Source organism: Rhea pennata, chromosome 4 (genome assembly GCF_028389875.1).
Source record: "Rhea pennata isolate bPtePen1 chromosome 4, bPtePen1.pri, whole genome shotgun sequence".
Taxonomy (NCBI): domain Eukaryota; kingdom Metazoa; phylum Chordata; class Aves; order Rheiformes; family Rheidae; genus Rhea; species Rhea pennata.
This window is the reverse complement of record NC_084666.1, coordinates 33,897,577-34,041,755: the sequence shown is the minus strand read 5'-3', so window position 1 is coordinate 34,041,755 and position 144,179 is coordinate 33,897,577. Positions and strand designations below refer to the sequence as shown.

Sequence of the window (144,179 nt, the reverse complement as noted above, 5' to 3'; positions counted from 1 at the left end):
GGGACAATATTTTGTCCTAGATAACCAAGTATTGCCATTCCTTACTATTAGGGGAATATATGTTGCCACTCCTCTATTATAGTAGAGCAGGAGGGTGCAGATCAGTACACACAGAATCTGCTCTTGGGAAACAGCAATAATTTGCTAAATCAGGCAGGACAACTTCATACAGTCTAACTTTATCTATGAGATTAGATATTGTGAGAGGTAACTGCAACAACGAAAATATAAGGTAGGACCATTCAAAATTATTTCCACTGTGTGTGTATATTATCAACAGTCTTGGTTCCAGAAATCACATTTCTCTGCTCACCCCTGTCTGAATAGATCTTTAAAATTCTCTTTTTTTGGACTCGGGCTCTAGAAAGCATTTCATAAACATAGTCAATTAAAGAGGTGCTTAGAAGGTTCCTTGATGGTTTTTTTTAGATCATGACACAGTTTTTTGTGTTATCAGGAGCACTTGGAAGGAAATGATTTTTTCTATTTTCTTTGTTCTAATTCCTGGTGTCCCTATTCTCTACAGATTTGTAACAAGGAATCTGTCTGTCTCTCTTTAAAGTCTCTTGCTGTGTTTCTCTCCTGCTCCTCAAGGTTTTCACTGTGTTGTTCGCTGTGAAAATATCCAATCATAGAATGTTAGTCTCATAGAGAGTAAGAGAAGGTTAAAGAATTTTGTTTTCATGAATACTTTCATCATGATGATATCGAAGTCTGGATTTGATCCACCAGTTCCCAAGTCTGAACAGTCTATCAGTGTGAATTTCCATGAAAATGTACAACAAAGCAAGGTGGAGAGGTATAGAATAATGAGCAAAATTTTTTGAAGAGGAAAACTGATCAAACTAAACCAAAATACAGTCATGTCACATCAATGGACCAAAATGTTTTGTTCTCGTACATAAGAAAAAATATCAAAACTGTCCTTGATAGATCATCTTTGAAAGACTCATGACTTACTAATATATTCAATTACAAAATACTGCAAAATATTTTTTACATAATACAGAATTATAAGGAAAATGTTAATGTTATCATTAAAATGATTAAGTAGCAGCAGAATGTGGATGACTTAGAGCCGTAGAATCAACCTGTGTGAAAAAAAGAAATAGAAGGATACAAGCATTGCCCAAGTCCAAACAGCTGTTAGAAAAAAAGAAAAAAAGATAGCTGAAAATTACTACAAGCGCAAATATGGTAATAAGGGCATGTCTACACATCACATTGCAATATCCTCGGGCACCTGAAAGGACAGAACTGTGTCTGACAATTTTCACTGTAATGTATGGAACAAAGTGTTACTTATTTTACCCACAGGACAAATTACTGCAGTAAGGTGCTTTTCTATTTCTGACTAGCTCAAGTAGCTCCACAGACCACTGTAATGTGCAGGGTAGGCACAAAATCACAGGCTCTCATTTGAAACTGATAACCAAACTACTCTTTAGCTTTCTGCATGCTCTCAATTTACCCAGCTACCAGCGGATCAGGATTTAAAATGTGTGTTTTTGTGACTGTTTTGGTTCAGATTGGGGTTTATTTAATTCATTTAGAAATTGAAAAGTAAATCTAGAAATTGTGGTACATTATGTCAAAGCAGGACAAAGCAAAATGTTTACGAGGCATCAATAGTCCAGTGAAAAACGGTTAGAATTAGAAGATCTGACTTGTTGGTGGATTTAGAAAATTTTGTGCTAGATATGTCATACCCAGGTCCTGTGCTGTCCTCCACACTACATAACCATATACTTCAGCAGACCAATAACTTACCTTCCTAGTCTTTCCCATTGTCGATGTTTGGGGATTGAAGATAAGTTTTTACGAATACGACCAAGAATGTGGGAATTCACATGTTGATATAATTTCTACTCAACATTTGTGCATTTCCAGACCACATACATGGATATCAGCATGAGATCTGTTACTTTCAATTGGTTGAGCCAGGTGCTTTACTGCCCTACCCTGAAATATTGATTCATCAAAACTAGCAGTCTCGTAGATGTGCACTGGATGAGCATTCTCATCATGAGAATGTCCATTGTTGGGGGGGGGGGGGAACTTTTCTTAAAGTTAAAACTACTTTTTTTTGTATAAATCATTTAGTTTTTGTATAAAGCCAAAACAGGCTCAAAATGAACAAGAAGGTCAAAATAGAAATAAAAATAGCAAAAAGAAACCATGCTTATGGACACAAGCCTTAATGTAAACCTAATATAGTTCTAAGAACAAACTGAAGTGCTTGACTGAAGATGAATTTTATCCTGAAAAAAGTTGCTTTTATGATAGGAAGATGAACTATTCAGTTCATAAGAGCCAAAAGAAATATACAACATGACCTGCACAAGCAGTAGCTTAGAAATAAAACTCAGTGATCCTCAAAGCGAGCAAGAAAGAAAATAATGGGTTTGATCCCTCCCCTCATGCAATCTTTTAGATTAATAACCTAGTTCTCTAAACAGTAGTTATTTCTATGTCATATCATGACTATGTCTTAAGAATCCATGAAGTCCTATGCATCATTTGCAGCCATGTATGTGTTCTGCATGTATGAATAGTATTGGATATCACAAACATACTAAGGAATCTGTGGGTTCATGCTTATGAAGACAGGATGCTAATCAGGCACCAGTCCCGTAGGATAACTTTACATCCCACACAGTCTATCACTGAATTCAGCTCTGGCTGTCACCAGATTGTCAAGGCCTAAGATACAAAGCTGAATATAATAAAGATTAGTGCTCAACTATTTATCAGCCTAGAAATGTTAAAGCAAGTGTGCTGTCTGCAATAGTTTGAAATATTTTAATTACATCTCATATATTCTATGTTGCAACTTGAAAAAGGCTTTACAAAATTGTACATTGAGCAAATAGCCAAAAGTTCATGAAAACAAACCAATGGTCTTACCCTGTAGGAGATACCACTCCAATGAAGAATTTGAATAGTAGTAGAATAATAACTGTAACTGAAAGCAAATATAAATTTCATGGGATTTGAGACAAAGATAATAAATGGTCCAAATTTTAGCAGAACTTACTGAAAAATAATAATGTCTGGCTGCCACTGCAGTAAAACTTTAACTTCTTGAAATACTTAAAATTATTTTCTGTGTCATGCTGGTTCGTTTGCATACACAGCTAGGTGACGTGTTTTCTTCCCTCTCTCTCCTACCCACATTCAGTGGCTAACACAAGGTAATGTTGTTCCATCAGATATATCAGTTCCTTCAGAGTTTACTCATGTGTGCCATACTAGAAGAATAACTCTCGGACTGCAGGAAGGTTTGCACTGTGTGTTGTAGTTAAGGTGTCTAAATTCATACTCAGTAGAACTATTAGGTTTTAAAGGACCTTTTTATGGCACTCATCTGAACAAGATCTGATCAGTTTGCTCTGGATAGTGCAGGAAATCAAACATTTAAAACAAAAGCATTGGAAAGTTTCTCTGTAATCTCTACATAACATTACTTTCAGTCTAATCAGCAGCTCATTTTATTCTCCTTTTGTTAAGTTCTGCTCCATTTTTTAGGAAGTCTGGGAAAATGTATTCATGATTTTTCTTTTCCCTAAACACTTGGATTATAGTAATTGCAGGTTATTTTTTCTGTCCTTGTGCTTTTGTGTTTCAATTTAGTGAATGTCTAGTTTTCAAAAGCTTTGGTGAAAGAATTTGAAGATGGCTTGTTTAACATTAATCAGATTTTGCCTCCTACAGCACAATGATACTTTATAAATATGTGATCACACATTCTATTCTATTTGCCGTCTAGTGCATTCAGTGCAAATATATATCATAGCAATTCTGTGCTGTTCATTTCCACCTGAAAAATACCATTTCACATCATAAAACTTTGTGGGAAATATATTTTTTGGATGGTGGAAGGCATGATCTATGGGCAGAGATCTCAAAGAGCGCCCTAATCACCGAACTATGTGTAAAGGGGCGCACAGCCAGTACAACTTTCCCTTCCAGATAACTCTCTTTTTTGAGAAATAGTTGTCATTTCAGACACCTTAGCCATGTCAGAGCTTTAGAGTCCAGCCTGAAGAGTGAGCTGAGCTTTGTCTTGGATACTCCAAAGGCCACATGCTGCTTTTACCTACATGACTATAGGGATGCCTCTAAGAGTGGGCCTCCTTGAGATCCTCGGTGGGATGCGGAGCACAGGTATCTGTACAGGTACAAACCTCAGCTCAGGAAAGGCCCCTTATATATTTTCACACAGAAAGCAGAAAATGAAAAGACAGCCAAAGAGGGAGTCAATACACAAAATCAAAATAGATTATAATATTATGATATTCAATGGGTGCCTCTGTAGGGAATTATTGTGTTAAGTACATATAAGCTCGTACAAAGACACATTCCTTTCCACTCCTCAGCCTTGCTGTGAACGTGCAGTTATGATCTACAGATCAACTCTACTATTCATTGTCTGAAAAGAAGTCTTTCTTTTGCTTTCATATATATGCCCGTCACCAAGCCAACCATTTAAAACATGTAAATTAAACATACAAAGGGAATGCACATCCCAGAATTAAAACCAAGAGGTGTTAAAAGTCATTGAGAGGCCTGACACTGGTCTAGGCAAAAATGACTTTGCCTTTACAGTTGATTTATTTGAAAATATTTTTCAAATGATAATTTTAATTTTTCAAAATAACTTCACCATGGCAAATTTCTGGTATGTAGGTATTCTGAAAGTTTGTTCAAAATCTAGGCATTTCTATGGTTTTTTTTGTAAAAATAGGCAAAATAGATCCTCAGCTTTTAATGCCCTGAGTTCTGCATCTTTTTATTTACAGGTGTTGAGTGGTGAGGCAAAAATTTTTAAAAAGAAAATAAACTCTTCTATTTTTCCTCCTGTCTTTACATGAAAGAATGTGACATATAAATTTTATTTTTAGCAAAGCAAGTTTAAAAAACAAATAAAAATTTAAGAAAGCCAGTAGCCATCCTACGAATTCATAAATATAACCTGTTACCTTAGAAAACATATGGATTCAGCAAATGCCCTTTCCTTGGAGAGAAGAGGAAGAACAAGATAACCAAGAGGTGAACATATTTAGCATAATAAGCAGCAGAACATCAATTATTAAGCCCCTTTTAAGTGTTTTCTACTGATCCCAATAGAGCTAATTTTATTAACGAATTTAAAGACAGATAATGTATTGTTATTATGCATTGTCATGCGTAAGTGACTGCGTAGGATAAAGAGCAAAGATGTGTGCATCAAAATTAAATTAGAAGGAAACAAAGACTGTCATATTTGGTGCCATGATTATTGGTATGGCAGTTGGATGGGTTATTAAAGCTAATAGCTTAGAAAATAAAACGATGTTGGATTTATATCAAACAAACATAAAACATATGATAGGTAATTTTTTTTTGCAGTTTTTAGTTATCTATTAGCCATGAGTGTTATTAGTACCTGTACTACGGTAATTCTAAGTATGACCGTACTGAATATAAACAAGTACCTAGGATTACAGAATCAAAATTAATCCCCTCTTGCCATCGTTTCAATCTCCTGATAAGATTACATTTCATGTAATTCCTTCCAGTAATTTACTAAACACAATTTTGAAAGTAGTTGTGTGACTTTGGCCCCTCTTCTGTTGGAAAGCTTTTTGGAACTTCAAGAACTTCATTGTTCTAGTGCTTCAAAATCATTCTTCAGTCTCCTAAATGTATTCACAGTTCTACATCTTCTTGTGTTAATATTGCATTTATAGTTTAGGTAACTCTTGTCCTTCACCGGCATTTTTAGAGATCAGAGTCATAATCCCACACTGTCTCCATTTTCCTTCATCAGATAACAGATTCTAGACTCCTCTACCCATACTCATGCGTAACCTTTCTCTACAGCTATGTGCACCTGAAGTGACCTTTTCTGGGCAAGATGCCTAACTACGGGCATGGTGGGGAACCAAAACTGTCTCTGTGATGCCTTGTAATAAAAGCAATACTATTTGTTTCCATTGGATTCCAAAAGATTCATTTCTCTGTAATTCATTTAGCCCATCTGACATTACAGATATCCATAGAACTGACATCCCAATTTGTGTTTACATCCCACTAGGGCTCTTCGGTTTCCTCATCTTTAACGTGGTTGAGGTCACAGACATCCACAGCTGCCTCTTCACATTCCTTATTTCTATTTCTAAGTATAATTTTTTTTGGTGACATGTCCATTTAAAAGGTTATGATTTAGTGCATGGTGACATTCAACTCTAAGTTTTTTTCTTATAAAGAAGAGGCTTAAATTATTTTACAGGCTACACATATGAAACAGTCACTTCTTGACATGTCTGTCCTCAAGCAAGGGTCAAATCTAGTGAACGTGTCCTGTCATCCTAGCAGATGACCATTGGTCTAGGCAGTTGAGGGACATGTATTCACATTTGAGTGACGTGAATTCATTCATCCGGGTGTTAAATGCATGACACACAGCCATGAAAATCAAAACATTTGTCTTTCTTGAGGCTTTGCACCTTTAGTAAAGGAGTTGAGAAGTTGCAATCTACTGCTGTCATTAACAAAGCATTCACACATATGCATACTTTGGTCTAGAAGACTGTGCTTATACACTGAAGTCTACAACAAAAGTAGCTTCATTAATGCTTAATATAGAACGTCAGAGCACATTAATTAAATCTCTTGGAATACAATCATTTATGCAAGCAATAAAATTGACAAAATGGAGGACGTAATGAAATGATTCTGGTGATCTTTGACCAACTCGAAGTGGATAAATAGTCACATATCTTGTACAGGTTATACATTTTTCTATATTTTATTTACTATTATTTATATTACATACACACATGCACATACAAATACATGCATGTACATGTATGTGTGTGTTTATGCATACATACGTACACACACACACACACACACACACACACACACACATATATTCACTTATTCACAGGGGTCCAGTCTTAATGTCACTGATCTCACTGTAGCAGGATCAAAACTAGCATGTAGGAAAGGTCATGGCTTTAAATATAGTTCAAGCCACAAAATGGTGAGTAAGAATGTGATTTTTTTTATTGAAAATACTTTATTGAAAATACTATGCTGAATTCTCTGAAGAGAATATTTTGAGAACAACTTTGTAAGCTTGACTTTTGTTTTGTCTGCTGACTACACAGTATAAATAATATTAATATAATTAGCTGTAACTTGAAAAGACAGAGAAATCCCATTTAACAACAAAAAAGTGCATGGGTGTTTGTCCCTGTCTGCCACTGATTACAGAATGTTTATCTTGGAGAAAAACTTTGACCAGGGTAGAATGTAAATAAACAAAACCTAGTATGTCATCATAAACAAACCAAAGCAAATGCTACATGATATTTAGAACAGCTACTAACATAAATATAATGACTCTTGCTTTGTATGTTTTTAATTGTTTGTTTTTATTTCATGTATTTTGTTAAATATTAACTGAATCTTTAAGTCATAAATCTATTCATTTTATCTAGTAAAAAAATTGAGTTTGTGTTTCACATGATGATATTGACTAGTGAGATTTCTAGCAGTTCATTTTCGATAAAATTTATCGACTAAATCATGTATTCAATATTTGGTTTTAAAAAAAAGGACCTAGAGAAAAAGATGCACAGCCCATGTAGATCTCATTAAGTTTTCTGGTTTGCTGATAGATATTGCAAATTGTGCTAAAGAACTGCAGATGGGGTCCTAATTTAATGTAACGTTCACACTAAAAGTCAGTTGTTCAGATGTTTTATCTCCTGTAAATCTCTCTTAACCCACAATCCACTTAGACCTTATCATGAAATTTTAGATCAACTCTGAATTGTAAACAATTGCATTGCACGTTCTGTTCTAAGAAATCTATTCCCCACAACCAAGCGTCAATGAAAGAAAATATGAAATTTCTGCAGTGTCACTCATACCAAGAAACAGTGGATTCAGAAGAAAAAAATGCTGATGGCAGTGAGTTTATACAGTTGTGCTGGGCATTTCAGGACTCTTACCTCAATTACTGTGCTGCAAACTAATTTTGTTATTGCTAATATGTTTTCCAACCATTATCATTATAAAGTATATCCAAAATTGACAAGAAGATAAAATTGCTTCTGATTTTTAATGAAAGCCTAAGTTAGGAAATATTTAAAATCTAACTATACAGCTCTTGTGTTTGTCTGTACATTTTTAACCTAAATACAGCATCCCTGACAGGCATGTTGGCGGTAGAAAGGGTTGGATTTAATCATTAAAAGCAGAGCCACTCAGCCTTTTTTGAATTGCAGATATGTAAAATTTATTGACTGAAGAGTGGAAACTTTATAATGATTATAAGCCTTCTAACACAAGATTTTCCTATGTCCTTGCCCCCATTCCAGAGTCCGGAGATTAGCAGTTGTGGCCTTGTGTCAATGACTATGTATGTATTTTTATAAGTAGAACAAGAAAGCTTTAAGGAAGGCCATACCAAAAAGGTTTGCAGAGATGGGAGATTCCTTGGGGTAGGAACATAAGCTACTTGAATCTCTTGCTCTCTACCTGATTGTGCAGTTCCAGAATCAGCTGAAGTTTTAGCAGTATAAGGAAATATGATTTTTTCTGCTTTGGAGTTTAGGGATTAGGTCAAGTCTCTTTAGTGACAGGAAGGTTAAGGGAAATATGAATGTGCAGTATTAAAGCAGAAAGCTGGGGGAAGCTGTGAAAAGTTATGGTTGCTGTTTCCCCTACTACTGGGAAAAATGAGAGGAAATGCAGGGAAAATTTGAGATGGAAGAGTGTAGTGGCCAAGGTGAGGGGCACACTTTTGGCATTATCTGCCATCCCCAGAGCCTTGATCTGCTTGAAGCAGTTATTACCAGTCCAGCCTCCCAGAGCTCTGCAAAAAAACAGGCAGATACAGGGATCATCACCTTTTTGCTGTCCCCAGGAAACTGCTGCCCTGAGGGACTGCTGGGAAATGATATTACCACAGTCATTAAGCTATGGAAACTCTCAATCTACCTGAGAATCCACTTACGCTGGGAGCAGATAATACACAAAATTGTATCATGTTATAAGGAAGTCCTGTGGTACTAGGCTGCTGTCTAAGGAATGTGTTTTCTATTAAGAAACTCTCTGTTTCCCAGCAGGAATTAATCTGTCAGCCTCCTCCTCTGCGAGCCCACGTAGCAGATATAGTCCAGAGGGAAACAAATCACAGCACTGCAAAGCAGTGGTCTGAGATTCGGGAACCAGAGCTGGAGGGCATGAGACAGGAGACAGTGGAGAGAATGACAAGAAGGTCTTTCATGTTATCTAGTTTTTCCATGTTAAACATTCAAAGTTCTGTTAGAAATGTCTTCCTTTTATGACCGAATAAGAACAATTCTAGCTCACAGTAATACAATTAATGATGTAGAAGGCAGCTTTTTACTGCATAAAGGACATAAGAATATAAGAACTTTATATCTACAGCCTGACTTCTAAAAATTTTACTAAGCTATTCATCTCAATAAGAGATGACAATTAATATTGTCATTTTATTGAAAAAAAAAGACAATCTTTCACAGATATAGCCTGAATGGATATGTGCCACTGAGAGAGTTTATACTGATCTGGAAAGCAGGAGTTCAAAGTGGTTTTAATAACTACCAATAAAGTTTGAAATTTGCAAAGTATTTATGTTTTTCTTCAATTTCCACAATGTATTATTCTGCTGGACTGCAGCTGATCATTTAATGAATTTCCATTGTGAGAGAATTTTTAAAATTTCTTGAATTCCCTTGGATTTAACGGATAATGGTTTGGAAATCTACCAGTAGACATTGCTACGCTATAGGCTGCCAGGGCTCCCTCAGAGTGTACCTGACTCTTGATCGACAAGAATAACAATGACTTTTTTTTTTTTTTTTTTTTTTACTTTGTTCAAGGTGTAAGATAAATATTAATTGCCACAATTTTTTTGTGAGGTGCAAAGAAAGTTAAGAAAGAAAAAAACTTTTCCGCTAAAACACATACATTTATTCTGCTTCAGTGAAAGAGCAAGTCCATGTACTGCACTGCCAACCTGTCTCAGATATTTTTATGTTGGGACTATCCTGAGTTATAATTATCTCAGCTGTGGCTGCCATTCAGGATATAATTTGGATCCAACTGGGCTGTGACTATTTTGAAGCGTGAAACTGTCAACTGCAACTTTTATAAAGTCATATTGGCTACAGACCATGTATCCCCTAGCCACCCCCGGGGTTTGCTCCTTGTAGTTGTTCCCAGTGAGGAGTGATGGTGGGGAGAGTGCAGCAATGTCAGCAAGTGTTTGATGCAATTTCACAGAATCAAATACCCCCTTTCAAAAAAAAAAAAAAAAAAAAAAAGAGCAAAAGCAGCAAATTGTAAGAATTGAAAAGCCATGTTGGGGAGGGAACAATAGATGAGATGCTTTTAGCAGTGAAGTAGTGTTAATGGTTCTGATTTTGGTGACTGTAAGTTTTTTGGGGCCTTGATGGGGAAGTAAACTGTCAGTGGACCCAGCTCTGTAGAAAGGATGGTATCTTTAATGACTCGACGGAGTTCTGCTACAGGACACAATGAAAAAGATTGGTTTCATCGTTAAAAATGCAGGCACGGTATCTAAAGATAAGGACTCAATTCATGATTGTTCCACAGATTTATCTCTGCTTTTCGTAGTAGAGAAACAAAACAGAATAACACTTCCTATTTCACTGGGATGATGTATTAGTGATGCAGTTCTGAGATTTTTATGTTAGTATATCTTAGCTATTGTTTTACATTTCAGTCTTTGTTTCCTGCCAGTAACATTCTGGTTGCTTTTTCACTGAGGTGTTTTGTATACTTCAAAGTACTTCTGTGTCATAGTTCAAATAATAACAGGCTAGTGAAAGGTAGAGGTCTATTTGCTGCAACCAACTGACCACCTTCAAAACTAAGAACAACTGTAGGCCATTTAGGTCAGAAAATAAGATTTCTAAAATATTTATAACGTGACTTGTTCATTCTGACCTAAATAAAAGAAAATTCATGGACTACACAGGAGCATAGGCTTCATTATCGGTTAGGTCAAAGATAAACTGAAAATGAAATTTAGAGTGAAAGTAAAGTGTAGGGACTCGACTTTAGAAAGCCCTTTTAAGAAAAGAATCAAAGAAAATAAAGCTTTGGAGCCAACCTTAGGAAGAGAGTTTATACCCATCTGAAACTTTGAAAAATCTTAGGCCTTTTGTAAGCATTTTTGTAAAAGAGCAGATGAGTCTACTATTTATTTCCCTATGTCTTTTTCACTTTAGAGGCAGGTTAATTAATGAGGACAAGCTTCTTTGGCAAAAAAAAAAAAAAAAAAAAAAAAAAAAAGGGGGGGAGAGAGAGAGAAGCAAGTTGGAATCTTGTGTCCAAACACCACAACAGACAAATATGTTGAAATGTGCCTTGTCATAAGCAAAAGAGTCAGAAGAGTTTGAAGCTTGAAGAGTCCAAAGGTTTGAGAGTAGAAATTCTGGAAAAAAAATGTTATGCAAAATTTGAGACCTCTATGCTACAAGAATTTCCTATTCTTAACTTCAAACTAATGTTTACCTCTTTAAACTTTTGAAATTATTTTCTGGAAAGGTTATATCAGGACTGGTTATTATATTTTTTACTATTTATTAAACATCTCCTTGTCCATAATTACTCATGCTAAGGATTCTGAAAAGTGGGCAGTTTGTCTGGCATTTTTAAATCTTTTCTACAGTTAGGCTTCAAAGACACTCAACTGAAGTGTTTTTCAGTGACTTTAAGCCAGGCAAGCATTACAAAAGCATGTGCATTATAAATATATCTTTTTAAAAAAACTAATTCAGTTGAAATTATCTGAATTGCATATAGCCACTGATTAAATATTAGGTGTACACTATCATAAAGGACATGAAGGACAGTGAGGTTCAAATCCCTGACCTACCTTCAATCTCGGTTCTAGAAGTCCTTTTTGTACACGGTGTATAGCACTACTCAGGAGTCCCTGCTCAATTACTAGTTTGTATTTGACTTCTAAGTATGAATTGTTTCCCTTAGCCTGCTAGACTTTTTGCTGGGAAAAGTCATTCCTGAGTTACTGCTATAGTCACTCCTGAGAGTTGAGTTATTGGTAATTAAAAGATACTGCTTCACTTCAAGCTTCCTATGACACCCTGGTTGTCCCTACAATTGCCGTCTGTAAGCTCCTCTGTCCTAAAATTTTCATGTTCTTTTTCTACAGAATAAGAGCTTTTTGGCAGCTACACCGTCATTTATATGGCAATGCTTAGAATGTGTGTGACTTTTATTTACCTTTCTACCTTTATCTACCCCCTCCTGAAGTCTCTAACTGATGACAGTTTTACTTCTGTTACTGCCTATGGTACTAATTATTCCATAATTCTAAATGAGAATCATGATACTTGTGGAATTTGCAAGGATCAAAGAATAGAAGAAAATGTTTATGGTCTCCTCCTGAGAGAAGCTGCTCATGGCCAGAGCAGTGAGTCAAGTTATCTCAGACTTAACTATCCAAAGAGCATACTTAAAGGACAAAGGAGTCAACAACACAGTGACAAAGGATAAAATTCATCTGCCTTGAGTTCCTCTGTGTCGTATATGCAAAAAAGAAAAAAAAAAAAAAAACAATAGTTCCCCCATACCCACAGTCTGACTGATTTTGGAAGCTCCTAATCATTTGTTTACCTATGACTCAAGTTCAGCAAGCAGCTGTATCCACACTGGTCTCACTGATGGGTGAAACTCTAGATTTTCCTGTTTATTGGCCTAGATCTTTCCATGGATGATGGATTTCAGAACATCCAACCCCGGACTAGTACAGAAGACTCCTACCAATGCTACTTCACCCATCACGCCAAGTGAAGTAGTGCAGAGCATAGATTTAAGGCACACCTACTTGTTCCAAGGTCTAGAGCAAAGCATGTCAGAATATTTCTTTCTTCAATAACTTACCTAAGAGCTTTCCAACAAACAATTTCCACTAGGAAAACAAATCCAAGGAGAGGCTTTCACAACTCTGCAAACTTTAACAACTTTTCATTCAGATACCTACACGTCATTAATCATGCATTAATGTGTTACAAAGGCTACTTAGCAGATGGATCCTGAGAACAGCTATGACAAAGACAGGATGGTAACTTCTTGTAGCTTGAGTAGTGTCATTTGTTTAATAAGTTTCTGAATCAACTGCTCTTAGAGCTGTGCTGTTCTTGAACCTGCCTGGGTTAGATGATCCTTAGGAAACAATTATTTTGCTCTTGGGCTATGGAGCATGCTTGCTACAGTTCTCCTATCCATTTTAATACATCTTCCATTCTCTCCTCTCTGGAGAATCACTATTTCATTTCTAATAATCAAAAGAATAAAAATATTGAGTTTCTTTCAAAGTAAGACATCTGTTCCCTGGGTCTTGAGATCTAATCTCTCTAGTTCTGGGAGAAATGGAATACCCATGAAAGCATGTGAGCCTATATACCAGAAAAAGAATTTAAAGAGGGAGCATTTGCATAAACGTTCCCATAAAGGGAGCATTTGCAAATATAGGGTAGAAGTTGCTAAGCAAAAATTAAATCACAAGGTCTGGGATTACTGAAAAAAAACAGGCTTCCTGAAAACAATTAATCACTAAAATATGTAGTTCTAAGGCTGTTGAAACTCTTTTCTAAATAATTTTAACCAAAGGAAGGTAAAATATTCATGAAAAGATATACTACTGCTGAGAGAGTTTTAGAGGAAAATGCTGTAATCTTTTACTTGAAATGTAAACCCCTTTTTAAATTTTAAAGCACATAACTTTTTTAATTCACATAACTCTTGGTAGCATACAGACATACAACCAGTTAACATCTGCCCTCTAGAACTGTGTAATGGAAGCCAGGAGGATTGAGATTTATCCTAACTTAAGAAGAATTTATTTTTGAATCTTCAGTAATAATAGTACAAATTTGTGTAATCAGAACATGAGGCTGACTGTGCATAAGATCAGCTTTCCATCTCGGATCTGTTTCTCAAAAGTCTCACAGCTTAGGCCACACTAAGCAATCATATATACCTTCCAGGTTTTTGTGAAATTTCAAGTTAAACAGAATCACTGTACCAATCCCAGTCATGAGTATAACTGATTTCCAATATGAAACCTAAGTCTGCAAAGTGTTAGTATACTGCACAATAGAGATCTCATAATCATCATTGAGCTGACCAGAAAATTAGGACAGTATTTTCAATGTTCACTATATGAAGTTAATTATATGGCATTAAAACTACAGTATTTCATGGATAATGTTAAAGAAAAAAGAATGCTGTCACAAAATAATGAATTTTCAGGGTTAGATAAATATCAAGAAGTCATTCATTCTCAAAGCTAAAGATACTGGTTCTGTGACAACGCTTTATTAAAATGACTTTGTTCTGCTACCAGTGATGGATAGAAATGTAATTTTCTTCTCTCATAGATGATAGTGAAGTAGCATGATAGTTTCTCAGTGGGTCGTTATAATAAAGACACATCTTAATTGGTCTACAGGGTGAATGGTACTGGAATGCAAGTGATTGAAAAACTCTCCATGGAAATACATTGCTTTATTTCTCCAAGGTACATACTGTATTTCCTTGTGATGAGGCTATTAATGAATTCACTCTTCAGCACTCATATCCATGACTACCTCACACCCCCCAGTCGTCACTCTGAATGGCTAGAACACCTTTTTTATCTATATGTTCTCTGTATTCTTCTTTAAACAGATAACCTCAAAATGACTTTATTAAAAAGTTTCAACTAGCAGTGCAAGGAGTTCCTTTGTCATGGCTTGACTTTGTAGGAAAGAAAAAGGTATGAATTAGTATTGCATTCAAATAACATTTGCTTGTTGCAGTATCCTGTCCTGTCACGATTCAACTATTTGCTGATGCTGGTTAAGTATTTGGGATGGACACTCAACCATATGCCCTGAAAAGCAAACTGTGATCTCATGAAAACTACACGATATTTCATACCAGTTCTTTTTTTTAATCAGCACTCAAGTAGTCAGAATAGACTGTGAATGCCTCTCATGTACTTCTGTGAAAGCCCAATGGGACGGACACAAACTTTTAAGCTATCAGAATTACTTCACCTCAGAGCTTTAAGGTAATGAGACCAACATGACATCTGTTGCAAAAGAAATAAAAACCGGGCATCATATTAATTTTGTCCTGTTTGTGAAGATGCTGTTACTCTGCACTATAGGCAGCATGTACAGCCTGCTGAGTCAACATTGCTATATGACAGCACTTATTAATTTTGAATCATAAGATAAATTGATTACTTCTGTTTTGATGCTTTCGTGGAACACAGTGAAAAACTGTAAATAAGAAAGTTATCTGAAGTAAATATTACATTTCTATTACCAAATCTACATATGTTCAGAAGGTTTTCTGACAAAGAATGTTAAGAGTTTTGGACGATTACTGCAGTATCAAACTGTGCTACATCAGATTTGTTGTAGCTTGACATAATAGAATTTCAAATAATATAGTGAAAAGGAGCTCATTTTTTAGTTCTCTCCTATGAAGTCAATATTTATTAAAATATGGAGTTTTAATATTTGACATTCCAGTGACCAATGACTATCCCAGATCAGGAAGTATTTAGATGGAAGATGGCTATTTGATTATCTCTGACAGAAATAAACATAAGTGTTCTTTCAGAGCACTGCATCTAGAAACCATACCTAATAAGGCAACACTTGAATTGTTTAATAATAGTCATTTTTGCACATTAAAAATGTAAGCTAAGTAAAATTGAGCTGGCTATCTTAGTTGTGCTCTAGCAAAGGCAGTATCTTGACTCAGACAACGTGTCTTTCTAATTCAGTATGTCTTGAAATTCCCATTGACTACCTTTCTTGCTCTAAATCTCCAGAGTGTTGGCCAGCAAATAATTGTACAAATGCAGACTTCACTTATAGTTAAACTGGTTAAACCTGAGCTTTAAAGTTTCTCAAGAATTCAAAATTCCTGTGCTGTAGGCATGCTGTCTATACTCTTAAATTATTTAACAGTGCAATCTGATATATATGGAGTGAATTCATCCAATTGTGCGTCAGAGCTGCACAAATAATTTAAAATTTGATTGTAAACAATTAACCTTTACATTTAATTTTATGCTTATGAAGAAAGTGTTCTCTCTCTTCCTCTGCTCAAGGAACACTCTTATAATTACATAGAATCTCCACATATTTGGAGTTTTTGGAACTGTATCAGTAGATATAGTTCCAATAGAAAGTATAATGACTCTTTCTTGTTTTTACCTCTCTCGATTGCTTTCTGTCTTTAATCCATGACTACAGCCTGATGTGTAGCACCTAGAAAAAAAATATTCCTTTTGAAAAGAATGAAGGATTTGGTGGAATAAGAGACCTCTTCTGTGAAGATATTAAATAAATATTACTACGAGGTAATTGTTTCAATCTAACTAAAACTGTTTCTGAGTGCTGTACCATTACATTCATTGTTATCTTATTCCACATGAATCATCTACAGCCATTGAAGCTTCTTCAGTTAGCTGGCAGACATTCCCTTAGACTGAATGTCAGATCTACAAAGTTCTTCCATTTATGGTGTAAATAATTTTTTCCAGTAATCGGTTCCAATGTACTTCTGAGTTACTGAATTCCCTGCCTTTTACCTTTGGAACTCTTCTGAAGTAGACTGAAGTTCCCAAAGTGGGCTTACACTTTGTTTTGTTGTTTCATATTAATAGTAAATTCCCTTGCATCTATTTTGAATATTTTTGAGTATTTTCTCAGTGTCCATTTATGTTTACATATAAAACAGTATCACATCTCTTGCCAAATGAACTCTGTGGTTTTAAAATATCTATTTCTCACATTACAGAAACCAGACAATCAACAGTACTTTTGATCCCACTTTAGTCAGTACAGATGCTAACAGAACATTTTAGTTTGCAAAATACTCTCAGATTATATTAAGTGTATTTATTGAAAAGTATTGTTTTGGACTGAAATGTAGCAAACACACATTTCTACTAGAAACAAGAAAGCTGCTTCAACAAATAAAGCTATTGAAAAACTTGAAAAAGATTGACGGGGCAATCAGCAAAGCACAAAAATGCTCTCCTGGGTTTGTTTTTGCTTTGGTGTTTTGGGGGTATTCTTGTGACCTAAAAATGGCTTTCGTCTTCTTTGAACAAAAGGTGTCACCCAGGTCTGCTGTTGCTGAGAGTTCTGTGCAGGTTACTTGCTTGCTTGCAACAAGCGTTTTCTGCTCTAACACCATCAAATGATTTATCTGTTCCTGGGTACAACCGATAACGTGTATAAATGTAGAACACGGATTAACAGACAAAGATTGTACTTACTGCAAACAGCTTACACAGTCTCACGGAGATAGTATTGTATGGCCGTAACTCCACCACGGTGTGAACTCTGATACACGTAGAGACATCAGGTACAGTTACTCCAGATCGTCAGTGGAGCTTCATGAGTAATTCGTATATGGATTAAACCAGTTGACATAACTCAGGAAAGTGAGTCTTGTGTGTTCAGAGATGGCAGTTACTGCTGCTATCAGCTGCTATTAAATGTTGCAAGGCTTTTTAGTACATAGAGGTGTAGAATGTTTGAGAATTTGTAGCTTGAGTTCATTCTATAATTTTTGATATGCTAGATCAGAAAAGCTGCATTTGAGGGGAAAAAATGAATTGCTGGGGTAAAAGAGAACTGTTCAGTTCATGGACTTTTGATAGAGGAGGGAAATTTTTGTGACATACTGTCTAACTACCCTCAAATTACTTTAAACGGATCTGGTGACATAACCTGTCTGTGATAATTATTGCATTTTCTTGACAAAGAAACAAATTAGTCTACCAATCATTTTACTGTTTGTTTGCCAATAGAGCTGTGTAAGGAATTCTAACACAATGTTTCTGAAATAAAAAGAGTAAGAAATGCTACAAAGGCACTTTTTCCCCTTTTTGTAACAGTTTTTTTTATTACTACCAAAACTAATGTGCAAGAAGATAAGATTAGAATAAAATGCAAATGTTAGAATTGGCTTTTTTTTTTTTTTTTCTTTTTTTTCCCCTAAATACAAATTGAAAGTGAAATCAGTTCAGGGAGAAATGATCCAGATTTTTTTTCTGTGTTATTGCCAAAAAGCAAACTTAATATCTTGAGAAACATTTCAGTTTCTTGAAATGTATCTGGATGAAATGAGAAATGTCTCTAGACTGACCAAAATGTTAGTTGTTTTTCTAGTTCTCTTCTGTCAAAATCAGTACTCCCATGATGACAGCTCAGTCTTCTGTTTTTGGAACTGGTTTGGCTATTTTATTTTTCAGTTTTACTGACATACCTAGTGCCCTGTTTTACAAGTGTTCATCGTTCTTCAGCACTGAAATTCCACATCATTTCCTCTTTTTGATATTTATGACATTTGGATTTAGCATCTGCATCTTCCTCTACACATTGTTTCATCACATGTAATCTCTGATTTCATCTCAATTCCTGTGTCAATTACTCAGATTTCCTGTTTTGCATTTCTTAAGGAAAATTTTTACTGCATTTCTTCATATCTTGAATTTATTTAGGATTAATATGTTTCCCTTTCCTTAAAAAATATTTGTGGTAAATAGCTCTGCTCTCTAATAAAATAAGCATCAATTTCATTCCTGTTTTACATATTCTTCTTAATTTGAGCTGGATCTGATGTCTTAATTTTCTTTCATTCAAATATTTAACCATCATTCAAACTGAATCTGAGCTGTCTTAAGAGGGAGCTGGGCAAGCAGCATTCTGAAGAATCAAAGAAATCACAAGAGGAGAATAATTTGGTTGTTCATTACAGAAATATTTTTAAATGTCTTTTCTCTTGTAAACTCTTGGTGTATTGCCCCTCCATTCCCCTTTGCAACATCACCGATTGGTTCAACACCTTAAACACACCTTGCCTTCCCCTTTGCAATTCCCTACGGGAGACTCCTTTTTCAGTATGATCTGAGCCTTCTTTCACTACCTGAAGCCTTTGCTTCAGGCAGACCCACTTTTAAAGAAGTTTCTTCTTCTTCTTCTTCTTCTTCCTCCTCCTCCTCCTCCTCCTCCTCTTCTTCTTCTTCTTCTTCTTCTTTGCAGGCTTTTCACTTTCCTTTCCCTATAGGATGGGATTTCTTTTTCATCTAGAGCACTTTGGAGAACACTTGTGCCTTAACTGTAGTCCGCAAAACAGAATCTGTTAGACAGTCTGCTCTACTGTCTGAAAGAAACTTGGCTACTGAGGGAAACAAACTCTTCCATCTTTGCAGAAAAGTTTCATTTCATTTGTTCCATATTTCTTTCATCTGCTGAGATGTGACTCAGCCAGTATCAACTGTCCATGCATATGATTTATAAAGATTAGAATATAATTGAAGTTAAAATTCTTAATTATTACCTTGGTTGTAAGCTTTTATATATATAATATAAATATATATAATTTTACTTGATTTCACCTTCTCCTTCAAAAGATTTTTTCCCCTCTGATTTTCAATTTTTACATTTAGGCACTCTTTTCTTCTGCAGAAAAATATTCACTACCCAAATTCTTCTCATTTTTTGACATATTCTTTCTGTATAATACCGCAGATGAACAATTCAACATATAGACTGCAAAGAATTTCACCTTTCATTTTCTTCTCCAGTTCTCTTCTGCACCAACTCTGGCTGATTTTAAAGGGGATGGGAAAGGGGTCACATTAGGAACTGGAGTCCATATTGTATGCTGTTTAAGGTATTATAGGATTCTGGTAGTCCTGGGCTAAAACAGAATTACCTCTCAATAATTACAAATTACCTCTGTCTCCATTCTGGCCTCTAATTTATTGTGAAACAAGTCTTTTTCTGATATAATTCAGAAGCCGATCAACTGAAAATAATGGAGCCATGCTGACATATGCCACCTGAGATCTTTTCTTATCCTTTTTCTTTTTCTTTCAGAATTATGTTTTATGGCTACTGGAATGCAAAAACTATTGTACCACTAAGAAGCATGGTCTGTGAATTCATGTTGAGTTTAAGCAAACACTTGTGTTTTCGGTCACATTGCAGGAGAAATAGTTGTCTTGAACATCTTATCAATTCCCCTTAATACCTAAGACATAAATAAAGCACCATAAGTGCTATTTAAAGGTGACATTTGTTTTAACACAATGTTGTTTGGTTTCATGACTGGTTTCAGCCATCCTAAGCCTGTGTTGCTTCCAGAAAAACAGTTCAACCATGCAATCCCTATCTGAGTGTTCTTGTTGTCTGTTCAGTCCTGGCATGACTGCTCATATAGGGCTCCACTGTCAGCTGCAGGAGGGACCAGATCCGCAGGGAAACTAGCTGCAAAACAAACTCTTTTCAGTCAAGTATGGTTCTGATCCTGATGATTAAGCTGCCACAAAGTGCTAGCACAAAAGTGACAGAGATGATGACAAGTGGGAAGCTGTTTCTGGCAGTAGCTTGTATGTAAGTCCACCTATATGCAATAGCTTCAAAATTTGGTTTGTATTTGATATTATTTTACATCTACTTAAAATGATTAGGAAATAAACATGTGCTTAAGTGCTTCCTGAATGGAGATTAAATTACTTTTTGCATGGCATTATTTCCTTTGTTTGTATTATGATTGCTTTTACAATAGCAAACTGGAACCTTTCCCAGTAGAGGACTAGAAAACTTCAGCATGATAAAAAATCCTCATTTAAGTGTCTCACTCCATGTTTCCTGCACCATTTAAAAAGCTTACATGGGAGCTAAAATTTTTGTTCCACTAAGTAAGGGACCCACTAGGGATTCTGCTACTAATTTCAATAGGATTCAGATGGATTTTTTCATATCTACAAGACAGCATATTAAGAATAAATGCTTGAGCTTCAAGATATTAATGTGCTCATTTCTGTTTCCTTTTTATTGGCAACTGAGCATTTGTTTTCTCTCAGTGAATGCTTAATATATGCTGTATTACTTTTGCTCATTTTGTTATCATACAGGTTGAATAATTGTCCCTGTCCTTGTCCCCTTGGTTCATGCCATAAACTATGTAACTAACAGAACAGACAACTGCACCTTCAAGAGAAAGGACCTCAATCTTTTCTCAAACAAAACTACACAATGATCACAACCTTTTCACCCCTAAAGGACAGTAATAAAAAAACAATTCTAGTAATAGAATACCACAAAGAGTTAGAGGCTCTGTTCTTATAAATATGAAATGATACTCATATTTTTACCATAACAAATAGGAATTAAATATTACAAGATTAGCATGTTGAAAGATTTCCAGATAAACTACTAAACAAAAAATTAATGCCTGTGTACCCACCCTTCTCTTTTGTTGCAAAATACCTGCTTAAAGCCATCTTGAGCTTATGTCTGAATCTATACTTTATTCTTTGCTAAAATAAAACCAAAAAGATAGCTGTCTTCCTCTGGAGATAGGGCTTTATCCACAGCGAGGTGCTTGCCACAGACCTGATAGGAATGCAGCAAAAGGCAGCAAAAGAAAAAGTCTACCTTAAAATTCCCCAATTAGGGAAAATGTCTATTTAACCATAATTATTGGACCCTGCTTCCATGCCTATCTCTATTTTTAAGCACTTCTGGTGAACGGAGAAGCAGAGGAGAAATGATCACAAGTAATCAAGAGTGAGTGGAGGCAGAAGAGTTTCAGGAAGGTTTCGAAAAAAACCCAAAACATAGGTGTGTGAGAGCGAGCATGCATATAAAGTCACAGTCTAGCTTGTTGTCTGGCTCTGCAGGAGGTAAGGTTTCCTGAGAAGCAAAAGCCTAGTAATATGAAGCTACAGACTGAGAAAAAGAAATCACAATTTGTAGTAAGCATCTGATTAATTTTCTTGCTGGGCTTTTCCCTGTGCTTCTACTAGTTTTGTAAGCTACAGCCTGGTAGGGAATCTCATTTATATCTCCATCAATCACTCAGCTGTCACTTATGAAAATGTTGCCTTGAGTCAAATTCTACAATTCTGTTCTGACAGTGCTCCCCAAAGAACTCAAAGGGAATATTTTTGACAGAGCAGATGGTACAATATTTGGTCCTTGGTTTGTAATCCTGACTCTCATTTGGGCTTTTCCCTTAGCATCAGTCTAGTTTCTTGTTTGGTCTTTTCCCCTGATATCAGCCTAACTTTTTATCATTATTTGTAGTTAACAATATTTGGTTGAAACCAACTTATTTTTACAAGTCAACTACACCAAATCATTACTAGTATAGTCCTGTTCTTAACAAAATCATTGCAAAAGACCATCTGTAGCAATATTTACATTTTGATAATCTGCTTTTATTTCCTATTTCTTTGAAGTGTTTAAAATACATTTTTTCTCTTTGTTAATTAAAAAAACTTCCTTAATTTGCTCTAGGCAAACTGAACAATATGAAGCAGTATGACATGACCTAAGATTGAAAGTCTATTAAGATTTCTTTAGCTAAGCCTGAAATCTGCCTCAAGTAAAACAAACACTTGAATACAGTAATTAGTGCACCTCAATGGGAACTTGATTTCCTTTAAGGCTTCTCTATGAACAACCTTTATTGATCACTGAAGGAGGTTTAATTATTTTTTACCATTCGTACATAGTTACAGCTGCTGCTACAGCAATTAAACAGAGCAATTAACTGCTTTCTTTGCTATTCAGGAAGTTGAAAAGAGATGGGGAAAACAGGTTTCAAACATCTTGTCACTTGTTTTTATTGAGAAAACCCTGCTGCCGTATTGGTCAATCTGACTATGGAACTACAACATGCTGTCATGCAGATGATTCAAATTAGGATCCTGATCTTCATAAACTGATTTTGATAGCAAAAAAGAAAAGAAGCAAGTGCAGGAAAGGCATGCCTTCTGTCCAATGATATTTCTCACCAAAGACCCCAACCACCAAGCCACTAACCTGAAAATGACTGTCAAGTTACTGAGTAAAAGGTACAGGCATTTGGAAATTCAAAAGATGGAAACCTCAATAAAAACTAGAGAACTATTTTCTGTTCCTCCACTTCAGACTGAGAAATACAAACAAAGTACTGGGCAATAGATTTGTGACATATTTTGGAACAGACACAAAATTATATCATTGCTTACACTGGATTAAGAAATGTTGTCCACAAGAATTTGCCATAAAAATGTTAATTAGCATTTCTCAGTTAAAATTTTAAGGCAGTTTTCAGCCTCAGGCAGCAGGAACAAAAGTAGATTACAGAAGAGCAAATATAAAAGTATTTCATATCAGAGCAGATATCTACACATCATTTGGTGCTGGGAAAAGTTAAGATGTATCAGGTCACCAAACCTACACTCCTATAACTCAAATCTATCCTGATAGTTAATCTGAGACACAGTTCTCCAGTTGTATGCTAAATATTGATTGAAAGAGGGAGTCATTACTAAAAGACTTTCTGTTCTCTGAGCAAAGGACAAAGTGTCCCACTGAGTCTTTATTGTAAATGCTGAAAAACCTTTCCACCTAAAGTTATTTCCAGGAGGAAGTACATGTTGCTTGTTAATAGAATTAGTTGCTGTAAGAGCTTTATGGTTTGAAACCTGGCATCTTTCCATTTTTCTTTTTCCTGTAACTATTCTAATGCTCTGTTAACAATACCACAGCTGCACAGCTTGTCTAGGAATAGGAATAGGGTTTCTCTAGGAAAGCTGGAACAGATGTTAGCCTTCATTTACATGAATCAGATATTGCATTCACACTGAGTCGTCCGAGGTGATCCTAGTTCATAAATGGGATCATATTATTGAGATGTCCGCACAGAGTATATACGGACAGTGTACGGGATAGGACACATCATACATACGAGCACTCACTTTCAGGTGCTATGAAGCAGCTTTGAAGGAACCAAAGAGTGGACACAGCACTATGCAGACTCTGATGTCATATGCTTTGCCACCACTCTGGTAGGATGCAGGAAAGATGATTAATCGGGGGAAGGGCAGGGAGAGTAACATCCCCTTAGTTCAGCCCATAAAGCTGCAATTTAAGTTATCCCTCTAGGAAGCAAAAAGGGGAAAATAGATGGTCTTTATATGTTTTCCTATTCTACATAGGAGACCAGGCTTTAGGAAAGTTATGCCATATGACACAAAGCAACTTTTGTAAAATGTACAATTTTCACTCAATGAGAATGTGACCTACTAGTGGCCTACAACTTCCAAACCTTCGTTAAGGGTTAAGATTCTGAGTGCACATAGTGAGTCCAAACTAGCTGAGATCAAAGTTCAGAAGACAGCAGAATCTCTGGTACAACTGTCAGAACAATATAGTCAGAAATAATTATGATAATCTGGATTTTTGTTTGAATATTGTGGCCCACAAAAACATACCCTAAGAAGCTTCTCATGGAGTCACTTGCTCAAATATCTTCTAAAATACCTCATTTAGCTGAACTGAGTACTATTTAGTATTCTGAGGAAATGATAGGTCACAAATAAATAGAAAAACTCAGTTACGGTCAATATAAAAAGCAACTCCTTGTTTTGACAACTGAGTCATACATGAGTATGACAAGAAAGCAAATGGAAACTTATTCATGAGCAGGTCAAAGAAAATGTTCTGTATCTTTGTGGAATTCCTTTCATAGGATCAAGTCTAGCCCACAAACTTTGGCTTCTAACTGTAATGCCCAAACTGCAAGTCCAACGTGTAAAGGAGTCAATGTAAGTCTAGTTGGAGCATTGACACATAATCATTATAAAGCTTTTGGTCAACCAAGTAGGTCTCTCAACTTTTGAAGCTGTTGCCAGTAATGACCTCTATACACAAGAATGTGATAGCAATGACAGCAGAATGGTACAAGAGGCATTGTTTTACTTGAAGGGAGGAGGAGAAAGAAAATTGCCAAGTATAAACTATCCAAATTCTAAAAACAAAGGCTTAGGTGAGAAAAAAATCTGAGCATCCTGATAAGGGCACCTATGCAATCTAATACCCATTTACTTTAATGACTGTAAAGAAAAGAGTCTGAAACCGTATAAATTCTGTGTTCTGATAGGGAACATGATGTTATGTCATGACATTAATATGAGTTAAGGTCAAAGGGAGCATATTACAGCTGTTCAGGCTATAAACCTGGATGAGACTGTCATTGAGTTTGTGCTCATACTGTATGATGCAAAATTAGCGTTGATGTTTGCAGACTGCAGCTATGGTGGCACTGAAATCTCTGGGGTTACAATTCTAACATGCATGCTAACAGCAACCAACTATAGCTACAACAATAGTCAACAGATGATCTTAAAAAAAAGATTTTTTTTATAATGAAAGCTTTGTTTTCGAAAATTTAGAAATTTTCAGGAATTTCAGGAAAATTCAGGAACTTCAGGAAAAACGTAAAAGATCTGGTTCAATACTTTCTACCTATTTTGTCTTCAAATGCTTTTCAAAATTTTAACAGTAGTAACTTCCATACAAATGAAAAGATTCCAACTGTAAAAATTGTTCTGAAAGTGTTGAAGCATAATGTTTTAAACCAAAATACACTTTTGACTGGGGAAGGAAATAAGCTATTGAAAATTTTGAGACTTTGGCTTTTCATTCCACTTCAGAATGATGTTCTTGTAAATCTTGATAGTTTTCCAACATGGTAAAATAATTGGTATCCTATTTAACTATGAAGAAGGATAGTAAAATTAACAGATCTTGCAAGATCTTAACGAGATCTTTCAAAGGTAGTAACCACTGAAATTGGTCACCACTGAAATAAGCTCATTGAAATGAATTCCTTCATTAGAAGTAAAGAATTTTAACTGTCTCTGTCTCCAAACAGCTGCAGAGTAGAACAGAATTCTGTCATTTTGCATGGAAACCAGTCCAATTTTAACAGCAAAATACTAACATCAACGTATTGATACTTGCATTCTTATTAGCTTTCCCATAGTGTTTTCAGTGATGGAAGTTACAGGCTGTTAAGAATGCTAAGAAAAGGGATGAAAACAGTCAAGTAACAACATTTGCAGTTATTTTGACAAGCCAAGTCCAGATGAGCGTCTGAGGAACTTCAGAGGGACCCCTTGAGGCAGGTGAATGAGGATGAAAACAGAGTATGTTGATAAATGCACACTGAAGAGTGAAAAAAAGTCTCAATTTTTTCAACTTTGAGGGTTCTAAATTAATGGTATTAATTCAGCTAAGGGTCTGGTCATCACAGCAGGCAGCTCAGTGAAAACTTCAGCTCTCTGAGCAGTTTCAGTCAAATGAATCATCAGATTACATAAACACAGGATGAAGGATGCTGTTTTGCGTTTAAAATACCCGAGCAGCCCACAGTGGGCTGCTCTCCCTCCTGCCTCACAGGAGATTTTGGCTTTGGATTAAAGATTCAGAGAGCGTGAGTGAGACAGAGCAAGGGCACAGAGCAATCTCCTGGGAAGAGAGACTGAGACTGTTGGGACGCTTTACCTCAAAGCAGGGATAAATAGAAGGGGACACGCTGAAAGTAGTTCGCATTTCACACACGTTCTCTAGCTGCTAAGACAACAAAATCAACCTCTTGGAAGCTGGAAAATGCCAACACTAATAATACCTCCGATGTGCCCTATTTGCTATAATTACATGGAGAGAAAATAGTATCAAGGAAAATAGTTTACATAAAGTTGTTTTTTCAGAGAAAAAAATCATTATTTAAAAATCGCTTTTTTCAGGTCCATTTCTGTTTTTTTAGAATTTTCTTTTCAATGTTTAGATAAGGACAGCCCTTTCTTTTGACATGTATTTTGACACTTAATATGCAGCCTAATTAATGAATAGAATATCATGTGTCATTAAAAAATGCATCTCAAGCTCCATTTGCTTTCAGGATACTAGCATGTGAGTATATTTGAAATCAGATATAACACTGGAAAGTCTCGCAAAGTGAAACATTTATTCTCAAAAAACAGGAATAAAACCCCTTTTTTAGACTCTCTCAAACTTTTTCTTTTTTTGCTCTTTGGATTGCACAGCAACTTATTTTCATTATTCAAAAATTTTGCTGTACTCTTACATTTGGTCCTACATCACTCTAAAATTTTTGATAATCTTTTGCCAGTTTTTGTTGTATAACTTTGGGGGTGTATGTGGTGAGATACAGAGCATACACCAACATTTTTCATGAATGGAACTATCTGAGTCATTCAGACAAATATTTTAACAGCATTTTAGCCAGGGGAAGTAATTCAACCCTAGCAGGTAAATAAAGTTGTAATAGATGCAATGTTAAGGCAGACTTACAGTTTCTATCATATGGTTAATTTTCAATATTTAATATTTTTTTCTTACTTCAGATCTTTCAAGTGAAAACTACAATTCCCACTGGTTGGCTCCAAGTTAATATTTTTTGAAAAAGAATGATTCCTTAGAAGTTCCTGAGTGTTAGGCTAAGGGAATAGCACTTAGAACAAATTTTATCAGAAATAATAACCAAAGTGATGGAGATATATAGTGAGGACAAAGGTGATATGAATTTATTAGAGAGAGCTCATGCCATACAACCTTTGCCTTTGATTGTATTTTCTTATGCAAAAAAAAAAAAACAAAAAAAACAAAAACAAAAACTAAAAACTATGTACTTCCCATTTCATAGAGTAGAATTAGAACAAATTTGAACTGTACAGTTTTACAGTTTTCTCTAAAAAAAGAGAAGGTAACTTCTGCTAAAAGGAGGAAACTGCAAAAATCTTCTGAAATTACTAATGGTATTGGCACAGAGGTAGAAGTGAGCGAATAAAATCTATTTCATGTTAGGTGACATTGTCTAGGTGTGTCTTCAAGTGACACACTTCTAGGACTCTACTAGGAGCAAATATCAGAGAGAACTAATTCATTGGCAGTGAGAGCAAGAGTAATAAAAAGGAATAAAATGTAATGTTGTGAAGCATGAAGTATCACTTCTAAAAAGAAAATCATTATTTAGAATTAACTTGAAAGGAGTGAGCTTATATTTGGAAATGCTAGGTTGGTACTTTTCTTTTAAGCCATTTGTGACCTGAAAGGCATATTTTAGTAGTTTCAACTTTGATTCTTAAGATTTGTAGAGATCCTTCTTTTGGCTCCAGTATCTTCAGACCACATAGGGATGAAGCATTTCTTGGAGTCATGCAAATCATTGCAGTCAGGTTTTAACTAAGCTCTATTTGGGAAGTTTGGAAACAGTTGTATGGAGGGAGGAACAATCACAAAGTCTAAAACATACTAACAGCAACACCATTATTTGTAGAAAGTACAAGAAACACAAACCATAAGTCTCTGTTACATCAAATATTGGTCACCCCAAGCTACTACAGAAGAAGCTGATGTGGCTTCATCCAGCTGAAATGTCTTTAGTAGATATGCTACCAGGGCATAGAATAATCAATTTATTTCATCTTTAAAATAACAGGTGAGTTAGTCACTGGTGCAATAAAAATATCATGTAACAAAACTTGTTTATAATCTCAGTAACAGAATTGTTCTCTGTAAAAAATTTCCTTTGAAAGCTCTTCTGATTAAATCTATATAGACTATGAAGCTCTAAATGATACAGAGATCATGCAGACAGTTGTTTTCAACATAAAACTTGCATGAGCCTTTGGGATGAAATCCACATTTTGACAAAATATTTAATGTCTTTTAAAAACAGTAAGGTCTTTCAAAATATCATACAGCTTTTTTATATATATATTTTGAAAATGTACAGGAAGAGTTGTATTAAAAGAAAGAACTATTAGCTTTGCAGTATTTATGCTCAAAGCCTATGCTCAAAGCTTTGAGTGGTCAATAAACGAATTTTAAAATCTTAAATATAAACATGTCCAGAAAAAATGGAAGTTATCTTACTGTTTATGCACATATATGATTATAATTTGTCATCTAATTAAAAAATTACCTTATTTGTGGCAAATGGGAGTTTTTTTTGGAGTTTTATGGGCTCATATTAGATGGACTAGTTATAAAGCAAAAGAATGTAGACATTCTTGGGCAATATTCTGTTTAATACTAACCAAGAAAGACCATGAATTGTCTAGTGTGTTTGGAAGCCCAAAATTTTTTCTCAAAGAAGCAACCCAGCAACTGAATAATATATGGAGAACTGAATGATTTTTTTCTGCTGACTTAATCTCAAATAATTGTTCCACATCCAAGATGAAATAACTCCAAAACACTTCTACTTTGGTGATCTAAAGACATCAGATTGGATTGATGTTCTACATTTTAGATATCTACATCAGTTCTTCCAGAAAAAAAAAAAAAGAGTCAATTACTCAATAGAAACAATCACAACAAAATACTAATCAATCCATCAGCAAAGGAGAAGTTATGGGAACCATAGACAGGAAAAACAAAGTACCCACACTTCAGATTTTGGACTCAGATACATAATATCCTTTTCCACAGTTCCAAGGCAAAATTTACTTTAACTCACAGACCATCTTGCATGCTGCCAAGTCTCAGAAACAAAAGCTGGAAACAACATTTATGTGATATTATATTCCCATCCTGAGGAACAGTCAGATATAGAATCACAGGATCACAGAGTGGTTGAGATTGGAAGGGACTTTTGGAGATCATCCAGTCCAACCCCTATGCTCAAGCAGGGTCACGTAGAGCATGTTAGATAGGATCGCATCCAGGCAGGTTTTGAATATCTCCAGAGAAGGAGACTTCACAATTATCCTCAACTATACTCAGAAACTGTCCTCAAATGAGAGTTTTTCCAAGTCATTCCACAAACTAAAGAACATAAGTGAATTCATCCTTACTCCTAATTCATCCTTACTCCTAAAAATTTCACCAAACTGTAAACCAGCTTCAGTTTTTTGGATACTTTGGTTGATATCAAAGTGACATTTTACATGAAACCCACAGATTGTATTCATCTGATAAGATAAAATGTTTATCCACACACGTCAAAAGAAAAATTACTGTCACAAACTTCAGGAAACTACTGGTGTTCAGGCACCTTCTTTCTGTTTCTCTCAGTTATAAGGACTTTTCTTTGGAATTTCTGCTTATTTCCTGTTATTTGTCACCAGCTGATAAATTGGTCATGAGTTTCAGCAACAGTGTATCCTGATACTTCTTGGACATGCTGAAAAGAATCTGCATCGGCAGCTGTACAAATGAAAATAAAAAGAGTTAATGACTGTTAATGGGTCCTTTATCAACTTCTGCTTTAATCCTACTTTTTTTTTTTAATTGGATCTACTACTGTGATAGGTGCAACTTGTTTTTCACTACGATAAAAAATGATAGCATGTGTTGCAAATAGTTTATAAAATGATTACTTGTTAAAGTAAATGACAGGATAAAAGTTTTCTTATTACATTTCTTAATTTGCTTTTAATTGCAATGCTATTACAAAGGGGGATCATTAAAATCTTGGAGAATGATAATCTTTTAAAATTGTCAACTTATTGCATTAGTGTATAAATTTTGTTTTCTTAACATTTATGTGATTCCCACCTCCACAATATCTTAATTATTCACTAGTGGATAACAAATTATTTATGGACCAAGTAACTGCTTATATTTCTTTCTCCATGCTGAGTCTGTCTGCTGATTGTACTCTGACAACACAAGGATGTTTATGCTGTTGTATTTCACTGTTTGTGAGGGATTGAGTTAAATTAATTCTATTTTCAAGTATAGTTTTCAGTTAGAATAAAGCTTGGAAGTACAATATCAGTGGAATATGAAAGGTGCAATTTTGTCCTTCATATGGTCCTTTTCTTATAACATACAGTTACAAGCAATCTAAATGACATTTCTACCTCTAATTTCATAAAAGTTCTGAACAGACCAAATCTATTAAACAGAATCAAAATAGAAGTCAGTTGACCTTTGCCATTTTATAACAGGAGAAAATCTGGCCAAATGACTGCTGTAGCAACATATCTATCAGACATAGAAGACACTCATACTTTCTAGAAAGTTTTTTCAAATCATGGAGGAGACTAAAAATATGCATGTAATGTAAGAAGTGATGAAACTATTACAGATTTATATCTGAACAAAAAAGGAAAAGAAGACAGAAAAAATTTGCCATTTTTTTAAAGCTGGAAAATTCAAGAGAACTTTATGGAACATGTGCCCCAGCACATATTGTAAGGTTGTTCTGCATGTTTTAGTTTAAAAAGTATTTATTCACAAGATTTCTGTTGCAGCTGAAAGCTCAGTACTGCCTTGTTTTGATCTGAGTATTAGAGATAAGAAATTAAAATCTCATTCTTATTGGGCCTGAATTTTCCCTACTTTTTGATGTAAACAAAGCACATAAACTATGGACTTCTAAAAGAACTCATTCCAAGTGCAATAATTTAACACCATAATTAGGTAAGAATAGGAAGTTAAGAATTTCTTTCTTACTCTAATCAAGAATAAATTTAACTTGTTTCAACTGATAAGCAAAATATTCCAGAAAGTCACTATTTCCTTTTGATGTACTATAAAACTAGTAAGTAATAGAAGATAAGATACAAGCCCTAAGACTACATATGCTAAAATAAAAAATGAAGCAGAGCAACTCAGCATCAGTTATTGAATTCTAGAATTCTCATCAAAATGTAGCTTTTTGTGTTTAAAATAAATGTCACTGTCAACATTACAGAGGAATCCTTACCATGAAAATATGAACTATTTACCTTTTATCCACAAATTTACCTCAGAGCATCAGTTCAGTTTAGTTGAAGAAACTCTGAGCAGAAACTATGGACTAGCCCAATTTCAACTTAGATTCTTAAATTAGGAGAGCAATTTCCCAAGTATCTTTCAGAATCCTTGGAATTAAATTTGACCACACAAGCACCCAGGTTCCCCTTCAGTCTTTACAAATCATATTAAAAAATCAAGGTAGCTCCTTAATACCTGTTGCTAAACTATCAGCCTACGCATTTGTAGGTACCTAAGTTCCATGTCAATGAAGCTTATGTATGGTAGAAGGGAGGACTGGCAGGTTCATTCTATCTTCTGTGAAAAAAAACACACAAAATAAAATAGCAGAGGAAGGAATAAGGCATCTCTGTGGTCCAGAAACACAGGGGAGCTCTGTGGTAGTAGGTTAAAAAGCATATATTTTGAATATGTGGTCTCTGTACCACAGACTAGATCTTCCATGGGAAGCACAAACCACACTGTTCACATGCAACACCCCATGAAGTTGAAGTTCCAGAACAAGATCATGAAAACAGAAATGTCGCATGGATACCAATGTTGTGAGTTGAAATAACTCCATTGTTACTGAGTGTTCAGGGTTAGGCAATTAAAATGTGAAAAGAAATGGCATAGAGGGGTACTTGAAAGGTCCTACAAATGCCTGCTTACTATCTCTGATTTTCATTTGGCATATAAATGACTTGGTGAAGAGCAGAACTCAGAAATAGTAAAAAAAGAAAAAAAATGGTAAAAAAAGAAAGCTCTGTTAATACAGAGGAACAAAGTATACAAATGAATTTACCTAGATTACTCTCAAGCGGCTCATTCCTCTCAGCAGAGAGGAGTGCGAAGTAATTAGACTAGGGGTTCAAATAATCAGAAACCACCAGGCAGGGGGCACGGTATTGAGTAGCCGGGTTGTTTGAACACATGCAGTAGCAGGCTTGAGCAAAACTAATATATGAAGCTCAGAGTACTTTCCATCATCAAATGATTAGAGCAACATGGATTGAACCTGTGTACATCTGCCTGCTTACTTGACTTCATTTTTTCTCAGATCATCTTGTGAAATTGTAACTTCTTATGACTACAAAATTCCTCATCCTCTATTTAAAACACCCTGTAAATCATCATCAGTAACCTGAAAATTCTGGCGACGAAATCAGCAGTTTAGATTCTGAAATCTTCTGATATTGACAACTGTGGGAATAATATGACCAGAATTTTGCAGATGCAGTTAGGTTATTGGCATGGCCAGAAAAGAAATAGGTTCTGAAAATGTCCATGTAACAGACAGGGCTACTGTTGAAGTGCATTAGGACAAACTGTACAACCCAAATCCTACTTGGTTTGTTTAAAAAAGGGAAGAAAGGAACAGAAATGTGATTTCTCCTTCTATGTTTTGTAATGGGAAAATTATATTCTTAGGAGTCAAATTATCGTTTAGTCTGCACTGTTGCGGTTCTGTGGGCTTTTTTAGAAGTATGCCAGTTAAATGTGATCTGAATTTTCTTTTTTTCAGTATGATGTTTACAGGTATATAGCATTTACCATAGTACTGGCAGTTTTTGCTATATTTAGGATGTGTGGAATATTATTACAAACTTCAGATTATTACAAATTAACGTTAATTATAAACTTCTGAAGGGGCCAGAATTTAATGCTGTCATGATATAAATATCATAGATTTCGCAGGAAATAACAGAGTTCAAGAGCTATTGTAGAAATGTAGAATACTTTGCATGTGTGTGAACTCATAGCTTATGCAATTGCTATGTTTGCTCTTTCAAAAAAAAGAAAGAAAAGTGTGCAGACAGTGGGACCAAAATAATGGTGTATGATGGACAGAGTGAGTTCATGCTGTGGAAAGTTTATTTAAACATACACAAAGGAACCCTACATGTGTGACAAGATGAATAACACAATACTGTAACTGCCACGCACAATTGTTCAATTTTTAGATTCTCAAGATTTTTCTGTTTTTCATACAATTATTAATTATTATTTATTAATATTCAGATGGTCACTAACTTATACTTGAAAATGTTAGCCAAGATGTCACTAATTTGTCTAACTCTAGCACAAATAAAACCTTGCCAGAACACCCACAATTACATGTATCATTTTCTAAATTATTTACTGGTTTTTTCTAAAAAGTTCACTTAATTAGGGAGCAGAAGCAATATGATGTGTGTTAGAGGATAAATTTGACACCATATTGGTGTCTGGGACCGGAAAAAGCCTGAGATAGAACAAATTTATTACGATCAATTCATTATCTTACATTTACACAACTTGTACTTTCAATTACAATTTGAAGAAAATGTGTGAAGAAAGGATTTATTCATGAGCAGAGGTTTAAATATAAAATATCAGATCCTAAGCATACCTGAGTTTCATAGAGCTATTTGAAGACTGAACAAACATGCAAATACATTAAATGTCAGAATATTACGTCATTGCAACCATATAGGTGTATCCCTAGCTTTGTGGCCAGGACACTTATGCCAATATGATCCTAGTGTAGCATTAACTTTATTTTATTGATCTGAAAGTAGGAGGTAAAAAAAGAGGTTCAGCATGCTGCTCAAATTGTCAGTGTATATAATACAGGGTAGGTCTGGGAGAAGAAAGGAGGAACAGGACAGATGCACAATCAGTTTACCGGTGCTTTTAAATGCTTCTGGCTTCAGAAGGATTTAGATCTAGCACTAATGGTGTTAATGATGGAGACAGAGACAGAGCTTTAATAAAATTTGACTTTGTGTCATATTCATTTTCTGTATGACAAGAACTCCCCTGGAAGCAGTGCAATATTGTATAAGGATAAAGCACTGTCACAGGTCATGCAGAAAAATGTGAAACATATTTTTCAGGAGACTTACGTATACAAAGAAAAGAAACTCTAGCAAAAACATGAAGGTAACGTTATGGTTTTCTCACTTAAAGATTTAAGAGACAAATTCAGCAGAGCTCCCTTACAACTATGTCAAAAAGTACAATATCTTTCCTTATCAGTTTCCATTTTAATTTTTTACATTAACTCATTTTGAAATCTTCTTCATGTTCATAACTTGCAACTAAATTTACAGTGAAAAACTTTTAGCAACACAGAAAATGTTATCTGCCATTCTTACTCTTATGCAAAATCAATCTGTATTCTAGAATAGAACTGATTTTTCTAATTGCCTATGTTTTCTAGCCTGTTGCAAAACTTAAAAAAACTCTCAAAACTACTGAAACCATTCTGATTTCCTTTCCTATTTTAAAATTCCCCAGTACAAAAATTTAAACAGAATTTGATTCAGAGGACTTGAAATATTTCACTTTGCATAATTTTATTATGCCATACTGAATCACTGGGATATAACATATATAATTGTCTTGTTAAAATGCTAGTTGGAATAAACTGCTGAAGACAAATATAACAAAGGAACGCAACAAGTACTATTTTTATTTAATTGAAATTTTATATTTCCTCGATATTCCTAATATTTCATTTTAAATGTGTTAGATCATGTGATTAAAAGCTAATCATGGTGAACACAGCTACCTGGCCAGGAACACACAGAGGCTCAGTGAGACTCCTTAAAGGAAGCACTCATAAAAAAACATGGAAAACCCAATCCAGTTCCTCTGGCTGATCAGGATTGAAGGCCACTAATAGTATATATATAGCAAATATATATACAACACAGTGCAGGGTCCCTCTGTTAGCATACCTGAGATGTTCAGTCTATTCAGTAGCTGACACCTACACCTCCTGGTCTCAGTCAGTTGCTGGCAGCTGGGCCTACAAGCCCCTGATGGTCATGGTCCCCCTCCAGGTGCTGGTAGTTGGACCTTTTCCCCCACTCCCTGGCTGGTCCAGCTTGAAGTTTGCTGCTGCTGAATCGTATGTATGTACTCAGAATGAGAGTGTACACATACAGAAGATAGCTAAAATTAGGATTTTATGAGAAAATACAGTAGACCACAGTGATCAAGCATAGGGCTCAGTCAGACAACGTACTGCCCAAAAGCCTGCTTACACCGATCCCATTCCTCTCTGTTTTCGCCAATGCTTGTCTCTCCCTAATCCATCTTGATCCTTCCATTTTCCTGCTTTTAGTCCTTCCCCTAAGTATTCCATAATAGGTCTCACTTATTCCCACAATCCCCTTAATCCCCCAGAAAAAGTTTCACATAATCCCAAAATGCTCTTCCCCATGTATTCTATGATAAACCCTACACCCATTCAGGCCATCACCCCAACTAGCCTGCAAGGCATTACGGAGGGAGGGTTTCTCTGGCTGACTCATCCTGGCAGATTTGCTGCTGGTGTCAACGAGTTGTTCTCCTCTGATGGTCTTGGAGTAGTGGGTTCTGCAAGCTCTATTTTCACCACTTAGGTCACTAGGGTTCCTCTGCTTGTCATTCTTCCTGCAGTCCTGGCTGGGCACCTGTGTTCACTGTGATTGGTTTTATTCACATAACCTGACACATTTAAGAGGAGTACTACTCCATGAAGACCCTATAAAAATGGAATAATTCAAGATGATAAGGAATTTAGAAAAACATTGGTCCTGTGACAGAGAAAGATCCTGAGTAAGGCTAAGGTATATAGTAAAATTAAATTGAATATTCAATCAACCCAGTGTGTTTTATTTGAGTATCTAGTTTTTGCAACAGGTAGTGACAATGAAAGACTTGTTAGATCATCTCATTCCTTGTCCATAATGATTTCCTAGGGACTTACATAACTCAGCACTTGGAAATGTACTACATAGGTACACTCTCAATCTCACCATCAAAATTCTGGTTACTTTGAATTTAGTGTAGATATATATGCATATAAATTTATAAAAAAAATTACCATGAGATTGTATCTACTCTCTCTTTTTCCTCCTCTCTATCTCTCTGTGTGCTTGCATTAGACTTCCCTATATTATATTAACCAGCTAACGAAAGCCAACAAAGCAAATGTGTTTTTGCTCTTTAATGCTCTTCTGGAAATGAGCAAGAGGGGGAGAGAAGCAAGAGCAGTACTTAATAACAAGAAGTGGGCCTGGCTGGTTTACAGACAGGGCGGCAGATATGCCTTTAACACCTTCAGTATAGAGGAAAAGACTGAAAATTTCTTTAAGGTCCTAATGCACTGTGATCTGTGCCATAATGTGTTGTTAGGCTCTATCATATAATGTAAACGAATCAGACACGACCTCACTAAAACTGACATGCGTAAATACAGCTTTTTTTGCTAAAGGAGATTAGTTTGGGTTCCACAAGAAGTGTGAATGAATGATGATTGGTGAGAATGAACAAGCATTCTCATATTGTTACTGAATATTTTTCTCTATTTTAAAAAGTTTTACTGCCACCCAGCTAATACTTTGGTTAATCCCAGTAAAACATCCTCCTTCTTTGTCATAAATTGCGATACTGAAAGACACAAAAAAGAACAGGTGTGTTCCTCTGCATATAAGCAGATGACCACTTACTGATGCTTACTTAAAATACTAGTTGCAATTCCTAAGGCTTTAAGGGGAACAACTTTAAATAGCTATTCAGCATGCTATGTAATTTATTTAAAGACAAAAGTTCCATTTTTCAAAGAAAAAACAAACTTTTGTCTTACATAGAAGTGCCTGTGCTGACAGTCATGCAAGAAGGAATTCACTTTATTGAAATAACTCACCTCAGTTCTAGAGAGAAATGGCACAAAACCTTATCTTATCTTTCGCACTGGTTATCTCTAAGTGCTCAATACCAGGTTCTCCAGTATTCAACTCTCCTCACACATTATACTGAGGATATTGATCCTCCTACTAGTCTGTATTCTATTGCAGGAAACAGGAACCACAAAATTACATGTTGAAAGCCTCTGCACTGTGGTGCACAACCTTTTTTTCAGACTAGAGTCCTTTCGTATCTATTGTGTACAGAATGCTCTCATCTGAGAGATTAGGGGATTCATTTTTAATAAAGATGAGTGTGTAAATAAAAGCCTAAATTATATGCAACAGTGATCAGTTTGGAATTTCTCAAGTTTCAGCTGCAGATTCTAGAGATCTTATTTGTCGCATTAGCTAAAACAACAACAAAGCTCTGAGCATTTTTTTCAAGAGTTATTCAAGCAACATATATGCCATGGTTAATTAACTGTAACAAGCAATAACACTTTAGGGTAAGCTCCTAAAAATAACTGATAATCCTGCTTTCATACAGAAGGACTGTTCAACTTCATAAACTTATTCTAATCCTTTCTGGGTTATACATTATACATATTTCACCAGCTGCCTCCTCTTTCTCCCCCACCATCAATTTCCTGCTGTAAAGAAAAAGAGAAGAAATAGAGAGGATACATTTATTTCTCCATTAAATGACAAAGAATATTTGTATCTTGCAATCAGATCCACTTGTAACCTAAGAAAATTAATAAGTGGATGTAATAGACTATTGTAGCAATTTATACTGAGTAGCCATAAGGTATGTCATGTGCTAAAGATGAAAAGAGAGTCAGTGTCTTACCTTGTTTGTTTTTTTCTTGTTTTGTTTTCTTTTTTTTTTTTGCAAAGGAACTCTTCTTTCATGTATGACTAGGAGTTGGGGGGGTGCTTTTGTATGAAAGGGAAAATTTTTGCAATGAATATTGATTATTTTCCATATTTTGACATTTCCAGTGAAAAAAATCAAAAGTTTGTAATTTTTAGGATTTAAAGTTTTACAAAGTTTAATTATATATATAAAAACCTTTTCTTTGCCTGAGGTTAGGAAAATGAATCCCTTCCATCCTTCCCAAATATATTCTAGTGTTTCAACTGATCACTGACATTAGAGTAAGTGCCAGTAACATTTTTGCAGATGGTGGTCATTTTGAGGTACAACAGAAATATAGAACCTAGAAACTCCTAACAGGCTCTGTGACTATTTTTCAAAGGTTCTCTGTGAGGATACTGCAACCCCATGAAAGGGAATCTCTAAAGGAGTTTCTGAGCTGCCTTGGGAATGAGTTTACTTTCTGATTTATGATGGCTCTTGCAAATATTTCTTATCATTTGTCTCTTATCACTGTCATACAAAATCCATGTTCTTCTCCTTTCATATCATAGAGTACTGGAGTTCTGGAAAGATGATGTGTAATGCAGTACTGTCAATTTTCATTATTTTAATGAAGCTCTTACAATTCTTTATGATTTTCTGTACGGCACTTTGCTTTGTTTTTTCCTGGAAATATTGAATATGGTAAAATGTGTTGATGTTAAAAAATGTTTCTAGGCTCATCAGTTGGAGAAAAGAGTAGAAAACATGCTCTGAAAGTATTCTAAAAGCTCCAAAACCAAAAAGTGAAGAAAACAACCCACAGTTTATTATTTTATCAATAATTCATGACACTGGAATGAATCACCTTAATTTTGGGAAGCTGTTGCATGATTTCAGAATAGTTTCAGGTGGCAATACTGGAGAGCTATGAGCTACAGAATATTACAGTATATCAAGTGTAAATATTTCAAAAGAATTGGTTGTTTTCAAATGAAAAATAGAAAATTACAAGTAAGATCTGTGAACATAGAAGAGGAAGTCTGATTAATTTTTCATTTCTGTTTACTACCCTCACTGAAATATGAGAATTTTCCATTAAGTTTTCAAACTGTAATTCTAAACGCCTATGCCTGATGACAGGTAAAATCAAAGAAAGACAGACAGTTTCACTTCCACAGATTTTATGCTTCTTCACTCATAACAAGCCTTGCTGAAGGACTGAAAAGTCTCTTTGTAATCAAATATGATTAAATTCCTCAATAGAGAGTCAAATTTATGGTCAGAGAGTAGTCATGTTTTGTCATTGCATAGTATGTAGATATCAAGAAGAAGGGAAAGGAATGTTTTTCAACTCAGATTTGCTGTGGACAATCTGCAAATTATTACATCCTGGGAAATCTCTTGGTCTTGTAGACAGCCATCTGTTTATGCATTTTTTTTTTGAGCTTTGAAGCCTTATAAAACATTGAGAACGTATCTTTCAGATATATTTTTTCACCTAATATAAGAAGTGGAACCTTGAGGCAGGTCCCTCTGGAGAAGGATAACAGAAGAAAAAGAAGTTATAGATGAAGTGCTTTCTTTTTCTCTTCTGTGAAATGCTCATGTGTTCACATCAAAATAGCTACAAGATTATCTTAAACAGACAAAAATGTGCAATAAATATGTTTTTGCTTTTTTCAGCAAAAACAAATTATCTAAAAGAAGAACAGTATAGGCTGGGGATTAGAAAGCAACTTTCTTTGTACGCTTTTTCATATATGTTATATCCATTTTTAAAAATCTTTTTGGAACCATCCAGATGGTTCCAAACTGGATCCTGGAATGGATACTCATAGATGACGAGGATGATAACCTCCTCTCATGCAGCTGAGTCTGATAAAATCTTGGTAGTCAAGGTGAGCATTTGCGTGTAAAGTAGTTTGATAAAAAAGACCTGTAGTGGTTGACAGAAAAGATCTATTGGACTATGCAAAAACACTATTTTTTTTTTTTGCCTATGCTTCCAGTGAACATTCTATTCCAAGAAGAGAACGTTATATTTCCTCAGGTACACTGCTATAGATGCCAGTTAAAGTCTTAAACATCCTTAAATGCTAATTGGGGATCTGACTGGAAGTGAGTTTGGTCTTTTCAATTGTAACATGTCACTTCTAAGTTCATTTCTCTGAGAGTGGGATAAACAAAGTCTTCATAACTGATCTGCACTTTGTTTTGTAGTAATGTATATGTCTTAAAGATGCAATCCTGTATGTATATTCCGATAATTCTCTGCAAGCACTCTTTATTTAACAATAGTCTGATATTAAATGATTATTATTCTTAAAGAGAAAGAGAGAATACTGTAAATTTGCAATGCGTGAAAAAATGATGCGATATTTTAAGTGGGGAGGAATACTGTACTAATTAGAAAACCCTTGGGAATATTCAGCCAATCAAATCCAATGATTGGCTAAATGTTCCTAACCTACTAGGTTTAAATAGATGTTCACTCACTGCAGCAGTGGTCATAGCAACAGATCATTCCATTTGGAGGAGAGAGGGAGGCATATAGAGGCATACTGCTTTTGAAATGTGTTTACGCTTACACAGACACACACATAGAGAGAGATATAGATATAAATACTTAAAAATGTGCTTTCCAAGAGCGTTATACTATTTTTACAACCTGCTAGGAGCCTTCGGTAGTACTGGGAGTCTACACACTCAGGATATAAATACGAGAATAGATTTGATTTTTGCTTGATTTTGTTCTGTTCGGTAAACAGTCTTTAAATCAACTGCAGATTAAACATGAAAGTACATAAACAAAATAGCATGAGAGTATGTTAATACAGTTTGTACTGACTTTAAATACAAGATTTTAAAATGTGAAATCTGAATTAGTAAATAGCAAATTACTTCTGATTTATTTTCAGTCTATGTTTTGTTTAATCAGAAGGTCTTGGATTGCAAAAAGTCACATGCCGACATACCACCCACACAGTGATATTTTAAATACTCTCTACCACAGCAACATGATGTCTTCCTGAGGTAAATTGGTTCCGGAGGCTTCATTTATGAGCCAAAAAAATATTTTTTCATGTTATATTTACAGTCTGGGACTAAAGGATCCTATTTTGGTAGACACATCAATAAATGAGAACAATTATAGTTGTGTATACCAATCTTTGAAAGCAATATAGATCAATTCAAAAAAACAAAATACTTGAGAAGATGACACAGTAGTGGAACCAGGCTCATGTTTTCAGACTAATCCTAGAGGAAACTTTTATGCCACATCTGTTTAAAGTACTTAGTCCCTTTAGCATCTGGATAGCTTAGTGTCTTTATTATCTTAAGATAATAATACTGCTGTTATCCACATTTTAAATACCGAGTGATCTAAGAGTGTGGTAAAATGAATTGCCAAAGACACACAGTAAGCACAGTAAGAAGGCGATTTAAATCAAGTTTCTCCCATCACAGTTCTGCACTCAGACTGTTTTTCTTCTGAATTGTCTCTGGAAAACACGGACACACAATTGTTAGCGAATGTAGGACCTTATCCTGCTCACCGAACAGCTCTTGCTTCAGATAGACTGCGCATAGCAATGTTTAAAAGTGCTGCTCAGGATCCTCAGTTCTCCTCACTGAAGAACTGCCCCACTGTATAAAAAATTAATAAAAGCAGGTATCAGATATAGCTTAGAATTTCTGTGCTTTCAGCCAGTAAACACATAGCAATAGGGGCCAAATGTTGATTTGACAAAAGCAAACTACTCACTGATTTAAACTGATTTCAAAATAAACACAGATCTTGGCCAGATCTTCAAAACTAGATCTTGGCCAGAATATGGAAAAGCTGGATCTAATTTTGTAAATAAAAGTACCTCCAAAAAATGGAGCAGCCATGATGACTCATTAAAGACATTCCCAACTATTTCTTATGACTTAGGAATTTCTTAGCCTTTGCAGTAGCAATTCATTAATTTATTATGTACAATAATTTAGAAGCTTGGCAGACTGAAAGATAGAGGCACATATGGGTGTTTTTTTTCCCTAGAAAGCACATATGGATGGTGTGAGAGCTTCCTTTGTAGTTATTCAGTGTTGAAGAATGGCTGACTGCTGGAGTTATGGCATTCCCACATGATAGCAATTTCAATAGTATTTTTTCTCATTTGTAGTCTGAGACATACTTCCCCTCAAATCCTGTGGATCTCTCTATTGCTCACACCTAGAAATATAGGAATTGTCCAAGAGGAAGAATAAAAGCCTGCTCAATAAAAAGATGTCACTTTTCATACTGATTGCTTTAATGACTGCAGTATCTTCGAGAAGGTGTAGCTAAATTAACATTAATGACTAGCGTTATTAATTCCCAAATGATTAATTTTTCCTTATGCATATCTTCAGATAGTTTTATGGTATTTTGAAATCTCACTCTCTCGACTTTAAATATAACGCATACCACAAGAGATGTTAGCTAGTTTCCTTGTGTGTTTGTAGTCATCCATCTTTACTATCAGTGTACAAAAGGATTAATGAGCTCAGTCAATATTCAGAAGTAGTGACTTTTCAGGAGATTTTAAACAAGTATGAAATATTACCACTACCACTACCAGAACAAACAAACAAGCCCCTCTTTCTGCGAAAGGCTTCACTTTTGTGTGAGTAAGGACAGAATAGTGAATAAGTCCAAAATAAGACCTCAGTCATCTTTTATATTTGAGGTCACCTTGATGTAGTAAAATCTTCAGCAGTGAATTCTCATGAGTTAATAGTAAAATGTTTTTGGAAACCCGTGCCTACAGGTCGGTGAACAGTCTTAAGGCCTTTGTGTGTAATATGAGAACATACTTGGAAATTTCCCTCTAAGCTCACTCTTTTGATGGAAACAGACACAATAGAGAGCGACTGCACTAACCTGCTGATAGCAGTTGTCATATCATTAAACTTTGTACATTTATGTATGAGGAACTGGCAAATTCCAAATGCATTACCAACAGAAATATCTAGAGTCACTCAGACCAACAGCTTTCCCAGCTTTCCAGAAACAGCTTGTAAACAGCACTTGCATTTAACAGTTTGAAGTCTCTCCTTCTCTCGCCATACAGATCTTGTCTTTTACAGGCATATTTCCGATCCACCTTCCAAAAATAGGCTGCATTGTTACTTGTAACGCAGTTTACCCTTCTTTACAACTCTGTCGGTGCTGGAAACTGGCCAACTCTCTCAAAGAGTTGTATTGTAAATAACATCTTTAGTTATGATTTTAGTTATGATTTTAGTTAGCTGATTGTTCTCAGCAATAAATAGTGCTTAGTCCCTTTCTGAATGTGTGCTTTACATTTTTATATATCTTAAAACAAGTGACTGTGCTGTATTTCTTTGGAACATAATCTCATTTCCGTGTACATATTCAGTAAAGTTAGGTCCTTCATGTAGGAGTATTCTGTCCACTTGCACAGTTCCTAGTCAGTAAAAACACTAGGACATAAAAAAATGCATATTAAAAAAAAGCTTAAAATATGCAGGACATCTTCCCCCTCCTCCTCAAATTACAGGACAGATAAAGAGATAAAGTTTATTTCATGATTTTGAAATAGATTTATTAGTTATCACAGCTTTTGCTACTCTGTTGATGTAATCAATCATGAAACCAACTTAACTAACTTTTCTATGGAATTTTAAAGAATTTCTTAACCAAGCACTGTATCTGAATATCTCTTTGGAAGATAATACCAACAAGACTACAAATTTCTCTCTTCTTTCCTCTATGATACTGTGATTAGTTTCAAAGGGCAATGGGGTCCCATTCTTTTGTTCCTATGCAGTCCTATTGATACACACATACGTCAGAGTCATACAGTTGTGTGTTTCTGGCATCTCTTATGCCAGCTCTTATGAAAATATTCCTGTTATTTTTGTAAAACTGGTGTTTTGCTTACTGTGATGGAAAAACTATTATAGGAAGTCTTAGTTACGCTTAGGACAGAAAGTTTGAAGCAGTTCCACAGAATGCTTTGAATATTAGGGTGGGGACTTATCGGGGAAGATCAATCAGGGGATTAATCAGCAGAAGAAAAGAACATTTTTGGTGAATTGTTTTTTACTAAGAAAACAGGCTATGGTATTTTGTTCAAGCCATATGTTCTTCAGGTTTCATGGGTAGATAAATTACAATTGAAGTAATCAGTTGCGGGTCATAAAAGTATGTCTAAATCAGTATTTGCTGGGATGAGATGCAATTTCCTGGACAGTCACATAAGGAAGTGCATAGTTTAGTTTAAAGTTATCCTAGCTACAAGGGCAATCAGTAATATAAAGTTCAAAGAGACTTCCATGCCAAAACCTGAAGATACAAAAATAATCACACACTTTCCAGTCCAACAGATTGTAATATAAGATTCCTTAAGGGATATATCCCCTCTGAAAGTAAGTCTGTAAATACTGATTAGCTGAGATATAGAATAAATGATGGGAAAAGCTTAAGCAAGAGAAACCAGGTAAATAGAGAAGTTGTGGCAAAATATATGTAAATGAATACATGACTATGAAGACAGAGTTCTGTGCATAGTCATAAATAAATATTATGATTGGTAGAAAATAGGCCTCATTTTTCCACATGGAGGATAAATCAGAGGTTACAGTTGAAGTAAAAGGAGTTATAGTAGAATATAAAAGAGTTGTGAAATCATAATTTGACTAGAATCCACGAGATAAAACAAAAAATAGAATCAACTGTCAGAATTGTCTTTTAAAGAAGTTAAAGCATAAAAGAGAAATGAGACAGTGAATCTGTTATATAGGACAGCAGGACAGAAAGCAATGGTTGCTTTGTTGTATGGAAAAAAAAAGTACTATAAAAAGATGCATTTTTTCCAAGCAATAACTCAAGCAAGATATGACATATAAGAAGCTGAGAAAGGGACAGAAAAGCCAGTTGTTTAAATCTTCCCAACTCTTACTTGATAGTAGCTTTTATTTGTGGATTTGTATCAAAAGTTACAAGGAATAAGACAAACAAAGTCATCTTTCAGTAGAAGAGTGGTATATAGGCTGTTTTCTAAGAAGATCTGCAAAAATTAAAGCGCATCTATTGCTGAATAGCTGTTTTTCAGTTAAGGAAGAACAATGGGTAGATGGGGGTAGCCAGTTGTCTTAGTGCCTTAAAAATGGAAGAATCAAAACACATGAAATGTATACTATTAATCCACCTTTATAAACTCAGTATACTTCACTAATGATTTAGAAGTGAAAATGACCATGATATTGAATTATAAGGTATAAAACTAACGCAAAAATGATATTACATGGTAATAAGAATAAGGGTACATCTGAGTGAACATCTCACAAAAGCAGACTAGCAATGACAAAAAGGGAGAATTAAAATGATGCTGTCATCAGACAAATACCAGGGGAACATTTGGTGTACTGTTGTCAGAAAAAATAAAGAGGAAATTCTGTAATAGTTTAATGGAATTTTCATTTTAATTGTGGAGGAAATACAGATATTCCTGATTCAAAAGGTAAAAGAACAAGGAAAATGTGAGAAAACAGTAAAAAAGTAAATTTAGAGAAATCTATTCTAGATATTAAAGTCTAAAACGAAAAATAGCCGTAGCCTTTGAAAGAAGAGGCATCATTTTGTTAATTTGCTGTTTTGCATGAATCCTTGAATTTTAAAGTATTACCATGTATCTATTATTAAACTTGGCACTTGAGACAGAACTTGTGTATTGCACACAGCAGAATACTTCAGGGCTTTTCAGATCTATTGATTTTCTAGCTAGTCCAACTTGTCTTTTGATCATTTTTGTTTAGCATAATTGATTTGTTCTCCTACCTGTACTTATCTACACATTTTAAAACTGTTTAACATCACTGTCTCCAATATTTGCTTTACTAATTCAAACATTTCCTGAATTTGTGTTGCAGACTTCCATAGGTGCTCTCTTGGGATTTATAACAACAAACCATCAGGGCCACTAATTTTTCAAATACACACTTCAGAGAAGAGAAAAAAAGGGAACATAATAAAGATAAAAATATATTTGTCAAATCTAATATAAAGTCAGGATAATTATTTAAAAATCCGTTGATGTTTTGTGGTCTCAGCAAGAATGATACTGAACAAATCACAGTGATCAGAAAGGGGAAATTAGGCTTGTTCATTTGCTTGGGGCAGAGCTCATGTATGTTTGAAAAATGTATACCACAACAGAGGACTAAAGATCATTGAAATCTCTATTTCTCACTGATGAGATCCCGTGGCAGAGCTTTGGATTGTTTTTCAGCTGCCTCCCCTGTTCCACTGATTCTCAGATAAAAAGTTCTAGTCAATCTTTCCAGTCAACCCTTTGACAAACAAAGGCTGACAGAAAAGGTCGCCTTCTCTGAGCCTTTTATCCAAGTGAATTATAGCAAAAGCTCTGATAATGCGGTAAGACTGCCTTTCCTAAAAAAAAAAAAAAAAAAAAAAAAAAAAAAGAGAGAGAGAAAATCACTCTCTCATGGTAGAAGATAGCTACCCACATTTTTCAGACAAACAATTGGACCATACAGTCGCAGAGGACAATATTTGCTGCAGTACTAAGATATGGTTCCAGAAGCATAATAAAGCACTTAGTCTAGCTAAACTTTCTCAGGTGTTCCTATGTAATGATAATTTACCAGTATGAGCAAACATATTGTCATTGTGTTAGCAGCAACAATGGACCTGTGAGGACATGGTAACCTAAAACACTGTAATCTGGAGTTATGATGATTTACAGGATCTCAATAGACTGCAACTAAGCACTTTTTTGTTATAGATTCAAGAATAATCTAGACACAGCCTATGTAAATACTTAGCTTCTGAATTTATGACTATGTTATAGAAATTGCAGTAGATTTCTGAATAAGACCAGCTGTACTTTATTCAAAACAAACAAAATCTCTCTGTTTTTAATCTGTAGATTTTAAAGTAAACATTATTTTCACATTTTTAAAATAACCATAACTTACTCATAATTTAGAGATAAATAGCTGATAAATATTAGTAAATGTCGGACAGAAGTTAAACATATATGAGTCTGATTTTTGATGGCCTCATGTTCCTCATGTGTTCCTTCAAGAGAAAGATGTAGAGATAATTCTTAATGTGCTTTTAAATAACTATTCATCACTAATTACAATGTATGGAAATGTTTAAGTCAGAAACCATCAGGAGACAGCTAATCTTTTACTACAGAGAGGGAATTTCTTCTTTCTCATCTTTGAATGAGATAGCTACCTTAATTTAAGTATTCCCAGCAATGAAGCTAAAGCAGGTCAGGCAGCGGGCACTGACCACTGCACAGCGGGCAAACTGGGCTGAAACCAGCTCCGGTAGAGGCAAGCGCTGACAGACCTTGAGACCCTGCACTGTCCGGTCAGTGCAACTCCCGGGACCTTTTCCTGGTGATGGCATTTACTGGTCTACATGGAAAGATGTTAATAGTGTTAACAGTTAAGACATTCTTATGATCACACTGTTTGGAAACCCTATGATAAGATGATAAGAATAGAAGAACAAATTCAAACACCTTATGGTTTTGTTCACAGCTGCTTTCACAAAAAGCAGGACACTACTTTTTGGATTTAGTTCTGGTTCAGTCATTTATAACTTGTCTTCAAAAGCACTTGCTTAGAGATGCTTAAAGAAAAGCCCTAAACATTAGCTACTAGGGTAGAATTGTTCTGCAAATTAGAACACATCAGCCAAGTAGCAATTCATACATTTCCATTTCTTCAAATAACTGCATTATACACAGAGCTCTGTGACATATACAAGCTTGGCAGCCCACATATGTCTAGTCACTTTTCAGCAATAAAGCTATAAACACAGTGTCACTTATGATTTAAGTGGCACATAATGTACCAGCGCTTCAAGCTGATGAAATAATCACAAATATCAAATCAGCCATCAAGAAATCATGGTATTGTCTTTTTCTTTAGTGGACTGAGGTGAAGGCAACTAATCAATGTATTAACCAATCTAAGTCAGTGGTTTCACTCATTTTTCCAGAACAAGTACAATCTGAAATACCCGTAAAAAAAGCACATGTAGGAAAGTATCAGCAAACTTTTAACTTTTTAGATTTTTTTTTTTTACTTATACATTTACTTAAATAAAATCCCCGTCTCTGCCATCTCTCCAGACTCTTGAGCATATCATAACATCTAGAAAAGTCAATCAAGGCATCTCATGATTTTGCAGTAAAAGATCTTAATTAAGCACATCACCAAATAAAAAAGCAAGAAAAGCAAATGTAAATGTAAATATTCTACTAAAGTAGATTCATAAAAACTACTCTTCAGCCCCCAGTTTATTCCACATAGAAAGCCCCCTTGGTCTCTGTCAGACTTTACAAAAATAGAACCAAAAAGTATTTCTATTCCATGCAATAGGACAATGAAACACCCAGGCTCTTTTTGATTCACAGAAGCAATGAAAATTCTTAATTTTGGACCCTTTTAGTAAACCCTTCATATCTGATTCTGACTTTCACAACCAGAAATGTTATCACAAATGTTTTAGAACTTTAAAATACTAAAGGAATATCTTAAATGCTAGCCAGACAGCCAAATCTCCCTAAATTGGATATGCACATGCTATCCCTGACAGTTACTTTCCCTAGCAACTTTCCTTAACTAACTTCATTTCATTTTCTGATGAATTAAGCCACATCTAACCACAATGAATAGGATAAACAGGACTCTAACACAATGGATACGTGAATTTTAGGGAATAGTATTATCAATGGTAACAGATAAAAATCTAAATTACTGATATATCATTTAGTAGATCTTTGAGGTTTTTATTGCTATTAAAGTTGTGTTTACAGTATAGGAACTTGCAACAGTAAATGTCATAGGTCACTGTAGTATTCTCAAAAGAGAAAAATCATTTTTTCTTTACATGATTTTGCTGATCTTGACATATAGAATAATGACTCCAGTTGGCCATATTTAGTATTGCAGTCAAGTTTGAGAAACTGAAGATTTTAAACTTTTTAACTTAGATGTTGTGAAGACAATTAAGGCTATTTGAAGTATTTTGTATCTAAGGTCAACAAAATCACAAGGTTTAGACAGACCTGTTGTTAAGAGAATATAACCACAAAACATTCTGATAAAGCATGCTCTGGTTCGAGTGTTTTTTTTAGTAAGGACAGTTAATTAATGAGCATACTTAAGAGATAATGAACAAATCTCTCAAGGTACCTACACTCTAATAATGTCCTTTTAATCATTTAATTTGTAGGTTGGAAAGGCAATGTGAAATAAAAGTCTTTATGGCAAGCCTAATCAAAATAAAGAGTTGGTGTATAAGAAGCAAAGTGTGACCTCAAAGACTTGTTAACTGCTTAATTAAAATTGAAAAGAAATCTAAAATGAATAAGAATAGATAAGAAAATAAAGATATGACAAAAAGGAAAAAAAAAATGTAAGCACCCTTGCTGGTGATAGATCAGAAAAGACTAAAGAAAGACACGAAATTCTGTAAAAGGAATACTGTTCTGGTGAGCAGAATCGTTATATGTTGGAACTGAAATGATAGCTTTTGTAACTCTGCACAGCATCTAACAATATGTTCCAAAACATGAAATATTTCTTAATTGGCTTCTCAAAAAATAAAACTATTGGTAGAAAAAGTTTAGAACAAGAATAATCACTATCTGTTGAAAAGTTAGTCTAGCAAGATCTGCTGTGGTGAAGAGCAGAGCCCCTCTCTGCTAATGATAGTGGGTTCCTTTGTATATACTCTGAAACCTATATAAAAATATCCAGATATTTCTAGTAATAGCGTAGTTGAAGTTCCAAAAAGATTATCTGAATGTTTACAATATTTCCAGAGCAAGGCTTAAAGTTGTAAAAATACAGAAGGGATTCAGTGGGTGATAACGCAGTGATGAATTAAACAAATTCCTCTTCTTATAGACCATGACCATTGTTTGTTTGAAGTGAGACTCATCTTTGATTGACAGTTTCAAGTACTAAGTTTTCAAGATGGTTTCAAGAGCAATGGGTCTGATATTCAGGGTGAGTGGTGTGAGACAGCTGTAGCCAGGAACCAGACAGCACAAGAAGTTGTCTGCTGACTTTAATTACCTTAATACTTTTTGGATCGATTACATTGTAGGACGCAAGATATCCAGATATCCAGAAAATTTTTTGCAACAATTGCAACAATTTTTTAACGCACACTGGACACAACAACTAGGGAAGGTGCTTTGCTGCATCTGCCACTCACAGTTAAGGATGAACTGGTCAGATGTGTAATAGTTGATGGCAGCCTTGGCTGAGGTGACCACGAGACAGCAGAGGTTTAATAACCCTGGAGAAGGGTGGAAGGCAAGGAGCCCTAGAATCAGGACAGCAGACTGGCTTGTTTGGGGAACTGGTAAGCAGGATCCCATGAGATGGTGCCTGGCGGAACACAGGAGCCCAGGACAGCTGGCTGATCTGGGAAGACAAGGAAGACAACCTTCACAAAGTACTCTTTAACGATCCCTTCCAGTGTGCAAGGAGTTGAACAGGCATGGCAGGTGGTTGAATATACCCAGACTGGTTGAACAGTGAACTCCTGACTGAGCTCAAACACAAACAGCAACTGTACAGGATGTAGAAAGATGGACAGGCTACCAATGCTGAATGTAAAAGTATCACCTAAACCTCCAGTGATGACTTGTCAGAGCTAAAATTTTTCTAGACTCAGAATGGAGAAGGATGTGAAAATGGGAACCGTGTGAAAGGCAACAAGAGGAGCTTCTATGGGTACCTCTGAAGCAAAAGGAAGACCTGTGGAGTTAATTTGGATGAAATGCCACTGACAGTTAAACAACAAAGTGCCATAGATCATGGTTCCATCCAGGTATTAAACAACCCTGAGCTGGAGCTTAACAATTCATTGTATCTGGCATAAATTTTATGATAATACAATTCTTCTCCCCAAAATACAGAAGTAAATTTGTTCTCTTTTCTCTCTCAAAGAAGACAGTAAGATGTACATGATGGCATGAATTCTCCAGTATGCTCACTGCATGGTGACGCTACCATGTATCTATTACAGACATCATATTTGGTTTCTTTTCATTTGTCTTTTGAAGGATCTCCTTATACTCCCAGCAGCTGCAAATATTCTCATGCATGCATTGACTCTGAGCTTCAGATGTGCTCCAGAATTCATTTCTCTAAATGCCAGGAAGCTTGTTAATATTGGCACTAAGACTACTCTGGCACATGTGAACACTAAATGTGATAGCTGCACATATCTGGGCTGTAAATAATTCCTTAAATGGCATGAACATAACCAAGGCTATAAAAGGAATAGGCTGCCATAAAATATCAAACACATGGTCTGGAAAGAACAAAATATGCTCTCTCAGAAACTGCATTCACATTTTTTGGGGTACTATGTTACTGCCTGAATTTCTAAAAGGCATTTTTCGTCACATTCACAATATTACAACATACAAAAATATGCCAGTTGTTTAAACTAGAGATTTTGCTTGTTGAAAAAGAGGTTTTACTAGCAGATGGTAGTTTTTCTGAGCTGGTCAGGTCAGTTGATCTTGGGAAATATGATGTGGAATAAAACTAACAAATAAAAGATGGTTTGGATTTGATGGAATTATTGTGTCTTGAACTGAGCTCACAGATGAGATATGAAAGTTAAATGACCTTGATGACTTGGCTTATTATTAAGAAAGTGTGTCTACAGTGGCATTTGATATAATTTTTATTTTGGTTATGTTATTTTTTCTGAAAAATAGTCCTCTAAAAACGAGAAACATTTTCCTGAGTAATTTGAGAAAACAAGAATAGGCTCCAGTACTTCATTTAAAATCAATTTCTTTTTAAAATGAAGTCAGATTCATTGGGTTAAGTTCTAGAGCTTCATCTAAAATAAAGATTAATAAACACTACCACTGAGAGATGACCTCTTTTCCCTTAAGAAAATACTCTGAGAATTAGGAACATAAATTTTGCAAGGCAAAATTGGCATTGGTCATATGAAGAACATCTTGGGAGCGGGTTGGGTGGAACCCAACTTGGATCAATGTAGGCAAAGTATGGGAAACCTGCAGCTAAATCCACAAATAAGAAAGGTAAATTTTAAAATTCTGACAGGCAATCTCTATTTTATAGATTTTACTGCGTTCACCTATGTGTACTACCTTTCTGCCAGAGCTTGCTGTCCCATAGAAGGAGCAGGCAGCAGGTTGCTTGTTAACTCGGTGGTTGCTTTGGTTTGGTATTGTGTACTATCTTCAGCCCCTAATGAGATGAGATTTTACAAAGATGTCAAACTGCGGTAGCTGAAACACTTTCATTCTGTTGTAGCAACTGTGATGGTGACCTGTGGCTCAAGGGCAAGGAAACTGCTAAATTAATACTTCCCATCTCCAGCTGGAAAAAAGACTGTATCTTTTTCTCTTCTAGGTGTGCTCTAGACTCTTTTTTCTCATGTTTTCAGATTCCTCTGCAGCCACATTTAATGGAAAAGAGAGGCACAGTGAAGGAAATAATTTTTAACTAGTTCTACAATTACATATATTTTCAATCTAATTGTTTGTTTCTCACTTCTCATACTTACATAATGTTAAACTCTCTGTCTTTTTAATGTTTCCTTTCTGAAGTTGTTGCTAAGGGCTTTGAAATAGCAGTTAACTGCATTTTGGAATTTAGATGAGCTGTGACCTATTTTTTTTTTCCAGTGCCAAAATCATTGCCTTTCAAAACAAGCTGTAAAATCAAAGATTTGCTGAAATTTATTAGGAAAAAGCTTTCACTTCTAATCCATCAATATGTACACCATACGTTACTACATGATAAGTAATCACAGCAGTTCCTGTAAGCTTCCTCAGTGAATTCAGTGGTCATTTTGCCACTGTACAAGATCAAACTTATCGTATGTAAGATTATCACTCTGATGTTCCTGTTAGAACACTTTTTAACAGCTGTGGAGAAGTGCTGTCCCTGTCCTGCAAATGCATGTTCTGTGGGTACCATTCTGAGCTAAAAAAGGTATTTCGGTCATTCATTTAAAACAATGAAAACCCATAGGCAGCCCTTAACTGGGCTCTGCCTTTCAGGCAGAAGATCTAGTAATAGCGGTGAATTTACACACTTATGCAGATCAGCAGACGTTACTGAATATTTAGAAATAGCTTTATTGCTGCTTTGGCGCACAGACTGGATTAACGTACCGGCTGAACGGAAGGCCGTGAAGCACTGCGGTATCCAGGAGATCAAGCTTTCCTCCAGGCTTCCCACTAGCAACTTCTTGTGACAATTTTCTATGCATCATTTCGGTAACCATCAATGTGAGATAATAAGTGCTTTTTTATTCTCCCATCCTGTCTTGTCTGCTTGATTGTAAGCTCTTCAGGACAGAAATGTGTTTGTGTAGTCATTTATACACTGTATCCCAGAGCTGTGTTTACTTCAGTGAAGATACGTCACTTACAGTTCAGGGAAAAGGGGAAGAGTGCAACTGTAATATATTAATAATTTTGAAATACAGTTATATTTTCCATTTAGACTCAATATTTTCAATATTTTCAATATTTTTCAATTAAAGAACATATTATACATTCTACTGAATATCTTGTTCCCCCAAAGTATTTATCAACAATATTTTCCTTAGTCAGAAAACAAAATATAATTCTTTAATTATTTGGAGCCAGTCCACAAAAACAGATTTTTTTCAGAGACTAGACACTCCTTCCTTCAGATGATACACTTTAATACTTCAGTATAGCTTTATGTAATTTGTGTATGAGATGTATGTAAATGTATGAGATTTATGTAAAAGGTTCTTAGAAGAAACAAAATAAATACTTTTTATACTTCACATAAAAAATGAACCCTGTAAAAGACTTTTAAAAGTGAACTTGAATATTTATAGACATCGAAACACACCAATACCAGTTCAGAAACTAAACTGAAAAGATTATTATTTTATTAAATAATTTCTCCCTTCCTTCCGCTCTTTTTAAAAAATTTATACTTAAGATATGCAACTACCATCATAAATTTAATTTGATTTTCAGTTGAGGTTAGTAACCATCTTTGCTTCCTAACTTTTGCCAATAAATTGTTAAGAATGTGCAAGCATACGTAAAAAAAATTTAGTGTCCTGCATCTCTCTCAGTGCAAGAAATTAACTCTAAGAAATGGCAATGACCATTATTTGATTACTGACAAACTCTTGCAAATTACAGAAAGGTATTGTTCTTGTTTTTGTACCATAGCGCAGCTTAAATAACAGGTTTAAATGAGCAGTCACACACAAAATCAGTTATAAAGCCATATAGAACTTGTTATAAACTTTATGGTTGTCATCTTCCAACAAATTGTAGATGTACAGAGGCTCAGCTGATTAAAAACTTTAGGGTTAACATCAGGGATATCCTTCTGCTGTTGTTTGCTTGTAGAAAGTACAAAGCAGAAGAGCAAATCTGTGAGACATTAGAAACTTTAGACATCATGATTTATTTTGAAACAGACACTTTAAGATGGTTAATTTTTAAGGGTTCAGTTCTACTCTTGTTGAAAGCATTAATTTGGGGCAAGACCTAAAGCAATAGTCTTAAAACATGGAACTTGAAGGAAAGGGCCTGCCAGGTTTCTTTCATACTGGAATTACTATGACCAGGTCAGAAAGCCTGTTATTTATCCTTTCATCAACGTTGTAATAATGCTGTATTCAGTTAAGCTTCAAAAGTCACATTAATATGTTTGTCGTTTGCCACGATGTTCTTAGGAAGTAATCCGATCTGCCAAAAGCAATATGCCACACTAATATAACAAAAAATACACTCCTTTGCTAAGAAAGAGAAGACTTAACTTTTTCTGAACGTGCAGGGCAAACCTGCCATCTTGCTTTCTCACGTGAGACAAGATACTGTTGGATCCTGACTGGATATAGTAAGTGCGATTCTTTTCCAAGCATACAATTATTGAATGTTATTCAGTAATTGTATTGAAAGCATACAATTATGGATTAAGTGTGGCATTAAGAATGATTTAGATGCCACGGATGGCCACTCTTCCCCTACTCTGAGTGATTTATTCTGGATTTAGCACAGACCATAGGCCAGATCTACAACTTATCGGATGACTCCCTGAACTTAGACAAAGTCTGTAATTTATGTATCTTACAAAGGAGGATTCACTAGTTTTCGAAAAATGTGGGATTAAGAGGAACATACTGTAGTTTAAATCTTTCCTTATTTGTGAATTCTGTGTTGCAGTTCCCAGAAATACAACCTAGCATATCTTTCCACATAGCTGGAATTTCTGCCTTTTAATTTCAGGGTATTCTCTGAATAATTTCTTTTCAAATAATATTTAAGCAACAAAGATGTTTTCAATATAATAGTGCTTTTTATTTGAGGAACTACATAGTCAAAAATAATATTAACCGGTAAATTGTGTTTTGGGCTAGGTTTTTATATAACTCTTCAAAATGTAAAAACCTATTTGATACATTAATATACAGGCACAAGGTCTTCCAGAAAGTATTCAAGCTGTGACTTCTGAGAGACTACTGGTTTAGAGTGCATTAGTTTAGACACAATTATTTCTAATTATAATTTACTGTTCCGAGAGGAAAAAAATGCAATATTGCAGTCCTAGACTCACTAATTCTTTTTTTCCTTAGGAGATCTCCTCCTAGTCAAGCATACTATACATGTAATGCTTCTCAGGAGAAATTAATCAGAGACTCTTTACTGCTTTTCCAGTGCTATAGGAAATTACTTTGCTAAGATCCAGATTAACTTTTGCTGATTCTGAGAACAAGTTGAGTTTTTCTTGGTGTTTCTCATTCCATTTTCAATTTAATTTTGTATATATATAAAAAAAACACTTTAAACAGTTAAATCAACACAAGCTTGGGAAGCTTTCAAGCTATTTTTATGGGTCATCAGCATTACTATCTGACTTTTATTTCTACTTTAAAAGGTATTTGGCAGACCAGAATTTCTCAAGGCAATTTTTGTACAACACTATTGTTTTGCACCCTTTGGATAGCGAAGTTCATTGTTTTAGGTAATCTGAGGAAGCCCTTATTGTTTTAAGTTTTATAAATTCACAAATTAGTGAATTCTCTTGTGTACACCATTACGAATAGTAGGAAAGAAACTAGAAGAATTATCATCCTAGTGTGCCTGGTTTTGGGTTACATCTGCTGTTAGCATCAGAGCAAAATGTCGCTGGAGAAATGCCCACATTAGGAGGCAACAAGTGTCTGCCCAAACTGATAAATCCATTTGTGTAACACTTGAATTTTCTTTCAAAGAAGTTACAGGAAAGAGATGGCAATAGGTCTTTTTTTCTGTCCCTGTACACCTGTGTAATATCTACCTTTGGAGGTACCTCTTTGGATTCCCCTGAAACTATATAGCAGCAGCAGCCAGGCCAAACACTTCTCACAAAGACTCTTTTCAGCTCTAAAACTGGTTTTGCCCTGCAACTAAGCATACTGCAGTCTCACTATAAATAAACTTAGTATGCCATGTAAGACACTTCCTATACATCTTGTACATCTCTGTAATTCCAGGTAATACTGCTTGGCTATTGCTATCTCTTTCTTTCCAGAGATATTGAAAGTACAAATGTTTCTTAGTTGGTAAAAGATCATCTTCTTATCATAGAATCTTTGAAAGTCATGTAACCTCCACATAAATTGTGGTGTCCATCTCCAAGATGAGCGTATTTTTTGAAAATTCAACATAACTGTTCGGTTAATGTTGAGTTTGAATAGTAAACACAGCTCTGCACCTGGCCAGCAAGCAGAAACTATAAAAATCCCTGGGTAAAATCTATACCTGCGTGTACTCACTCGTAATACTAGATTCCTGCATCATTTCACCTATCCTCTAAGTTTACTTGACACCAATATGTTCTATATCTGAACACACTGGCCTATATTCCAACAAGCCTCACTGAGGCCAGGGCTGCACAGCTTGCTCCATTTTGACCGCTGGTAGGGTGATCATAGATCTGTCTAGAAAAGACTGGGAGACAAACTGGACCCTGGCCCTACATAATGCCTCTGAATAATGGCTACATCTGAATTTAACTACAAACTACAGGGAAGAAAGAAATATGTATGCAATTGCAATAAAGAAGTCAGAAACAGTAAGATACCAGAGGAGTCTATTTGCTGATTTTCAGCTAGAAAATGATCAACAGTTAAACCTCCAGTAATGAGATATAAGAAGAAACCTTCAGATAAGAGATATCTGTAATAAATATCGACCTGCACAGCTAGAATATTCTACCTTTTATCTACGTTTGGAAAAAAAGACAAAGCTTTCCTCTTCCATTGTTAGTGATAACTGTATCTTATTAAAGTAAATATACTACCCCATCTCACCCTTCTCAGGTTTTCATAATTTCTCACTTAACTGTAAAATATTGAGATGAGCTATAGAATTTTTATATTGATTAGAAGAAAAGCACTAATCCTAGTCAAAATGCAGTTATCCAGAAAGATAGCGATTCTGAAATCCTCAGCTTTTAAATGTGCAATTTATCATCACCCATTTGCTGGGATTCATGCTAGTTCTGTAAAAATCCATTGGTAAACTCTTGCTTGCATACTAGAATTTTTTGTTTTATATATTCAGATAATTTACCTACTACCACTGTATGTTACACCCAAATTACCATTTCTCATTAAAAAATATTACTACTAGAACAATTACAGGTTGCATGTTACATCTGCCATAGAACAAGCATCATAATGTAATACACATAACCCAGAATAAACGTTATAGATTCTGCTGTGGTATTAGTATAATAGCTGATATCAGTATTTCATAGTATCTTACAGTAAAAGTACAGCTCTGGTCATTCAGAAATGAAACATATACTCATCTAAATAATTTTAGCTGGAATTCGGAGAATGGTATTAAACAATTTTATATCTATCTCCAACTTCTGCTCATTCAGTAAGAACTGCAGCTATTTTTCAGTTCCACAGCAGTAAACAGAGAAGAAAAAAATCTCGATCCAAAAATAATTCTCCTACAGACCCTGCATTTTAGCAGTTTCTGCTGAAGTTCCATAGCTTCCAGAACAGGCCTTCAAAGATGAGACTTTAAAAGGGGAACTGACAATAAAATTTTACTTAACTTAGTATTGTATCCTGTTGCCTCCTGCTCATGCTTCACATCCCATTTCTGAAATCTTTTCCAATTTCCACACAAAATGTTACTCTGCTTTCTAAATGTACTGCCTCCACCTTGCAATATCAGACTTGAACAAACTGTGTACGTGTTTGCTTGCTGTTTTAAACTATTACTTAGTGTACTTATCTACATTTTTGTAAGTTTGAACAAAGATATATCATGTGACTAATCCCCTATTAAATCTTGCTTTAGCTATCCAGTTACTCAGAATCAAGTACTTACATCATTCAGATTATTCTTAGAATTTATGTATCAGAATGCTTGCAAAATGGAACAGCTGTTTTAGAACAGACATCTGAGGAACAGTCTGCAAAATGAAAACTCTAATGGGCAAATCTGCTGAACAGATGCACAGGCAAGAAGAATAAAGTATTGCAGGAGACACCACTGTAAAAAAAATATAGACTGCAATTAAACTACCAAAGAAAGATACAAGGAAGAAGGCAAAAGGGAAACTAGATGGTAATTTTAACATAAATTTTAACATAAGGTGGAAATATATGTCAAGAAGAGTTAGACAAGGAAAGATAATGATGTTAGAGCAAAATGGCAAAATATAACCAGTAAAATTAGTCAAAACTTCAGAAGTAAAGCAACATCATAGAATAACTAGGAAAAAACAATGGAACTATAGCAGAATAGAAATGCTACTGTATATCAATACATATCAGGAAATGAATTACTTATGAGAATTTGAACAAGATACTAGAAGGGCGGAGAACACAGTGGCAAGTAACAAAATGCATGTAAATCAGCAAATTCAAGTGCCTGAAGAAATGAGAGGCATTCTCTTTCTCATTTAGCAAAAATAACCACTTCTGCCATATTTGCTCCATGGAGATGGTAAAGGAGAAATATAGCAATAATCTTTAGGACACCAGAAATGAGAAAAAGAAGATAATTATAGTGAAACTATATCTAATACTGTGTCGGTAAAAAAACTTATATTCAAGTTCTTAATTTAGTAGTGTGATATACATTAATTTGATGAATTTATGAAGAGCAAATTGTAGCAGATAGACCAAAAATCAATAGTTTCTTACTTCTGAAAAAGCTGGCAGTTTAAAGCTACTGCTGTATGATAGTATAATAATTAGCCAGTGACAAAAGTAATGGTTGTAGCACAGTATCAACACCAAGGGTCAGGTATTCTGCTGCCAGGAGCCCTATGGGAATAAAGATTAGGGTCTTGTCATAGTCTGTGCAGAAAAGCATGTATTTCTCAACCTAGCTCCACTATTTTCTCTTCTAACTGGCAGCTGAAGTGTTATAGCTTATACTAGAGCTCATTGTACTTGCTCTAACAGGCCAATATACTGTGATTGGTGAGTTGTGAGGCCCAACTTCAGAGTGAAAGTGCTGGTGCTGAGGACCGAACATCCACACTCTACGTGGTTGGGGGGGTTCATTCAGATTAGCTTTACTCTAGTTTCCTAGACTGAAAGTTCGCCAGGCTTTGGAGTTAATTAGACGACTCCAGAATGCATCTTTCTATTCAGTTTGAAAATCCAGTGGCACCCAGCTTACGTGCTCTGAGAGCAGCCCACACAGTGAACGGGAATCGGGTATCGGCTAAGAGCAGATGACTGGGACATTAGCTTCAAATGTTTACTCCTTATCTAATTTTAAATGCTAATGCAGCCTAAGACTACATCTAGTCTTTGAACAGGATTAGTGTCCCTGATATGTAAGCACTTGTTACAGAAAACATCAAATGTCCTCCTTTGGTTCCCTTTTTACTCCCAGTCCACAGTAATTCTTTTAACCATCAATTCCATAGATTCATTTGAGGAAGTCTTTTTACACAAGCGATTCTTAGGTTTTGTTCTGAAGCAGCGAGGTCACATGGCCATTCTTACCTCTTTGGCATCAAGTTTCACCGTGGTGGAATAGTTGCTAGAAAAATCTGCAAAGCAAAAGCAATGTCTTCCGATAAGACATATGACACCTGATGTTGACATTCCTATTGCTGTAGCTGACAGAAGCTATTGCAGGAGTATATGTTCACCCAAGTGGATCAGGTAGGATGGAAAATAATTTGAATTGAATTGTTTTGAATGAGTTTTATTTTCTAATCAAAGCAAACCTTTTGCCTTCTACAGCAACAGAGGTTTAATTCCAACATACACTGCAATAATCAGCCCAGAAGGCCACAGAGCTGCAGATTTGCTAAGTTATAACATGTAGCCAGAGCATGACCCAAATGCTGGAAAGATACAGGCTGCTTGGCAGAACTTTCATTGCTCTTTTAAAAAGTGAGAGCCATTACAAGTGGTACTTTTCCAAATAGAATGAATATCTTAATTGTTTCAAAAATTTAATTTAATGGACATAGAAAAATTCTTATCTTCTTTCAGCTTCTCAGATTTCCCTTTTCTGCTTCCTTCCTTCCCTTCTTCTTTTCTAGTCAAAAAATATAAGGGTAAATAAAAAGTGGAAAGAAAGAGAAACAATACTGCTATTTTTTCACTGGAACTTTTTTGTTTGTTTGTTTGTTTTTTCATAAGCTGTTTAACTCTCTTCTGTATTTTAGTACAAATAAAGAAAAGAATTATGGGGAAAAATATTTTACATTTCATATCAATTTTACAGCTGAAAAGTATGACAAGATCAATCTCATTTCTTTCCCAATAAATAATAAAGCTTTTTTTTTGTGAAAAAAATCAAGATATTTCAGTGATCATGGAGGAAAGGATATATGTTCTAAAGGCAACAATTATTCCCATATCAACATAGACAGACTAAAAACTATCGTAGGATCTTTTCATCCTACAAAACATCAAGGAATGTGTCCAGGAAAAGAAAACAAAATGATTATTGCCTAATAACATAAACTAACACTGGTTATAATTGGGATTGTGGGTGTCATCAAAACAAGAGATATTATTATTCATGATCATACTATTTAGAACAACCTTAGAGATTTTAAATCTACTACAAAGAAATGAAAAGATAAAAGATACTTTAAACTGAATTAATTTTCATAATCAGTAATGTAATTCGCTTACTTGCTTGTTTCTTTCTGCTTGAGATTTGTCCAGGAACAGATTGTCGTTATCTCACATTTGTTTCTTATTCAAAATGATTTTTCTTAATTAATCTGTGGGTGAGCAGTTGTTTGTGAAAAAGTTATCATAAATAGCCACTATTTCACATGAATTCAAATTGCCGTGACAGAGTTTATTGTGAAAAAGGTGATAGAGTTCATTGTGAAAAAAGCGTCTGGTTTCCATGTTGGAAGTAATTTTAGAAGAGTGGGATTTTAACAAGCATAAGTGTCAGGAAAGGTTTTATATTTGTCACGTGTCTTAACAGTGTCTGTATTGCACATTCCGCTATAAATAATACAGTAACTGCGTATAAACAAATGTCTAAATATCAAGACATTATTGACGAAAATAGGAAAATTGTGTTGAATAAAGTTACTTTGTTCAAATTTACATCCCAAATAATAAAGAAACGGTGGCCTTCTGGTTTCGATCACTACAGCTTCGGCCCTGCTTCTGCCACTTCACACGTGGCTCTTTCTCGACGGCTGGGCAGTACTTCAGCAGCAGCCCCGCTGGTGCCGCTGCTGACCTGCTGCTCCCGTGTCGGTCACATTCTCTGGGGACAGCTGGCGAGGAGACGTGGCGGTGACGGGAGGGCACTGGCTACGCTCGCGGTATGGAAGGACGACTTTGGAGTGGCAGTCTGGTCTCTTCAGCCGTACGGACACGACCAAAAAATCTGGTAGTCAGTGTGCAGTATAGTCCAACCATACTACCTTATTTACGGAATAATGTGAGACAACAAGACTTCAGAGGCAGTTTAGAAATTAATCTTGTGTGGCCACATAGAGGCTCACTCCATGAGAACTACTCAGTATATACATCAGTATTTTGTAACTAGTCACTCGGACTTTTGCTCTTTACTAGAAAGTCAGATTCCATCCTAAATTGAGATGTACCATTTTCACAGGACGCCCATTTAATCTCCTAGAGAGCAGAATAAATTTTAACTGTACATTGGAATACCCCTCAGTGCAGCTGGGTGGTTCAGTCTGAGGCCCTGCAAATACACAGAAGTACTTTAATTAAGTTGGCATGCAAGTAATGATGTGAGATGTATGTAAATGTGTGTGCAGGATGAGAGATTTATCCTGAAAAACTGCTTTGGTTCTGGAAAAGTCCTAGAAATCACGTGAGTACAAAAAAAGCCACTTGCCTTTTTATCTGCAATAATCTTGCACTGAGGGGGAAAAGAAGGTTTTACCTTTTTATGCCATTTGGACATAGCATTAGTCACCGTTTTTAAAGTGGGGAATGCATATTCCTAATATGCAGTCTTAAAGAAGTGGGAATAGTTCCGTGATTGCAAAGGAGTCAATGAACATTTCTTTACTTTTATGTAAGTTCTTATATTTTAAAGCTGGCCTTCTTCCTATTCATCTTTTCCTTCTCTTTTTATTTGTAAATTGTTATTTACAGAGGAATTCAGTGGCCTGCCAGCTACAAGACCAAGTCAGTGTGGTAGAGTATTATGTTCTTGAAATCTGTAAACATTAAAGATGTTCTTCAAAGTCTAGAAAATCAATTTATATATGAGGCAACACTCAATGAAAGCATGAGATTTGATAGGCTTAACTAACAGAACTAGTAAAAATAAAACATTCATTTGAAATGTACTTAAGAGACGCTGTCTGTGTTAACTTTGTAAAATCAATTACAATATACTTTAAAATAAGATTGCAAACAATTTTCAAATACATTTAAATAAAACAAGTTCTTTGTAGTTTGTTTTTACAAGTAAACATGAAAGAAAGATACCATTTTTCTCTACTGTGCTGTAAAGGTCTCTTACACAGTAGAAGAGAGATCAAAAATAAATTTTGTGTAATTTTAATCCCTAAAGCATCTCCAGCAGAAACAGAGATGATGAAGGGAAATAACATACATGTGTTTTGTAAAATAACAGTTCCTAAAACTTTGTGTTATAAAAATCACTAAGGATGCTTCTGCAGTGCAAAAGCACTACAAGCCAGTAATCTAGATCAAAAAAATGAAGTGCATTTAGATTACAGTACAGAATTGAAATCCTTTGAACGTAGCATCCAACTGGAAGACCAAATTGAGTTTAGGCTGCAGTTTCAAGAAGTGGCTTCCCTCCTACAGATTCTGACAAGGGTGCCCCTGCTTCAGTGTAAGTGCTTTAGTAAGGGTTGTATCAAACAGTTCCTAGAACTGCAAGTTTCTGGCCTATTTAAACACGGATTCTGCTGGCCACTTAACTGAACTGGGAGCAATGGAAAGGGAAATAGCTGTTAAAACATAGCTATACAACGACAGTGCTGAGAGGCAGCTCCAATTAAGAAGACCGTTGCCAAAATATTCCTCAGTAGGTGGAACAATCTGCGAGAGCCATTACTCCTCTGTCAGTAAGATCAGTTCCACCTTCTTTTACAATCCTGCAACAAATGCACATATGCTGTAAATTTGTATTATCTGTGCAATTCCCACCATTAAAAAAGTTAAGTGGAGTAGCTTCTGCAATGACTTAAAAAGAATGATATTTATGGACAGGGTTATCTTACTGCTTGTTTGTCCACACTTGATGTTCTTCAGAACTATAGGGAGCAAAAGCCACATTTAAAATATTTCTTTTTCTCCTCTGGAGGACTACCTTCTTTTTCTCTTCAAATTCCAGTTGTAGGCAAAGGCACTGCTGAGCAGGACAATATATAAAGCAATGTAAGAAACAAACAAACAAAAAATCTTTTAAAAACCCCAAAGAACGCACCATGCATTATTCCCACAACAAAAGCATCAGCATTAGCCCCCTAAGGAATTAGAGGCTGGAGGCTCCATGAATCCCACTAAGTGCTGGGTGTAAAGAGTGTTCTGACACTGATCCAAGGCACTTATTAAGGGATGAATGTACACCACAACTTCCAGCCTTAGGATTTTGTTTGACATTTCTATCTTAACACTACTCATGCTCTCATCTTCAAAAGTCTTAAGTGCAGGTCACACGAGATCCAGAGTGGAATCTGGCCCTTTTCTGAGGCTCATGCTTGGCATAAGGATTATGTTTTGAAGGACTAATTCAGAATACTCTTTACAATAAATATTAAGTACCACCATATAGTAAAATATCAGAGTAAAAAACAACTTTTGTTATACTTAAACCTAGGATATTGTGCATTATGACACTGTATTTAGCAAACACAGCTGTATTGACAACCCCCTGAGTGTTTGTCACAGTCATGCCAATAAAAAAGTGCTTTTGTCATTTAGGGTTGTGCTGTGCAGGGAGGTTGTGTTGCTATAACAGCTGAAAAGGTCCTTCTGTCAGCCTAGACCACGTCCCCGGCACCGACTATGCCAATGCAACCATCCTAGTGGGAACTTGGCAGTGCGGATGTGTTCGGAAGCATCAGTGGAGTACAGAGCCTGGAAATGGAAAGCATTTGGAAGCTGGATATTGTTGCTAATGTAAGGGGATGTTTCATCTTTTAAGTAAAATGGGTTCTTTTTCAGAAAATGTGGAGACACTTGTGGCTGGGCAGAAGGTATTTTTAGGTTCCAGTCCTGTCTGGAAGCCACTGATACAATACATGACATGTTGTTGCAAGCCCTTTGAGAAACACTAGGCATTGTGTAATTCCATCCAGACACTGTACCTTACAGCAAAGTACTCCATACCCCTTTTAGAGGGTAGGTATGGAGGTGTAAAAGTGGTCATTCCATTGCTTCTAAAGGCACATCCAACTCAAGTATAACACTGAAATTATGTACAGTAATGTACATGCAAAAGTGAAAGAGAAGGAAATCTTTATTGGAAAATGTCTAGAAGATAGCCGTAATTAACATTCATTCTTGGAACTTTACCATCAGTGTGCAGGAGTCCACACTTGGCAGTATGGACTGTGAGAAAAAATTCTCAGTTACCAGTTAACACTACTTTCTTAGGAATAACAGAGAAAGCTACATACAAAGGTTAGAGACATTGTTATAAAGAATATTGCGGGATTCAGTTACCAATAGACTCTATCTTTTCTTGGGCTGGACTAGCCCATTTGAAATAAAATAAAGGAATGAATTACTGTAAGTGGCTCCTATTTTTTTTTCAATGAAGAGCTATGCTTGCATGTGAATTTGAAGAAGAGGAGGCAGAGAGTTTAACAAAGGCTTGTACAACATCCGAAATGTGCTTGGGATGCTCAGTGACAAGGACACAAAACATATGCCTTTCCCGAGCAATCAGCATGCATCTACCTCTCATCCGCAGATATCACCTGCGGAGAGAGTTATTGGGAACTCAGCAGTTCAGGAGAAAGATGTCTCCATACTTCACTGGAGTCATACTATTCTGGGAGACATAGCACTGTCATCACTCTTGGGATTTTCATTGCTAATCAAAGAAAAACAAAAAAGAAGTAGTGAATACAGGGGAAAGAGAGCAGGCAGTAGACATCACAGGTATTGCAGTAGTGGGGAGAAGAACAGAGGGGAAGATGACAGTGTAAATCTGAATGGTTCTGCCACTCATTTGAGTTGCACAACTTTGGCTAGTGGACACAAACATAACTTCAGAAATAGTTTACTGCTCCGTGTTCATTGCTGCTGACCAGTTGCAATTTTCTCCAACCTCCACTTCAAAAGGAAATTAGATGCCTAATGATTTGAACCCCAAAGCAGAGACACTTGTTCCAAATGGTCTCCTTCCAGAGTCCTCAGCAAGACTATAAAATGGAGGCTGTCCCTTTCATATTTCCAGAGCTCCTTAAAAACAGGAAGGATTCTGATTATACATTTTCAATGTATCATACAAATACTCCACTGTAGTTCATAGGCATGGGAAAACCATGTCTGAAATGCTGTTCACTAGAAGGTTCAAAAGCAGACTAGCAAATTACATAAGCACTGATGTTTAAAAAGTTGATAAAAAAATTAAATAGAAAATTAACTACAGTCTATAGCAAATGATATAAAACCTTTACAGCCACAACACAAAACTCGTATGTGCTGGAAAAATATGCATGTGAAATGTATTTTCCTCTGAAGTTGTTTCCTTCATCTTATGATACACTCCTGGAAGTGGGCACGCCTGTAGTTGGCCCTGCAAAGCCTTTAGCTTCTTTTACAGGCAGGGGTATCTGAAGTTTAAGGTAAAGCTTAAATTATGACAAGAAAAAAAAAAAAAAAAAAAAACTTCTGCGAAAAGATGGAGGAGAGGGAAAATCTGTTTCTGTCAGCCAGGCTTCTTTCCCATCCTCAACAAACATCAACAGGTCAAAACCATGATATTCTATGTGGTACAGGTCACACTACAATGAGTCAATTTTCCTTTTAAAGGATATATGAAGGACAGGAAAAATTGGAGGCTTATTTCAATCTAAAGGCACTTAAAGGTTGAAAGTGGACAGGCGGTTTGTAAAGTATACCTGTGTGGAAATGGAGCAACAGAAAAATAGAAGTTTATGGCCTAGCTGCAATATAGGCCAAAGTGATGAAGAAGCAATGTCCCATATAAAGGAAAGAAAACAACTTCATTTGGATGTATGCTAGGGAATATACTGTACCTTGTCTGACTTAATTTCCTGTCTACAAATATTGAAATCCCTTTTCTCTTGCTCAGATACATCCTATGTCTTTGGATCATATATAGATTCAATGTAGGAAACTGTCTGGAGTCAGTATCTCAAGGCAAAGTTATTGCAACCTGTGTATCCCACCTTGTAAATAATATATGGACTTGAAGAGCAAATTAAATTCCTTTTGAGATATTCCTCTCCCACAGTGTGTACTTTGATTGACATGATTCCCTCTTCAATTATGTTTCTTTACGCCTTCTTTTGCAGCAACACATTGTACATCTCCAAAGTACATGGGATGCAATTTGATTTTGAGGGGAGCATATCAGAGATTGAGGACAATTGAGAGTACAAAGACATATGGAGTCCGCAGACAAAACAACTGAAACTGAAATCTCATTTGATTCTCTGTCTGGTAAAATAACGATTTCTTTCAACTAATGACACAATGAATATAAATGTGAGAAAGATAGAAACTCGATTAAAAAGAAAACAGTGGCTCTATTTCTACTTACAGATATGAAATAAAAATAAATTATTGATTATTAATTTCTCCATGACCACCCAGTACATCACACTTCTAATGGGCATATGTAACTTGTAACCCATAGATTGCTGCTAAGACCTTTTTGCTTGTACCTGTTGTTGCAGTAGCTCAAGTGGATAATAACAAATGCCATAAACTATATCTGTCTGGAGATGCTAAGCTTTTATAAAACTATTTAACAACTTATTCTCCTCTCAGATAAATTCTTAAGCTGATGAATTAATACATAGTATTTGTAGACTGCACATAAATAACAGTCTATTTGATACCAGATTAGTATTTCTATGCATCAGAATTACTTATTGAAGAACTAGGCTGAGAAATATTGTTAAGACTCTCTGTATTTTGATTTTCAAATTAAAAGCAGAGGTACATGTTCTCTTTGTGCCTCTTCACTTTTCTGCACCACGGTCTAGCTGAAAATTCTAGTACATCATTTCTCTGGCACAAGGAAAGTCCCTGCTGGATACGATCCTGCCACATCTACTGATCTCCTCTGTCCACATTTTGACGAACACACTGTTACAGGGAGGATGAACGTAAGAGTAGAATTCAAAAATGCAGGGAGCTTATGCCACTCTTGCAACGGATGACTTGCAAAAAACAACAGTTTGGAAAAAAGGAATGATATTAGAGTGTACGTATTAGTAAGGGTGAAAGCATTTTCAAAAACATTGTCATTTCATTTAGAAAACTGTAAGAGAAATGTAAGTTATTTTCCAGAGAATGAGATGTCATGATTTTGACAGTGGTTTATTGCTAGCTTCAGAGAAATTAAAAACTGGTCTTATACAGAAATGTACCCCAAAACACCATCAATCAGGCATGTTTCATTCACATTTAAAATAATGGCTCTGGAAGTAATCACATGTAGTCATCTATTGTTTTCACAGAATCACAGAATCACAGAATGGGTAAGGTTGGAAGGGACCTCTGGAGATCAACCCCCCCACTCAAGCAGAGTGTCCTAGAGTACATTGCAGAGGATCCTGGACACATCCAGCCAAGTTTTGAATATCTCCAGAGAAGGAGACTCCACAGCCTCTCTGAGCAACCTCTTCCAGTGCTCTGTCACTGTCACAGTAAAGAAATTCTTCCCCATATTCATGTGGAACTGACTGTGGTTCAGTTTGTGCACGTTGCCTCTTGTCCTACTGCTGGGCAACACTGAAAAGAGTCTGGCCCCATCCTCCCTTAAGATATTTGTATACAATCATAATTTCCCCCCCTCAGTCTTTTCCTCAGGCTAAACAGGCCCAGCTCTTGCCGCTGTTCCTTGCAAGAGAGATGCTCCAGCCCTCTAATCATCTTCGTAGTCGTAGGACTACTACTGGACTCCCTCCAGCAGCTCTATGTCTCTCTTTTCCTGGGGAGCCCAGAACTGGACACAGTACTCCAGATGAGGCCTCACTAGGGCTGAGTAGAGCAGCAGGATCACCTCCATCTACCTGCTGGTTATGCTCTTCCTAATACACCCCCGGATACCATTGGCCTCCTTGACTACAAGGGCATACTGCTGGCTTGTGGCTAACATGTTGTCCACCAGAATTCCCAGGTCCTTCTCTTCAGAGCTGCTTTCCAGCAGGTCATCCTCCAGTCTGTACTGGAGCATGGGGGTATTTCTCCTTAGGTGCAGGACCCTGCACTTGCCCTTTTTGAACCTCATGAGGTTTCTCTCCACAGAATTCTCCAGCCCGTACAGGTCTCTCTGAATGGCAGCACAGCCCTCAGGTATATCATCAGCAAACTTGCTGCTACTGCAAATTTCCAACTTCTTTAAATAAAAATTAAGATTGTAGATAATTCAGATTATTATATCTTTTCACTGTGAAACAGTAGGAAACCTATCCCTATTTTATGGTTCTTTTAGTTTCTGTCTAATTCTGCTTCTAGTTTAAGAGGAAGTCAGAGCTCAAACCAAGAGAAAACACAAGTTATCTCCTTTCATAAGCACAAAGTAATCAGCTCAACTTTAAGGGAAACTGTGAAAAGCTTTCTTTCTTCTATTGCCCACAAAGCCCACTCCTATGACATATCCATTTTAAACTTGCATTGCTGAGAGCTTTGAATGCTGGAATAGTTCTCACCAGCCCCCGCAATACAGATAACTTTCTTCATGGTTTGTGGGCCATGTCTTTGTCTTCTTTGCAGAGGTGTTTTAGTAAGCTGCTTAGAGAAACCTGTACTTTGGCTTCTGCTAGTATCTCTGTGCCATGCCTGTGGTTGACTGGCAGGGTAGTAACTGGACTGTTACTGGACTGGACTGTAGACATTTAGAAGCCATGACACCACAGGACAGAGATCACTATATACAATTGTACCATTACATTGACGCCAAACTGTAAAAGAATGTTCGACTTTTGTCTTTCCTATTCTTCACAGCCCTGTTACACTAGGGATGGCCCAGCCAATCCCCTTGCTGTGTAATATGCTGACATATGCATGGACACAATTCAGAAGCACCTTCTTCTCAGGAACCTTTTGCCATTTCTACACAGCCGCAGCACAAATGTTTTGTAGACTGACCAGATGCACAGAAATAGTTAAGCCACCACAACTGCCATATCTTGTCACCAGCTGCCTACCTCATTGCTGCCTGACTGCCTTTGCTGTGATCGAGAGTCAGAGTTTATCCACTCTGTTCGTCCCACTCCACCTTTTAATGCCTCTCCACTGGTGGAACATCTCTACACGATTTGCTAAAACAAATAGCATTCAGATATGCATCTGATCATGAGGTTTCATTTAAATTGTGCCTGCTTGATTTAGGCTTGGGAAATACATTCCGAACAGTAACGAAGTCTCTGTGATGGACTCTCTTGGACGGGGACAATGACAGATATGCTGGAAAGGAAGAGCTGAAGTTCCAGGACTTACAGAAGTTTACAAAGCTGGAAAAGGGATTCATGATTTTCAGTCCATATCACCCTGCAGCCTGTACTCCGCTTTCTTGTGGAAGAAAGAGTATGTGTATTTCTTGCTGAAGGTTTCTTCCTATCTACTTCTGAGGGCTTTTTGTATCTAACAATAAACATATTAACGTTTGTCTCGGAAGGAAAGTGAGTGCTTTCAGACTAGGAATTTAATTTTTTTATTAAAATGCTCCATGGAATGTCCTCTATCACTTTTACTCCCTTTCCCTCCTGACAACTGCTTTAACCAGGACCAAAGGCCAGTGCTAGGGTTTCAAAATAAAGAATTAATCTAATCTAATTAAATGTCATTGCCTCTTCCTTATAGACCTAGCTTTGGAAAAAATCTGGCCTTGATTGTTTCCGCTTCCTTTATAAAACTATAAGGAAGCCACTGAGGTAAATCAACTGACTATATGCAGCCATATGATCTCAAATTCCTACTACTTAGGTCTTCTGAGAAATGGTGTTTTGACAGAAAGTGGTGCAATGCCATTTATCCTTTAAAAATTTCAGAGTGCTTTTGATCAGATTGAGATATATTTAATCCATCCACATCTGTGGCTGTGAGAAAAGAACAACTTCAGGTTCATTTGAGGTTGTACAAAAGATGAGAGAAATTGACTTTTTTTTTTTTTTTTTTTTTTTTTTTTTTTTTTTTAAGAGATTTTGTGAATCAATGTCTTGGCAAGGCCTCTCGAATTATCTTGTGTTCCTACTGTTCACTTCTGAGAAAATTCAAAGTAAAAGACTCCTTTTAGGAGATTTCCTTTCACTGTGCTGATTCAAAATACCTGTTGCTGATTCTTGAGCGTATCTATAGTGCAATCAATAGCCTGTGAGCTTACAGGTAAAACAGAAAGTAAAACTAAGACTGATGTACTTACCTGACTGTGAAAAGTCAGGTAAGATTGATGCCCCATTTGCGCCTGTCTGCATACATGGACAGCACATTTTGCTCTTCATTCGTATCATGAGATAGGCTCTGCCTCAATGAGCTTGTACTGTAAGGCACACGGGTGAAGACAAGGATGAAGGGCGAAATAGAAGCACAGACCACGCAGGCTGTAGTTTGATGAGATGATAATACTGGATTTCAGGACTCTTGAAGCTAGTCAAAAACACTGCAGCACAGACGCAAAGTACTGATCTACTATGAACTCACTCACTAGTTCAAAAAGCATTCAGAAATATTGGAGGGTTAGCTTTGCACCATCAGCAGTCTCTGTGCAAACCACCCACTGCCAGTCTCTACCACTTTAACTTCGTGCTACATAAGGTGTCCTCTGTTCTCTCTCCTTTGCAACAAAAGAGAACATAAAGTCAGATATCACGTTACATAATGTGCTACGGCTAATTATAAAGAAAAGTATAACTGTCCTTAAATATGTCCAGAGCATATTTGTGCTTCTGTATGGTCTGGTGTAGTAGTAAGAGCCAAATCTCCTGAATCTGTCTGGCGGTCTTAGAGCCAGCCGTGTCTTCCATGCACTTCTACCCATCTTTGGTCTGCTGTTATTAGGCAATAATTTCTTATTTTAGTCAGATTGTATGATAACCTGAAAAAGTCATCGGATCAAATAAACAATGAAGCTCAAAAGTAGGCGAAAATTACATGAAATATATCACATAAAGGCACTGCAATGCCAGTGTTTTCTGCGGGTTTGCAGAGGATTTAATGCTAAATCTGCTGAAATGAAATATTGAAGTTCTTGCATATAGAGAGAAGAACTACAGGAACCCAGGGGAGGGAGAGAAAATGACTAGCAATGCCATTATTGTCTGACACAAGAGACGTGAAGAAGATGTAAATAGAGCCGGAGAAACTATAAGGAAATCATTTTTTTTTTCTCTTTTAGACCAAAGACTTGTGATCAAGGCAAGGAAATACTTTGTTTTTCTTAAAAGAGCTTTTATGCAGAGCTGCACAGAAGTCATGTTTTAAACCAGTAAAGCTGCATGTTACACTTAAAGAATATAAATGCAGCTGAATCTCTGTTAAGGAAAGAAAAAATCTCTCCAAAGAAGACTCTCTGGGTGCCATTTCTCTACATCACTGAAGATAATGATGAATAAATGCTGATGTTTCCAGAGTGATGAGACTGTCATGTTAGTAGCTCAGTTTTCATTGCCTGTTCCCTGCTTGGATACCTTAAAGTGGTATACTGTGAATAAACTGGATGCTCTTTGTGCAGTATTAGAAATATGCATCATTTAGATTCTTTCCTTCTTGCATTTAAATTCTTTTTTCAGATGCTGAAAAAAATACTATTTAACTCCAATTAAAGATTTAATGCTAAATATTTCAGATTTGCTTGGTTTATTTGGTTTCCTATGAGGATATGTAATTTTCCTCTACCTTTAAATTTCTGGATGAACTGTAATTAGGAAGAGTTCTTTAGTAGTAGGAGTTGAGTGTGAAGAATTAATTTAACTATGCTCTATACATCTAGAAGATCTATCAAGACATTCATCCCAATAAAATTGGGTTTGATTTAGGTATTTTTTGTAATGAGTAGACTATATCATTTTTTCCTGCTGATGGCAGCACTGGGGAATATCTGCTTACTCAAAATTTACAGTATGATTTAATGAATATGTCTTTAGTTGAGCTGCATTTCACATTTCTAAAGCAAAGGAGAAAAGATGACATAGATGTAAACTATTACTGTAGGGTTTCTTTACTGCATTTAAGCTAGTTCCATCTGTAACACATTCCCATCTCCCATAAGGATGGGTAAAGATGCAAGTCAAAAGATAAAATAAAATCATGTCAGTGATTGCAGGCTACAGCTTTTACAGGTCATGGATGAGGTTAGATCTTAAGGCTGAAACTGACTGTTGGTAAGATGAGGTGAAGAGATACTGGATAGTGGTGAATCACATTAAGTATCATTATCACAACACATCTTTTTCTGGAAAGTTTCAGAACGTTGTTGTATACTATCTTTGATGTGCATGCATGCTATTTAGGTCATGCAGCCTGTATACCTGGTAATTCTGCCTCATGTACACACTTGGTTCTGCTATCAGTTACAGCAGAGCCAAAGTCCACAGAACAGTATCAAAAGATCTAAGATCACCAGGTCTCAATCAGAAAGATAACTTTATGAACTGTCCATGCTTTAAGCCGTAACTCAGACAGCCTGCCTGCTTCTCAGTATGGGAAAATGCTTTATTCCCGAGTGACAGCAGCATCTGTAAGGTACGACTGCTTTGAGCGCCCTTTGATTTCTTAACAATAGCCTATGATATAACAAGTGTTAAAGGCAAACTTAAACTTCTCGGCAAGCAGTAGAATGCTGGGTTTACTTTTGTAAAAAAGGCATGGTAGTATCACTGGTATGTACGAGCGTTACACTAGCAGCTTTATTATAGTAGATTGCATTCAAATGCTTAAGCACATCTAAAATGTTGCAGCTGTGGAATTCTTGTGCAAGCCCATCTCTAGCCTTCTCAGGAAAAGACAGACAAGTTTGGGGAAGATTTTTTCATTCTGAATTCACTGATATAAATAAATAAAAATTGTGGATATCCTTACACACCCTTGAAAACAGGGTCTAAAATGAAAGGTATTAACTCTAGAAAGGAAATCTAGAAGAGAAGTTTTAAAGAAAAACATTTGTTACAAAGATAACTTTTAAAAATATGCTCAACCTCTCAAGCAAACATCAGGAGGCAAATTCTAAACACAAATCACCTGTATAATATAAATTCCTGTTTTTATTTAATTGCAATTCAAATTTTTCAAGTGTTTTCTAGTTGGGAATGTTTGAAAGGAAACTAACAATGTGACACAAAGGGATATTCAGGAAGGGTCACAGAGGTACGATGAGCACAAGATCAACACAGAGATGCTTTAACTAAGTTGAACAGGCCAAATATTTACAATGAATATTTGACACTTAGTTTCTCCTAGCCATAAAGAGTCCAGTCATAGAAGTTGGGATTTTTTGAAATTTTTAATCATTCTGCTTTCCAGTAAATCATTTGCGTAAGCAAACAGTGATGGCTTAACAGACTGAGCACTGTGAGTCATTATTATTTCTATTGAACCAGCTATTTAATTCACATGATAACATTTCCATTCTTCACCTTGATTAGTACTTTACACATACAAAATAAACAAAACTTAGAGAAAAGCAGACTAGGAGTCACCAAAAACACACTTCCAAACTCATGCTACTGCAGTTTTCTTTCATCTTTATTACTGCTTTCACCCAAATGAGGCTCTGATACTTTTAAAAATATAACCACTTGCACAGATTTTACATGAGTTTGGAGGAGGATGACCATTCAAACTGGTCAGTGTCTCAAGTAGTTTTTGGCACTTTAGAACCTTATTCCACAGTAGCATTCCCTAAATTCCCTAATAATGTTTCTGTGGTAATTCTGTCCAAGGAAGGGTTTTTGTCCAATGCCTTTCATGGCCTCAGAGCTATCTCTTGATCACTGGCATTCAAATGAAGTAGCTGAGAATGCTCTTCAGTCCGTAAGTTTTAATTTAAAATTGTCTTCATCATGTTGTCTCTAACTTCAAGTTGTCCCAGGTGTTAGTCTTACAAATTATGTTTACCTGTTACACTCACTCTCAGTTTGTGTTCATTGATATTACTGATCTTACTGCATCTCTCACAGTAGCAGTACAAGGAGATGCTAAGTTGCAGAATAAGAAACGACATCAGAAGGAGTGATATACACACTATATGGAGTTCCTCGGTATATAGAGATTTCCCATGGAGAAATGCTGAATTTTGTGGACATCTTAAAAAAGACTAGTTTATCCAAGCCTAGATTTCACAGTATTCTGAAGTGATTGAGGCAAAAATTTTACAGTTCTCAGAGGTTATTTCAGACTCCATGAAAACTCAGGTTTCATTTACAGCCAGCCAATTCCTGCTCTTATTCTGTGATTTCTGGTTTAATCTATTTTTTTTTAAGTATGTAGTTCTGGAGGAAATTCTAAAGCAAGGCAACGTATTCTGAAACAAACTCTATATCCACAGAATCAAGGATAATACGGAGTCTGAGACATTAAGTATTACTGATGATGCCTTGGAGACATCTTCTGTTGTGTCAGAGGGAAATTTCAAGTATATGAACTTGAGACAATGAACTTGAAGTAATCACATTTCAACATAATTTTATATTTTCTTTCATTCTTTGTCTTTTGTTACAGATGTGTTTTTCAAAACTTTTGTAACGCCTGGGAAAGCTTAGCTTGACTATTTTGTGAAACAGCCCAGGAAGACAGAAGCTAAATGTCTTAGTTCTTATTAGAGAGCTTGGGTAGAGAAAGTTAGAATCTGAGGGTAATCAAGGAGCAAAGAGGGATTAGATGAAAATGACTATTCGGAGTTGAAATGAAAGCTGAACTTGTAATGCTTTTGAAGATGGGCAACATGGGGAAATAAAATCCTGCTTTAGGGTTTGTAAGAGAAATGGGTGAAGATTAACACTATGCACTTTGTATATCTTTGATTCCTGTGGTCTGATTTATAAGACATATATGCAGTGTGATTCTCCTGCTTTTGGTGGGGAAATTAAAACCTTTTTCTTAACTCTCAAAGACAAACACTGTTTAAAAAAGTCAGACTCGCTGCTGGGAGCTATCCAAAGAAGCTGTGACAACATTCTGTGACAAAGACATAACTAAATTACAGAACACTATAAGGAGCAAGAGAAAATTGAGCTTTCCTGGAAATGAATTGTTTTATATTAATTATGTTTTTCATTAATTTTCAGTATACTGATGGATAACTGCCTTTGCTGTTCCTTTAAGACAAAAAAGCTACCGCAGCCTCCTATTTCTAAACTATGGCAAGTAGAAAACATGCTACTCAGTATGGATTGTATTGGATAGCAGGACTAAAACCTCCTTTCAGACTGGAGTAAGGAATGTGAGCTTGGAGTCACATGCATGGACCGTTTGACAGAATGACGTGCCAGATACGTTCTTTGGTTGCTATGGTGATGGTTCATCTGCTTATATGTCCAAGAAAAAGGGCTTTTCATTATTTCCTCTAAGAAGAAAAACTGGCAATTCATAATAACAAAGTGATTTGTTTTTGCAGTACAGCATAGCCAGTGCAAATATCATTGCTTGTTTTTAATTTGGTCATGAAATTAATATCCTAAAGCAAATAATATGAACAAATAACTTCTCTATCCTCTATCTAGTTACTCCTGTGGCCCTTTCACCACAGCAACTGTTTACCTCTCCAGTGAACCTCCAATAGAGCTACTATAAATAGAATTTCTGAAGTAACTAACATGAAGTCCCAAAGTACTGTGGTAACTTTAATAAATTTTATTTCAAAGTAGGATTTATTTTTTTATATTTATTTTTTTTACTTAAGTCATCCAGATGTTAGAGCTGGACAGATTTTACCAGGGCTTTCTATTAATAGTTTACTGAATATTTATGTAAATTCCACTCATCTGTGTTCATATTCTATTTCTGTTCATTTTCTTCAAATATTCTGTGACCAGTTGCTATTAGAAGGAATGATTACAAGACAACTATATGAAAAATGTGCATCTGAATGTTCATGGAAATAAAATTTTTTAATATGCACAAGGGATATTGTTGTTAGAAGTGCGTGCATTTACAATCCAGGGCCAGCCACACCAACAAGCTGCTAAACAGATCAATCTCATGTGTCAACCAGAAACAATTACTTGATATTTTAAATATTCTATTTAACATGCGATACTATATTTCCTTAAGCAGCTAGAAAAATCAGCAGAGTAATTTCTAACCAAAAAGAGTCAGAGGAAATAGTCTTCTGTCTGCGTGTGTTTCAAAAGAAAAAAGGCAGTTAAAATCCTTTGAGACACATCAGGCATGCTACAATTAAATTTGGCTATTGCTTCATTTTAATACTCTTCATACTGTTTCAGAAATCTAAATGAAATAAATATCAAGAACAACTGTATATTAAAAGTGTTACAGAAATTACAGACATATCTTTTAGGCATTCCAGCCATCCTCTTGTTCAACTCATTCAAAATCAGAATGTATGACTGTGCAATTATATCAAATATAGTATAGGAATCTATTACCTCAAAAAGGTATTTTTGTAGATTAGGATATAGGTATTTGCACTATGACACGTATTTCCAGTTGTCCTTTGATAGATATGTCAGATAGAAAAACTAACATATCTAAAAATAACTGCAAGTTGACAAGCTGCCCCATATCTAGAGCTACCTGCTGTAAGATAAGCCTATTTGCTTTGAATTATTTATGATATTTATTTTGAATGATTTGTCCCCCGGCTATATTTCGTTACACAGCATGCTATAAATAACCTCTGTTACGGTAATGCACAGCTATATGTTTTGAATAACAATAGTCCTCCCTGGTACCATGGGAATGAATTTTCCTTTAAAGGTAAAAGAATGCATTTGTTTTGCAAATGCCTGTAAACATGAATCTCCTTACTATCTTGTATGCAGAGATACATCCTTATGTGATTTCTACAGATGGCCCATTTTACTCTAATGAGAATTCTGAAGTGGCAAAAAATACAATGACAGCCTCATGCAAATAGTAGTGGTGTTGACATACACAGTGAAGCAAGGACTAGGATTTCTAGAAGAACTAAGGATGTTCTCCTGGAGCCATTCCGTCTGTAATACCTCTGTGCAAATTCTGTAATGTGGCAGGCTCTGCTAGATGTTGGACAACATCTTAATCCCACTGCACTGCCTATTTCATGGGTTGTATTTAAGATAAGCAAGTCTGTTTATAAGCCTGAGTTTTGCTTTGTTTAAAATCTGTTCACCTCAGATCTCTTAAGTGTTGGCATAAATCTAAAAATATAAGATTTCTGAGTGCATGATTTTCTGCCGAAATAATCCAAATCAGCTGCAGCTAAATTAACCATCTAGTTTATATTTAAGCAACCAAGTCCCCCACCACAGTTCCTTCTGTCAGATCACCCATTTCCCCTTCACACTAACTTAATATCTAGATTGAGGTGTGCAAATTCAGATATTTAAAGGTTCATTGCCATCCTGGGCATACCCCAGGAGTATGAGGGCCATATGCAGTATTACACAGTATTACAGGCCCCTAAGGGGGACAATCTGGTTTGCTTTGGTCAAGGTGGTATCAACCTCAGCTGGCTCATCAAAGTGCCTGAGGCCTGCAGCAGCAGCAAGCGCTCTACCTGGCCTGCTGTGTTCTGTCTGCAAGGATATCCTGGGCTTTAATTAAAATCTGCCTTCTTGTTCACCTTCCCATAGCAGATGAGCCTTAGACTCTGTTCTGTGATTCACCTTCTTGTGTGAAGGCTCAAGTCAGGATGCCTCCAGCAGGTGCATGGAGCTTTGGAAGTGAGACATGGTTATGGGGAATCCTCTTTCCTGGGAAACCTGCATGCTCGATTACCTCTCTGAAATGCCTGTACACTAGCACACACAGCATGGGGAATAAACAGGCCAAATTGCAGATCTGTGTGTGGTCACAGGGCCATGATCTCATTGCAGTTACAGAGACAAGGTGGGATAGCTTGCATGACTGGAATGCTGTCATGGATGGCTACGTGCTTTTTAGGAAAGACAGGCCAGGAACGCGAGGTGGTGGAGTTGTGCTCTATGTGCGAGAACAACTGGAATGTATCAAGCTCTGCCTCGGGGGTGGACAAAGAGCCCGTTGAGAGCTTATGGGTAAAGATTAAAGGGCAGACTAACATGGGTGACACTATTGTGGGTGTCTACTACTAGCCACCTGATGAGGAAGAGGAAGTCAATGAGGCTTTCTACAAACAGCTGGAAGTAGCCTCACGATCAAAGGCCCTGGTTCTCATGTGGGACTTCAGCCACCCTGATATCTGCTGAAGGGACAACACAGCAAGGCAGAAACAATCTGGGAGGTTCCTGCAGAGCACTGATGATAACTTTTTGACACAGGTGGTGGAGGAGCCAAAGTGGAGAGGTGTACTGTTGGACCTTGTACTAAAAAACACAAAAGGACTGGTTGGGGATATGAAGGTTGGGGGCAGCCTTGACTTCAGTGACCATGAGATGGTTGAGTCCAGGATCCTGCATGAAGGAAACAGGGCAATAAGTAGGATGGCAACCCTGGACTTCAGGAGAGCAGACTTTAGCCTCTTCAGGGAACTACTAGGAGAAATCCCATGGGTTAAGGCTCTAGAAGGAAGTGGGAGCTGGTTAACAGTCAAGCATCACTTCCTCCAAGCTCAAGAGCAGTGCATCCCTGTGAGTAAGAAGTCCAGCAAAGGAGGCAGGAGACCTGCATGGATGAGCAAGGAGCTCCTGGCAAAACTCGGATAGAAGAAGAAAATACACAGAACGTGGAAGAAGGGACAGGCTACTTGGGAGGAATATAGGAACACTGTCAGAATATTCAGGGATGTGATGAGGAAGGCTAAGGCCCATTTTGAATTAAATGTGGCAAGGGAAGTCAAGGACAACAAGAAGGGCTTCTTCAAATACATCAGTAGCAAAAGGAAGACTGTAAAATGTGGGCCTGATGCTGAATGGGGTGGGTACCCTGGTAACGAAGGATGCAGGGGAGGTAGAGTTACTCAGTGCCTTCTCTGCTTCAATCTTTACTGCTAAGGGTTCCTGCTTAGCCTGAGGAAGAGAAGACTGAGAGGGGAACTTACCAATGTCTATAAATACCTCAAGGGAAGGTGTCAAGAGAAAGGGACCAGATTCTTTTCAGTGGTGCCCAGCAGTAGGACAAGAGGCAACATGCACAAACTGAACCACAGTCAGTTCCACCTGAATATAAGGAAGAATAACCTTGGCCTTTATTTTCAACATGCTCTGATACTCTTCTGCTCCCTAGAGCTATCATTTCCACGGCCTCACATTATGTGAGGATTGACAGGAGAAGGGAGCACCCCACCTTGGAGTTCTGCCCCTGGGAGGCAGCTGCACTGGGACAGTCCCAAAATGGCAGAACAGGAGGACTGGGCTGCATGAGCCCACTCTTCTTTTTGGACTTCCAGCTCCAGGAAAGTTGGTGCTCCTGAACACACTCGAACTTCTAAGGGTTCCTCAAACTAATCTGAGCGAGAGTAGGCAGAGCTGCACGCAGGAGGCAATCACCAGCTAGCAGTCTGAAGCCTCTGTCTTTAGCCTGTGTGTGCAAAGCTACGTGTGCCTGCTCGTGTCTGCCGTCTGCTTTCTGAAGGCTTAGGGGAGCTCACCAGGCCTGTGCTGACCCTCTGCTTCTGCAGGTTGAACTCCATAGCTGAAGAACACGTGTCCCTGCAGAGAGAGGGGGGCAGAGACTTCCAAGAGTGAAAAAAATTGAATTAAATCCTAGTCCGGATTCCACATATGATTGTTGTCTACACTCTAGTCTGTATGTCATACTATGATGAAAACATAGACTATCCAAACACACTGAAATAAAAAAAAAAGTTCTGAATTCTTAAATTAGAACAAAGAATAGAAAGTAAATGAATGGATAATAGGATAATTAACTTTCAAATATACATCTATAAAAAAATTTTTCAGCTCCAGCAAGATAAGTTTCTCTCAGAGAAATGTCTCCTCCTTTTTCCATGCTTATTATTGTTCAAACTATGCATGTTCTGTAACTTCTTCAAAGCTTGTAAAAGTTCACTTGCTTTCCTGAGACCACTGTCTTGTTGTGCTAAGCCAAAAGTTTGCTACTCAGAAAGGCTAATGTCTGTGTATTACTTGGTTTCCAGATAAATCAGTTTAGAATCCTGCATACTATCAAATTTTCCAGAATTCAAGAGAATAATGTCTCCTGTGCATTTGAATAGGGAGTATTTATTCCATACTATTTGCAAATGAAAGCATATATGTATTTGATAGCTGGTTAAAGGAATGATTTTTGCTGTCTCTGTCATTTCCTACTGAATTATGGCCATCCCAGGAGTGTAGTCACAGTTGCAATCAGGCAGAAATGTATTTCAGTGTTAAAGAAGCTTTTAATATGCAAAAAGGAAAATACATTAGACTAGCCCTAAAACAGAGGAAAGACCTTTGCATAGAGAGAATGTAATTAGTCAGGCTTGAATTTAGGTAGGACATAACCTACCTATTCTGTTACTCTATATCATTAAAAAAAAAAAAGACAAATAGCACTGTCCTGATAATACATTTTGTCTGAATGAGACCACATAATGTCCTCCAGCCTGCTGTAAAAAATTGGACTAATATTGACTGTCATGAGCAGAAAAATTCACTTTAAGAGTTTTAGTTCTGACCTATTGTTCTAATACCAACCAATCCAAATTTGCTTTATCTGAAAGATATGCTGGAGTGAATGTGAGGTAGCAATTTTTTACAAAGTTATTGATATTATAAATTATTTAAATTCTATCTCATATCTACTCTGGCATTGAAATAGTTGCTTTTAAAAAGCATCAAATTCAGATAAATTTATATTTACACTTCTGAAAACCAATAAAATTCTGCCAATTATGTTGCTCTAAGCCATGAACATAAGAAAAAACCTTTTACTATCTACTGTCACAGTTAAGGTGAAATCCATTAATACCTGGACACCTGGTCTTAGCAGCTTACGGTTGCACTCTTGTTACCTGGGAAAGGAAAGAATTAAGACTGTAATATGCAACAAAATGAAACAGGGATGGCTCTTCCTAGGAGGACCAGTGTGGTCCATCCCCCACCAGAACTCTATAAACACCAGTAAAATCATTGACTCATTTCCCTCTTGCACTAGGCATGGATGGGGCTTCTACTAGCACCATGCCCAACACCACAGTGCACGAGAACAGTAAGAAAATCCTTGAGCAGAAAGTCTACCATGCCTGCAAAGTAACCTCAGTGACGATTTCTCTGCCTTTCCCCAAGCTGACGGGGACCAGCATGCAGAAAAATGAGACTAAGACAGAAAAGAGGCCTGTTACATGGTCATTTACAGAAAGTCATGGGGTCTTTTGCAAATAAGGGGCAATTTTTTGTTTTTCTGCATATAACGACTAGATATTCTTGTCTTGTTAATATTACCTCGAAAATGAGTAACTTATACTGTACTCATTTTTTAAGATCTTGTGCTCTCCTACCTCCATATGGCACGTGCACTTGGATGCACACACACGCGCGTGCACACACATGCACACACACGGAAAGTCCACCTCAGAATTTTCTGTTGAGATCTGTAACAGCTAAAAAGTGTTAGTGCTGCCACTGAATTGAAAAATAGGATAACAGGGGAAATACAAGCTCAGTAGTTCAAAATAGTTCAGTTTATTATTTGGTGTTGATAAAACAAATACAATATCTATGATTTTCAAAAGACTTATCCTGTGGCTTTTACTTATTCTTTATGGAATGGAATGTTAATTTTTATAGCTCTCCACAATAAGCGTGTACCCAAACACGCTTGGAATGCAGTATCTAGGTTCTTCTTGAGCATTTCCTTCTTCCAAAATAGAGAGAACTGAAACCAAGAATGCCACAGGCAGCTGCTAAAGTGTTGTTCTCAGTACCATGGAATACAATCCAAGGGCTGTGTAATAGCTGAGGCTGAGCAAAATAATAATAATAATAATAAAATAATTGATGAGAATGAAACAGAACTCTGGCTTAAGAATACTTTCTGGAGGTTACAGACACTGCTCTAAATTTCCTAATTTGTATGTTTCTTGTATGGATGGATTTTTTTTTTCACTCCCTCTCATCATCATCATTCTGCCCCTAACTATGAAAAACATAAAATTTTTACTAGTCTGGATTGGATTAGTTTGTTATACCTAGTATTTATGTTCATATGTATCCCAATGACACTTTGCAGAGTTATGTACGAGAGGGCTCAACAGTCTCCTGGCTCTCCTCCCTGAACATATGTACCTGTCTGTGAAAAACACTGACAGCTGTTTTTTTAATGATTGCAGTAATGTTTATACCTAGGCTATGTCCTGAACAGGAATGTGGAAAATTATTCTGAGCATTTGAAAGGTATTCTGAAGATCTGCTCATATTATTTCAAGTTTTGATACAAAACTCAGATTACTCAGATGTTTCTTTGACAACCATTTGTATTATATATTTTGAATTGTGCTAGTTGTTGAGGAATAATTCACGAAAAAGTATTAGCCGTGTTATGAAAACACTTCTTAGACAATGCAGAAACATTTTGTCAAAATAAAACAGCTGAAAAAATAGAATTGCTTTTCTGGATTAATATGGAAACTTCCCAACTAGCTACTTCCTTTGGGATGCTGCACTGATAGCTCTGCCAACACTTAATTTCTAAAAAGTAGTTGTGTAAGATGGCCTCTGTCTTTTGATAAATATTTTTGTAGACAAGAGTTTTCTAACAATATATGAATCCAAATGAAAGATCTGTCTTGAAGGAGTAAAATGGAAGCAGTGAAAGAAAAGAGATACTTGGGAGAGTCCTAATTAGGACTTTTGACTGCCTGGTTCATAGATTGAAGACTGATAGCAGGCATCTGGATAACAGATGTTTAAGTCTAATGGGGTTACAAAATGCCCAATCAATATCTTCGTATTCCCTGAGCCTCCAAGACAAAAAATATCCCAGTAAACAAAGGACTTTCCACAAGGGACCTCATTGTTGTGTTGCAAGTGCCATCTCTTGTAAGCAAGGGAGCAGTTGTTCCACTACTCTTAGCAGACCTGCTGGTAAAAATCAAAGCAAAAGAACTTTTAAAACAAATTTCCACACATGCAGAAGCATTACCTTGGATAGTCCTTTCCTTCAGGCTTGGAGATCTCAATAGGTTGCAAAAAAACTTAATTGAATGTCTGTCCTGTCTTATACTACCTTACTCTACTTTCCTAGGTGTAGACTGCACTGTATTTTAAACACACAATTTTTACTGTGTTAGCAGTTATTGGTTAGCAACAAAATAATGCACCTTGCCAGAACGTTGAAGCAAATGAATTATGATCAGACCTTTTTGTCTTATGAAGTTTATTGTATTGGATTAATTCTATTTTACATTTCTACAACACATATATTAAATCAGATCAAAAGTGCGTCTATCTTATTATGCTTTAGCCTACATGTATACTGAAGAAGAGAAAAGAATGGAGCAAGAATATAGTGATTCTTCCTCTAGTCAGCATTTCAGCAATTCTTAGTCTAGGATGTCCTCATGCTGAAGTTGTATTTTGTGATAACTAGCCCCGTGGAATTTTCTTTCTGTGCAATTGGTTTTTGTACACCTGCGTAAGGTTTGTGTAGGCAATACTCTGTAAGTTCCACAGTTTAGGCTGTGCAGGAAAAAAAGTTTTGTTTATATTGAACCATACACCTGATAATCTTATTAGACTGCACCTGACTTGTATTATGAAAAATTGGGAATATTTGTACGTATTGAAGGAGTAAAGAGTAGATATTTGAGTAAAAGCATTGTTTTTAGGATCAGGAAACAAAGTTGCAATGTGAAATCCTCTTTGTTATTAAAAGAGACCCTTATGTACCTAGACAGCATAAGCAGAAAGAGTAAATGTAAGTAGACTTCTATCTTTGTATTGCCCACATCCCTTTGTTTTGGTGCAGTTTTCTGGGTATCAGTTAAGGAGATGCTATTAATACAGTTGGTAATGAAGCAGAATAAAAAACTACTGACTTTACATATTTACTTATAAAATGACATATCACATAGATAGTTCCACTGGGGGAGGTTTATTTTGCTGATATTTAGCAGGGAAATGCACATTCTCCCACAGCCTGGGCAACTGACAATGTATTCCTCAGAATTAAAACAAAATTGCTTGTGCAGTGGTGTAAGTTAGCCATTTTGTACCTCTATGAAAACTAGTAAGTCAAAATCCTCAACTGACATAAAACTGAAGCTGTGCTGAACGTCAGAGCACATTGTGCTTTAAATACTGTTTGGGTGCATCTTCTGCAATAACTGGTTTATACCTTTATGAATAACATGCTTATCAAAGTAGGCATACTTTGATCAGTGTTTGGTAATAGGAATAGTTTGGATGACTAATATTTTATTGCATTTGGAAAACATATTCGCTGACCATTATTAACATATGTATTTTTTATTGAATTCATTTTTATTTCTGTAAAAAATTATAAAAGCTATTGACTTGCACTGTGAGTCTTTTCCACTGTTTTCTTCGTTACAACCTCTCAGACACATATCTGAGGTAGGAATAATATTTTTAGTGACTAAATTCATAAAATCACATAATGGAATTTTTATTTAACACAGGCAAAAGTTGGACATGTAGTACATGGTGTATAAATGAAGCCACTACTTGGATATTTTTTTCTTTCAACAAATTTGGCTTTGGCATGTGTGATTTTCTAAGCCTCACAGATAAAAGGACAGACATTTGTACTTCTTAATTATTCATAAACTTTATTAATGATACTTCATTGAACTAAATTCTAAAGACTAACATACCTCCCTCCCCCAAAGAAGAACAAGAGATTAATTTCTTAAAATTATTGCTATATTTAGCAGCTCATAACAACACCAACATGCACATTTCTGTGATTTTTAGATTTAATACAAATATGTCAAAATACCAGATCTGAAAAATGCTCTCCATTTTAATTACAGGCCTATTCAATAAAATATATACCTTTGGTATAATATGTTTTATTGCATATAGCAAACCATTTTCATTATCATCAAAAATATACTTTAGTAATTGTGAATTAAATGGAACTTTAATTCCTCAGATCACCCACAGTGTTGTATACAGTATCTTGAACAATTGTCAAGGCTCTTTAATGCGTAGACATAATAAACATACATTTTCAGTTTGAAAGGGCACGTGAAAAAGCTTTAAGAATTCTAAATTTACTGATAATTAGGCTACTGAAACTATCTTTATGTTACTTTATTAGATGTATCATAAGACATTATTTTCATTGAAAATATGGTTTAAATAAGGCAAGTTTTGTAAGAATTTAGACAGTGTTTTTTCTTAAGTGACTACAATAAGATGGTCATACCTCCCTTGTTACTCTAAGATCACTACACACAAAGCGTAAAATTACAGAGCTAAGCATCCTCTAAGGATGAAACCACAGTGAAGAAAGCTGTGATATAATTTATGCTGTTAATCATGTTCTATCATATTGCATCGCATGATGATACCGCAATAGAGGAAAGCTGGTTATTTACACTGTGGTTCTGACTGGCAACAAGGGTTTGAATGTAAACAAAGGTGAGTCAAGCACCTTGGCAATGCATTGACTGGTTCATTTACCTCCAGAGATTTACAGTGTTAATTAGTTCCAGTATTAACTTGACATGAGTGAGTGGCAACATGAGGCACCTATTTTTATGGCAAGAAACTGGTCAGCTGACAAAGAATCAGTGGAGTTTTCAAGTAAATATGAATATATTCCCTTTAGCTTATTATTAATATTAAATTAAGAGTACACTAATACATGATCCAAGAGAGATGACATGGTATTACATTTGTATCTAATGTATTAGATTTGTATCTCATTTAAGGAATCATATAGTACAGAGTGACTTGTTTTCTAAGAAGACTCAGCTGCCGAAAATCAGTACTTTTTTCCAGCATAGCAAGTAATAGTGTAAATGAATTGGTTTAAATATAGTCTACATTTTAACATAGGTTAACAGTCTGACAGGCTATTCAGAAACTCAGTCCAGTAGAGATGCCTGGCATCATACTTACCCTGATGTTCAGCTACTTCAAATGTAGATGAACACTGGGGTGGGTATGAACACTTCAGTATTAAAAGGTAAAAGGTTGGAGTATCCTTCCAGATCTAAATGCTCCTTCTCTCTAAGGTCAGTGAAACTACTGAATGGTATTTTCATATCATTTGACAGGACTTTGGTCTATTAAATTTAAAAGGTGAAGCCTATTGTTGCAAACTGCTTTTCTCTACCAAAGGGCTTGATTATAGGCATAGATTCACTGTTGCAGGAGACAGCCTGTCTGTCCCTGCTTCCTCACTTCACAGTGTGTTTCTTCATCCTTAAGAGGCACCTGTTATCTGTGGAAAGTCGATATGGCAGATCCTGTCCTGAGAGTCGTGTGTTCCTCCTTATACCAGTGTCATAAATAGCATCTTCTTTTTTAATTGAACATGTCTCATTGCTCTACGTTCTTATACTATTTTCATCATTGTGGTAAATACCTAATTATTATTTTGAAAAGCTTGTCTCTGGCAATTTATAGCGTAACTTAGTCTCGGGAACTTTTCAGGAGATCAAGTTGAGAAAGGTATCATATGGTCATCCCACAAATATTTCTAATTTCCCACGTTTTCATGTGATTAAGATTCTGCTAACCTTACAATCTGCCATCCTCACCTGCTGTCCTTAAATGCATCACCTTCTTGGAGGCTCAGAAATTCCGTACTTCAATTAACTGAGGAATGAGGAATAATGGGCCTTCCTTGGTTATGTTTCTAGGAGATGTCTCCCCAAATCTTCTTTGGAGGACTTTCCAATTTCTTGTATTAGTGTTTCTTCAGAAAGAAGAATGGTACTTCATATTTCTCTCCTCACCCCTACTTCACCTTTTTGGTCCCCTCAAATGGCTTGATTTTATGAATCATGTCTCTTTTCTTTCCTTCCTGTTTATCCTCCTTCCTCTTGTAGCTTTGAAAATAATGAATCAGGTATATTTCTCCTCATATAAGGTAATACAGAATTGAAAATTCAACTGGAAATGCCATTTCTAGGAGGGATGGTGAGGTTTAATCTCCACAAAAATAAATAATTATGTCCATTATAGGAGCAAAATAATATAGGTAGAGATACTTATCAAATATTCTCACTTATTCAAATTATCACTTCAATAATATAGTCTCACTAATATATTTGCTAATGACCTGATTTCATTTTTTTAAAATACGTTCTCAGAGGTTTTAGAATCATGACCATAACCTGGCTGGAAGGAGAAGCAAATAGAAAGTGGTTGGAGTGGTTTTGTAATTTCTTTTACTTGGCTAGGCTAGGTGGATACTTCGGCTTAAACTATCTCTAGTTGTTGTCTCCATTAAAAAAATAAAATAAAACAAAAAAAGAAATTATCCACGTGTAATCCTGTAATATCTTAAAGAATATGACTGTGTTGCTATTTGAAAGATACATCATTGTATAATAGGATCCATATGTCAAGCCTCTGTAACTTTGGTTCCCAAGTATCATGCAAAGAATTTTATCAAAGTGCCTTCAGTGTAGAACAGATATTTCACTGCAATATTTAATAGTAGGTCTACTAAACCAGATACTGTATTTGGATGTAGTTGAATGACAATAGTAAGGTTCCCATTTTCACACAGAGTCCACCTTCACTTGGTTGTTGTTTGTAATCAATGGAGAAGGTTTACTTTTCATCCTGTCTGCTGCATCATTAGAACTATCCTGGAAGAAAACTTTTGCTGTACAAAAAGTGACAACAATTCTCTTGTATTCTCTTCTGAAATTCTGGTTCAGGAGTCCATATATGATAGCATTAAGGCAGCTGTTGAAATACGCCATGTAATAACTAGATACAAACAACCACTCTGGAATTCTAGGGATTATAGTTTCTGGGTTGACAGCCACAGCAAGGCCTATAACGTTCAAAGGAGCCCAGCAGACTGCAAATAGTACAAATACCACAAACATGGTCACAAAGTTTCTGAAGTCATGTGGTTTCAGTTTGGGGTTGTTGTCTGGTTTCACCCTTCGCCTTACCTGAATAACAAGGATCCATATTCTCAAGTAGCAGAAAGTCACTATGGCTATGGGAAGCATGAAATGAAAGAACACCACTGCTATTGTATATGCTGAGCTCACAGATTGTGCAAAGGTACACGAGTAAATCCGAGGGTCGTACTGTAGAGATCCCACAAACAGATTGGGCACGATAGCAGCAAAGGTGAGGAACCAGATAAGAACAACGTAACACAACGAATTCTTGTCACTGTACAGCTTGTCATATTTGAGACTGTGGCAGATATAGCAGTATCGATTGATAGCGATGCCGGTAATATTGAAGATTGATCCAATGACACTTAGGCCCATCAGGAAGCCACTAATCTGGCAGTGAAGGTAGCCCAGACTCCATCCGTTGTGAAATACAGATGTAAGGACCAGTGGATATGGGTAGATTGCTACGACCAAGTCTGCAATGGCCAGGCTTACAACAAATACATTTCCTGTAAAATAAACATAAAAATACAAATATTAGTTTCTAATTTGCTCTCTTCTGTCACTGCTTCTCTCAGTGTTTTAATGGCCAGCCTTAGTAGAACACTTTACATTTAATTAATTTCTAGTTTCTAGATCTAAATTTTTTACATATCAGAAATAAGATTCATTTTTAGTCTAAAGAGAAAGATGCTCAACTTAAAGGTGCACCTTTTAAAAAAAAACTGTTTTGGGGGTCTAATTACCATGAAACACTATTTTTATAATCTCATTTATTTGGATTCTCCCAATCTCCAAACTGAGAACTCATATCTAATTAAAATATTAATAACTTTAAGCCTACTTTAGTCCTAAAGAGATAGTCTTGAAAAATCATCATGAACAATACGATGACTAATAAATTTTAAAATGTACATTTACCTCTTATATTTAACTTCATTCTTCTTCCCTCAATTACCCCTTAACTTTTCCAGTCCTGGAATGAAAATCTATTTTTCTGTTTGTATTTCAAGCTTCAAGTTACAGAGACATTGTCTATCTACCAAATAGCACTTAACTAAACCACTACAATTCATGTTTTAGGAAGTAGCAGCTTTGGGCTTTCTAAGAAAGAATTTCTGAGATTTGAGCAGAACTCAAAGTCAGTTGTTCTTCCTGAATTGAGAGACATGCTCTTCAGTAAAATAAGTGATACCAGGCAGTGACAAGGACCCAAAGACCACCAACGCTACACTCTTCTCTGCCTCTGGACTGGGAAATAAAGCAATGATCCATTCTCTAAGTTCATTAAAAAAAAGGGGGGGGGAGATAGAGAGAGAGAGAGAGAGAGAGAGGCTAATTTAAACCCATCTCTGTTCTTCAAAGACAATGGAACCCATCAAAGAATCACCGAATGGTTGTTGCTGGTTTTTTTTCCATATAATGTTGCAAATTTGCAAAAATGGCACAATATAAACTCTAGGTGTGAAAACGAGCATCCTTATTAAAATGTAGTGCTTAAAAATCCTATTTCTATTTTAGTGTAAGTTTTCAATTTAGCTAGAGATTGCACATAAAATGCTTTTCTCTCTGCTGCCTGCTGCAGCTTCTCCTGGTGCTTTTGATTCTTATTCCTATTATTACTATTGGCCAGCTTGAGCCAAAAGCTTCAGCAATTGAAAGAACATGACTACAAGAAATGATTTCTTTTTGCCGCGTGTTGAAAAAAGAAAGTTGATGTGCGTTTCTCTTAATGATTTTGGCAATCCTGTGCTTTGGCAAACAATGCAGTCCTAGATTAGCAGAGGAGCTCTGTGTTCAGGTAGTACATTTCTTCTGTTACCACTGAGTAACTCCACATTGGTTAGTCAAGGTACAAATCTTTGAAAAATTCAGCTTTCCTGTTCTCAGATGCGACTTATATTTTCACAGCCAAAGATTCTGCTTTTATTAGAAAGGTGTAGCATAGGTCTGAGCACTTGCTTTGAAGTTCTAATGTCATTTTAGTTGGTGCTAGGATCAGATAACTGAACTAAGACAGCAAAAGCATGTTTCCCATGCTGTTCATCATGTCCTCATAGTGGTCTGTAGGGAACTAACGCAGACTGAAGGCAATATCAGCAGGTAGATGATAAACGATTCATTGAACCAAGGAGACTGGGCAAGAGAACTAGGAGCTGAGATGGAATATCACTGTCCAAGTAAGGTTTCTGGAAATCTGATTTGCCATTGCATTCCACTCTTTGTGACTGTGAGTTAGTAAGAAAAAAGACAGATGAAGTAGAAACGGAGAAATTTGAGGAGAAACAAATTGGAGAAAGATCTGTCTGACAGTGTTAAGACTGGGTCAGGATGTGAAAAATATCTTAATACAAGCAGGAGAAAGTTGACTGATAATGAATGAGAGATGAATGAAACTGAATGATAGAGCTGGCCAGAAGGCAGAGGCATAGAGATAGACAAACTATAATTGAAAACTACAGGGGTTAGTTAGCTAGGATACTGGCTTTTACAGGGATATACGAGAAGGATCTTCAAAATAATCTGAGTGTTTAGAAAGTGTTGGAGTTTTGTTTCTGAAGCAGCCAAATTTCTGGCTTCTCTGAAAAGGGGAACCATGGTTGTCTCAACTTACTCTCTCTGGCTGCCTTAGTAGAGTCAGAAAGCCTGAAATCTTGGAAACACTAGCAACTTCATACAGAAGCTGGAGAAGAACAATGCTCCTTGGAGCCTGTCCTTTCCAAAACTCATAAGCATGGAAAACAAAATTCCAGGCTTCCAACTTACAGTTAGCATGTCAGGTGGGACATCAAACAGTTAGAAAACTGACTGGAAACTAGATATCTGCTTTCAGAGAGGACTTTGAAGCAGCCTTTCAGGAAGTGTTCTCCTAAAACTTGAGTTCTGATACATTTTCCTTGTAAGCACAGGAATCTTGTAGTTAGAATGGCCAATTCAAATAAAAAATTTTTTAGGTTTAGTATGTTTGGTGGATATTTTGAGATTCATTGTTTCAGGCACTGAAGTCTGATTAGCAATGGTGTTAAGTTTTCACACATTATATAACAAGTACTTTAAAAATAAAACCTTAGATTAAGGCACCCATAATTAGTAGAAAATGTTAACATTCTATGAAATCTCCATATATGGCAAATTGTGAAAATAAACTCTTTTATGTTGTGGAAAATAAACTCTTTTATGCTGTGAAACATTTGGATATTGTTGGGGTGAGCACCATAAGGGATATCTAGGAATAAAATAATTTCTATCTTTAGAATCGAGTTTGAATAGAATGCTGCAAGTGAAGCCTGGAAATCCACATTGAACAAAAAAACCCCAAACTCTGCAACACAAAAATCCTGAATAACTTTTCATGAGCAAAAAGTATTCATACCCTTTGGAAAATGAGATCAGGCTGCTGTGAAGAAAAAATGTAATTTATGTAACTAAAGAATGCGTTACAGTGCATAAACACCAACTGGCTAAACTGAGGATGTACAGGTTGAATTTCTTGACTTTACCATTTAAATAACTTAAGCAGCCGTTGTGCTATAAATGTATGAGGGAAAAAAGATAAGCTAATGGTAACCAGCTTTGGCAGGCAGTGCTTTCAGATGAAGTCCAAAGCAATGTTCCATTAAGTATTTTCTCTGCTATAACTGAAAAAGAAGCCCCTCTGCTCAGCAAACATTTAGCAACATCAAACCTAAAGACCAAGTTAAAAAAAACTGCATTGAAATAACAGGCAACAAAGAAGTGCTCTCCCAGATAACTTTTCCAAAAGCAAAATACAACATAAATGGAACAGGAAAAACCGTAACCCTGGCAGATTGTAAAAAATGGGATTAATTGTTGTGATGTCAAGAATGGTAGAAGAGCATCGCATAAGAACTACATGATGCATCTGCAGCAACTGTTATCTGCAAAACATACACAAAACGCTAGGTGGGTTGTGATCCCCTAGACATAGCACTAAATGGGTCCTGAAGTTATTGGGAACTACACAGTTTCCAGAAGTTTCTAGAAACTTAAATAGGTGCAGAATAATAATGGAAAATTGCAAAATCACTTAGTCTACATAGTGCTAAGTGTCTCCAATTGGCTTAGACTGGAAGGATGAGCACTTTGCGAGCAGATTAAAAAGAAGCAGAGGGACAAATGTTTTCTTCAAATTTAGGAGCATAACTGAGAGAAATGTGGTCTGCAGAGATGTTTACTCATGTATTGAAACTGTGAAGTATTTTCTCTCTTCCAAAACATTTAGCATGGACAAAAGAATGTAGCTATGGAACAAAATAACAATGTTTTAAAGATTAGGAGCTCTAGCTTTTTTACTAATAAAGTCTGAAAGAGCTGTGGAGATGATCTCATTTTGGTAGAAAAAATGGCAAAGCTACTATTTCTCCTCCTATTTTTCAAGATTTATCTGTACCTTTTAATATTGTTTGCCAGATTGTCAGATCACTATTTCTGTTAATCTATTTCAGATTATTTCTCATATAAATAAAGTATTGTTTTTTTATTACAAATTTTTCCAGACACCATCTTGTTTTCATCATGTGGCTGCATTTTGTAGTCTATAATGTTATATTTCCTCTTTTTGCATTAATGCTTCAGGTTGTACTAAATTTATCTAAGAGTGCAGAATTTTTATGCTAATGAGATGCTTTTGCTTTAGGCAAAACTAAACTGTAGATGCAGCTTCCATTGAAGTCAGGTTCAAAGCTTTGTTTCAGTGGCCGTTGGCTCAGGCCTTTAATATTTACTTGTTAAATGTATCTTCACGGAAAAAGGACAGCAGTGTTGCAATATTGGACTAATTATGAAATCAACCATAATTTCTACCTAGCAGGTCCTTGCCATTCTTATCACCTCCCAGATACTGCCTTACGTGTGAACAGTCATATTTGATCGTTTCATAATGAGGTTTATTTAATAGATTGCTTTGCTATAAATTCAGATCAAGTTCTTTGGAAACTGTAATTTATTCAAATGTAGTATTACCAAGATTTTTATGCCCATAATTTTCATGTATTTAATGATGCCAAAGTTTTAATTTATATTTTAAAGCACCAATTTCTGATTACTCTTAATACTTATACTGATTTTCTTCAAGGATAGCTTACAGATTTTGCAGCATTTTGAAATGTTTCTCATTAGTCCAGAACTGATCTCATTTAATTCTATAAAAAGCCCTGGCTCAGAATGTGAATCTGGGGCTGTGTGCTGATAAGTGAAAACAAGACTAATATTATGTGCATGCCAATGAATGTCTACAGCGGAAAGTAGAAAATTAGAATATGGCACCTCATGGCCACAACTGAACACAACACCATACTAACATCTGGCAAAATTGACTGAACTGATAGACAGCTGGCAAAACACCTAGCTTAGAAAATGAGTAATTCCTCTCCTTCTCAACAGGATGGTAGAAGTGATTAAGTCTCTCAATCTGGAGTATGAGACACCACAGGAAATCAGGCAATGGGCTAATTTATAAAGAAAGCAAGGTTAGAAGGCTAAGCATAATATTCAATAGTCTGCTTTAACCTTCTACTAAGAGCTGGACTTCCTTTCCTTAGAAAAGCATTCTTTAGGCATACATGCTGATCATGCCTCTGCTTCTATCACATGGCTATCTTCATGCACAAAATGATGTCTCAATGACAGATGCAAACACTGTATATTCTTCATAATCTACACACATTTTTGCCATTAATATTCCTCCATTAGCACCAGTATTTCACATTTAAAATGTCACAAGCAACTACAAAATCAAAGACTGAAAGCTGTTTTTGTGACTATCTAACGCAAATTTAATAAACTCCTCTTGTTCATGTACTTGAGGACAGAGCTTAGTTTTATAGGCTCAGAAACCCTTCTCCTTTACACTTTAACCAGCAGTAAGGTTCCAAGAAAAGGAAAATCTCTCCAGAATCTTTCTAGCATCAACTTAATATTGCAAAGTTGCTGTACCTGGCAACCCAGTTGGAAATTCCACAAAAGGTCATGTGCAATAAGAACTATTAAATTAAAAAAGAAAAAAGAAAAAAAAAAAGAATCTGTAAGGAGGGCCAGTGATCACTGTTTCTCAGACAAAATCCCAAAGTCATCTAAGTTTACCTAGACAAGCAAGTGTGCAGACAGTTCCAGCTTCACTGTAGAAAGGTTTTAAAGGATTATGAAACTAACAGTCCTTGCAGCTCAGCATCAAAATGACATAAAACAGCTGAGCAGAAATGTAGAAATAAATATTACATAAGCTCCAGTTACTCTTGGGAGCTTCATTCATTTTACAGATCATAATATCAACTCCCTTAGATATGAAATGCCTATTTTTAAACTCAAGGCGCTATTTATAAACCTAGCCTGAATCAAGAAGGCCACGTGCACATTAAATTTAAATAGCGTGATGGGCCTGTGGGTTTTGCTTTGGATTAGCAAATTAACTCTGGTGCTGCAAGTGGTGATACAAGGGAATGTGAATGGCTTAAAGCCTATAACGCACATTTTGGCATAAAATGTGTAGGAAAACCTCTTTCTCTTTCTTTTTAAACTGAGGAAAAGCCTTATATTATTTAGTAGTTTTTATACAACCTCATTCAGAAGTGCACATCTCTCTCGCAGTGGAAGGAATTTTCAGACCCACTGTCATCTAGTGGGGACACTAATGAAGCCTGCTGTGTAATTATGGGCACGGCAAATGCCCACAGCTGCAATGATATCAGGCAGGTAGCCTGACACTGAGGAGAAAGTATTAAATATTTATAGCCCAAACTCATATGCAATAATCTTACTAACGTAGAGATTTTGAATGTCATCCACTAGTTCAAATCCTGCGAGAACCTAAGTGATCTCAAATTTAACTGGAGCTGATAAACATTGAGGGCAGTCATGATCTCACAGGTCTGGAGAGCTGGAGAACTGCATAACAATAGATTTCAGAGATAGAGGACATTAAATTTGTTAAAAGTCCAAGCTATAAGAATAATCTGCATTGTAATATTTCATTACAGTGCATAGCATGTTGAAGAAAATTTGACATAACCAGTACAGCATAAACGAAAGATCACGCTGATACACTCCACAGTATTTTGATTATAGTAATTATCACACAGAAACTTCTAATGAAGCTGCAGCAACAATTTAATTTGAAATATCTATGCCATCTTCTGGCCAAGAAAATTAGATGCATGAAAGCATAACTGGCAGAAAATGGCAATGAGGAATACTTAGAATAAAAGAATGGAGAATTTTACTGTCAGCTGCAGGTTTGCTGTAGCCAAAGAGTATGTAGATGTGATTGAATAGTTCTGTAGATAGCAAATGACATATAGTTTTTCTGTGACTTTATCACTTCCCATGTAGTCTCATGACACAGGTATGACGGAAAAAGCTACTGCTGTCCTTCTCACAGTCTAAAAAATATTTGTCAATGCTATTCTTGGTGCTTCAGTCATGAGAATAAAGTGATGTGAGTTTTACTGTCAGGCAAAGAGGGATCTGAATCCATATACTGAGTAAGTGCTACAGACCTGGGGATGTAACTTGCCTCTAGCAGTTTTCTGTGACATGCCAGGGCAGCTTTAAAAATGCCTCTTATACTGGCTCTCTCGCATGATAGAAATAGTTTGTACAAAGTACGAGAATTATTAGCTACATAGGACTTTCAACAGCTCAGCACTGTCAAGACTGGGGTATTTCTGATTATGCCAACAAGGGCAATGTTAGCCCTTGGAATAATTTAGATGCCATGAAATATAAAGCAAGTGGGAAAATCAGCAGTGAAGGAAAGGCCAGGATCACAATTACAGATTTAGGCACCTAATATAGAATTAGGTAGTACTCAGCTGAAGTCCTTTTGTAGGTCTAATCATAATGATCTAGTCAGTTTTTTTTTCAAGAAGTGCAGATTGAGAAAAGACTTTAAATGTTAGCAGTCTGAGCTATGAGGGAATTTCAGAATATACTCATTTCATCGTTAAATTACATAGTACTATAAAATATTTTGCTTTGAAAGTCTATGCAGTATGTTCATATCTAAGATAATTTGCTTTAGAGGCAGCAGCAAGTTGAAGGAGACCTTCCATTCTTATACAAAAGCCTTTAAACCTTTTTCAGGATGACATCCAGAAAATATATATATATATACCTTGGTATGAAGATTGGATTAAACTGACATTATCTGACATTATTAACTGATATTTATAATTTTACCATATAAAAATAACACATGAAAGCCACACTTGTTAAATAATAAGTTCTGAAATCTGAGTGAACGATTCAGCTTTTTGAAACACTTTTTTGACAGATCTCCAGTAGATATTGATAAAATAAACAGTTTAATTACTGTGGAACAAATAGTTGAAGTGCTGTACACACATTTTGATAGTCAAAATGAGTATCACTATAGTTATGTGTCGCATTCAGTGGGTAAATATATAATTTTTCAGTTCCACATATTTTTTCACCAAAATGCAAAAATCATGACATCTAATCCCATCAGATAAAATTCTGTAAATCATTCTTAACTTTGATTCTGCTCTGTCTACTCAGCCTAAGGAAGAGGATGAATTAAGACATAGGGTAAAATGTCAGGAAAGCTATTAATGACACTGAAGAAACTCAACAAACACTGCTGTCTTGCAAGCGGAGGTTAGAAATCAGGGCAGACATAGTGGTGGATGTCTTCACAGAATCACAGAATAGCTGAGGTTGGAACCTCCGAAGGCCATCTAGTCCTACCCTCTGCTCAAAGCAGGGTCAGCTAAAGCAGGTTGGGCAGGATACTGTCCAATCTGGTTTTGAATGTCTCCAGGCATGCAGACTCGACAAGCTCTCCAGGGCTCAGTCACCCTCACAGTATAAAAGGTTCTTCTTTTGTTTAAACAGAATTTCCTGTATTTCAGTTTGTGCTTCTTGCCTCTTGTCCTGTCACTGGGCACCACTGAGAAGAGTCCAGTTCCATCTTCTTTACTCCAACCCTCCAGTGTTTTTAGACATTGACAAGAGCCCCTCTTCCCTTCTCTTCCCTTGGCTGGACAGTGCCCGCTCTCTCAGCCCTTCCACAAGTGTCAGATACTCCAGTCCCTTAATCATTCTTGTGGCCCTTCACTGGACTTGCTCCAGTGTGTCCCTGTCTCTTCTGTCCTGGGGAGCCCAGCATCGCACCCAGCACTCCAGATGTGTTTCACCAGGGCTGAGTAGAGGGGAAGGATCACCCCCTCAACTTGCTGGCAATGCTCTTCCTAGTGCAGCTCAACGGGCTGTTGGTTGCCTTTTCTGCAAGGACATGTTGCTGTCTCATGTTCACCTTGTTTTCCTTCAGGACCTCTAGTTCCTTCTCTGCAAAGCTTTCCAGTCCCCAGTCTGTATCAGTGCCTGGATTATTCCTCCCTAGGTTCAGGACTTTGCACTTCCCTATGTTGACCCTCATGAAGTTCTTCTCTACCAACTTCTCTAGCCTGCCGAGGTCTCTCTGAACAGCAGCACAGTAGCATCTTGAGCTCTGTGATGTTGATTTTGGTGCTTTAGGTCTGGATTGTTTTTTCTACAGTTCACTGGCCTGGTGTGATTTCAAGGTCAAGCCATCTACTCCCTTTGAACATCACCTCCCATGATGACAGTATATCAGAGGCCAAACAAATTCACCTAAGTAACTTACCACTTTTACAGAAGGGAATTATATTACCCTTTCCATTTGATCTTTTCTATTTCTAATTTCTGTAATTCATTCAGGAGAAAAAAAAACGTGCAGAACAGCATGTTTTCCAACAAGGTATTGGCTAGATGTTGCAGAACGATAAGGTGATCACCACAGTTCAGCTAGCTGTAGGCAACTGATCAGAATAACCATACTGCTGATGTCAGAGGAGCACACTACTGAACTGGATCACAGCAGAATCAGAACAGGAGTATGTTTTCCCCATCGACTGTGTTTGCGTTGAAGAGTGGAAAAAGTAGGACAGAAAATGCTACTATCATGGTAACATATGCTCATATATATATATATATATATATATATATATATATATATTATATATATATATATATATAATATTGCTCAGAGAAATGAAGGTAACAATACAGTTAAGAGACTAAAACAAAACAAAGGGAAAAAGCAGGGAATGACAGAGATGGATGCATCTGAAATATTATTACATTTTGTATTTGTACAGAATTTCATGAAATAAAAATGGGAAGGAAATGAAAAGATACAGCTTTTCCCACCTAAGTTCTAGTATGTATTTTGATAAAAACAAGACAAAACAGGAAGGTGGAGTCACAACCACATAACTGGCTGCAGAGTTTCATACTGTATGGAATATGAATAGGAAATCTATATCTTGAGCCTCTTTGAAAGTCACTGTTTTATATAATAGGGTTTTATGGCTGAATTTGTGCATAGAATTATTCATGTGAAGAAAAAGAATGGAAAAAATAGCCTCTCCAAAGTACAAAATAATTCATTTTTCTTTCCCTTATGACTAATAGGTAGTCATTCAACCAACCCCAGTATTAAAACACAAAAATCTAGACAGCCAATAGTGTTAATTAAACATGAGTTTTTAAAGTAGTCTTCCCAGTTCTTTCTCATAAAATCAGCAATGTAGGATACCTGCTAGGAAACTGCAAAGTAACATTATACAAAATATCAATTATACATAATTAAATTAGTGTGCATTTACTCATGCTTCTTCTATCCATTCTTTTTATTTCTTTATTTCTCCTTTTATTCTTTCTCTTACTTATTCCATCTTCATGTTTTTTTTTCTCCGTATCTCCTAAAAACATAAAACAAAACATCTTTTCCAAAAACGTCTTTTTTAATTCTTTCTTTTCCCCTGATTTCCTTTCTCTGTCCCAAGTTCCTCCAAAAAAGGTAAGAATACACAGAGATGTGATTGGTGTTTTTTGAAGGAGTATTCCTTCCTTTCATTATGAAAGACCCAGCCGCCTCCAGTTCTTTCCCCTTCCTTTTCATTCCTTCTTTTTTTCTCCTGTGCTACAGCGAAAAGTCAGAAGTGGCATTCTTGTGACTGGGTGCCAGGTGAAGGGCAGGATTTTGTTAGTGAAAGTAAGTCATGCCAGCAAAATGATAACTCAGAGGTAGTAGCACTGGAAGCTAAAGGAAGGTCAAAGAACTGGAACTTGTGTGTGTATGGATGCAAGGCCAAGGATGTAAACACCTGTCTTCTGTTCTCTGTTGCTTGTCTATTCCTCTTTATGGAAAGGGAATGGGAGAACTGGAACTCTAGAGTAAGAAAGAGAGAAGACCCACTGATGTGTAGTTCCTTTCCCCTGTGAAGAGTTTTATAAGCCCTAAGGAATTGAATCCAGCTATTGGATTATAACAGACTCTTGAGAACACCTACAGTATTCTCATGGGTCTTTGTATGTCTGTAGCCTGCCAGGAGAATCCCTTCCTCAGCGTTTGCCTTTGCGTTTAGGTGAGCACCTGCATCAACTGCAGAGTCCTGCACCTTCCCCAGGGGGGTGGGAAAAAAGATTAGAAATACAAACTGCTTACACTGAGTGCCAATCAAATCCAAAATATGACACAGCAACAATTTAGGTTTCAGACACCTTTCTTAGAAAGAGCACATCAGCTAGTAAGTAAAAATCCATAAAATCGATAGGAGAAATTTGTGTAGGATTACTGTGGCAAGCAAATGAAATTATAGCACTGACAATGTAAGTGTGTCAAAAGTTTAGAAGCAGTAGTATATTTTTTCCCTTTGTATAATTTGAAATAAAATCATTTATATGTATGATACAAGGCAAATTTATAAGAAATTGAAAGGAGCAAGCAGTTTCTTCCTTAATGACCTGATTCATATATGTAATTAATTACCAAATTTTGGCACTTCAGTAAGATAATATGACTCAGAAACAATGTTTGTTTGCTAAAATTAGACATGTATTTTAAATAGCTTGCTGACAAAACCTAAGGAAGCAACATGGCTACAGTTGATATTTTGTATTAGAGGAGAGGAAAAGAAGACATTGCACTAAGTAAAACCTATGATTTAATTTGTACCATAAAGTTGAGGAAAATACACAGTTACTCTGCATGTAAACTTTTTTTTTTTTTTTTTTTTTTTTTTTTTTTTTCCTAAAGATCTAATTTCTAGTGCTCTAACAGGACCAAAGTAGACCTGGAAAAAATAATTTCTGTTTCCTAAGGCTATTCCTTTTGCTTGTAGCAATGCTCTAAAGAGATCATGAGATAAACTTTAACATGATATTTGAATGACTATAAAAATATTTTCATTCATTTTAGGCTTCTCAGGAGGCTTACACTTGTACAACTTAGTTTCTTCATCAGAAAAGTAACTGGCACTACAGATTAAAGAATAGGAGCAAAGTGACTATAAAGAAATAATAGGACTTAAAAAAAAATTCTTAAATCATTATTCCTGTAATTCAGATAAATAAAGACATGAGGTTTAAGATTTTTCAGTATTTCTTCTGGATTGCCTAAAATACACACTGTGACTTTACTGCAGGCAAATAATGAAGTCATCTTAAATTCATAGTGATAACACTTTTACGCTATACAACAATATGAGAAGTATAGAAACACTCGTGCATCAGCTAGTTATTCCGTAACAGTGCTCATGATGATATTGTAAAACATTAAGACTCCTTAAATCATTTTAGATATAACATTTAGAACAAGAAGTATAATTCTACCTAAGCTTTTTCTGGAATGGAACATCCTCCATCTAGACATCAGAACTTATGGTCAATAAGTGAGAGCTTGTAACGGGACAGGTAAACAGGACTCTTACCTTGTGTTATCTACTACAATAGCTATAGTTAATAAATATATTTCCACTTAAATCTTAACTGAATAATCTATTTTTCCTCGTTAGAATGAATGGTAAAATGTCCATAGATGTTGTTTGTAGTTTGATTGGGCTCTAGAAGTTACGAAGGGGATGGGAATTGTGAACTTTCTTGAAGTGACCTTCCTTCTCTTTAGTAGATACTATCATACAACTCTAAAATGTTTCAATATACTCTTGGTTAGTTAATTAGCAAACATGTGACTTTTAAATTTAAGGATTATTAAAATTGGGATTAGGATTTATGCCTTTTATCATAACAGTATTAAATACTAAGAGGTCACTTCCAAAGAGACGTGTAGTTTACATTCTTAGAAGTGGGCTTGGGACTAGAAGCAGTTGGCTACCGTAATGATTTAGTTAACACTATCACTTCAAAAAAGTTGAACTAGTGCAGCTGAGGAAAAAGGTAGCTCTATGTATGGAATGCATCTCATAATTTGTGTAATGAATATATTATTCCTCTCCAGCTTGTGTTAGTTACTTACTTGTTCTCTAGGTTTTTCTTTGATGAATAGTAGTATGGAATTTTTTTGGAAAGCATTCTCTTTTTCTATTGTCTAAGTCCAATTTGGCAATTTCAGTATGCTTATCATTTAAAAGATGCCCTGTGATATCTCATTTGAAGTATTGTACCAACTGATTTTTGTCATGACTCAGAAATTTCTAACTGCTCACCTTGAGAATCCAAACACACTCTAAAATCACAAGTTCAAAACTTAAAATGTAAAATATGTGAACCTTTTCTTTGTGTGAAAATAAAATAGATTTGGAAAACTCTACCTCCAATATAATCTTAGTTTCATAATATTATGTATGTTATATTTTGGCTGTTGGAGCTTCTCTGCTTTTTTATGCTTCTTTGGTCTCTTATACTCCTTCCTATCTTTGTTTAAATATATTAGCAAGAACCTTACCAAAAAAAGCTTTTAAGCAAACTGAACAACTAAAGATACAGACAGCTAAAGATAGTATCCTTTTAAATATTCAGTAAAAACTTAGCCTCTGAACCTTACTCTTGAGCTCTCCATCTTTTTTTAGCTACAATTTTTTAGTATGCAAATGTACTAAATTATTTAACAAAATTTAGCAAACCAGAAGACAACGCTTCTCGTTAGGAAGCTAAAAATAAAGAAGGCACCTAAAAAAGATGGGATAATTATCTCAGTGAATGTTAAAAGAAAATCCCTATGCTGAGGATTGAAAGGATGCCAGAAAGAAGAGGTACTGTACAAACAGTGCATGTCAAAGGTGTAGCGTATTTATACTGTGCTACAAAACAGGACAGGAAGTTTATTACAAGAAGAATAAAGTAGTGTGCAAGTATTAATGAAATCTTATCATTCAGCTGAATAATCCTTTTGCTTTTCTTTACTTTTGTCTCTTAGGGAATAATCATCTTGTTTTTTAAAAGTTATCCTTCTAAAATGTTCTGCAGCTGATTGAGCACTCAACAACCACTTAAAGAGTCAGAGACTGTGAGAATTAAAAAAAAAAAATCTATTTTGGTGTGTGCGTCTATTTTCTGCATCTCAAATAGGGCCTCCTGGATTTTCTTACTTCAGCTTCAGAAACATCTATATTTAACTTTGCAGGTGAAAAGATTCCTTCAACAGTTTTGGAAGTGAAAGACAGCTTGAGCTTCCTCAGAGAGCCACTTTAAAGTAGATTTAGATGTTTTCACGTATGAGCAAAAAAAAATGTACATTAGGAGATCAGCTTATTTTGTAAAGTAATAGCAGAAAGGCTTCCTCAAAACATCTGAAGATATTTTACTTGAAATGTAAACCCAGTCTTCATCTATGTGAAATAAAACCGGTTGGTCCATGATGTAGAAAGAACTGTCTTGGTAACATGCAAAGATTCCTTCTCTAAACTTTTATTGAACTTGTAAGTCAGTTCCAGCCACTGATGGGAAATAGTAGTATTTACTCTGTCATTATATGCCTTTCTTAATAGACTTGAATCCAGATTTTAGGAAAGTCCAAGGGAAATTTTTAAATAAATTCCGATTCACTGCCCTGAAATAGTCAGGACAGTGTCGGTTCTTTATGGTATATTTAAGCATATTTTATTAGCAAGATCAATCTTCCTTTAAATACAGAGTGACAAGATACTGAGTTGGTTAGAGCTGTAGAGATGGATCTATTTAGCTTTTCCTTTCAGTGAGCTCCATTAAGAAAACCATTTAAGATAGAGAGAACAAAAATAAGCCAGTTTCTCCCTGCTTTCTCTGTACTTTCGGGGCAGAACCTTCCCTCCAGGGTTGATTTCAATCAGTTCAAGGGTTTTGACAGTCTCATATTGTCCTCTCTTCCCCATTTCTTAGGTCTAGTCTGCTTCTGTTCTTAGCAATCTCTGATCCTGTCGGAGCTGCAGACTCTCTTCTCCTTTATGAAAGCTCCTTGACTTGTTCACTTCCTTGACCATGCTTGGCTGCTCCTGAGGGAGGGAGCCATCTCCTCCCTCCTTCCAGAGGATCAGCCTCACACAGCTATACTCTTGTTAAAGGAATGTAGCATGTGAAGTGAGAAAATCCTGCAAAGTGAGAAATCCTATGCCAAACTGCAAAACATGAAACAAACATGGAAAAAAACAAAACAAAACAAAACAAAAAAAAAATACCCAACCCTTGTTTTGAGGATAAGAAAAAACTTAGTGATAAGACACTTTTGGTGGTTTTAAAGAGCCAGTAGATTTACAGAGCAGAAGCAGATTCCACAGTGCTGGCCAAGCATCTATCTCAGCTTGATCTCCAAGTCTTTCCTCTGATGATTTGTTGTCTGAACATCAGGTCAACTTGGGGTCAGTTTCACTGACAAGCAAACATTGCTGAGAGCAAGAACTTACTCCACATTACTGAATAAGTCAGTCAAATGGGAAGAATAAAAGGCAGAATAGGTGAAAAAGTGACAACATGGCAAAACTTCATGTGACTGGAGGCTGAAACAGGTGAAAAAAACACCAAAAAAGATTGGGAGGCCTAATAAGGGAGAACAGATTTTTCAACAGAGTAATGCATTCTTCTGGAGTAAATACATTCAATTTAAGTTATAGATGTTAAAGGAGAAAATAATACGTTATTGTTCTTAGGTGAGTAGTTCTGCAGGTGGGTAGTTGATGGGAAAAGACAACCTCTGAGTAAAAATATTTCGTATTTTCTAGTTGAGTAGATATGTGAAAGGATATCTCTGAGTAATGGACAGCTTCTTGTCCTGAAGTTTTTATGTCATGTAGGTCTCTTCTTTCATACAAAAATGATATACTGCGTGCTAATTGATCTCTTATTACATCAAAGTCTCTCCCCCTCCTCTCTCTCTCTCAAAAAAAGGTTTGAATTTATCTACAAAGCACTTTAATACTTTTTCTATACAAATAGCAATGGAAAACTCTAATAGTATTCCAAAACTGACCTTATAGGAGTACAAAGGTGACTGTGCAGGAAGGAGGCAACCCAGCAACAGAATCCTACCATTACTTTTTAAACTAGGATGTTGTGAATGTTCTCTATAATCATAGATGGTGTTTTGGTGCCCTTGTGCGCCAGACGTCCTTCCTGCACTGTGAGCTGTAGTGGAAAGGTGGCACCAACCATTCCCTATAAAGAAAGTATTCTCTAATTTATTTGCTAACCAAGACATAGACATCACTGTCATTTCTACTGCTCAGTGGGGAACAGGCTGAAACAGAGCCTTCAGGCAATTTAGCCTCATTTGCAGTGGCTATAACACAGCATATGGTCCTCAGAAAAGACCATCCAGCTGTGCTAGAAGTATGCATAATATAGACTTTAGTTTTGTAGATACAGATCCAGTAGGCTGGCTATTTAACAACCAGTGCCCTACAAATGTTAGGACATTTGTAGAGTGTGTTTAGTAATGAGGCATGGTTTGACAGTAGAGGTAGGATTTATTATTAGACTGATATTGTTGGAAACAACAAACAGCCTTTCAGGAACAGCCTTTCAGGAAGACAAACCTTTCTTCAGTCTGAATGACTTTAAATACAGATTGGGAAGCTGTGCTAGTAAAGTAATTGGTGATTTAAAACAGCAAAATAGTTTGTTCATTAAATCAGATTTGTAATTACTAGTTTACATTTGAAATACATCCAGCATGTAGCATTGTAAGTGATTGTTTTCATTTGTCTCTAAGATGAAGCTAAACTTTGAATCCTCTCAATATATCCTCCCTAATTATGAATCTATGTGGAAATAATTGTATTAATGTTATATATGGAATGCAACAGAAAGCATGCCAGCAAGCTTGTTCCTATAACTTAAAACACTGAGGCATGAATTTCTATGCAAGAAAATCCACTCCAAACCAAAACGGAGGATTTGGTACAGTAATGATGGATTTTATAGGGCTACTTCAGTAACTTGACTGAATTTTGTAATAAGATGCACTATGTGAAAGTAGTAGCCTGTAGTTTATGGGAGTGTATTAGCTTTAAGAAAATACATATTTCTTTAGGTCTTCTGAGTGAGAAGTGGAGATATTTTCAAGAAGTCAAATAAAACCGAAGGAAAAAAAAAATGATTCAAGTACTTGCAGCTATCCTTGCTGTAAAAATATAAATAAACTATAATCATCTTAGCCGTAAAAGCACATTAAAGTCTACACAGTGGGAAGATATTGAATAGAGTATTTTAAAAACTAATATTTTCAAGGTTAGCTGGGCCATGATAGTAAACCATAATTTGGGCACATGTGGTTTTATAATTGCTTGAAGTAATAATGACATTAAATTATGTTGTCACTGATCCCCCACATGTCTAAAATGAAAGAAAAGCACACTCAATGACAGCTATATGTGAACTTCCACTCAGTAAAAAGTTTGGTGATCTTCATTTCTTAAGCAGAAAAAGTGCCATAAATTCACTGATCCAGCATTGATTCGTAATAAATTCACTATGATCCAGCACATCACTGTTCGATAAATGTCTTTCATACTACCATGATCTTGTTTATTTGGTTTTCTTGTCATAGATAATGATTTAGTCTTTCACACATCAACAGTGAATGCTTCTTGACTCTTGAATGATCATAGGCTTGGACATTGGCCTTACTGCTCAGTTCCAATATACAAACACAGTCTTGTCCAAGATGAAAAGCTATGGAGGTGAACATATAAGGAATATTTCTTATGCCACTTATCCAGCTATAAACTGGGAACAGCTGAACTGATGCTAAAGAAATTTGGCTAATGTTAATGGTTAAGAGGAAAATGAATCAAATTGGTTTGAATTCAGATTCATCTTCTAATCTTGGCCCAAACTGCACAGAAGGAGGAATGTAAGAAAGTGAAGGGACCATCTACTGTTATGAGGCCTCCTTGAGGTTCTTATGTGGATATGCAAAGATAAGCAATTTCTATGCAGTTATTAATTCTTCATTGAGTTGATGAGCAAGGAACGCCATGAATCATTTGTGATCCATAATCTTTCAGTAGGTTCAGCTGAGCTAGCAGATATATGCCATCAGTCAGCTATCTACCTGGAACAGACCAGAACCTGCTTTGTTTTCCTGTAATGTTGTTAGACTTTTTTCCATGAATCAAATATTACCCACCAATTACTTCTTTACTAGTAGCTTGCATTAAGTTGGATTATCTATCAGTTTTTCATTAGACACTATCCTGAAGCTACCAAAATGAAGGTATGGGAAAGAATAAAGAATATTTTTCCATCTGTATGAAAAGAGCAGTAGCAGATTTCTGGAAATTTGTCGTATTTTATTCCTACTTATAGTTCTTTGCTCTACAAACTATGATGGAAAACAAGATGAGGTAAAATTTACTGATAGATAACATTTGCTAGCAGAAGGATCAAACTTGGATTATAAGCATTAAGAAATCCTTTTTTACATAAGACATTTAGATAAATTGTGGTGGTGCAAACAGAATTTGTGTATAAGGTAAGAAATTAAATGAATATTGTAAAAACATAAATAAATGAGCAGTCCCAACAGTCCCAACAGTCCCAAGTTTACAGCTTCAGATTTAAAAAGGATAATTCCACATCAATAATATTTTATCCATCAGAACATTAAGAGGAATTTTTTAAACACTTTGCTAGGAAGTATATATTTCTAAAATACTTGTTAATATTCTTATTCTCCAGTAAGCAGATTAGAAGCATGTAGATCATATTCCTATGTCTGATCTACTTTTCCTTATTTCTTCTCTACTGAGAAAGCTAATTCTATCATGACTTTGTGCATCCCAGTAAGCATGGTCTGCTTCTCCCTTGATTTTCCTTCTTTCTTCCCAGAATTCTTTCTTTTTCCCCTCTCTTGGTCCCATGCCAAGTAACTGTGTTGTATTCTTTATGCCTCTTATGCCATACCCCTTCGCTAACAGCTGTAGAGTCAGTATTGTCCTCCTCACTCTTGAAAATATCTTCTTTTTAACTACTTTAACAGTGTGAATTCTTTCTGGTCTCCAGCCAAATCTCCTCATTACTGATCATTCTGTTGCAAACACAGAGAAAGTTAGGTGTTCCCTTCACACCCCTATCATCATGTCCTCTTCGTTACTCGTCTATTCCACTGTTACTTTTACTTCTCACTGAGTTAGCTGTTTTCATGAGGCCTCAAGAAAAAGGCTTTATAAACAGTCCTGTCTGGATGTCCTTTTCCCAAACAATGCTTGAAGCTTATTAACCAAATTGGAAATCAGGCCTGTAAGGCACTAGTGTACAGCTTCTGCTAGTTGTGTGAAAATATTACTAGTTAATGGACTAAGATCAATAATAATACTTCCACTGAAGGAAAGAAAGGCAGATTTTTTTATATGTTCCGTTTGGAAGCAATGTACACATAGATAACTCTGGATCAGTCACAGCAAGGGCTTTCTCTTGATTGCTAAGATCATGATAGGGAAAGTGGATAGAGGAGAGACTGGATTTACTGTTTGGAAGAAGAGAGATTATAAAGGAGCTGGGGCAGAAGTCCAAGGGTAACGAGGATTTATCAGTTCTGTCGCTGACCGTTAAGAGATTGTCAGTTCCGGTCTCTAATTTTTAGCACTTCGCATACTCCTTGCTTGCAATGATTACATGTTTAATACTCAGCAGTATGTCAACACTTGACTCAGGAAAACCAGTCAGCTTACCTGCAGTTAGTTAATGCTATCACCTCAGTTAAGAAACATATTGTAATTCAATTAGTTTTAAGTAAAGAGTAAGGCATGTTGTGATAATCTAATGGTCCATCTCCCCAAATGTTTTGAGTATTTCAATAGTGATTTCATGGACAGTATGCATGTTCAGGTCTGATGTAAACAGGTTGAGTCCCAAGATACTTGTAAACCTGAACCTTATAATATCTACTCTGAGCTTGACAAACTAGAGCTACAACACAGATTAACCAAAAATATTTCTACTTCAGCCAGTCAGATTCAATTCCATTCTTTAAATAACAACACTTTGTTCTTTTACTGTCTCATTTAATCTCTTCATGGCATGTTGCCTTGGGAGGACCTAAATAAGAAGGATAATCTGGAATCCAACACCATCCATCATTGTTAGGTTCAGGACCTTTCTTACTGACAGGAGACTGAAAAAGTTCATGCCAGCAATGTGTTTCCTGTTCACAAAATATCAAAGATCATATACAAGATCTTCTTGCCAAATAGACTGCAAATTCACTCAGCATATTAATGAAGGGGAGGGGAGCAGTAATGGTCTTACTACTCTATCAAACAACTTTAGTTCTAGGATATTCCTTATTGCAAAAATTGATATTACTATGGCATTGATTGTCACTCAGGCCTTTGTGAACACAAACCAAAGTGGGTGCTGCTGGAGGGCCACATCCCTATATTGCCAAGATATAGTCCAGGGTGCTTGCTTCTTCACATCTTCACTGTCTATGCAAATAGAGGTGGGGGAATTCTATCTCTCTTCTGTATTTAGGCGAAAAAAAAAAGAATAATTAAGCCTTCAGGGATATGGTAGATATGATTTTGTACTAGTACTATTTGAACAGATCTGTGTGTGAGACGACCATAGGCACAGCAATATACAGCATGGGATCCTATTCCCGCTTGGTTTATGCCTCTGTACTACTTAGAATTTTGGTTACTTAACAAAAAAAAGCATTATCTTCTTGATAATGAACACTCAAAAAACTGATAAATGCTGTCCTTCAGTAGCTTAAACACAGGGATCTAGTGTCATCTGAGAGACCTTAGGGGGCCCCACCTGACCTCTAGCTGCCGCATCAGGGTATAGGTGCCCTGAAAGTTCTGGTGATATCTTCCAGACTTGTGCAAACAACTGTATCAAATACTCTAAGAGACCTCAGATGTCATTAGACACCAATGTTTAAGCACCTCATTCTTAAGTTTTTTAAAAGAACATGAATGTTTTAAAATGAGAAGGGAGTAGTAAAATAATTTATAGAAAGAATCTGGATCTTTCTATTTTATGTTCTTTATTGTTAGAAAATTAATATCATGTCTTATCTGAGATGGCTCAAAGTATGCTACTAAAGTATGAAGAAGACAACCATGAACTTCTAGGTTCTTGGCAGCCAAATGGGTTTGGGCCTTATTTACTCAAAGCTGAGAAATTCTTGAAAAACAAGATGGACTAGGCTGAAAATAAACTTTCCTAAAATACCAGGAAACAGCCATCTTTGTAGAAATATTTCTGTGTAGAGATTATATAAACTAGATCAATAGAAACAAATATTTCTGTATAAATAGAAAGTATGTAAAAGTTACATTGCTGCATCAAGAAAGCAAAGAATACTCTAGTAGAAACATGAGGAAACTAAGACTGGGCCAGATTTTTCATTTATGCATCTGCACTGATTTTCAGCTACAGTACTACTGATTCTCTCAGTAACATTTTCTGTCATTAAGGATTATCTGTAGTACTATGAGACAGGAGGCCTGAGTACAGCAGAGTTCAATTTTGTGGAATGCAAGCTTAATCCAGCTTGAATTGCACTTAATCTTTGTTAGTAGATTAACAAAATATATTTTCCTGTTTCTTTTAGATTACATAGAAATATTTGTGGAGATTAAGAACTAACATAGCTTACAGCTCAAAACCAAAAGTTCTATTGGTTATGATTTCAATAGACAAAGGAAAAACACAGTAACTGCAATTGATAAAGTCTCTAGGAAGTAGGAGGACACAGAAAGTAAGAAGTCACAGAGAGAAAAATGAAGGTATTTCTGGATATATACAGTTTTTTTCACAGGGACCTCCCTTTGTTCCCTTCTAGGTTCATGATGCTCCTGTATTTCCATATAATTATGCTGCTGCAAGAGAAAAACATAAGTCTTTAATTATATCCATATATGTAATGATGCTTACATATACATAAATAATAATATACACTGCTATATAATGCCAAATTGTCTCTGGTATAAATGTAGCAACAAAGAATAGACTGAAGGTTGCTGCGATAGATATAGAATATTGGAGAAGTTCAAGTTCAGACTAAGTTTATGGCAGAAGCCTTACTTCATTAGAAACCAAGTTAGAGGTTGGTAATCTTTTCAGGTGCCTTTATTTGACCATAACTCATAGTAGGATAGCAGTTGTTAAATAACAGTATTAGAAAACAATGTGAAATAATAGTACAAAACTGAGAGATTTAACATATTCTGAAGACTCAGTCACAAGTGCTATGCATTAGGGATATATTTTCTCCTTGTTGAGCATATATCAGTCTCATTAATATTAACTGGAGTGATTTATGCATGTTTAAAACTGAAAATGATATTTAATAGCTGCATCAGCAATTGCATGGATGTATGTTCAGATAACTCTATCACTCATTTCTGGAAATCATTATCTGGAACGTTTCAGCCTTGCTTAATAGTCATGTTTGCTTTATTTTATGTATAAAGCTGTCTGAAACATGAAGTGTTCCCTTTTATACATCATTCAGTACTAAATATGCCACTTTTTACGTATGGTACCTTGATTCTTCTCATTTACACACTTTGATTAACTATCAAGCCCTGATTTCCTGAGAGGCACTGGAATTTTATTGCTAAGATAATGATCAGAAAAATCATTAATAAAGTCATATTTGTGAAAGATTAAATGAATTTTAAAAATCTTCCAAAATATTTAAAGTAGCTGTGCACAGTCCTGCCTGAACTCTATGTCTGGCTGATGCTACATGAAATGGTCTGCTTTCAGATGACTAAACCAACTGGTCTGTTTATAGAGCTCGTTCTCTTCATATTCAGATATATTTACACTTCAGAATATAACCTGAAAATCTTGCTATCCTTTCCTTTTTATTTTTCTAAAAAATACATTTGGAGGAAAGATGTCAGTTTTTCCTGGTTATGATAAGATTTCCTTTTTTCCTTTTTTCCCCCAGAATTTGGTTGCATCCTCTTCTTCTCACCTACCAAATGAGTGTCAAACAAAAAGTCCATATTATTCTTCACTTGTCAATTCATCTTTTGTCACCTAGTATTACTATCACAGCAACTCCTCTCACCCTACTGTAGCACTCAGGCAAGGGGTAACCAATTACGGTTGGATAATTCCCCTTTACACTGGGAAACACTTATGTTTACCTTTCTTCCCATTTACTCTATGCCTTGAATTTATCACTATGAAAAACAGATTAACATTTATCTCTGCCCTACACAGAGTATTACTACACCTTTTCCTGAAACCAGCCCACTGAGATTTTGTCAACTGAAGCAAAGTAAGCAAAGTAACAAGGTAGCAGGGGTTTTTGTAGCTTGGTCTTAGATTTTAAAATGTGCCTCAGGGATGTGGATACCCAGACCTCACTGAAGCTCAGTGCAAACCAGCAACCTAGTTTCCTTGTGCTTCTTTGGAAATCTCAGGCACATTTTTCAGCAGTACAAGCGTCTAAAGCAGTCACAACTGAAACAAGCATAGGAACAGTTTGTAAAGGTGTAGCAATTAGAAGGAATGAACAAAGAACTGACTAAGAATGTCTAGCAATTACAATTAAAAAATCACGACTTTTAAAACCTGGCTCTGGAAGCTCCATGCAGATGACTGAACTTTTCTTACAGTGCACTGTAAGAGAAAGAGTGGATAACTTCTCACTGCTCTGAACACTGTTCAGTGATGTCAAATGCATTTAAAACATTGGAGAAGTTCCAAAGTCAGTGTAAGAATGGTTTTTGGCGTAGCTTGAGGAGTGCACGTTCACTGCGCACGACTGTTGTTCCCTGTGCTAGCCCGAGACTGTTACACACTGCTGCTTTATGTCCCTGTCTGGGACAGAACACCATCGAACTCTCTAAAACATTCAGACTGTGGCAAATGAACATCTGGATTCTGTTTAGGTCTAAGGTATGCCGTTTTCTTTTCTACTTTTTGAAGGGAAAGAGCACAAACATATGGAGTATGCAGGTCAAGAAACAAAACCTGAGAACTCTTTGAGAGGAGATGAGCACAAACATGAAAGAATTCTTTGTGCTCATGAAAAATATGTCTCTTAGCAAAGATGAACTGCCATCTCTGCGAAAGAACATACACCTATAAAAAATTCATGAGAAACCTATCCATAGAAGGAGACAAAATAAACTAGCCATCATTACTTGAAAAAAATTGTTACCATATTTAATGGATCTTCAGCTTCTGTAAGGATTATAAAACCAGACTCTATCTCAGCTGACTGCTCACTAAAGACTACTACTATGAATTCAGTGGTGTCTCAGATTCTGAATTCTAATTCAATGACTCAATAATAACATTACTATAGTGTAATTAATCAATTTTCTAGTAGAACCAGGAAATGTTTTTAAGATCTTATTTTAAGTAATTACATTCTAATTCTGAGAAGTCATGCATTAGATGGCATACATTACAGTTTGGTTTGTATCTTAAGGCTCCCCAAACATGGAACATTTTTCCCTCTAGCGTCTGGTAGTAGTAATTACAACTAACTGAATGAAATGTTGATCAGTTACAGTATTAATTTATAAAGTCTTTGTTTTAAGTTAAAAGCATGTTAAAATCTTACTAACACCTAATGGGTTATTTAGAAATTATCTCCTAATGAAGAATTAATATCAGGCCCAACTGTTATACTGAAATGAAGGAAAGTTTTATTATTGATGTCAATGGGCTTTAAATTCCCTTTTAAAGTGAGAAATTGGAGGAAAGACTCATAGCTTCACAAATCTAAGATGAGTTAAAGTAACATCATACTATTGAGCCATAATTACAGTAAATATGTTCAACAGTTGTATTGAAAAACTTGGCTATTTAGTAGGCTATGTTAACAACTTTAGATGTATCAATATCATGAGCATTATAAAGCAGTGTTTTCTAGGAGTGCTTGACATCTGTGCAACTTGCAAACAAGACCTGATTTGCCCTGTCCAAGCTTGTCCATGTAGCTCTATAAACTTAATATTAGTGGAGCTAATTGGTCAATATTGGCACTCATTAGGGCAGTCAAATTTAAGAGGTCAACGAGCAATTCAGAGTGCTTACTATCTGTATCTGCCATATCTGTCATATCTTGTATAGTCACTAGAGGAAAGCAGGCATGTAGACTAGGAACTTAAAATGGGAGGTAATGGCTGGTCCCTTTACCATAGGTTTACGCTAAGTATATCCAAACCATTGCTAAGCTATTCAAAACTTTGGAATCATTTCAGAGACTCTAAAATCCCAGATTCAATTGCTCATGTAGGGCAAATATGATAGAGGAAAAAAATCAAGGAAAAGTGCCATAAAATAAAAATTGGAAATCTACCTTCCTATATCTCCATCTGTTCCTTAAAGGGTTGTGTTAGCTCTACAGAACTTAAAGTAACAGCAACATCAGTGGGAGATACAATTTTCCACATGAATGAACACAAGGATATTTAAAAACCAGCTAGATTATCATGAAATGTGTGCTTTTCTGTTCCTTTGCACTTTGTATAAAATATACCTATCATCAGTAAAAGTGAAAAAGTTCATACTATTTATGAAGTAATAATTAATTTCATATTATTTGAAGGGAACATTGTGAAAAACAGTAATTTACTTAAAAATAGTACTTATAATACGTTTTGTAATCATAAATATATCATTTTAAAGAAGAAGATCTGAAAAGGCTTCATCTTGGACTCTAAAGTTTGCACACAGGATTCCAGAGATGAAAAATAAGTGAGAAGGTTTGTATCATTTGTTTTACTTTCTGATCATTTTTACAAAAAATAATGAGAAGCTAATTCTGTGGATTTCTAAGTTTCTGTCAGATCTTCATCCTGGTTTATGAAGTAAACATATTACTCTCTTGAAGTTTTCTTTATTATTAAATTATTTTTCTCTAGGAGAATATCCTTCATTTAGCACTTTACTCTCTTCCTACTCTGCTTATCTTTCTTTTTTAAAATAGGCCTTACAATTTCTTTGAGCAAAAGGCCAGATCTCCTAAAAGTTCCTTATTTTCTTTTTACCTATTTATTTTTTTCTTCTCAACTTTGTATCCCTCCCCGAGGTCCACTTTCCAGCTTTATCTCCTGCAAACTTTCCACTGGTTTTTATCCATAGAAGAAAAAGTGTTGAGAAGTCTTCTTAAAAAAAAAAAAAAAAATCAAAGACATCTCTTCCCTTCAATGTTTCTTTGATTATCACTACATATTTGATATCATAGACAAAACATTTTTATTTGAGACCTTTTCTTTAGACATATGTGACTATAGTTTATTCTTCTCCTATTTCAGTGATATTCCTTTTAGTGAATCCCCTTTTTCCATTGTTCTGCTGATTTTGATTTTTGCACTTCTTACCTCTTTTTAACAGGAGCTCACAGGTGGCTTAATGCATGAGCATGTGTTCTGTCTAGTTCTACACTAACAACCATTACACCTTTTTTTGTTCCTCTGTACCTCTGCTCCAACTCATATCTCTAACATCAGCTGCTTCGATCTGTATATCTTCATAAGAATGCCCCATATTGCTATATATTTAGTAGGAAAAACAAAATTTCCCATCTTTTCTAGGAAACTCTTCACTTTGCTCCTTTTCTGTCTTAATTAATAGGCTGTCGTCTTCCTCTCAGCTGTTGAACCATGCCATCTTGTTGTGAGAACAGGTAGTTATCTCAGTAATAAAACTAAAAAGCAGTTACTAGAAGAAAAGAGAATAATGGAGCAAACAGGCGCCAGCTGTTTGTTTAATGAAAAAGACAGCTCTCAGAAAAATCACAATAGTTTCCATTAGTAACCATTTGTATAACATTTGTATGAAGCCCTGAGAAACACAGTGGGGAATTCTCTCTCAGCTGATCAGCTTTCATGTGGTATTTCCTTTGATTTTATACAAGCCTCTTATTTTGTACTCGCAACTGAGGAACTTTCGCTGGTACCTCACAGTAGAAGACATGAATGATACCTCAATAAAAAGAGCACCTATGATATAATTGATAGATACAAGAAAATAAAAATGATAAATATTATCCATTCTTATTTAAAAAGCAGAAATGTTAAGAGTTTGAAATTAAAAAACAAAGTCAATAAACAGAGCCTAAAATTAGACTTCTACACTGACATTTAGAAAACATTACCCAAGCTTCAAATGTTTATAGCTGCCGAAGTTCTGTGGGCTTTTTGTCCCCTAATTCTTTAAAAGCCTACAAGATTGTATTTCCCCTGTTCAGTCAGTTGCATTAATGTTTTCTGGCCTAACGTTTTCTGTGGCGGAGAAAGAATTCCTACATATGGCAGAATGTTTTATTACAACTCTTTTATGAAGGGAACAAGAAAAACTGTACAACCTTTAGAGCCATTTTATAACAAAACTTAACTACAGTTCTGATGTTCATTATCATTTTAAAAGTTTAGCATTCCAGTATAAGGATGACATCAAATAGCTAGTTAAAGAGGATCTTGGTCATCCTGATAGACATTCTTAAAACAGTATATCAAGCTTACCAAAAATGAAGAAATTGTATTCCAAGAGAAGAAAGTTTCAATGCTCTGTAGCAATCTCAGAAAAATAGTCTCTGTGTACGTCAAGCAATGTCTGCTATAGAACTTGCAAACTGAAAGATGCTGCATTGTATTGTTTTTAGTGTCTTTTAATTAAGACAATTGTCCTCCAGGGGAAAAAGTTCCAGTGTTTGGTGCAATATGACAACAGATTTTTAATGTGGTACCACTCACTGCCAAAAACACTGCTAATGGATTACTTTCAAAATCTTGAGAAGTAAAAAAATCATCCCAAGCTTGGGTGAGCTGTAAAAATCTGATGTTTGTTGAATCTTTGGCTAAATGGTGCCAAAGTAAGTATAAATCAAAAACTTTGCCTAAAATGACTTTTTAACAAAATCATTCAGAATTTACTGTAGATGAATTAACAAGCAATTGAATGTAGAGGGAATTCTTTGTAGATGGAAAACTAATGAATTCTGACAAGTTGAATGGTGCAAAGATAACGGGCTGAACTGCCCACTGACTGTGAAGCAGAAGCTGATTAAAGTTAAGACTTTGGGAAAAGGACCCCACAAAACTGGATTGAAAGGAACCAAGTATTTGATTTAGGGTTTGAACTTCAGAGATTCAGCTTTTTTACTAAATGTTACTAAACACTTCCAAGTATTTTTAATTTTATGCTGTTACCATGATGCAATGTAATTTATGATTGTTCTAATATTATCCTTCACTTCTCCCTTCTGGATATGAAGGGTCACATGCACAATTTATTTCATCATCCTTTTAAATAATTTCCGAATCTATTATATGTAAGGACATCTTACTGCATTACTTGTTGGAAAACCTTTTCAAAAGGAGGTACCTGAAATCAGATTGCAGAAGGTGAAGCAAGACTACAATAATAGTAAGAATTATCTACTAGTAAAGATTATCTACCAAAGAGCTGATATACAACTTTTCTTACAGAAGAAAAAAAGTGTCACATTGTGGTTTTAAAATCATGGCTGATGACACTAGGAATTTATGTAAGAAAAATTGCAAGACACGTGAAAAGGTTGTATGACTTTTGTAAGGTCTCAAATAAGCTAAAAATCCTTAGGACATATTACATAGAAAAGGAAGTTCTGACTCTAAGGATATTCATCTGTTTAGCTTTTGCATAGCTCTAATTAAATGTCTCAGAAATCAACACTTACCCTGCTGATAGAAATATCATCAGCAGAATGAAAAGAAATTAAAGAGATGTTTATTTCCTTTGTTGTTCTCTGTTATTTTTTAGATGTCATCAGCAAAAAGTGATCTGAATTGTTCTGGACAGTGACTTATCTAATCTGCAAGGCTGGATCCCTGTTATCACTACTCACTACTGTGTCAACAGACAAAGAAACTTTTCCTGGTCATCATTAAAAAGACTAAAAAAAGTTCCACATATCCAAACTGGAGAAAAATAAACAGAATCTGAAAAGAAGAAGGGAAATCTGTTAAGATGTCAAATTTACCCAGCTTTCATAATAGGTTCTGGAAGCTGTGATAGGGTTATGGATCATTAGCATCAATAGGGTGCTGATATCAACTTTCAGTGAAAAAGCTTTTGCAATTAAGAAGACAAAGGCTGTTTTCAATGGACAGTTAGCATGTATGGATCCTCCACTGTCAATGCTCAAGGTTTGGCTGTATCTAACTGCTCCCAAGCTACATATAAAAACAATTTATTCTTCTCAAAAAGGATGTAACCATATAAGACAGCCATTTTTATTTCAATAATGCTCATCAATCACCAAATATAAAAATCTAACATTGTTTGAATATAAAGATATTGTGTTCCAAAACTATAAATATTTTAACAAATGCTGACATTTTTGTCATAAACATAAATAAGATGACTCATGTGAATCAAATAACCTACATACCTACATTTTTGCAGGATTCAACATATTTTTCTAATTGGCAATACTCTTTTGAGAATTGTCTTAATGAATTCTTAAGTGAAAAATAAAGGGAAAGTAAATACTTTTATTCTCTTTACAGGAAGGTGATTATGTGTTTTCAATCTTTGTATGAGACATGTATGAGATGTGACAAAGATAAACCCATCAGAGATTGATAATAATGTTTTTAAGCTCTAATCATCAATTCCACATGACTTCAGAAGCAGAAAGCAAACAACACTTCTTGATGAGGATGAGAAGGTATTTACTGTGTGCACAGATGCAAAGTCAGTTTTTACTCCATAAATTTTCTGCACAGAATAAGAGATTCTGAAGGACAACAATGGATTGACCTAGGAGATGCCTTTTCAGGATCACTCACATAGAGCTGATCCTGTGCTAGGTTAGACAAGAAGAAGACTGGATGACCTTTTGATATTTGTCATATCATTCCACAGTTGTTTGCTCTTTTCCCTCTGGAATTGGATGCATCTAGTATGTTGGTAGCTATTAATATTTTATTCTACAGGCACAAAAGACTAAGAAGTTGAAGGATGATAGGGTAGAATGGATCAAAATTTCCAAGTAGAAACAAAAATCTGTAAATATTGTAAGTTCCTTAATTGTTTGTACTAAGGTTGTGCTTGTGCGTCGCATTCAGAATTCGAGTGCTATAATAATGTAATGGAAGATCATTCCGCAGCCATTGCAGTCTGCCAGCAACAGACAACAATCGCTGTGGCTCCAAATTGTTGAAAATACTGTTGTGAGACCTTTTTCCATTCTGGATAATTGCATAATTATAGCTGGAGTCTTAAAAGACTTTCTGCTTAGTGCAAGTGTTAATGACAATCATTAACAAATTATACATGTCAGACAGATTTGGGCTGGCAGTCAAACAGGTAGTAACTCCTATCTCTTTTTTGAAGATAGATGGTGTTCTCTTAAGACAGCCATGCTCCTGACTATCCTAAGAGATTTTCTCCTATAATAATTACAGGAGAAAAAATCTGCAAAAATGTCATTATATTAAAAGATATGATTAGTGAAAGAAATCACTGGTGCAAAACTGTGAAGTCATTTGTTTGCTGGAAATGGTCAAATTTGTCTTTTCCAAAACTTCTCTTTGCCTTTTGAAACCAGAAAAACTCTGGCTATTCATAACATCAATAAGACCCCTTACTTGAGAAATAGTCAAAGATGGAGTAAAGCATGAAGCTGGGGGATAAAATCACCTGGAAATTAACTTCAAAAGAGCGAAGACATACCCCAGAAAATTTAGCATTCAAAGATTCTTCTGAACTTTAGATTACAATTGATGCGCACAGCTTTGGCCAGTCAGTACTCAAAGAATAGCATCACAAATTTTATTTGATGAAATGCAGCTGCCTCTATTAATATGACTTTTGCGACAAACCAAGCAGCTAAGGATAAGCCAAAGGGGAATGCAGTGTGTTGGAACTGATTTTAGGTAAATCCATGGATTTGAGTGCCTGGAATGTGGATATACCAGGCATGAAGATACAGTGACATAAGAAAGCAGTTAGCATTGCTAAAAACGTGTGTTAAGAACTTCATTTTGAATACTTTGTTTATCAGAAAAGAGTCGAGTCATTTGAGCAGAAAGTGCCTTCAGCATCTGGATAAAAAAGTAAAATACATTTGTCTCCTCTTCTCAAGCGTAACTGGCACTGAAGCTATTTTTTCCATAGATGTTTAGTACATCAATCATGCTCTGCTTTTGCAGAGGTGTTACACTAAGATGAAGACAGAACTGTCTGAAGTAACTGAAGTTATTCTTGGGACTTCTTATAAACACAGTGACAGCATTCTGTGTGTCCTAAATATTTTCTACTCTCAAAAACATTTGAATTCAAAGTTTAATTGAGACAAGAGACAAAAAGAAGCCAAAAAACTCTTTATAATAGCCTGTAGTCCAAAGTTTTCTAATGCTGATATATACAGCTGAGCCCCAGGCCAGCAAAGCATTAAACACAAGACAGTTTCGGGGTAAGCTTTGCGTGACTGGGGCATTCACATCCTTAAAATGTTCATATTGAAATGGAACTACACAAAAAGGAATAGTGTCTGAAAGAAAAAAAATGGTGACCACCTTCCCTCTTCTTCACTTGTGCAAAAAGGTCATGTGAAAAAAAGAAAAAAAACAAAACAAAACTTCACCTGAGTCCCCAGTGAGGTGACTGTATTTAAGAGAGAGCAGGAGCCAAGTTCCTAAAAATAGTCTTCATCAAAATGTACAGATTTACTGACCCAACCAGATTTTCCTGAAATGGACATAACGGACTGTTCCCCAGTCAATAGTACCCTCAACTCATCTGCCATCTCAAGGAGAGAAAAAGATACTCACTAGTAATTACAGGTCTTCCTAACTCCATGTATGCACCTGTGCAGAAAGTCCATACACCTTGCACCCTTCTGCTGGAAAGCTTATCTTAAGAAAATTCCTATAGAGCTCAAACATCCTGCTGTTCTCTCCATTCCACAGCTGGAGTTGAGAGGCTAGTACTTGATTTCGTCCTCCCAGTTCTTAACTGCAAAGTGCTAGCGTGTCAGGGACTTTTGTAAGGAGATGGAGAGAGTAGAAATTGATGCAGTCTGCATGTGGATAACACACATTGCAGAGCTGCAGTTACTGGTAAGCAACTTATTTTTCTCCCTCTAGCACTACATTATATGCATATCCTACTGCATATAATAAAAATAATAAAAAAAAGAATCCTACCCACCCCACACAGCTTACAACTCTAAACAAATGTCTAGTGGACTCTTTGGCCAAACGCAATGTCTTTTCTGAAGCCTCTGTAACAGTATAAAGCACACTAAAAGTGCGTAAGGACTTCCAAATGACATTATATGCAAATGCCTGAAATAAAGTCCTTTTGTAGGGAGGTCACTTAACCTGCCTTCTAGCATCCAGTCAGATTCTGTTTTGGCTTGAATGAGGAGATGTCTTACAGAACAAAAATGTCATAGCCTCCTATGTCTTAAAATTGAATTTAAATAGGCAAGTATCATTACACGGGGGTGTGTAACATCAGCTACAGCTGATTGTCACAACTCTAGAAACTGAGAACATTTACATCAGTTAAGGATCATTTGTTTGATTTAAAATAGAATAAGTAGAAAACTACCAAACTCTGTGATAGCACAGACACTCCACTGTCACACAACAAAATGTGGGGAATGCCAGTGCTGTTAAGATCTACTGCAAAATTGACAATTCAGTGTAAGAACTTAGCATACATTAACTCAATGGGGCAGATGGCTCTGAATTTTCATTCTGTACATGGAATGATACACCGAAGTGAAAAGAACAGCTTGAGAAAATCCATAAGAGTCCATTTGAAATTAGATTTGAAGACAGATATTTCCGTAGGATTGCCCATATTGAAAGAGTAGACAATCCAAACATCTGCAGCCAAAGATATGTAGATGTTAATTAAAAATGAAATGATTATTGCAAGGCAATATGAAAATGTCATATAACAAGTAAATATACTTCACATGTATACGATATTCATAGAATATATATGTATGTACATATATATATGTATATGTATACAAAATGTGCTTTCACTCTGCCTCATCTCTTAACTAGCTCTAATACAAATTATACCTGTGACACACATTTAGAATGATTGATAAGTAGAGAATTTGAGAATACTGCTGTGATTAGAGCTTAAATAATAAGCAATTGCATGAATCCCATTCATAACTACTTGATTACAATTCTTTTAATAGGGATCTCCATTTTTTGTGCATGTGCAGGTTATACTACACAGAAGCTCAATTCATGATGGGGGCAGTATAAATGCGTGCTTGCAATGAAGTTCAGCCCCATAGAGATAACTTATTTTGACCTTTCTTTTAGTAGATCATTTCTCATTCTGAACATCAGGCAGTCCTTTCACTGCTAATGCAGTTGGATAAGCCAGGAAACCACTGACAGGCTGTTACAATAAGAACACACAAACCAGTTCCCTCAGGGTAGATTTTACAGAAAGTCAGCTGCTTTTTAGTAACCGTCTGTTTGCAGGCCTTAAATACCTGACGTGTGTGAGAGAGCTAATTCAATTTACCAAGAATTACTTCATATCACTTGATGTTCTTCCTGTCTTTCAGGCCTTGACCTCATATCCATGTCCCTATTTCCCCTCTCCTTCCTTTTCACTGTCTCAATGAGTTAGTCTCAGGTTAGTCTCCTAAGCTAACCAGGGAAGTATTATGTATCAGATACATGGGCGGCTTCTTCTGATTGTATGGTAAAAACTCTTGTCACAGAGTAAATGCTAAAGAAATTATGACTGTGTGCACTTACTAAGATGACTCTTGAGAAACTCCATGTAAAAATACTAAGATCTTCCCAAATGGGCAGCTAGCTAAGATTCAGTCTTCTGGAAGGATAGCCTGGGAAGCTTCACACTCATGTTTACTCTGGAATTAGGGATGAGCATTTGGATTGGATAATTGCATTTTCCTGTGCAGTATCATTTAGAACCAGTAAAGAAATTCTGTAATCTCTCCATGCAAATTTTAACTGCTGAAATACTGTTTGCACAATTGGAAATTAAAAATGAGATTTCAAGGAACTTTCAATGTAGGATTGTCATTTCATTAGATGAAATAATACTCCAGATAAGACAATAATATAAGTAATTAATATTATTTATAGAACCAAACATTAATGAAAGATACATATATCAGTGTATCTTTCCACTGCCATACTGTTCATGATGTTCTGGTTGTTCTTATGCAACAAGATGTTTTATAGTATCATTTATACTTAATCATTACCAAATTATAGAACTATTAAAACATACTTAGTGCCGGAACAAATGTTTGATTTGCCAACAAATCTTCAATTAAAACATACTTTGCACCTTACCTCTTCTTAAACTAGTTCTGTTATTTGTAAATCTGGGATGAGTTTATAGCATTGTACTTACATTGTGTGGGGCAGGATTTACTTTTTATTTGCAACATTGTTTGCAATAACCTGTTTGCCATTATTATAAAAAGCTATGTAAAGTAGTGGAGTGTTATGTGATTTAATTATGTTAGTGAAATAGTAATCAGTGATATGAAAAATTGTCCTAAAAAGATTTATAACATTATCTTCAATGGTTTCATGAAGCAATGTATCTTGTGGACAACTGCATATTATGTACTCCACTGAAGACTAAGTTTCAGCAAAAAAATTACAGTAAGCAGAAAAGCTTGGTTTAAGACAGTTATGCATGTGAATATGTCAAAAAAATGGAGTAGTTCTAGCCATATAACATAAAGAGACATAGCTGTACACTGAAATAGATGAGTCTGTTACTACAGTCTTTATTGACTTAACTTTCAGTTTGATAAAATGTAAATCAGGTACAGTTAACTTCCTTTATGATTAGCGCAGATTTGGACTAAGACCAAGTAAAGATAAAAAAGGTTGAAGATGTTCTCTGATATTATTGAGAGGGTTTATGTTTGAACACTAAAACTTAAAAATCTCATTAATTATCTAATTTTTAACAGATATGTGTCATATTAGATACATACCCACACACAAAAAGCCCCCAAACCCAAAGATTATAGTCCCTGTGCACTTTGTTTGCATCTGCAAAGAGCTGATAACATGTTTTTCCGGCTGAGAAAGACTCTGTTTTGTGGTTACTCCAAAGGAGACAAAGCTCTAGAAGTCATTAGACTAGGAACCAAAATCAGTGTGATGTCAGCTAAATCATTCCTATGTCTGATTTCTGTCCAAATTCTGCCTTTTGTCTCTGTCAAAAAAAAAGACGTGCTTCTTTAGGGGAACATCACAGAGTCCACCTTCTAAATCAGGTTACTTTAGGAATTTCCATGCAGTAGTGCTACTCATTTGAAGATAAATTTGGGGGATATCCAGCTATAAAACACAAAAATACAATGCACAAAACAGCAGACAATGATATTCTAGGCTGCATGCTTTTCCCTGTGTCCTGTAGGGATTTCCTCTGAAAATTATTTTGTTTAGGTCATTAAAAACAGTTGAACTGCAATAGCTGGATCTGTGCATTGAAAATGTGCCATCTGAACAAACTGCTGCAGAAGTCGTAAGAGAAGCCAGATTAGTGTGAGAAAGAACAGGATTTCTGGAGTCTTCAGTGTTAGGGTAAGCACTGTTTGCAAAATACCAACATATGTTCCTCTCTCCAGTTTTGGGCAGTTCTTCCTTGGCAAACACATACACTGAAACAAGTGAGCATTCAACATCATTTTTTCCTCTTCAACACTCATTTTTCCCCTTCAACAGATTTTTCCTTCATTCATTGTGTTTCATATATTATCAGCAAGACGCTCTGACTTCCTCTTTCCTTTTGTGGAGATTCCCTCAGGGAAGAGACAGACATTCCTTGTTTGTGCACAAAGAACATTAATTAATGGATTAAAGAACTGTACCACACACTATTGGCACAACTTGAAATTCCCCTGGCATTTGACACAGACGAACTAGTTCAGCTTCCCAGAAGAAATAAGAAAGAATCAGTGACCAGAATCCTGAGAAGATGTACAAAATAGCTTCATTGACTGATGTTTACACTCTACACACCTGACCTCCAAACGCAGGTGTCGCAGACCCTTCTTTCAACAACTTGTTAGCTCCAGAGGTGACTAAACTTAGCATGATGTAACAAGGTTTTTTTGTAGGACTCTACTTTCTACTTCTACCTTCAAAGTTTAATATTGGTAGGGCCAACCAACATGATTTTTGCTCATACCCAAACTCCATCAAGATCTGAAAAGATCTACATTGCTGGAGGACCCTTGAGTTCTAGCATCCTCAGGACCGATACCTATATGGAAACAATATGGAAAGGGATACAACTTTTTTTTTTTTTCCCCACTCACTAGCTTAGTGATTAGAGAGTTCAACAGCTGTAGATTCTATTGTGGTAAAAGGTTCTTCAATATTGAGAGTTATCCTGTAACAAGTTTAGATCATTATCTGAATGATATAAATTAATTTAGATCTTGGCTTGTATAAGTGCAAGAAAAAAAGTGAAATGTCAAGAGGGACATATTTCTTGAATATTTTAATATAGACTATGTGCTTTGTGCAGGAAATTTATTGATTCACCTGAGAAATGCAATTAGAAGTGCTGACAAAATGTTTTCCAGAATGAAAGAGGAGGCTGTCAAGTTATGTTAACATTCATGAAATCTTAGTCAGAACGTGAGATATTCATAATGATGAAGAATTAGCAGATAATAAGACTTTATAAAGACTTTCATAAAAATGAAAAGACTTTCATAAAAATGAAAGAAAATTTCTGAATATCCCAATATGTAGACAATTTAGAAAAATGTATTGTGAATACACTCGAAATACTGAAGTCAGAGGGATAACTTCTATGAATTTACTTAAGTTTTTCTATGAATTTACTTAAGTTTACTTAAGTTTTGGATAAAGCTCATGAGAAGAAAGGTTTTCACTTTCTATGAGTTTGACACTGAAGAAAAATTAAGTAAGTCATAAATGAAAAACTTAGTGCTAGAAAAAGTAAGTTTTTTTCTTATCTGCTAAAGTTTTGAGTTTCTAAAGTACCTACATATATCTATAGAGATATAGACATACCTATATCTATATACATAAACAGGATTAAATGTATTGTGTTATTAGTAACTGCTGTGAGCTCTGCAGGGAATACGATTAAAGACTATTAAGAAACTTTAAGCACCTTTTCACGTAACTGAGCATACTAAGCCTGCATGCTTAGCATCATTTTTCACATGGTAGAGTATTATTTTAGTACTTAATATTCTAATTTTCTGTTTATTTCATAACGAATTTCTAAACGTTTTGATCAATAGTTCTCCACATAACTTCTTTCTTGTTTATTAAAGAGATTTTCAGTCTAGTCAGTGAATTAAGAATTGATATATCCTCTTGACAGTCTCTGAAATTCTAAAACTGTAAACATCCATTTATACAAGTAGCCATTAATCACTGTTTACAGTACATTTAAGCAAGGGTTAGAGGATCAACCTGGGTGTTTTTACTTCTAATATAAGTAAAGGACATTTGATTCTAGAATTCAGATCCTTCATTAGTCAACAGAATCTGTCCTTCTACGATTCAGGAAACATTGTCATGAATAAATAGATTTGGATATGAATATATAGATATATATGAATATTTATATATATATATATATATATATGCACACACACATAATATATTTAAAAAGAGAGGGGGCTTATCACTTTGCTGATATTTAAAACAGCATTTTGAAAATTAAGTAAAACCAGCTCACAACACAGAAAAGTAATTATCAAAAAACTTATGAAAAGAAGAAAGGCTTTATTTAGCTTGAACTTGAAAGAGTTATATTGTTTCTCCAAATCCAAGTATGTCCTGTTACGTTTAGTTCAAAAGCAAAATCAAAAAAAAAAAAAAAAAAAAAAAAAAAAAAAAAAAAAAAAAAAAAGGATATGTAGTGTAAGTTTGCACATTGTTAGACAATTACTTTAGGACCTATTAAAGTACTGCTCACAGGCCACTTTATCCCTCTCTACCTGAGAACTACCCCTGCAACAGAATCATCTGCTGGTACAGACCCCATGTGATCAAACCTTGAATCTCTAAAGTATGGGACATTCTGGGATGAATCCAAAACTGAAGGAGAATTTCAAATAAATATTCTTGGTTCTTTAGCACTTCCCTGCTATCCATTAGTATCAGTTCACCTTTGAATTTTGTAACGTATTTGAGAAGCTTGCAGGAAGATGCATAAAGCATTTCCATCCTGACCCTAAGCCTGTGCAAACATTAGCAAAGAGATGAATCTGTCCACTGCGGTTTACACTTCATTGGACAGATCCTTCTGCCATTTTGACACATTATCTATCCTATTTCAAACAATTTTAGAATATCAGTGGAGGGACTTCTGCCATGTTTTTTAGAAAATATTTGTTTATAGTTTACAGCTCAGTTAACAAATCTGTGAGTCAAAATAGCAGCTTGATTTGCGGTTCGCTCTGTGTGACCTCAGCTTTGCCATTTAGGAGCTGCAATTTCTTCAGGGAGAGGAATTTTCCTGGAGTTTGTTTGATTTGCTGTTGCTTTTTTAAGAGAGAGGCCATTTGCCTGCTTGTTTTAGACTAATATTCTAATGTAAAAAGAATGTTAATTCTACGATGATTACTTTTAAGTCAAAATCACTCTTGTCTGTTAAAATTAACATCAAGGTAATACACACACCAGTGTCAGCACAACAGAACTTTTTAGAAGGTTTTGATGTCAGCAGTTTATGTGGCAAAGACCACAATTACAGTAACAAGCATTATAGTGATTTTAAAGCTATGCCATGCCCTTATTCTGTGACAACTCCGCAGCTGTCAGTAGAATTTTCACACACACATAGTGACACTTGGCTGGTATTTCAACTTGTTTACAAGGGCATAAACAACTTTACGGGTGTATGCTCCTTGTACACTAAGAGACCTGAATTTCTTACCGTAAAGGTGTCCCTACACATTTTGAGAGAAGAACATAAAAAGTCAATGACATTATTAGTTTTCTTTAAGCATTCAGAGGAACATGCTATTTAAAGGCAACTATGAGCTAAACCTTCCTGATTGTCCCAATTAAATGTTCCAAAAAGTGAATGAAGCCATATACACAAAGCAACTGAGTAACTCCATGCTATTTCTAGAACTGTTTTTTTTTTCTCTCCAAATATGACTTTCCAGGGTGCTGTTTATCCCAATATTTTTGTTTTTGTTCCCATCAGTGAAATTGGAATTCGTGAAATCACATGAAAAGGTACAACTGGATAAACTTCGTAATGGGGTTGGGAATTACAGTCATGCTTCAGCTGGCTTTTCATAGCTATTCTGGAAATAAAAGAAACTTTGTAAATTTTATCTAAAAGCAAAATAGGTTTATTTTCCCAACCATTATATGAGCAAGACTCTCTGGTGTCGTAGTGATAATTTTACTCGAATAAGTTTTGCAGTGTTTGGGCCAAGACGATTTTGAGTGTTCTTTAAGTATTGTTTCATGTGTTTCATGAAACACAAATGTGGTACTATAATATTGATTCCCCAGCTATTAGCAAAGTATAAGACAGAAGCATGATGTATTTTTTCTGCTGGCTTCATTCATCTCTTTGAGGCTAAAAATAGAACGCAATGTTAAAGGAGTGACAAGCTGAAAAACAGCTCCAAATGCCTCTAACCCCTGTGTAACTACCAACTAGAACAATTGTCTTTAATATTCTAACTTGATCACCTAAAAGGTTCTCGTCTAGGTACTCAGCAGTCATAAAAGCAAGTAAAGGTATCGCAGCAGTGTAGATATCCCACTGTTACTGAATCACTCAAGTCACTTTGCCTTCCAGCGTTAGCAGTTGTGGTTTACAGAAGTGTTTGGAAAGGGACAGACGGCAAACAATTAGGACTGAAGACTTGGGAATAACTAAAGAACTAAGGACAAAGACAGTTTAAAACAGTACATTTGAATTTGCAGTGCAAGCAAACTGAAACAAGGCACAGCAAAATAGGGAAGTCTTGAGAAAGGTAGGAAGGAGGAGGAGATTGAGTCCAAAGGTTACTGAGAAAAGAGGCCTGAGAAGCCTCAAGATTAAGACACGGAGTTTGGAACTGAGAAAGAAAAGACTAGAATAGGTAAGTTTGAGAGAGAAGGGCCAGAAAATAGCAAGGTGATAAGAACAACTGAGCAAAAAATGTCATATACTCTCTCTTCTGAAGCCTGGAAAGGAACTAAACATTTCTCAGTTTCCATAGGTCTCTAATGTCAGCAGGTATTTCTGTGAAAGCTAACAAGACAAATGTCTAGTTCCATTCAGATGTTGATGACAATCCACTACTCCCAGAAGTTACTCACACAGCTCATATGGCTCTACTGTTTCCAGCTTGGCAGATGAGCCATGTAAAGGATCACTATGATGATACATTTCTGAAATTTTTCCAATTGTTTTTCAAGACTCTAGAAGAGCTCATCAGATACACACACAAACATATATTTTAAGACTACAAGTGTTGCAAAAGGGTACTCAAGGATGTTTTATTTCTTTATTCCTACTAAGTACTGCACATTTAAATCAAGAGGTGTCAGCTGAACTGACTTCAGGCACTAGAGAATATAACTAGGAGAAATATGATTACTGAGATAGCTTTAAAGATTTTGTAGAGCTCAATAAATTCTGTAAGTTGACCCTAGAAAGGTCTTTATTTCTGAAAACTTACTGAAGAATGTGTCTCTCACCATGAGGTATTACTCCACCCTGCTTTGCCAAGCCTAATTTCTAATGCTTCCTACATCTGATCTCTGCAAGTAGAATTTGAACTTGAAAATATCAAAGTTCACTTGTAAAAACCTAAATGTGAATCAAAGCATGTGAAAGCCTAGTATTATGACAGTTTAGCTATTTTTAAAACATTGCTAATATCTATGACACCAGAAACAAGAGTTTCCAAATTGCTAGCCTCTTGTATAAAACAGAGGCAAATTTTATAGTTACAGATTGCAACAAGCAGAAAACTTTTCTGTCATACTCCAAAGATTCCTCCATCAGTCCTGTATAACCACTTTCACTTTATCTAGACTGAGTATTAGACATGCTCTTCTCTGATAACCTACAGTCTTCTGAACACAGTCATCACAAGAAAACAGATAAAGTTGTCTGTAAATAAGAAGCATTATAAGCTTTCCAACCAGTACAGTACACTTTTGCCCAAACTGAGGGGTTGGTTACTTATTTCAAATATGTTCACTTAAAATAATGTTAACTTCATTAATGTGAGCAATCCTGGCAAGGAGAAAAAGTGCAACTGAAGCCCATGTCCTGCTTTCATCACAGTCCAGTATCTTCTGTAAAGTTTCTGATTTTAACAGCAGATAAAGCTATGTAAAGGTAGTGGAAGTGATGGAAACAATTATTTCAGCTAGGAAATGTAGAATTTAGAGCCAGCCCTGCAAGAAGTCTCATAAAGAGGCACTGGAACAATAAGTGAGATAAAATGCACTCTCGGGCATATTAGGCATTGTCTGAACAATCATTTAAGTCACAAATAGTGGAAATTTCCAAAAGCTATATTTTTACTGAAGCTTGGGAATATGAGGCAGAGAAGTCAACAAAATCATATGGTCAAAGTGGCTGACAGGGCTAAAAGAATCCACGCTGGCTTTTGAACTTTGTGTTGCTAGGAATCAACTGATATGTTTAATACAACGATCTTCATGACATACCTAGGTCAAAAGAAAGGTAAATGGAGATAAATTACTTAAAGAGCTGAAATGTCCCCTGGGCTATTTTGCCATTAATTTTCTCAGTAATCTTCTTAGTAGTTTTCTCAGTAATTTTCTCCAAAATGTGAAAATTAGAAACAGCAGCATTTTCTAAGGCAGACAACATATTAGACTTAGTCAACTGAGACACTGAAATAGAAAATTTTTAATTCTACCTATGCTGAAAAGACTGTACCGCAGTAGAACCCAGTGGATCAGGTGAATCATAGTCTAATCAACTCTACTAGCTTTGCCATCTTATTGATGCCTCTCAAAATGGCATGTTTTTAGAGCAATCCCCCCCCTAAAAAACCCAACATCTTTAATGTTTATCTTCATTGTGTTATCTCATCCAAAAGCCGCTGTACAAACTTAACTAGGAAATTATCTCAGAACGTGATCATCAAAGCAAATCTAATTACAGAGGTCATTTCAAGCTAATGTTTAAACGTGTTCTGTGCTTTCTAAATACTACCTATTATCTGAATAAAATTTTGTGAACAAATGGCATTTATAAGGAAAGCTATACGGGATAAAATTTCTAGTGTTTTCTTTTTGAATTATTCTTGCAACATGCAAGGTACATTTTCAGAATTTCACAAGCTATAGAAAAAGAATTTTAAGAAAAGGAGGAGGAGATCTGAATTGCATACTGACAGACTCAGAGATGACTCAAAACAGCAGGGGTAAGATCAAACCAGAAAGTGAAATACGAATATATGTAATTCTGTGCACAGAATATATACAACAATTCACACAACTGAGTCTGTATAGAGATACAGCTTTTTTGGGTCACAAATGTGGAAGAGGGGATCACAGTCTGCCATGTTCGGAGCAGACAACACACCCAAAACGATAAACTCTAAAGTACTGCAGAACTGAAAAAAATCACATATAATGACTGGAGTTCAGAGAAAAGTAGAATTTTACACTGTTTTTAGAGAACTTATCTCTCAAACTTTAAAATGAGACTGAATCTAATGTATTATTACAGTTATTCATTTAACAGACATAACAAGTCTCCCACAGATAATGTAGTCTGAGTCTGTGCTCATGTGGTGTGAAGGAATTAAAAAAGCCTCCAGAGGTGAGATGACTTTAGTGGAAGCAAGAGCCTAGAATAAGAACAGTTATTAATACTTTTTCTTGGAAAGGTCTGCAATGCCACGGAAGCTGTAGAGCTTATATGTTGCTAAGCCTAAATATGCTAAACTAGGCACGCTCTGCAAAAATGCATCTGTCACTGAAGTAAATCTAGTTATGCAGTGTCTGAAATTGTTTGAGGGGTTAGGGGCATTCCCACACATTCTACATTTATAACAGTTGACAGCTTCCCTAAGAAAACATGAATTTCAGAAAAATGTTTTTTGGTTAATAGACTCAGGAATACCTCTAGAAATGCAATAATCGTAAGTAGGGTGAATTCAAAGGTTAATAGCACAGCCTTAAGAACCCCTTCCTCCCCTCTGCCCCCCCCCCCCGCCCCAGAATTACAATTAGTATTAATCTTGAAGATTCTAACATCAGTTGCTGGTGGCAGGAACTAATGTGAAGCTTCTAATATAAGCAAAATATCTTAGAAATCAATTCACTGCTCTGGTGGTAGTCTATCAAGTTCTCTCCATACAAGAAAAGCATGCTCAGGCAGCCTGACTCCAGCCAGCCTTCTGGCAGCATCCTGCCTTGTTACAGCAATGGCTTGAGAAAAGTAAACCAGGAGGACCCACTAAAAGCACTTACAATGAAGGGATTCATCAGTATTGTGGCAAGTGTTCTGTACCCCAATACAGAACAGATATCCACAAAAAGTAGACTGCAAATTCCACCTCCATTAGGCTGCTTCCACCTAGCTTATTTGCTTCTTTTTTTACATTCAGATGTAAAATTCACTTACACTTGTCAGATTCAGCCACGTCTTCAGGGCACATTTTAGGTAATGAATGTTTCCAGCTCTATTAACAAGGTGCAAGTGCAAGCTTTATGCACCTGTACCGTCTTCTCTACATTGTCACTAAATATGCATTAGAAATTCTTACCAGGAATAATTGCAAAATAAGCACAGAACACACTTTTAAAGTTATTTGTATTGCTATTATTTGTAATGCTGCTAAGAACAATGCAGCATCTCAGTATTTTATAGCCCATGTTCTACACCCCATATTTTATATCCCATAGAGCATATGAAAAACAGTTTCACAGAATGCATAATGGATCCCATAAGGGAAAGGTCCAAGTCAAAAACAACACTAAAGCAACAGCCTTTCAGACAGATCTAGCCTCAATGGAAATAAATGCAAGGAAAAGAAAAATCACCTAATTTACTACAGGAGCAAGCAATTTAACAAGCACAGTGCAAAGTCATTCTCCAGCACAAGAGTGGTCATCTTCCTGTCACCTTCAGAGTAACACCTAGTGGGTGTGGCTTGTCCCAGGAAAAAGTACAGATGTAATGAACAGAACGGGGAAAAATTCCTAGAAGCATCCAAAAATAATTGAACAGAAGTGGCTATATGAGGCAGAAGCAAACTCCTGTGGCAGGGGGCAGTCTATAAATACAGGAAGTATTATGCCATAAAAGCAATGAAAATCAAGACAAGTTTCCAGCAATCAACAGAAAGTTCACAGTCAACAACCTTACCAGCACTGCAGAGATTCCCAGTATGTTGAATGGGCGAGAGAAAAGGGAACCAGGAAGAGAGATGAAAGAACTGGAGTAGGGCGAGCATAGATCTCTAAGAGAAACTGCAAAAGAAATGCCTGCTTATTTGCTAAAAGCAACATTTGAAAACCTTTGCTACAGGAAAGCGTAAGAAAATATGAAAACATTTTGAGCTCTACTTCAGCTATTTAATATATGCTGAGACACAGAACTTGGATCTCTTGTCTTCCCAGTACTTATCAGCACAGTGAGTAGATGAAAAGCTGGCTTGCCCAGCCAGGTGGAGATAACTACGTCAGCTCTACTACCTTTAACGGTTACACGCGGGATAGTTGGAACGGGCTTGACCAGCAAAAACTGTGTTCTGGTGGCACTCACCAATACAAAGCTCCCTATGGGAGCCAGTTAAATAAGCGTGAATTACAGAAACATTGAGACTGTTCTGATTTATACCAGGAACTAAACCTGCCACCTGTGTCTAGGTGCAGGAAAGCTGGGGAGACACTACTGTCCCTCCTCCCTGCCAGACGTGCTGAATATTGTTCTCCCACATATGAGATATCCTCATTTGTAGAGCAAGTGTATATAAAGCAATAAATCAAAATGACTTACAATTTGCCAGTGGATACATTATTAGAGGAAAAAAAATAAAAAGGGAGAGGAGAGCAGTATTTTTCCATAAAAAGACCAAAATAATCAGAGAAAATGTTTTTAAATGCATCTGTATCCATAAATTTCTCAAGCAAGTCAAAAATACCTTAAACTGGAAGAATCTTTGCTGCAAGTACTTTGTGCAACATAACAAAGAACTGTAGGATTTATATATGCCTTAATATGAACGTGTGTGTGTAATAGCAGTGCTCCTCTACATCTCAAAATCAAGACACAGCCAGTGCTAAGAAAATCTTCAATAGCTTAGGAGTTGAAGTGTGTTGTATCATCAGTGAAGGAGAATAAAACGGGTTTATGAGACATTGCAGAGATTCCCAACAGTATAGTTCATTAGACAAGAAAAAAAAATCAAGAAGAGAGCTGAAAAGGTAGTGGTGGGAGGTAGTCAGACTGATAAAAGAAACTTCAAAAAGAACACCCATAAATATATACGATAGTGTTGTATTTGGCAATAGAACTAGTAGATGATCTGTGCAATGAGGCTATAGAAACACACTCCCGATTCTTAAATTTATTCTGCTTATTATTATTCTGCTTTATATATTATGTGCTCATATATTATTATACTTATTATACTATTGCTTGTTATTCTGCTTATTTATTCTATTTATTATAGAACTATGAGTTTCTAGAAAGCAGAGAAGAAAAAAGATAACATTAAAGATAAAATGATGTTATCCGACCAGACAACTCAAGTGCAAGCAAACTTTCCTTGACCCAAGTAACAAAAAAATCCATTCATTAAAAACAAAACAAAACAATTAGATAGGACAGCATTGCAGTAATAGATGGTTCTTTTGTTTTCTTTATACCCAGGAGCGTTCTTGAAATACTGATTCGCAGACTCAATAGTTTGCATAGCTACTGTACACGAAATTATAAGCGACTTCAGATCACGCACTCACTTCAGGTTATACACAACAGGTATTTTCAGAGTACAATGACCCTCACCTGCAGTCAACTTTTTTGCAAGGAAATCAGTGCTCATACTGTAAATAATCCTGGTTCTGACATCAAAGTTCTTAATGTATGTAATGAATTCCTCTGTAGTGGGAACATCAGGGATTTCACCAGATATGGTGTCTAAAGGTGGTGTCCAGAATAACACAGATTTAAAGGTGGTCTTTCATCTTACCACAGGGAAAGATGGAGATAAACATAACCTATGTCTTTGGATTTTGGGTTGAGGTCAGGTACAAGAAGGAAAGTTGCGGTAGAAACCTCTCTGCCTACAGCAGTTTGGGTTTAAGGCTGTTAGCAGGATAGCAGCCTTATGATCAGGCAAGTGTGTCACACCTATGAAAAACTAGAGGAGACTGTCCTGGATCTTAGTGAAATCAATAGTAAAACTTTTACTATAACCAAGATTTTGCTTTTAGGGAAAGTATGTTCTAGAGATGAAATACTCCTAGAGGGAGAGCACCAATCTCAGAAGTGGAAAAATTATCTTGTCAATAGACAGAGGAGTTTGATATTTAACTTTGCTGAACCAGCAAAATAAGAGAAGATACTTTTACTATTCACTCAATCAGGAGATGAGTAAGATCAGCAGTTTATGCTAAAGGACAGTGGTGGTATGTTTAAGCAATAAGAATAACTTTCTGGAGCTGAAATAAGGAAGAGAAGAAAAAGAGAGGAAAAAAAAAAGAGATCAAGGCATAGATTGATTCTTAAACAACTTGTATGAATGCCTATCAGACCTGGAGAGTGAACTTGATCCAGAAGGTCCTTGTCAGTCTTTTTTTCTACGTGACAGCTGATTCAGCAACAGAGAGATTCAGTAAAGATTAGGAAATGTAACATGAGGGTAATAGAAATGTGGAGGAAAGAAAATCTGACTTTCTTTAGTAAGTCATAACTAGAAGTTTCCTAGAACTTGCATGCTAGATAATGGCATTACAATACTTAGAGAAGGTAGATCCCAGTACTACACAGCCAAAAATAATGTGAACACATACCTTTACTGTAAATAATTACTGTAATTAAGTCAGAACACATGAATGCAAAATACAAACTGTTAGGATTTTTTTATTCATAGGCCATTAATTCTTCATTCAAAACAAAGAATACAACTGAAATAACTGGTTCATTCACATTTATGCAAACACTGATTCTTCATAATATGTCACTCAATTTTTAACAATGATATCCAGTATGCCAAACTAAGTCTATGGATACTGTTACTCAAGAAAATATAAATATAAATATATATAATATCTGAGAAGTACTAAAAGAGGCTAGAAAAAAAATCATTGAAAATCATCACTTCATGAGTGATTTGTGATGTTTGACTGAAGGGTCAAATAGTGGTAGTTAATGAGGAAAATTCATGTAAAGAAGTCCCTTCCTTTCAATATCTCTAACATGAAGCTGTCCATACCTGAACTGTATTGGGGTAAGAATACTCTTTCATCCTGAGAACAAAAGCATTTCTTTGCACCCCAACACAGACAGGGAAAGGAATATGTCCTTAATTTTAAGACTAAGAAATAGGAAGCCTTTTTTTGTCACTAGATCTAGAAGATAGGCATCAAATTAAACCCACATTTACTACCATCGGGAAAAGAATATTCACACATTTTTCCCAAAACCAAATAATGAAAAACTCCAGTGAAACTTTTCTAGGGTCTGACTAGATACTGATCTTCATGGTTGAAAAATCATACTCAAAGCCATGCATCACTTGGCCAATAGCTTCAGAGTCGGCAGACAAGATGTCTCACCTGGCTGACTAAAACAGTATTGCACAGTTGCACTATAGCCACATCAGGCTCATTGAGGTTCAGCTGACCTGGCCTTCCTTAAAGTTACTGGGGTGCCTGTCCACACCAAAAACAAAGCCAAAGTGATAAGATGCATACAGATGTTCTATTTCACTATCACTTGGACAAAATTAGGAATTTGTTTTCTATGGGCCTAAACAGAAAAATAACCAGACTTCATCTTCTGGATCACCTTTGCTGCTCAATTGACACAGCAAAAGTGGCTGAAATAGCATGTTTAAGGATGTGGACAGAAAAATAAAATCTATTTTATCTGGGACCATCCATGTACCTTGCCAGGTGCTCAAAATGTATTTGAATTAAAAACTCCAGTGGTTACTCAGGGCAGTGCTTGTTAACAGCTGCTATCAACAGACCTTGGGAGTCAAGGATAATTGAAGAGTCCAAATGGAGTCTTGAAGGATTTTCCTAGAACCCTACTAATGTGAAGGATTAAGAGTCCTCTATGATTTTTTTTTGGGGGGGGGGGGGAGGGAGGGAGGGAAAGGAAGAGGGAATAAGAAAATCCACACACACAACACAAAACCAAGCTTAATTCAAGTATGTAACTGTGTAAGGTAAGAGTTGCATTTTTATACTCATCAACAATATAGTAACTATTCTTCAAAAAGCACCTGTAACTACGCAACCTAGTACTATAATTAGGTCATTTATAAAATGAAGAGAATAAGCTATCCTCTTCCTCTGGGAAGAAGATGAGATAATCATGTAAGGTAGGAACCTGGATGATCCTGCTCTATTGTAATACTGCCTATCTTTACAGACTTCAGAAGGGCTAAATTTTGAAGGAGCACTTCTTTAATACATTTTTTTTTTTTTTACTAGTCTCAAGCATTATTTAACTACTTGTTAAACACATAATGAACAAATGTTGAATAACTAAACATTAAAACATTAACAAAATACATGTTTATTATATGCTAAATAATTCTGTTAGTACCACATGTCTTCCTGAAGAGGCTGGCAATCACTTCTCAGGAGTGGAAGGTTAATCTGGGACCTGAGACAGCTTCTTCTACTGGCATTAGAGTCGGAAACTGCCAACAGCAAGGGTGGCCACCCTTTTTAGGTTGCAAAACTAAACTGCGATGCACAGTACTGACTTGACATTGCACAATTGTTATTGCCCTAGGAAAAAATGCCTCCTTGTACAAACAGGTTGGACACTGGATTCCTGTTGCTGGTAAAACTTCAGTCATGGAAAACTAGATTTGCTGCTGATGTCTTATACTAGAAACATGTGAAGTGTCTATGCTGTAACAGGGTGGGAAAGTGGCTAGCAAAAAGAAGTAAGTAGAAAAGGGATGGGAGTAGGAAAAGCAGATTAGGGGAAATTGCTAGTGAAAAGACCTGAAATGATAAGAAAGATCTTAATGAGAGAAGGGAGAACTCCAAAAATAATCTAAGCGATAGCAAATAGTATAATCTATTAGTACCAAAGTTTGTTGGCAGAAGCAAACTACAAGCACTGCCAGTAAAAACTTCAGTATGCAGAAATTTTCAGAAGGAATGGGAATTGTTGGGTTTGACAGACATATTACTAAAATATTCAGTATTATTTGAAGTGTTCATCTCTATCGTTGGTCATTGACAGGACGGTGCCATTTAAACAAGTTTTGAAATAAACTATTGATTCAGTAAATTATTCATCAAAACCAGTCTGAGGAACAACTTTATTTAAAACTATGCATCTTTATGCTCAGTTTTGTTCAACAGTTGGCAAAGTTCAATATATCCACTAGACATTTTCCCCTCCCCTTTGGCTTACCATTTTAAATACCTGAAGTTACTCATGTCTGAAATATCAATGTTCATTGTCATCAAAATCTCAGCTTTCATCAGAACCCTGACTTTATCTGCTACAACTTGATCTTCTATAGGTTATCTCCCTTGAGTCACATATTTGTCAGGAGACTCATTTTCTCTCTGGACAAGAAATCATCCAAGGCTCACCTGTAATAAAAACAATGTTTCTGTTAAGTCTGAATCCACAATAGGAGTTTCATTTATTAGACACAGGATAATATTTATTACTCTATTAAAATTGTTTTAAAACAAAAAAGCAAAACAGATCATCAAGAACAATCATTCTGAAAAGGCTGATGACATCTTCAATCTGATTATTAAGAGGGTTCCAATCCTATCTTAAAAAATTTTATTCTAGAAAATACACCAAAAGGAACACTCTTCACCAACCAGATTTTTATGCTGCTCAAAGAATATCATTTTTAATGAATAAAAACCAGCCAATTCTGAAAAGCCTAGAAAGAGTTCTCACTGATAGATCCCATCCCCCAGTTCTTTAAAACTGTACTATTAACAAATGTTGGACATAAAAGGAAAAAAGGTACTAAGTAGCTGTTCTTCTTAGTTCTTCCATCAGTGACTTCACTGATCTTATGGGTTTTGCTTTTTACGGGATTACTTTCAAGCTCATTCTTTGGAGCACCCAGAGCTGTCTTTACAGAACTGTTTATTTCTAGTGTAGCTGAGGCAGATTTAGCATATAAGCATTGTTTTCTCCCTTTTTCAGCGCTGCCTCATTCATGAAAGTAGCTACATGCATTCTTAAATTTAGGCGTGCATGCATCCTACTGAAGTTAATAGTATCTTGCTGTTCTTGGGGCCCTGGAACCTCAGCAATGTCAGACCTCTATCTGGCTTCTTCACTAATAACAAAGACCCAAGAGTTGCAGCAATAAAAGGTCAGGAATATGGGAAACAGGAAAGGTACAAAAAAGCCAGATGTGCAGGAGACTAGCATAGAACAGAGATAGTTGAGAAGTGGGTCCATACAGCTTTCTGCCCCGAGGCAGCAGGTGCTAGTTACCAGCATGGCATCAGTCCCCAAGTTGTGTCAGGTGTGATGAAGCCTTCTGACAGGCACAGAAGATGAGGGTGAGACTGATGGGGCTCTCCTTTGGCCTGCTGGTGGCCCCTTCTGTCATATAGGCTTGGAGATGTAGTTGGGCACCTTTGAACCTCAGTGCTAGCTCTGCATAAAGTGGTCAGGAAAAAGCAATGCACTGGGCCAAGAGAAGAGTTTCAAAAGGTTGAACAAGCAGGATAATAGTGCTCAAGACAGCTTTCTTCACTGATATTAAGAAGGGTTCAGTCCTGCAATCCTTGAGTACCCAAAACTCCCCGTGACCAAAATGGCAGTTGTGTTGACTCTTCCCCTGACATTTTAACTTAAAAACCAATAAGCTAATCTTTAGTCAACACAAAGACTTACAACTGCTCCCCTACCATGTTCTTGATGCATTGTTTTCTTGGTGTGGGTAACAACAAAGGCATAAGGATACTAACCAGCAGTGATAGGAATTTATATGTAATATTACTTTGAATGATCTTTCTCCTGAGATGCTCTAATCCAATGTTGATCATTTCAAGTAAAAACTTCACCTGATGTTGCAAGAAGTACAAGTATTTCTCTAATCCATCTTTCCTAAGGCTAACAATTTTATCTTTTCAGAGTGGAACTTTTGTTCAATTATGTTATTATTTCTGTTCTATGAATATTAGCAATGGAAAATGGAACATGTTAAGATGATTTACACCTTTCTTTTAAAAGATGTGTTATTAAAGAATGCATCACTTTAAAGATGCACAAAAATATTGTCAAAATATGGGCATTAAAATCCTTATGCCTTGAATGTTTCCCTTTAAATTTCTTTCAAAGTTAAAGGATGACAGACATCATAAACCAGATTCAGTCTTCATGTAGACCACCGTTAAATTGCAGCAGTTTGCATCAGGACTGAACTGGTGTCAGGTGCCTGTTAGATCATAAAGTCACCATTAAAAAAAATAGACCATAACTACAAAACTTATTACAAGTCAAGTACATTAAATAAAAGAGGATCCTACCAGTTGCATCATCGGCTTCTGTGTCTAGAAGAGCATCTACTGAAGCCACGCCTGTGACTATGAATGGGTCTGTAGTATCAGACACTCCTCGCTTGCTGAGACAAACTTCTTTGAGATACTGACTCCTCTGCATTGATCAGTGTCTTTACTAACCTTCTGACTGTCAGGAAGGTTATATCACTTGTTGACAAGGTGTCTAGGCCTTCCTACTATGCCCCAATGCACTTTAACCATAAGTAGTCCACAGGTTTGATTTGTAGTTATCTTCCAAAAATACTTAAATAAGAGCAAGTGTGAGATGCAAGATATTTTCCCCCACTAAATCCACCTTTTTGGTAAAATGTTAAGTATTCCTTATTTCTGTTAGTCCTCTTTTGCAAGGAAGTCTTCAATGAGATACATTTTCTTCAGGAGGTATCTTCTGTTCCTTCCTGACCTTTTCCGGTGGAATTTTCATCCTGTGTCTTTTTTCCTTAATAAATGTGCCAGCAAAGTACTTTATTAATATAATTGTTGTAATATCAGAAGTTTTTCCTATTACAGCTCTGTAAAAAGTTGCAACTGTCTTTACAATTAGTAAATTATAATTTAATTGTATGTATAGGTCAGTATTTTCAACATAATTTCTTCCTAAATAACCCGAATTAATGAAAACTAAATTTAGAAATTTTTCCTCCTCATATTGAATAATATGAGGCTAAGATCTTCTAAATATTCATTCAGAGTTTACTCACCTGGATAATCCCTCTGAATTCAATGCCAAGTTTAATGCTGCGCTCACATTAAGTAGAGTTATTTATAGGCATAGTTTCATTGAATTAGTAAAAAATAGTATAATAGACCATTTTATGAGGCTTGGAATTTTCTTTCCAAAGTTTCCTTTTATCTGTGTACTAAAAATTTGTAGTCATCTGTAGAGAACAGAAGACTTAATCTGCCTCCCTAAGAACTTCAAAACTTTTACTATTTTTTTCCAAAATGAACTGCAAGCTATTTCCATCATGAACCAAGTACCTACTCTTTTAATTAATTCCTGATTTCAGAGAGTAGAGTTGTATCTACATCATGTTCCAGTCAAAACAAACTTATGTGTAGAAGAATTCTCTTTTCTCCTAGCTGTAGCAGGTAACTGTTGCCAGTTTGCTGCAGTTCTTAACAGTCACTGTGAGGGAAAATGTAAGAATGAGAAATGCAAAGAGAGTGAGCATGTGTGGGGATTATGTGAGATCTACAGTAGAGAAAATATGCACACAGAGACCCCAGTAATTCAGTTATGTTTCCAGAAAACAGACACCAATCACCACATTTTGTTCTAATTTGTTACCAGAAATGTCTGTATTATGAATTCCCCACAGAAGAGCTGAAGTGTATTTTTATTAACTAGGGGGAGGAGAATATCACCTTTTCCCCTAGAGTAACCCCAGTAATATGCCTATTCTCTTCCTTTATATGAAGGGACCCTTCCTCCCTCTGTATAAAAGTCACATCAAAAGAGTCTAGGATGAAAAGAAAGATCTTAAGTGATAGAATAAGGATGGTCAAGAGGTGACTTGAATTCTGGGGAAATGCACTACATAACCTTACTGGTCTTAATAAAAGTATTTCTATCAAGGAAACTGAGAGGAGAATATAGCTTTTTAGATCATGGCAATCACATAAGAAAAAAAATCAGTTTGCCTTCATTTTGATCCTGTGTGTTAGCATTCTACTCTGACTGAATAGAAATGAAAAACATAATCCTTTTGAATTACCTGCCTTAACCTTAGAAAGGTAACCATGGCACCATTTGCTGGAGCTGCCTCTCTCATGAATTTTAAACAACTAACTATTGAAGTTTAGGGGCACTAAAACAAAGAATCTGACAGCTAATCATGAAAAATAAATGAAAGCAACATCTACTAATTATAATGGAAAAAAAAAAAAAAAACAGAGTTCTGCTTTCATTAACAAGGCAGCTTCCTTCACATGCTCTCATGTTTTTTTCAATGAAAGATGCATGGGGTTTTGAGTGCACAGATTTGGTACACGTGCGCAGCAGCTGGTCTGACATGATAAAGCAGAATGAATCTGAAGAAGTTCCTGTCTGGTGAACCAATAATCCATAAACTAAGAGGGATTTACTCAATAGACCATGACAGATTCTAGCCTGTCAAAATTGCACATTTTTTTAGAAGGTGCCTAAATCTGTTTCTCTGTCAGATGTTTCCAATCTCACCAAAGACCTAAATAGCAAGTAGGAAGTGAACAAAGAAAAATGAATGGAGTGTCTTTGTTTATTCTCAATCCTGCAACAGCTAAAATTTAATATTCTGTTTAATTAGAAGCTCTAACCACAGAATTTATTGTTGGAAACGTTTCTATTTAACTCAGAGAAAAACTGAAAACTGATCTGCAGAATAGCCTCTAGCATGCACAGGCACACGCTGTGTATCACAGCAGCATGCCCAGTACCGTGTTTAATTTCACTCCTAAACCAGGTTTCTTTCTTTTCTGCTTGGTGGGACTGAACAACAGCTAAAAATAGCACCACGATTCGGCAGTTGCTAAAAATACCCTTGTCCGCTTGACCACCTATTTAGCATGGCATGAAGCCCGTGCCCCCTGCCCCAACCTGTAAGCGCCAGCCCGCGGTGGCCCGGGCAGGGCACAGCCCTGGAGCTGGGAGCCCAGGCGAAGTTCTCGCCGCGGACGGGAGGACGCGGCGCTCCAGCACCCGAGCACGCCCTCCGCCGCCGCGGAGCCGCGGGGACCCCCGAGCGGCCCCGCCGGCCCTTACCCGCGTTCCGCAGCTTCTTGTTCCGGTACACGGAGAGGATCACCAGGAGGTTGCCCAGCAGGTCCACCACGATGGTGAAGATGAGGATAGCGGCCAGGGTGGAGGTGACCCAGGGAGGGCGCCGCGGCGCGCCCTCGCCCGGCGGGTCCCGCGGGAGGTCGGAGCCGTTCAGCTCACTGCCGTTCACTCTCATCCTCCTGCCCCCGCCGCTCACGCTCCCCGCATGCCAGGGCGGAGCCCGGCCGCGGGGCTCCCTCCGGCGGGGGGCCCGGCCGCGGGGCTCCCGCCGCCGCCGCTCTGCCTGCCCTAGGGCGGGCCGGGGCTGGCGACGCCGCGGGGAGCGGGCGCTCCGCCCATGGCCGCCGCCGCTCCAGCTCGGAAGTTTCCCCGAAGTGTGCATGTGCCACGGCGGGATACTTTTATAGCCTTCCCGCCGCGC

General features: G+C 36.1%; 1 protein-coding gene across 1 annotated transcript; it reads right to left on the bottom strand.

The window, feature by feature from the left end:
* Positions 1-88,666: 88,666 nt before the first annotated feature.
* Positions 88,667-143,933, bottom strand: MTNR1A (melatonin receptor 1A). The gene is made up of 2 exons (XM_062574656.1): positions 143,741-143,933; positions 88,667-89,535 (listed from the first exon to the last, which is right to left on the bottom strand). The coding sequence occupies exons 1-2, from the start codon at positions 143,931-143,933 to the stop codon at positions 88,667-88,669; spliced, it is 1,062 nt and encodes a 353-aa protein (XP_062430640.1).
* Positions 143,934-144,179: the final 246 nt, after the last annotated feature.

Bases quoted from the DNA above. Each gene is read 5' to 3' on its own strand.
- MTNR1A (XM_062574656.1), bottom strand. From the start codon at position 143,933: ATGAGAGTGAACGGCAGTGAGCTGAACGGCTCCGACCTCCCGCGGGAC. The intron at 89,536-143,740 runs GTAAGGGCCGGC...TTTATTTTACAG, and splicing joins CAAGAAGCTGCGGAACGCGG to GAAATGTATTTGTTGTAAGC.